This window comes from Mirounga angustirostris, unplaced genomic scaffold (assembly GCF_029215605.1).
Source record: "Mirounga angustirostris isolate CCGP_5_RB_7025 unplaced genomic scaffold, mMirAng1.0.hap1 SCAF_5, whole genome shotgun sequence".
Classification (NCBI taxonomy): Eukaryota; Metazoa; Chordata; class Mammalia; order Carnivora; family Phocidae; genus Mirounga; species Mirounga angustirostris.
This window is the reverse complement of record NW_026991713.1, coordinates 83,083,444-83,205,339: the sequence shown is the minus strand read 5'-3', so window position 1 is coordinate 83,205,339 and position 121,896 is coordinate 83,083,444. Positions and strand designations below refer to the sequence as shown.

At 38.0% G+C, this 121,896-nt stretch overlaps 1 protein-coding gene and 1 non-coding gene across 2 annotated transcripts; both read left to right on the top strand.

Moving 5' to 3' along the window:
- The first annotated feature begins 402 nt into the window (after positions 1-402).
- Positions 403-61,220, top strand: ETNK1 (ethanolamine kinase 1). The gene is made up of 8 exons (XM_064591499.1): positions 403-820; positions 16,870-17,129; positions 33,039-33,179; positions 36,512-36,654; positions 45,686-45,769; positions 47,685-47,845; positions 55,055-55,128; positions 55,461-61,220. The coding sequence occupies exons 1-8, from the start codon at positions 665-667 to the stop codon at positions 55,531-55,533; spliced, it is 1,092 nt and encodes a 363-aa protein (XP_064447569.1). The 5' UTR covers positions 403-664; the 3' UTR covers positions 55,534-61,220.
- Positions 61,221-68,306: 7,086 nt separating this feature from the next.
- On the top strand, positions 68,307-68,440 carry LOC123845129 (small nucleolar RNA SNORA70). The gene has a single exon (XR_006790964.1). It is a non-coding gene; the product is annotated as a small nucleolar RNA SNORA70 (small nucleolar RNA).
- Positions 68,441-121,896: the final 53,456 nt, after the last annotated feature.

Below are 121,896 nucleotides of genomic sequence, written 5' to 3'. Positions count from 1 at the left end.
GTCAACAGTCCAGAGCAGCTCCGCGACCAGGGCGATCCAGTTAATCCCCCTTGCCCATACTCAGGCCAAATTCAGAGACTTTTCCGGGGGTTATTTCAGGGCATGCCCCTCGCTTCCCTGAAAAACTCAGCCATAACTCAAACCCAGCCCCCCAAACGCTCCTGATCAGCTGACTAAAGCTTCACAGCCTTTCGGGTCTTGTCAGAGATCAGGCTCACGCCTGAGGAGGAGCCTGCGTTTTCGGACTAGCAGCAAGCCGGGCCGAGGGTTTTATGACCGAAAAACCGAGCTCACAGCAACGGGCCCATTGTGCTTGAGGTTAGAAAGTCGTCTTCAGCCTCTGACGCAGACGGAGGCCCCGCCCTGCGCATGACGCCAGCGTCAGGCCAGTCCCGGCATGCTCCGCGGTCGCTGGCGGTGGAGCGCAGACGAGCGGAATTTTTCCTCTGAACATCCGCTGCTCAGTTCAGCTGCTGTCCAGACCCGGGTCGGCTAAAGTGCCGCGTCCAGCCATTCTCCTACCGCTCGCCCGTCAGTTTGAGCGCCCCTAGCCCTCCTGCGAGGGCGCCCCGGGACGGAAGGATCCACCAGCCTGTCGGCGCCCGCCGTTCTCGTGGTCGCCGTCGCCGTCGTCGTGGTGGTAGTCTCTGCCGTCGCCTGGGCCATGGCCAATTACATCCACGTTCCGCACGGCTCCCCGGAGGTGCCCAAGTTGGACGTCACGGTTCAGGATCAGGAGGAGCAGCGCTGCCGGGAGGGGGCCCTCAGCCTCCTGCAACACCTGCGGCCGCACTGGGACCCTCAGGAGGTGACCCTGCAGGTAACGCCCACATCTCAGCACGGGGTCTCTCACAGCTCAGACTGGGCCTTAAGGCGGGGGGGGGGAGGGGGGGGGAGGGGTGTTTCTCCCAACCTCTTCAGTTCCCTGATGATCGGGGAGAACCAACGGGAACGTCTTGTTCCTCAGTCCTTTGGGAAGTGACCGTGTGTTTCCTCCATAAAACCTACGAAGGTCACTCCCCCTTTCTTCACAATTGCTTATTGAGGTTGTCCTTAGGGCAAATTTTCTTTCTGGAAGCAGCTACGTAAGTGACGCACCCATTCACACCCGGAAAATTCCTGTTGATGGTTGCCCCTCCTCCCACTCCCCAGGCCCTTCTAACTGCAAAAGGAACCTTTTCCATTCCCCTTGCAAGGGGTCCTCTTCAGTCGTCCCTAGGTACCCTCTTTCCTTCCACAGATGATGCGGTGATTAATCCTTCTGATCTTTTCCTTTCCCTTCCCGCCCCTCCCCCTCCGCGGCGGTTTACTCCCATTGATGTCTCACCCTGCGTTTTATCTTCTCAAATCCTCGGATTGGCGAGTACTCGATTTCAAAGTAATAACCATGGTCATGCATTACTCGATTGGTTTCTTAGGTAGCACTACACATATTTTATTTGAATCGGTATTTCTGATTTTTTTAGTCGTATTAGTAAAATTAACCGTATTTGATGTTAGATCGATCAGTGTGCCATTGTATTCATAGAACAAAAATTGGGAGAAAAAAATCCTTAGGGATCTAGGTGTTTTCTAAAAACTTATTTCTAATAAGTTATGATTTAGTATGACATTTATTTTGAGTATTTTAACTTTTAGAGGTTCAGGATATACGACAGTGAACCTCCATTTTCCTTGCATACACAAAATAGTTAATAATTTTGAAGGCTGAGATATTGGGTTTGTTTCAAATCTGAGCAATAATGTAAGAAGTAGCTAAATTATCTGCTTTATTTTATTGACTAATTTATTCAGCAGTGTTATTGACTTAACAGTATCTCAGATTCTAAAGTAGTCACCTATACAAAGATGAATAAAACATGAATGGTGCTCTAGGGCTCAGAATAGTTCCTGACACTTGAGCTTCCGGAAGTGTTAGTTTCAGTTCTTGCTGCCTAGAAGAGTTTTGAGCATATTGAAAAGAGCCATATGTTTTGGGATAGAAAATTGTTAGACAAAAATTTTGGAATTTTAAGGGAGTGTTAGCTAACTAAACAGGACATAGTCAATCCAGAATGATTTTCATGTGTAATTTAAAAAAATTAGTATGCTAAGAAAGTTAAATTAATTGAAACTTCCAGAATCAAAACTTCCAAATTGAAACTGTGAACTTCTTTAGTTTATTATTCATTATCTCTTATTACAGAAGAGTTTTATATTTATTAAAATGATTTATATTCTGGTAGTCAATTATAAACTAAACAGGTATTAATTAAAGGCAGTGCTGCTTCCTGGGAAACTTTGGTATTGGCAGACTATGCTACTTTTTAAGTAGAGACTTTAAAATTTGAAGCTTTGAAAACTGGTGTTTCCACTGATGATGTATTTGTCTGTAGAACAGTAATAATAGCTATGCTTAGGTACCAATGTGCCAGGTTGTGAGTTAGGTCATGTATATATTTTATCATTTCATTCTACAAATAACTGTATTAGGTAGATACTTTTTTTTTTTTTAAGGCGAAACTCAGTGAAATAAAGCCAAGGTGTAGGTAAAAAAAAGGGACAAATGTGGTTACATCAAACTTTTTGATTGTCAGAAAGTACTTGGGATTGAATCTTACCTTTTATCTATGCAGCAACTTTTTTTTTATTATTATGTTATGTTAATCACCATGCATTACATCATTAGTTTTTGATGTAGTGTCCCATGATTCATTGTTTGCGTATAACACCCAGTGCTCCATTCAATACATGCCCTCTTTAATTACCCATCACCAGGCTAACCCATCCCCCCACCCTCTCCCCTCTAGAACCCTCAGTTTGTTTCTCAGAGTCCATAGTCTCTCATGGTTTGTCTCCCCCTCCGATTTGCCCCCCTTCATTCTTCCCCTCCTATGCAGCAACTTTTGACTTTAAGGCCTTTGGACTCCTAATCCAAACTAATTACTTATTTGTCAGCGAAGGTAAATACTACCACTTATTTTGCTGTAAGGATGATTATGAGTTAGAAATATAATCCTTCCCTGTGCAAACAATGCTTTTGATCCAGAAGCTGAGACAGCTGTTACTCTGAATTGGTGGTCATTCATTGGTGGTTTCTCACCTTGAGAAAATCTGACTCCCATATTCTGTCATTCCAAACTCTTCTTTATGATGCTTCATGGTTTCTTTAGTAAATCTCAATGGGAATATTTCTTTTGAGATTTGCTTTTATTTCCTTTGAAGTATAAAGAAAACAGTCATACTTAGCACTTCAGAAGGGGAAGTATGTATCATATATTCAACAGATTAATACTAGTATGTAGCCCATTTTTTTCAAAGAAATTTTTTTCTAAAATTTTTATGTAATTAAAATATGCTTCTAATATACCTTAGAAGCTTAGTCCAGTAATACTTATCCGGCTACTACGTCTGAGCTGAACTATTTGGAACATACTGGTAAATCCAGAAGCAAGCAAAAAAGACTTTGATGCAGTCAAAATGATACAGGGCCCAGTCTTTACTCAAAACTTATAGACACATGGAATGCTATATCTCTTTTTACATGGGATTTTAACAAGTTAATTTTTTGGTTTTCCTATTCACACAAGATTGAAAAAATAAAGTATAAAAGGGGTGGTAAGCTTTTTGGAGTGTACCCTACTTAGAGTAGGCAGAGTAGATCAGAAACAACTACTGTACCAGTCACAGTGCTTTTTATTTCATAATATTTTATTGAAATTCCAGTCTAATAGGGAAGATAAAACAATCACAACATAGTGTTTTTGGAATGAAAATTCATATTCATGTGCAAAGACTACAGAAGAACATTTAAAAAGCATACTGGTTTTCTTTCTGCTGTACTACAAGTTTGTCATGTTTTTGGATGCATAGTTTTGATATTTATTTTTTAAGCATACATATACTATCTTGGAAACCAGTATTTGTGTTTGGTTGTGTAGCTACATAGCAGTTTTCATATCCCCTTCCTTCTCTTTACGTAGCTATGTTGGAGATAGTCACTAAAATATCCTATTAAAAAACCTATAATCCCTCTTATTTTAATATTGATATTTGATATTTCATATTTGATAATATTTATTTTTTTAAAAAAGATTTCATTTATTTATTTGACAGAGAGCGAGCACACACACACACAAGCAGGGGGAGAGGGAGAAGTAGGCTCCCCGAGGAGCAGGGAGCCCAGTGCGGGGCTTCATCCCAGGACCCTGAGATCATGACCAGAGCCGAAGGCAGAGGTTCAACCAACTGAGCCACCCAGGCGCCCCTTTAATAATATTTTATTTTATTTTTTAACGATTTTATTTATTTGACAGAGAGAACACAGTGAGAGGGAACACAAGCAGGGGGAGTGGGAGAGGGAGAAGCAGGCTTCCCGCAGAGCAGGGAGCCCGATGTGGGGCTTGATCCCAGGTCCCCGGGATCATGACCTGAGCCGGAGGCAGACGCTTAATGACTCAGCCACCCAGGCGCTCCTATTGTTTTATTTTTATTTTTTAAGATTTTATTTATTTGTCAGAGAGCACATAAGCAGAGGGAGGAGCAGAGGGAGGTAGAAGGAGAAGCAGGCTACCGGCCGAGCAGGGAACCTGATGCGGGACTTGATCGCAGGACCCCGGGATCATGACCTGAGCCGAAGGCAGATGCTTAACCTACTGAGCCACCCAGGCGTCCCACCTTTAATAATATTTTAAATGAAGAATCAAAACCAAAATATATATAGTTCTATTAAACTATGTCTCCTTTAGTGTTCTAACTTAATAATCCCCCCCGTTTTTTTAAAGTATAGTGGACACAAATTTGTTACCTTAGTTTCAGGTGGGGTTTATTTATTTTTTTCTGTTTTTAAAAAGATGAGTTTGGGGGTGCCTGGGTGGCTCAGTAGGTTGAGCATCTGACTCTTAATTTCAGCTTGGGTCATGATTTCCGGCTCCAGGCTACACTTGGTGTGGAGTCTGCTTGAGATATTCTTTCTCCCTCTCCCTCTGCAGGCCCTCTCCCCCCCCCACCCCACCGGCTTGTGCCACAGTCTCTCAAATCAATAAATAAATCTTAAAAAAAAAACAGAGTTTGTTCTTTAAGTGATAGAAGTCTCTAAAAAGTCTTAGGTAGATTTAAGTAATGTATTAAGTGTGCCAGAAGGACATGATATTTATAGGAATCTTGAATCCTGTAGATAAATCTAAGAGGTCATAGTTTTTTATTCAACATAACTTTTAATATCAGCACTTAGGTCCAGTTTTCCATTTCTTATTCCTCCTCTTTTTGATTTCAGTGTTTTATAATAATAAAGTATTTGGTGGGTGGTAGGCCCTAAGACTTTGTTGAATATAGCTAAGAGAGATGTATGATGTTTGATAAACTCCTATCAGAGATGTATATATATACATATATATAAATATATATTTTTAAGTAGTCTCTATACCCAACGTGGGGCTTGAACTCATGACTTTGACAGCAAGAGTTGACACTCTACCAACAGCTAGGCTCCCCAAAGATGTAATAAGCTCCCATGTCTTTTATTAAGATGTGACTAAAAGGTGGCTCAGTTGTTAACCGTCTGCCTTCGGCTCAGGTCATGATCCCAGCGTCCTGGGATCAAGCCCAACATCGGGCTCCCTGCTCTGTGGGAAGCCTGCTTCTCCCTCTCCCACTCCTCTTGCTTGTGTTCCTGCTCTTGCTATCTCTCTCTCTGTTAAATAAATAAAATCTTCAAAAAAAAGATGTGACTAAGAAGTCAGAAGCCTCATATGCTAGTTCATTTTCAGGTATTGATGGCTGTGTGACTTGGACTAAACAAACAACTTGACCTCTCTTTGGGGCCTCAGCATAATGTGGTGGAAAGAGGATGGCTTTTGAATCCTGATACCAGCTATTTGTAATCTTTGGCAAGTTTTAAATCTCTGAAATGAGATTAGTATCTACTTTGGAAAATAGAAGACTAGCAGAAAATAATAGAATTTTACTACTCTAATATTACTCTCATATTGCTTTACTACTAATAGTAATTTTACTACCAGCACCAATTTTTACTACTTTACTACTAATAGTAGAATATCCTGAGAAATGAAATACATAAAAGTTATGCATAGTATATTTTAATACTACGTGCCTCCAACTCTTCCCCTTCCATCTCCCTCAGCAACCCCCCCATTTGTAAGTGGAATAATTTATCTGAAACAATTGTAATTTCCTAAAATTCAGTAATTCTGACATATATATGTGTGTGTGTGTGTATATATATATATTTTAAAAGATTTATTTATTTATTTTAGAGAGGGAGAGCAAGAGCGTGGGCAGGTGAGGAGGGGGCAGAGGAGAGGGAGAGAGAGAGAGAAGCCGACTCCCGATGAGCAAGGAGCCCAGTGCAGGGCTCAACGTCACACCCTGAGACCATGACCTGCGCCAAAATCAAGAGCATGATACTTAACCGACTGAGCCACCCCGGTGCCCCCTGGTATATATTTTTTATAGCAGGCATGATGCTAATTTTAAGCAGCATTCTTTGGTACGATTAACTGTAACAGAAGGTAGGCATGGGAAAATATAGGAGGGGAGGCTTCATTGAGGAGGGGATACCTGAACTGAGCTTTGAAGGAAAGATATGGTCAGATGGAATGGGGAAGCATTTCTGGGCATGAAAGCTACTTTCACAAAGCTATGCTATGAGGGAAAAGAAACACAGCTAGACCATGAGTATTTTGGGCAGAATGGAGTGTGAACAGAAGAGAAGTGGGACTGAGTTTTGAGAAAGGGAGTTGTTAGATGTGAAGGTTTTGTGCAGGAGGTGGTACTTTATTATCTAGGATATAATGGGAAGCCAGTTAATATTTTTAAGCAGGTGAGTTATATTGTGTATTATTTAGAGCGGTGGCAGGCTGTATTGAAGGCAGCAGTAGTTGAATGAGATGTTTTGAATTGGGGAATAGTGATCGCTTAGGACATTGGTTTTGAAACTGGTGGTTACCCCACACTAATTGGATGTTAAATCAGTGTACTGGGTTGAAACCACTACAGTTTAAAAAGATGAGTTAAAAGTGATAGGATAGATCAGAGAGGCTTGCAGATAATAAGGTAAGGACTGCTTGGTGAAGCTTGTTTTAGTTTCATATGAAAGTATGTACTAAATTAGATGATAAATGTGTATTTTTGTCTGAGTATCACATAAAAAATGTTTGAGAAAGACTTAACCTAGGAGAGACTGTTAATGTTAGTTCACACAAGAGGTGCTGTCACCCAAATTAGGACAGTGGCCTGGGAGATGAAAATAAAGCACGGATTTGACATTTCAGAAAATAAATATGCAGGAGTTAATGGCTTGCAGGTGAGGGAAAAGAGAAGTTTAAGGGTTTTGTTTTTTTTTTTTCCTGTGGGTGACAAAGATGGGGAAGTAATGGTAGACCTATATTTAAGGAATCAGGTTATTTCTCATGATTTTGTCTTCTCAGGAGTTGCTCTTTGATATAACAGATGGGCCATAAATACATTTTTATCACCCTTTTAAAAATCGTGAGATACAACAAAGAAACAGGAAAATGCATGAAACATAAATTTTTTTGTAGAACAAATACTGTGTAACCCAAACCCTGGGAAAGAAAATATCAGCAACCCAGAATATCACCGTTTTTCCTTCCTGGTCCTAATCTCTCCCTCCCTCTAGTGGTTGTCACAATAGCAGTTTTTTTTTTGTTTTTTTTTTAAACAGACTATTTTGAATTAGTCATTTTTTTGCAAGTCTGTTATGAGAAAATAATATATTAAGTGTATGAATTTCCTTTTACAAGGGACATGAACATGAAATAATGTAGTTTTACTAAAAAGATATATCGATATTGAAACTTTGACTAGGAAGAAAAACCATTTACTATCCATATTTTATTTAAAAAATCAACTATCTTTTATTCTACTTCTTTCATACATATCATACCATATGTACAATTTTGTATTCCTTTTTTTCATGCTGCCTTTCTTTCACTTTCCCATGTTGGTATGTTATTGACTTTAATGTTTGATAGCTATAAACATAGTATTTGGTCATGTTAAACATCGTATGAGCTAATTATTAAAATGAAGTTTAAAAAATTCTGAAGAGTATAAAGTAGAAAATTAGAAAGGTTCATATGCTATCTAAGCCTGTTGACTTTGTTTAAAAAACATAAATAACATATGCTCTTAATAAAATACTTAAAACAGATACAAGGCTGTAAGATGAAAAGTAAAAAGTTTAACTCCCTCAACTTCCAAGTCATTCATTCTCCCCACAGTAATTAGGTGAGTGGTTTTTGAACTTCTTTTTTTTTTTTAAAGATTTTATTTATTTATCTGAGACAGAGAGAATGAGAGAGAGAGAGAGCACATGGGGTGGGGGTCAGAGGGAGAAGCAGGCTCCCTGCCGAGCAGGGAGCCCGATGCGGGACTCGATCCAGGGACTCCAGGTTCATGACCTGAGCCGAAAGCAGTCGCTTAACCAACTGAGCCACCCAGGCGCCCCAGTTGTTGAACTTCTAAAAAATTAGCAGATTATGGATTTGTTAGGGCACATATCTACCTTTGTTAATAAATATCAGTAAATAGGGTGCCTGGGTGGCTCAGTTGGTTAAGCGACTGCCTTCAGCTCAGGTTATGATCCTGGGGTCCTGGGATCGAGTCCCACATTGGGTTCCCCCTGCTCTGTGGGGAGCTTACTTCTCCCTCTGCCTCTGCCTGCCACTCCCCCTGCTGTGCTCTCTCTCTCTGTCAAATAAATAAAATCTTAAAAAAATAAGTATCAGTAAATATAAATATATTCCTTTTGTATACACAACAATGCATTTTGTATGTTGCATTTTAAAATAATAGATCTTAGACATCCTTCTGTGTCATAAGTATATGTAGTCTGCCCCATATTTTTTTTTTTAAGATTTTATTTATTTGGAGAGAGAGAGAGAGAGCATGAATGGGGAGGAGGGGCAGAGGGAGAGGGAGAAGCAGACTCCCCACTGAGTAGGAAGCCCCACGTGGGGCTCCATCCCAGGACCCTGAGAACATGACCTGAGCTGAAGGCGGACGCTTAACCGACTGAGCCACCCAGGCACCCCTACCCACATATTTTTTTAGCATTTATTTATTTGAGAGAGAGAGCGAGCGTGCGTGTGCAGCATATGCATGCTTGCACAAGTGGGGGAGGGCAGAGGGAGAGGGAGAATCTCAAGTAGACTCCCTGCTGGGCATGGAGCCTGATGTGGGGCTCGACCTCACGACCCTGAGATCATGACCTGAGTGGAAACCAAGAGTTGGAGGCTCAACTGCCTGAGCTGGGTGCCCCGCCCATATTTTTTAAGCAACATTGTTTTTATTTTTATTTATTTTATTTTTATTTTTTGCATATTAAAAACAGTATTGTGTGAACTGCTTTTATGTGTATATTTTGGATAACTTTTCTAAATATGTTCTCAGAGTAAATTTTTTTTTTAAATTTATTTAAGTAATCTCTACACCTGATGTGGGGCTTGAACTCACAGTCCTGAGATCAAGAGTCACATGCTCCTCTGACTGAACCTTCCAGGCACCCCTAAACCTTATTAGTGGAATTAAAAGGTTAAAAACTGTGTGCCAGTTAGGGTTGTTCAGAGAAACAGAACTTCATAAAAATGCTGTCTGGGCTTTATTTCAAAGAATTGGCTCATACCAATTGTTGAGGCTAAGTCTGAATTGTAGGGCAGGATAATAGTAGAAACTTAGGCTGGAGTTGATGCTGTAGTCTTTTTTTTTTTTAATATTTTATTTATTTATTTGACAGAGAGAGAGAGTGAGAGCACAAGCTGGGAGATGGAGGGAGAGGGAGAAGCAGGCTCCCTGCTCAGCCTCAGAACATGGGACTCCATCTCAGGACCCTGGGATCATGACCTGAGCTGAAGGCAGCCGCTTCACCAACTGAGCCACTCAGGCGCCCCAATGCTGTAGTCTTTTTTGTTGTTGTTGTTTTTTGAAGATTTATTTATTTGAGAGAGAGAGAGTGCTCATGTGTGCGTACAAGTTAGGGGAGGGGCAGATGGAGAGAATCTTCAAGCAGACTCCCTGCTGAGTGTAGAGTCCCAATGCGAGGCTCAACCTCATCACCCATGAGACTGTGACCTGAGCTAAAACCAAGAGTCAGATGCTTAATCGACTGAACCACCCAGACGCCCGATGCTGTAGTCTTAAGGCAGAATTTCTTCAGGGACACTTAAAACTTGTTTTACTTTTACATTCCTTAAAGATTGGATGAGGCCCACCCATGTAACTGATTGTAGATGTTAAGTGCTTCTACAAAATACTTCACAGCTGCATCTAAATTAGTGTTTGATTGAGTAACTGGGTATTATAGCCGATCCAAGTTGACACATCAGGCTGTTTCTCACTTTAATATTGCTAAATTGTCATGAAAGTTGTGTTAATATATACTCCTCAACACAGTGTTGGAGAGTACATTTTCCTTATACCTGTCCAATCCCTGATACCAAATTTAAACATTTCTGCCAGTGGGATACATGAAAATGGTATTGTTTATTATATTCCTTTTAATTTTGTTATTTTGGAAGATGATGGAATCCAGTGGTTTCTTCTACAAAATAGTTAACTGATACGTATTAATTTCCACCTTTCTAGGCTTTTTAGTTTGTTTAGTAATCATCTTAATTGAAGCTTGTCTTTACTATTTTATTGGCCAGAGAGAGTTTATTCATTTAAATTCAGTAATTATCATCCTAGACCATAAATACATGTCAAAACAGGTTCCCTGCTTGGTATCTTAAGTCATCCTTAGGACTAAAGAAATTTCATAGTGGCTAAATAAATTTTAATATTTTTATCATCTCAGGGTTTGTAGTTGCAGGACAGTGCCACGTACTGAAAGAAGGTATTGGATTAATGTTTTGGGGGGGGGCGCTTTAGCTTCTAAGGTGTCATTAAAGCTGTAAACTCTTTTTGCCCACCAGGTATTCTGTATTGCTGTAAATAGCATCTGTGGCAGGTTTGGGCAATTCTGTAAGTTCCTTATTGATATGGTCAATAAGTCCACACTGAAGGGTAAATTTATGTGTCTTCTGTTTTACAATAGTACATAAGGGAGGCAATTCCTATAAAACATAATCTGTTCAGTAGTACATTCTGGCAGAGGAGACAAAACCACCTCATATAATATCTGTTCCAGCACTCTAATTTGCATCCAAACTTTCCCATCAACAGTAGCCTCCCCATATCTCCAGTTTTAACTGTTGCTCCTTTTAGAGTCTCTGACATAGGTGTTAGATTCAATGCATCGGGCTTCCATATCAAGAAATCTCAAAAAAGTTTCTTCTCTCCAACTCTAGGCCATTTTACCCACGTATTTGCATTGGTCTTGGGTCCCTGGCTCCTGAGGGTCAAGATCCTACCTTCAGTCATTTTTCATCTTGATTAATTCCCACATTGGTGGCACATTCTTAATATCATCTTTGTATTCTCTTCATGTTCTGGTTTTTTAAGGTCTCCCAAACTAGAGTAAATAGAGTGGATTTGTTAGGGGCCCTTCAATGCTGGGAGACTGGTGGCAGTTCCTGTCAGTCAGTCTCTGATAAATCTCTGATAATAATGTTAAAAACTTTTGCTTCAGCCTCATCAATATCTGTTTTATTTATCTGCTTTTTCAGTAACCACTAAAAACTTCCATTCAATTGGGGCAAGTAGATTTGCCATCTCCTTTATCTTTTCCACTTGCTAGTGAACCATTCTAATTTTCTTGGTATTATTCCTAAGACTCATGATGGTGAGCTTGAGACAGCAAATCTGATCCAATATTCTGAATAGTTTCTTGTGTTGGTAATAGTAAAGTTACAGGGGGGACTCATGTAGTAGGAGTAATCTTTATCACACAGTATTCACCATGACCTGGGGCTGGGACATATTAAATGGTTGAATTATCTTGGTCACTATAAAGCAAGTCTAGTGTGGCCTGCATGTATAGCATATCAGCTACTTCACTTTGCATGCAAAGGACAGGACAGTTCCCCTCCTCAGGATAAACAAACTTTCTAGCCACTTTCATTCATTGTACCAGGCTAACACTCTTGTTTGGGTTAGTCACTGCCATTAAGGACTGTCAGTAGTGAGCTGTGGGTCCTGCATTAATGCAAACATGTCATGATCTTCAAACCATAGACTGCTTCTTAACCATTCTTATGGGCCATATTAATACAGGTTTTTTAGGGAGCTAGCTTGAGCCACTAAATGAGACAACTTTTACGCTATATCCCCTGGTTTTAGTAGTTTCCTGATTTTTTTTTTTTTCTCCTTGCCACCTGAATCATTTTGGTAAGCAGCTGTAAATCTACTGTTCAGCATGATTTTTCTCTTTTGTGTTGGTTTTGAGGTTAGCAGCTTGATAATGCATTGGATCAGTTGGAATCTGGGTCTGTGTAACATCACAGTTCACCCTAAAAGTGTCTTTAGCTTTCTGTTCTAGGTACTATGCTAACAATAGCCAGGAATTGTGCATTTAGCCAGTTTCTCATTTTGCATTTTATTGTGGATTCAGTGACTAAACTCCTGGGATTAGATCTGTCATTGCTAGGTTTCATTTACTTTTACAAACTCCTGTAACAGATGGCAACATGCCTGCTGTTTAATACTCCAGGTAATTTGGTAGATACCTAGCATTAGGGTTTTATCATCCTCTAACCCCTTCTTTATTTTTTTCCCCAAATAATGCTTTAGCAATATTACAGTGAGTCTAGGATCATGCTAGTGAACTTGAGGGTGGGTCTGATAACAGATTAAGAGTCATGATACCACTTTTTTAACCTGTTCTGCCATTGTGTAACTTTGGATAAGGAAGGGAACTTATCTAGGCCATAGTGTTCTCATTCTACAAATTGATCATTTCCAGGGTATTTTACAATCAGTCTGTGCATAAGCAAACATTTATTGGATATGTCTATGTTCTAGGCTGTTGTTTCTCAACCCTTTTAATAATTACTCTCTAAACAGAAAGCTTAAATTAATTAAAAATTTTATTGATTTTTACCTAACAGAAATTATGTACCAAAGAATAGGATTTTGTACGGTTGAGTTTTGATGGTCCACAAACTATTGTAATACCTAAGATTTTTTTTTGCTCCTTTGGTGGTGATATCTGTATGCATGTAATGCATGTAATAGGCTAAGAAATTTCATTTCATTTCATATATATATATGTATCTTTTGACTTAGGATGTTGTTACATCCTAATATCCATTGTAAGTCAAAATATCCTAAATCGAAAATGCATTTTACACATATAACCTACTGCACATCATTAGCTTAGTCTAGCCTATCTTAAGTATGCCAAGACCACTGATACTTGCTTACAGTTGGGCAAAATCATCTAACACAAAGCGTATTTTATAATAAAGTGTTGAATATTTTACATAATTTATTGAATATTGTACTGTAAGTGAAAAACAGAATGGTTGTATGGGTACAGAGTGGTTCTAAGTGTATCGGTTGTTTACTCTCATGATGGTATGGTTTGCTTGAGAGCTGCAGCTGTTGCTGCCTATCATCAAGAGAGAGGATCATACTGCATAGTGCCAGCCCTAAATTCATACTCAAAGTATGGTTTCTACTGAATATGTATCGCTTTTACACCATTGGAAAGTTGGAAAATTGTAAGTCAGACCATCGTAAGCTGGGGACCATCTTTATATCTTTATTTATATCTGTATCTCCTCAAAATACTAAGGTAGAAGGCGCCTGCCTGGGTGGCTCATTCGGTTAAGTGTCTGCCTTTGACTCAGGTCATGATCCCAGGGTTCTGGGATTGAGTCCCAAATCAGGCTCCCCGCTTGGTGGGGAGTCTGCTTCTCCCTCTGTCCCTCCCCCCACTCATGTGCATGTGTGCGTGCACGCTCGCTCTCTCAGAAATAAAATCTTTAAAAAAAATTAAAAAAAAATACTAAGGTAGAAATTAGAAGGACCTGTATATTTCTTTTCAGTTTTTTTTTTTTTTTAAGATTTTATTTATTTGACGGAGAGAGACATAGCGAGAGAGGGAACACAAGCAGGGGGAGTGGGAGAGGAAGAAGCAGGCTTCCTGTGGAGCAGGGAGCCCAATGCGGGGCTCCATCCCAGGACCCTGGGATCATGACCTGAGCCAAAGGCAGATACTTAATGACTGAGCCACCCAGGCGCCCCTCTTTTCAGTTTGAAAAACCATAAAGCTTTGGGGAATTTTCTCTAAGATTACCATGAGTTGAAGGTAATGAGAAGATTCCATGAAAGTACATTCTTCCTGATCTGAATATTACATTAACTCTTTTTAATAAAAATCTATTTTTTATTATAAGCACACATCATCAAGCATAGAACCTGATGAATTGCTATGGGTGTTGGTATGTGATATAGTTTTATAGTTCTTGGTATAGGATTATAAGCACACATCATCAAGCATAGAACCTGATGAATTGCTATGGGTGTTGGTATGTGATATAGTTTTATAGTTCTTGGTATAGGATTCTGACTTTGTTCTTTAAAATTGCCTTGACTGTTCTTGACTTTTTAAATTGTCATATAAATTGCAGACTTAGCTTTTCAATTTTTACAGAAGAAACTGGGTGAGAGTTTCATACTTTGTGGAATCTATAGATATTTGAGAAGTAAAATCATATAATAATATTGTCTTAAAATCCATAAACAAGGTATATCCCATTTATTTAGTCCTTTTATTTCTCTCAAACTTTTTTTTTAAAGTAAACTCTTCCCCCAATGGGGGGGCTTGAACTCATGGCCCCAAGATCAAGAGTTGCATGCCCTGGGATGCCTGGGTGGCTCAGTTGGTTAAGTGTCTGCCTTAGGCTCAGTTTATGATCCCAGGGGCCTGGGATCAAGTCCCGCATTGGGCTCCCTGCTCAGCGGGGAGTCTGCTTCTCCCTCTCCTGCTCCCCCTGCTTGTGCTCTCTGTCTCTCTCTCTCTGACAAATAAATAAATAAAATCTTAAAAAAAAAAAAAAAAGTTGCATGCCCTACAGGCTGAGCCAGCCAGGTAACCCTTCTCTTAAACTTTTGAAGTTTTCAGTGTGTGATCTTGCATGTTTCATTTGATTTTTTTCCCCCCTAGGAATTTGATTTTTTTTGATATTATTATAAAAGGTATCACTTAAAAAAAATGGATTGTTGGTATACAGAAATTCAATTGATCTATATTGAATTTTTCAAACATTAATTCTAATGTTTAATGTGTATGCTTTTTGCTTTTCTATCTGCAAATAATGATAGTTTTGTTTTTCCCTTTCCTATTCTTTTATTTATTATTATTATTTTTTTTAATTTTAATTTTTATTATTTTTGCCTTCCTGCACTGGCCAGGACGTCCAGCACAATGTTGAAATAGGTGATAGTGGGCACCCTTATCTTGTTCCCAATCTCAGGGAGAACACTTTCAATAGTTTATTATGAGGTATGATGTTATGTGTAGGTTTTCTTTGTTTTTTTAAATTTTTTTAATTGTTTGACAGAGAGAGCACAAGCAGGGGGAACGGCAGGCAGTCGGAGAGGGAGAAGCAGGCTTCCCACCAAGTAGGGAGCCTGATGCGGGGCTCGATCCCAGGACCCTGGGATCATGACCTGGGCCGAAGGCAGACGCTTAACTGAGCCACCCAGGTGCCCCATAGGTTTTCTTTGGATACTCTGTCAGATTAAGGAAGGTTCTGCTTTTAAACTTACGTATGTATGTATTTTCAAGTGATCTTTACACCCAGTGTAGGGCTCGAACTCACAACCCTGAGATGAAGAGTCGCACGCTCTATGGACTGAGCCAGCTAGGGGCTCCAAGGAAGTTTTCATTTTATTCTTAGTTTGCAGATGTTTTCATCATACATGAGTATTAAATTTTATCATGTGCTTTTTTTTTTTTTTAAGATTTTGTTTATTTATTTGACAGAGACACAGTGAGAGAGAGGTAACACAAGCAGGGGGAGTGGGAGAGGGAGAAGCAGGGTTCCCGCTGAGCAGAGAGCCCGATGTGGGGCTCGATCCCAGGACTCTGGGACCATGACCTGAGCTGAAGGCAGATGCTTAACGACTGAGCCACTCAGGCACCCCAAAAGTTGCAAATTTTGAGTGGATTTGAACTAATACTGCTAATCATCTGTTTGCTTTTTAAATGTACCATTTGTGCTCAGATATAAAAAAGAACTTGAAATTCTTGACTTAAGCTCTTGAAAAGTCCCAAAAGTCCCTTTTAGAAAATATTGTAGAAATCTCTACTTAACCTCTCACTTCCTCTAATTAAGGTTGTGCTTTTTTTAGCCATAGCATTCAAGTTTGAATTCTAACCTGAATGCTTTAAACAATTTCTAATGCATGTTGTGTTAAGAAACCTTTAAAATTAACATTTAAAATTAATTTTTATAAGTTGGATATTTACCATAATGTGTAACTTATGGTAGCCTTATATTTGTATATTACACTTGGGAACATTATTAAAGACCTTTTATATGTTATATGTCATTGCTGGAGGAGGGCACTGTTTCTGTCTTCAGAGACAGTTTATTAGACATAGGAGAGATTGTGTGTGTGTATACACACACATTTGCAATGATTGCAGGACAAGCATACTTTGAGATATAATAGGTATCAAACATTGTGTGGAATTACTGGAGATTGAATAACACTTCTGGATCAAGAAAGACATAATGTTATAGGAATTATAGCATTCCTTTTTGTTTAAGTCTGGAATTAAAATTATAGACATGTTAGGCAAAATTGTATTTAAAAGTTTTTTTATGTTAAAAAGTAGATATTTTCTTTTAATTAGTATTTAATTATTTTAAGCTGTCTGCTGTTTATTCGTTAAATGTATGTAATCGCTTTTTTCCCTCATTTTTTCTTTCCTTTTTTTTTTTTTTTTTTTGGCAGCTTTTCACAGATGGAATCACAAATAAACTTATTGGCTGTTATGTGAGTAATACAATGGAGGATGTAGTCCTGGTGCGAATTTATGGCAATAAGACTGAGTTGTTAGTTGATCGAGATGAGGAAGTGAAGAGTTTCCGAGTGTTGCAGGCTCATGGCTGTGCACCGCAACTCTACTGTACCTTCAATAATGGACTGTGCTATGAATTTATACAGGGAGAAGCATTGGATCCAAAGCATGTCTGCAACCCTGCTATTTTCAGGTACATTTCTTTTTTTAATAATTTTTCTTTTTGAAAAATAAGAGTATTAAGTGCGCTAAGGAAATTATTTTTTAAAACTGCCTTTTCTTTCTTTGAGCAACTATTTGGTTACCTTAGAAACTTTATTTAGTTAGGGTTCTGTTTTGTTTTTGCTGAAGAAAAAAATCCTTTCTGTCTGCCGTCTCATTGTTGACTCTGCAAAAAAAAGGACTATGAGATGTGGTTTTGGATTAGTCTGCTGCAGAGTATCAAAGCTTCACTTTAATTATTTATTTATTTTACTTTATTTTATTTTTTAAAATTTAAATTCAATTAATTAACATATAGTGTATTATTAGTTTCAGAGGTAGAGGTCAGTGATGCATCAGTTGTATATAACACCCAGTACTCATTACATCATATGCCCTCCTAACGCCCATCACCCAGTGACCCCATCCCCTACCCGCCTCCCCTCCAGCAACCCTGTTTGTTTCCTGTTATTAAGTTGTCTCTTGTGGTTTGTCTCCCTCTCTGATTTCGTCTTGTTTTATTTTTCCCTCCCTTCCCCTATGCTCCTCTGTTTTGTTTCTTAAATTCCACATATGAATGAGATCATATGATAATTGTCTTTCTCTGATTGGCTTTTTTTGCTTAGCATAATACCCTTTAGTTCCATCCACGTCGTTAGAAATGGCAAGATTTCATTTTTTTTTAAAGATTTTTAATTTATTTATTTGACAGAGAGAGAACACAAGCAGGGGGAGAGGCAGAGGGAGAAGCAGGCTCCCCACTGAGCAAGGAGCCTGACACGGGGCTCAATCCCAGGACCCTGATGAGATCATGACCTGAGCCAAAGGCAGTTGCTCAACCCACTGAGTCGCCCAGGCGTCCTTTATTTATTTATTTTTGATGGCTGAGTAATATTCTATTGTGTGTGTGTGTGTGTGTGTGTGTGTGTGTGTGTGTGTATATATATATATACACACACCACATCTTCTTTATCCATTCATCTGTCGATGGACATCTTGGCTCTTTCCATAGCTTGGCTATTGTGGACATTGCCACTATAAACATTGGAGTGCAGAGATCCCTTCGGATCTCTACATTTGTATCTTTGGGATAAATACCAAGTAGTGCAATTGCTAGGATGTAGGGTAGCTCTATTTTTACCTTTTTGAGAAACCTCAATACTGTTTTCCAGAGTGGCTGCACCAATTTGATTCCCACCAGCAGTGTAAGAGAGTTCCTCTTTCTCTGCATCCTCGCCAACATTTGTTGTTTCCTGACTTGTTAATTTTAGCCATTCTGACTGGTGTGAAGTGGTCCCCTTAATTTTTTTAAAGTAGTGCTTGGATTACAGCATTTTACATTTTTTTTTTTAAAGATTTTATTTATTTATTTGACAGAGAGAGAGAGCGAGAGCAGGAACATAAGCAGGGAGAGAGTGGGAGAAGCAGGCTTCCCGCCGAGCAGGGAGCCCGATGCGGGTCTCAGTCCCAGGACCCTGGGATCATGACCTGAGCTGAAGGCAGAGGCTTAACCGACTGAGCCACCCAGGGGCCCCAAAGCATTATACATTTCTTATCACTAACTTTTGTAATTCAGTTGCTCATATTTTCAGAGTTTTTGCTTACTAAGATTCTTTTTTTTTTAAGATTTTATTTATTTGACAGAGCTCACAAGCAGGGGCACAGTAGGCAGAGGAAGAGGAAGAAGCAGGCTCCTGGCTGAGCAGGGAGCCCGATGCGGGCCTTGATCCCAGGACCTGGGATCATGACCTGAGCCAAAGGCAGACGCTTAACGACTGAGCACCCAGGCGCCCCTCTTTTTTAATTCTGTTAACACTGTTACTTTTTAAACTTTTTATTTAATTCGCTGTATTATGTTACTTTTTAACTTTAATTCAGTATGTTTTCTGTAAGAGTAATTTCTTGCATATGCTAGATCATTTTTCCAAAATTACTGTCTTTTACAGTTCTTTTTCTGCTCTTAAAAACTAGCGAATGAGCTTGATTTGAAAAATGCAAATTCATTCATAGTTTAAAACAGAAGTTCTCAAACATTTTGTTCTCAGGACCCCTTTAGAACTCTTAAAGGTTACTGAGGACCTAAAGAGTTTTTGTGAGTTATAGCTATCAATATTTACCATGTCAGAAATTAAAACAACTTTTTTTGAATACAAGAATATCAGGCACACATTGTTAGCTCTCAGGGTGATAATGTTATCACACCACTTCATGTAGCTTCTTGAAAACTACACCGTGTACTCATGAGAGAATGAGAGTGAAAAAGGGAAATATCATCTTATGAGAGTAGTTTTTAACTTCATAAACCTGAAAGGGTTTGAGTCTCTAGGGATCCTGGATCATATATATTTTTTTAGATTTTATTTATTTACTTGAGAGAGAGAGAGCGAGTATGTGAGTGTGAGTGCGAGCATGAGCAGGGGGAGGGGCAGAGGGCTAGGAAGAGAGAAGCAGACTTCCCACTGAGCAGGGAGCCTGATGCAGGGGTCCATCCCAGGCTCCCAGGATCCCAGGGAGCCGAAGGCAGTTGCTTAACAGACTGAGCCACCCAGGACCCAGGTCCCCCTTCTTTTTTCTTTTTTTCTTTTTTTTAAATTTTATTTATTTATTGGAGAGAGAGCCTGGACCATATTTTAAGAGTTGCTTCATTAACACTGGTGAGAATGGAATGGCCTAGTATTTACCTATTTTAAACTGGTTTCAAATAATATTTAAAAATATTTTGGCATAGAAATCTATCTACTTAAACCCCAGTTTTTAACCAGATAGTCTTTTCCCTTATGTGAGTGTACAGTTTAGAATGTATTGAAGGATGCTAATTAACAGATAATACGTTTTTTCTTTTGTGTCACATTTTTTGTGGTCTTTAGGTTTGTGTGTGTGTGTATCAGATTTATTTATAAATCCTCAATCTTTTTTTTTTTAAATAATTTTATTTATTTGAGAGAGAGAGTGAGAGAGAGAGCCCGTGAGCAGGGGCAGAGGGAGAGGGAACAGCAGACTCCCCTGCTGAGCAGGGAGCCCCACATGGGGCCCGATCCCAGGATCCTGGGATCATAACCTTAGTGGAAGGCAGATACTTAACTGACTGATACACCCAGGTGTCCCTGTAAATCCTGTCTTGTTCACCATGTTTGAGATACATCTATATAACAGGATTAAAAGGGATTAGATGCATAAATTAGGCCAAAGGAAAAGCTGGAGTTAGATTCAGATACAAAAAGTATATTCCATAAGGTTCTTAGAGAAGGGCCATATGAGCTTCCTAGTATAACTAAAGCAGGGAGAAAAATATCAGTTTTAAGAGTCAGTGTCCAAAGGATTTAAGAAGAAAGTTGCCTAAGGGTAATACCACTTTTACTGGTGTAGCAGTCTTAACTGCCTTTGTAAAACACATACTTTTATGCATTTGACGTTGATATTCCTAAACTGTCTTTAACACACCGAATTTAAACTTTCAGTTGAACAATTGGCAGTGGTTATTGCTGGTCAGAAGTTCATATTCAGATTTCTCCCTTCTATTTACTCTATAGTCTCATGATGGAAACTGAATGCCTAGAGGGCAGTTTTTTTTCCTCTTTGATTGTGAAAAGTTATGGAATCTAAAACCATGTGAAATTCTATATATGGCATTATATCTCTGTCGCTCAGGATACACCGTGGAAACCAGACTGCTTCAGATTTATGGGCTGTGTGAATTTGGCCATAGTACTTAAACATTTTGTGCCTGAGTTTCCTTATCTAAAAAATGAGAATAATAGTACCTACTTCTAGGGTTGTTGTAAGGATTAGAGTTGTTAGTATACGTAAAAAGTTTAGAACAGTGCCTGGCATATGTTAAACACTATGTAACTGTTAGGTTTTATAATTATTATAATTTTTTTTTTTTCCTCAAGACTTCTCACATTTTATCTGATTTAGGCAGATCTTCTGATAACTTGGACATTAATTAAAGTATTACAGTGTTTAGGCAAACTATGGATATTACAAATTAGTTGACTTTATTATGCCTTTATTTTATTATTTATTTAAAGATTTTATTTTTTTGAGCCAGCAAGGGAGAGAGTGCGTGTGAGCATGAGCATGGGGAGAGGGAGAAGCAAACTCCCTACTGAGCAGGGAGTTTGATGTGGGATTCCATCCCAGGAACCTGGGATCATGACCTGAGCCGAAGGCAGACGCTTACCCCACTGAGCCACCCAGGCATCCGTTATTGTGCTTTTAGAAACATATTTTCTGAATTCTAAAATTCATAGATTTTTTTGCTCTCATGTACTATTTATTATAACATGTAGTGTAGTATTCCTTAAAGTGTACGCAAGCAGCATGTAGATGTGGCATAGCAAGTAATTATTGCCACCACTAAACCCTCCTTGTTTGTGACAGACAAAACTAACCAGTCTTGGAGCTCTTTACTTCTGAACATAGATGAGATTTCAGAGTCTTTCTCAACTAAGTGATTTTAGGTAATTACTACCCAGGAGTAGTCCCTTGTTTTGGTTTTTATTTTAACTTCCTCTAAGAGACCATTTTATATTAAAAAGTCAAGATTTTAGGGGCGCCTGGGTGGCTCAGTTGGTTAAGCATCCAGCTCTTGGTTTCAGCTCAGGTCATGATCTCATGGGTTGTGGGATCGAGCCCTGCATTGGGCTCCACATCAGTGGGGAGTCTGCTTGAAGACTTTCTCCCTCTGCCCTCCCCCTAGCTCGCATGCTTGTTCTCTCTCAAATAAATAAGTCTTAAAAAAAAAAGTTGGGGCGCCTGGGTGGCTCAGTTAAGTGGCTGCCTCCAGCTCAGGTCATGATGCCAGGGTCCTGGGATCAAGCCTGGCATCAGGCTCCCTGCTCAGCGGGAAGTCTGCTTCTCCCTCTCCCCCTGGCTTGTGCTCTATATCGCTCGCTCCCTCTCAAATACATAAAATCTTGAAAAAAAAAAGTTGCATACTTTTATAAAAAAAAATTTAAAAAGTCAAGACTTTATTTTTAGTTGATACTAAAAAAGGTAGTAATGGGTAAGTTACTATTAATTAGAGAAATGATGTATTAAAGTGATGATGGTGGCTAATACTGATACAGTACTTAATATGAGCTGGACACTCTTTTAAACACCTTGTGTGTGTGTGTGTGTTTTAAAGATTTATTTATTTTAGGGGTGCTTGGGTGGCTCAGTTGTTAAGCGTCTGCCTTCAGCTTGGGTCATGATCTCAGGGTCCGGGGATTAAGCCCTGCGTCGGGGCTCCCTGCTCAGTGGGAGGCCTGCTTCTCCCTCTCCCACTCCCCCTGCTTGTGTTCCTTTTCTCGCTGTCTCTCTGTCAAATAAATAAATAAATAATTTTAAAAAAAAGATTTATTTTAGAGAGAGAGATTGGAGGGGGAGGGGCAGAGAGAGAGGGAGAGAGAGAATCCCAAGTAGACTCTCCACTGAGCACGGAGCCTGAAGCGAGGCTCCATCTCACAACCCTGAGATGTGACCTGAGCCAAAACCAAGAGTCAGACACTCAACCAGGACTGAGCCACCCAGGCATCCCTATATATTTTTAAATTTTTTATTTATTTTTTTAAAGATTTTATTTATTTGACAGAGAGAGACACAGTGAGAGAGGGAACACAAGCAGGGGGAGTGGGAGTGGGAGAGGGAGAAGCAGGCTTCTCGCGGAGCAGGGAGCCCGATGCGGGGCTCGATCCCAGGACCCTTGGATCATGACCTGAGTCGAAGGCAGACGCTTAACAACTGAGCCACCCAGGCGCCCCAAGTATTTTTTTTTATTAAGTAAGCTATGCCCAGTATGGGGCTTGAACTCATGACCCTGATATCAAGAGTTGCATGCTCCACCGACTGAGCCAGCCAGGCCCCCCAAAACACCTTATGTGTATTAATAAATTCAATTCACAATAATCCCAGGAAATAGTTAATATTAAGATCCCATTTTAATACATGAGAAAAGTAAGGTGCAAAGATTTTAAGTAATTAAGTAATTTGTGTAAGGTCATTCACATGGCTAGTAAAAGTATATCCCAAAAGATACTAATGAGTAACTTAATCTTTTGACTTACTGAGAAATGATCATAAAAATATAAAGGAAAATAGTAAGGCCTTTGTTACATCACATTAAAAAAAAACATGAAAATTTGTAGAGTTGAAGTGAAAAGACTCAAGAAGAAAAGCAGACTTCCCCCATTTATTGATTTGGGATCATTTTATATAATTAAATAATTGTCATTAAGTTTTCTATAGAATTTCTGTTTTAAAAGGAAAGCTTTGCATAATTGATTTTTTTTTAAAAGATTTTGTTTATTTATTTGACAGAGAGAGACACAGTGAGGGAAGGAACACAAGCAGGGGGAGTGGGAAAGGGAGAAGAAGGCTTCCCGAGGAGCAGGGAGCCTGATGTGGGGCTCGATCCCAGGACCCTGGGATCATGACCTGAGCCGAAGGCAGACGCTTAGCGACTGAGCCACCCAGGCGCCCCTGCATAATTGATTTTAAGTAATCTTAAGTAGAAAGAGAATAATTGTAGACTATAGTCTTTTTTGACTTTTTTTTTTTAAGATCTGTTTATTTAAGAGAGCGAGTGAGAGAGTGTGAAATGGGGAAGGGAAAGGGAGAGGGAAAGATAGAATCTCAAGCAGACTTGCCGTTGGCCATGGAGCCCCACACAGGCTTGATTTCACAGCCCTGAGATCATAACCTGAGCTGAAATCAAGAGTCAGATGCTTAACCGAATGAGCCACCCAGGCGCCTATTCAATTAATTATTCAATTACAGTTTTTGATCAAGAACACTGAAGTTTGCCAAAACTCGGGGTGCCTGAGTGGCTCAGTGGTTAAGCGTCTGCCTTCGGCTCGGTCATGATCCCAGAGTCCTGGGATCGAGCCCCGCATCGGGCTCCCTGCTCAGGGGACAGCCTGCTTCTCCCTCTTCCACTCCCCCTGCTTGTGTTCCCTCTCTCGCTGTGTCTCTCTCTGTCAAATAAATAAAGTCTTTAAAAAAAAAAATTCACAGGTGTTTAGGAATTTTCTCATCAGGTGTTTCTCTGAAACTTGCCTTTTGCTAGGAATCCTGCCTGCAGTTTAATTAAAAACCACCCAGCAACAGACATAATAGGAGGAAATGCAGTTTAAAATTAATTATTGCACATTTATCAAAAAGCATAAGTAGAAAACACTGACTTCCAGTGCTAGAATGTATTGTAGTGGAACTGGTACATTGTGAGTTACAAGTAATACTGGTAATGTTCTCTTGGAAATTAATAGGACAATATATAATAATTCATAAAAGAAAGTTATATGTTTATGTCATGACAGCTCTTATATTCAGATATAACCAAGGCACATCAGCACGAATACTATGCTACTATTGAAATGATAATTTTGAATACTGTCTAAAATATGCAGAATGGCTGATGCAGGGTTAAGAGGGAAAAAAATCAGCTTAGTAGCTGAACTGTGGCTGCAATTACACAATAATTGGCTTATCTGAAAATCCAAAGGGAGTATGTAAAAATGAAATAAACTATTGGAGTGGTAGGCTTAGGGATTATTTTTCAATTAAAAAATTCCTATTACTATAATGCTCTTAAATTTTTTTTAAAGATTTTATTTATTTGAGAGAGAGCACAAGTGGTGGGGGGAGAGCAGGGAGTCCGGCATGGGGCTTGATCCCAGGATCCTGGGTTCGTGACCTGAGCCGAAGGCAGTCGCTTAACCAACTGAACCACCCAGGCGCCCCTTGCTCTTAATTTTTTAAAAGCTTCCAAGAGTGGGGACAATTAGTATTAGTGGATATTTAAAAATTTTCTGAAGCCTTGAAATTTTCAAATGTTTTGCTTTACTGAGAATGGGATTTTAAGGTAGCATTTGCCTTGATGTTAGTGCAGTGAAGCCTTACTATTTTTTGGGTTGGGGGGGCAATTTTTTTTTAAAATTTAAATTCAGTTAATTAACATATAATATATTATTGATTTCAGAGGTAGAGGTCAGTGATTCAGTCAGTCTTATATAATACCCAGTGCTCATTACATCACGTGCCCTCCTTAATGCCCATCACCCAGTGACCCCATCTCTTCACCCTCTCCCCTCCAGCAACCCTCAGTTTGTTTTCTATGATTAAGAGTCTCTTATGGTTTGTCTCCCTCTCTGATTTCATCTTGTTTTATTTTTTCTGCTCTTCCCCTATGCTCCTCTCTTTTGCTTTTTAAATTCCACATATGAGTGAGATCATATGATAATTGTCTTTCTCTGATTGACTTATTTCACTTAGCATAATACCTTCCAGTTCCATTCACGTTGTTGTAAATGGCAAGATTTTTTTTGATGGTTGGGTAATATTCCATTGTATATATATGCCGCATCTTCTTTATCCATTCATCTGTCGATGGACATCTGGGCTCTTTCCATAGTTTGGCTATTGTGGACTTTGCTGCTATAAACATTGGGTTGCAGGTGCCCCTTTGGATCACTACATTTGTATCTTTGGAATAAATATCCAATAGTGCAATTGCTGGGTCATAGGGTAGCTCTATTTTTACCTTTTTGAGGAACCTCCATACTATTTTCCAGAGTGGCTGCACCAGTTTGCATTCCCACCATCAGTGTATGAGGTTCCCCTTTGTTCACATCTTTGCCAACATCTGTCGTTTCCTGAGTGGTTAATTTTAGCCATTCTGACTGGTGTGAGGTGGTATCTCATTGTGGTTTTGATTTCTATTTCCCTGATGCCAAGTGATGTGGAGCATTTTTTCATGTGTCTGTTGGCCATTTGTAGGTCTTCTTTGGAGAAATGTCTGTTCATGTCTTCTGCCCATTTCTTGATAGGGTTATTTGTTCTTTGGGTGTTGAGTTTGATAAGTTCTTTATAGATTTTGGATACTAGCCCTTTATCTGATAAGACATTTGCAGATACCTTCTCCCATTCTGTCTGTTGTCTGTTTTGTTGACTGTTTCCTTCGCTGTGCAAAAGCTTTTTTTTTTTTGTACAAAAGCTTTTTATCTTGATGAAGTCCCTATAGTTCATTTTTGCCATTGTTTCCCTTACCTTTGGATGAAGCCTTATTTATTGAGACTAGGTAGAAGAAGGACCAATCTATGATAGTGAAAATCAGAAATCTTTAAGTAATTTTTAATTACCTTCTGATATATACAAATAAAGATTCATGGTTTATTAAGTAGTGCAGAATTATATTAATGAAGAGATTTTTTTTAGTTTTTTTTTAGTTATATACATTTACTAATAGAAAACAATTTCTCTGAGGGGGTTGGGAGAAAAATTTCTCTAATCAAGTCTTGTTAAGAACTATATTCTTTTTATAACTATTTGATTAATTTATTTAATTAAATTTTTTTTGGTGGAGGTGCTGGGCAGTGAACTAAAAATTTCTTTTTACCTGTAAAATAAATGTAACAATTTACCATCTTAATCGTTTTTAAATGTATACCATTAAGTACTATTAAGTACATTCACATTATTGTGCAACCTAGTCCCACAATTACTTTCATTTGGACCTGAGCCGAAGGCAGTTTTTTTTTTAAAGATTTTATTTATTCATTTGAGAGAGAGAGAGAGAGCACGAGCAGAGGGGAGAGGCAGAGGGAGAAGCAGACTCCCTGCTGAGCTGGAAGCCCAATGTGGGGCTCCATCCTAGGACCTGGAGACCATGACCTGAGCCGAAGGCAGACACTTAACCATCTGAGCCACCCATGCACCCCCAGAACTAAAATTTTGTATGCCTTAAACTGCAACTTTCCAATTCTCCCCTACCTCCAGCCTGGGCAGCCATCATTCTGCTTTCTGTCTATATGAATTTGACTGTTGTAGGCATTTCATAAAAGTGGAATCACACTTTTTGTTTTTTTGTGATTGGCTTATTTCACTGAGCATGGTGTCTTCAAGGTTCATCCATGTTGTAGTGTGTGTCAGAATTTCCTTCCTTTTTAAGGCTAATACTCCATTTTATGTATATATACTGTAATTTGTTTATCCATTCATCCATGGATGGACATATGGGTTCCTTTCACCTTTTTGGCTATTGTGAATAAGATTGTTATGAACACAGGTGTACAAATATCTTTTCAAGACCCTGATTTCAATTTTTTTGGATCTGTAACCAGAAGTGGAGTTGTTGGATCATATGGTAATTCTAGTTGTAATTTTTTCAGGAACCACCATACTGTTTGTCATATCAACTGCACCATTTTACATTCCCACCAATAGTGCACAAGGCTGCAGTTTCTCTGTATCCTTGCCAATACTTATTATTTTGCTTTTTTGCTTTTTTGATAGTAGTCTTCCTAATGGCTATGAGGTGTTATATCACTGAGGTTTCGATTTTCATTTGCCTAGTGATTAGTCATACTTAGCATTTTTTCTTATGCTTGTTGGCCATCTTATGCTTGTTGGCTTCTTGGGGGAAATGTTAATTTACCCATTTTCTTTTTTTAAAGATTTTATTCTTTTTTTTTTTTTAAAGATTTTATTTATTAGAGAGAGAATGAGAGACAGAGAGCACGAGAGGGAAGAGGGCAGAGGGAGAAGCAGACCCCCTGCTGAGCAGGGAGCCCGATGTGGGACTCGATCCCGGGACTCCAGGATCACGACCTGAGCTGAAGGCAGTCGCTTAACCAACTGAGTCACCCAGGCGCCCTTAAAGATTTTATTCTTAAGTAATCTCTACACCCAACATGGGGCTCAAACTCATAACCCTGAGATCAAGAGTCTCAGGATCTACTGACTGAGCCATCTAAGAGCCCCTGTTTACCCATTTTTTAATTGGATTGTTTATTTTTTGTTATCAAGCTGTTGTATTTTTTTTTAAAGATTTTTAATTTATTTTTTAACAGAGAGAAAGACAGCGAGAGAGGGAACACAAGCAGGGAGAGTGGGAGAGGGAGAAGCAGGCTTCCCGCCGAGCAGGGAGCCCAATGTGGGACTTGATCCCAGTACCCTGGAATCATGACCTGAGCCGAAGGCAGATGCTTAACACCTGAGCCACCCAGGCGCCCAAAGCTGTTGTATTTTATATATTCTGGATATTAAGCTTTATCACATACATGATTTGCAAATATTTTTTCTCATTCTATAGGCTGCCTTTTCACTCTGTTGATTTTGTCCTTTGATGCAGTTTTAAATTTTGATATAGTTTAATTTACTTAATTTTACTTTTGTTGCCTGTACTGTTGATATCATATCCAAGAAATCATTGCCAAATCCAGTGTCATGAAGCTTTCTTCCTTTTCTTCTAAGAGTTTTATAGCTTTATTTATTTTTAAAAAATTTTTTTAAAGATTTATTTGAGAGAGTGAGTGGAGGTAGAAAAAGAGAGTGAGCACGAGAGTGGGTAAGGGGCAGAGGGGAGGGGAGAAGCAGACTCCCCGCTGAGCAGGGAACCCGATGCAGGGCTAGATCCCAGGACCCTGGGATCATGACCTGAGCCGAAGACAGATGCCTAACCGACTGAGCTACCCAGGTGCCGCAAGAGTTTTATAGGTGTAGCTCTTACATTTAGATTTTGATTCATTGAGTTAATTTTTATATATGATGTAAGGCATTTCGATATCCAGTTTTCCCAACAGCAGCTGTTGAAAAGACTGTCCTTTGCCCATTGGATGGTCTTTGTACCCTTATTGAAAATCATTGCCATAAACTTGAGGGTTTATTTCTGGGCTGTTTGTTCCATTGGTCTATATGTATGTCATTGTGCCAGAACCGCACTGTTTTGATAACTGTAGCTTTGTAATAAGTTTTGAAGTAAGGAAGTGTGAGACCTCCAGCTTTATTCTTTTTTTTTCAAGGTTGTTCTAGCCATCTGGGGGTTTCTTAAAATTACATTTGAATTTTAAGATGGGTTTTTCTATTTATGCGAAAAGCTCCACTGGGATTTTGGTAGGAATTGCACTGAATCTATAGATTACTTTGGGTAGTATTGACATCTTAACAATATTAAGTTTTCCAATCCATGAACATGGGATGTCTTTCCATTTATTTGTGTATTTAATTTTTTTTGGCTGTGTTTTGTAGTTTGGAGTATACAAGTCTTTCATCCTCCCTGGTTAAGTTTTTTTTTTTTTTTTTTTTTAAAGATTTTATTTATTGGGGTGCCTGGGTGGCTCAGTCAGTTAAGCGACTGCCTTCGGCTCAGGTCATGATCCTGGAGTCCCGGGATCTAGTCCCACATCGGGCTCCCTGCTCAGCGGGGAGTCTGCTTCTCCCTCTGACCCTCCTCCCTCTCCTGCTCTCTCTCTCTCATTCTCTCTCTCAAATAAATAAATAAAAATATTAAAAAAAAAATAAAGATTTTATTTATTTATTTGACAGAGAGACAGTGAAAGAGGGAACTCAAGCAGGGGGACTGGGAGAGGGAGAAGCAGGCTTCCCGCCGAGCAAGGAGCCTGATGTGGGGCTCGATCCCAGGACCCTGGGATCATGACCTGAGCTGAAGGCAGACCCTTAACCACTGAGCCACCCATGTGCCGCTCCCTGGTTAAATTTGTTCCTAAATATTTTATTCTTTTTGATGCTATTGTAAATGAAATTGTTCTCTTAATCTCCTTTTTGGATTGTTATTGTTAATGTAGAACTGCAGCTAATTTTTACATGTTACTTTTGTGTTTTGCAACTTTGTGGAATTCATTTATTAGTAAAAACTATTTTTCTTAACAAAGACATTCTTCACAAATTGCATGTTTTGTTGAGGCCCAATTTATCAAAAATTTTAGATGAGTATGGAACTTGTAATTAGGACTTAATTTTTTAAGTCCTGCTGAGCCACCCAGGCGCCCCGCCCCTTCAGTTTTATGTAGCATGGATTTCACCTTTCTTTCTTGTCCCAGCTTTCCTCTTCAAAGTTTTAAAATCAGTTCTTTCTGGCTTAAAATATGTCACATACACACTTGTATCTGTAAAACATATACATACACATGTATATGTATGTATATATGTGTGTATATACACACACACCTGTACATATACACTCCTTTGTTTTGGTTTTGTTATCCTCTGACTACTTTTTCATCAAGTTTCTTTTTTTTTTAATATTTTATTTACTTATTTGACAGAGCACAAATAAGCAGAGAGGCAGGTAGAGGCAGAGGGAGAAGCAGGCTTCCTGCTGAGCAGGATGCAGGGCTCATTCCCAGGACCCTGAGATCATGCCCTGAGCTGAAGGCAGATGCTTAACTGACTGAGCCACCCAGGCACCCCTCCTCAAGTTTCTTGATGTTAAAGTTTTCTTGATGTTAAAGTACCAGGTGTTCATTTGGGCCCAGCCTTCTATGTATATATGAGATTGGCTAAAACTAGATTTTTTGTGTGTATATTCTTTTTTTTTTTTTTTTAAGATTTTATTTATTTATTTGACAGAGACACAGTGAGAGAGGGAACACAAGCAGGGGGAGTGGGAGAGGGAGAAGCAGGTTTCCCGCTGAGCAGGGAGCCCGATGCGGGTCTCGATCCTAGGACCCTGGGATCATGACCTGAGCTGAAGGCAGACGTTTAACGACTGAGCCACCCAGGCGCCCCTGTGTGTATATTCTTGTAGACATGAATATGTGATCTTGTGGAAGGTCAGTCAAACAATAATTAAATTTTATGTAAAGCACTGTTGGCTAATTTGTTTGAGAGATATGAACCAAGGCACTTATTCCTAAAAAGATTGAAGATTTTGATATTTTGATAATGTATTAGGCCTCTTGATAATTGAAAAATTCATTTATTGGTACATATAACTGAGAATACTGAGTTTAAACATGGGTGGATCAAGGGACTCTAACATTGTCATTAGGGGAGTATTACTCTTCTGTTTGAGTCTGTTAGCTTTATATTCTGGCAAATTTTCCTTAAGCGTGGCAATTATAAGGGCGTCTGGCTGGCTTGGTCAGTGGAATGTGAGACTCTTGCTCTCAGGGTTGTGGGTTTGGGCCCCATATTGGGTTTAGAGATTACTTGAAAATAAAACCTTAAAAAAAAAGGATGGCAATTATAATTATCAGCAGTTGCAGGCTTACCTGATCAGTTTAGTCATGGTGGGAGGAGGGTAGGGAGCAGGGGTGTTTTTCTAATAGCTTCAACTAGAGTAGCATCAGTCACAGTCCTGAGATCAAATCCTTTTGGCTTAGTTTGGGTAACATGCTCAGAACCAATCACTGTGGAACAAATATAGAAGGATTGAATGCTCTGGGCCAAGTCTGTGTCATCTTAACTCCTAAAATTAGTGCTGCAGGTAGGATAGAGAGTTAGGATTGAGGTCAGCTCTGTATGAACCACATGAAGTAAAAGTAAAGGGGATGGAGGTTTCTCCAAAGGAAAATCAGAACTCTTTTGTTACTATAAACCAGGTAGAGAATATTCTCTGTGGTATAAAAATGTATATTTAATCACAATACTGCAATGGTAGATTCTCTGTGTGTCTTAATTGAGCAGTTCTCAAATATTTTTGCATATTTAATCCTTTGAGAAACTTTTAAACTTTTTTTTTTTTTTTTTAGAAGTGGGTAGAGGGAGGGGCAGAGGAAGAAGGAGAGAATCTTAAGCAGGCTCCATGCCCATCGTGGAGCTGCTGTGGGCTTGATCTCACGATCCTGAGATCATGAACTAAGCCGAAACCAGGAGTTGGATGCTTAACTGACTGAGCCACCCAGGTGGCCCAGGTAGCTTTTAAATATCTTGATGCCTTGGCTGTACGCAAGACCAATTAAATCAAAATTTCTAGGGGTAGTACTTATGCCTCTAGTTGTTTTATTAAGTTTCCAGTTTGATTTCAGTATAGAGCCAAGCTGCAGAATTGTATCATTATATCAGTGTTTCTCAGACTTTACGGTGGATTGAGATCACCTGGAGATCTTGTTTAGAATGCAGAGTGCTGGGCCCCACTCCCAAAGATTGTGATTCAGTAGATCTGAGGTGGGGCCTCAGACATTCCTAGGTGGCGCAATGCTAATAGGTCCTAGAACTGTACTTAAAGAGTATTACATTAGGGCGCCTGGGTGACTCAAGTGAGTTAAGTGTCTGCCTTCGGCTCAGGTCATGATCCCAGAGTCCTAGGATCTAGCCCTGCTTCGGGCTCCCTGCTCAGTGGGGAGTCTGCTTCTCCCTCTACCTTTCGCCCCTGCTCGTGATCTTTCTCTCTCAAATAAATAAATAAATTTCTTTTTTTTAAAAGAGCATTACATTAGCTTGTGAGCATCTTCCAAATTAGCCAGTTTTAAGTTCTTTAATTTGTAGATTACTATTAAGTCATTTTCTCACCTACTAGTCTATACAGGCTGTTTGGTAACTTATTTCTGTTTTGTGTGCTTATTCTTATGTTAGCATTTGCTGTTCTTGGTTCTACAGATACAAAGATAGCATGGATACAAGTATACACAGTTTCAAATTATTTTATTGTTGAATCAAGAAGATGGATTCTGACATCATAAAATCTTAATGTTTGTTCAGGAAATTTGTCTTTAACACAGTTATAGAAATTAACTTCTGTAACCCATTTATCTGCCCAGTTACCTTTTTACTTTAGTCCCCTTTTGTCCTTTAACCTCAGTGACTGTAGAGGATCAAAATTCAAAATGTAGCTCTGATTAATGTCTAATATGGGCCTTGAAATCATTTATAATTGTGTATTGGTCCTAACCATTGTTTATGTAATCAGAATAGACCAACTGCTTCCAGACACTCAACCTCTTTTGGACACAGTATTTATTCACTGAATTAATTGTAGGTGTTTCTTCCTACTGATGCTTTAAACATTTGTTTGCCTCTCCTTGTGAGAGTTGACTTGACAAATTATTTTGAATCTTATATTAGGTAAAAATGAAATCGTGTTATAAAATGAATGCACACCAAGTTAGTTTACTCATGAGTAGACATGAACCCTATGATGCTTAACATTTTCTTTTTATGCTGTTTTGTTTTAAAACAGGCTAATAGCACGTCAGCTTGCTAAAATCCATGCTATCCATGCACACAATGGCTGGATTCCCAAATCTAATCTATGGCTAAAGATGGGAAAATATTTCTCTCTCATTCCCACAGGATTTGCAGATGAAGACCTTAATAAAAGGTAAATTTACTTTTACATTTGAAATCGTTTTACCTTGTTTTGCTATAAAGTTTCAGAGATACCTTACAAGGTTTTTGTGTATATAATCTGGTTTGGTTGCTGTCTGCATTTGATTAAATTAGCACTGATTTATTTGACTCTCAGGTGGCACTACATTAATATAACTGTCTCTCTCCCCCAGCCAACTCAAAAACAAAACAGAACAACAACAAAAAACACCCTACAAAAGCCTGGGGTAGGGGTGAGGAGTGGGTAGAGGTGACCAGCCAAGAAACAAATATAGAACAATTATTTGGAAGTAAACATAATATAATGATTGCTATGAATGGTACTTTTTGCACAGAATGAGTTGGCCATGGAACCCTTTTTAAAAGAATTCTTTTCAAGCTGTTTTAAAATAGGCCTTGAGATTTGCATTGGGACAGTATAGTAATATTAGAGTGTGAAAAAGATTGGATTGTCTTAGTTTACTGAGACTATACAGGTCCTAGATAATGAGGTTGAAAATTCAATTACTGGAGTCTTACTCAGCTTTTGTAAAACTGACTCCCCAGGTTCCAAGTAAGGTATTTTATTATTTTTTATTAAAAAAATTGTAACCTGGGGCACCTGGGTGGCTCAGTCGTTAAGCGTCTGCCTTCAGCTCAGGTCATGATCCCAGGGTCCTGGGATCGAGCCCCGCATCAGGCTCCCTGCTCCATGGGGAGTCTGCTGTTCCCTCTCTTGCTGTGTCTCTCTCTGTCAAATAAATAAATGAAATCTTTAAAAAAAAAAAAAAATTGTAACTTAGCATTTAGAATCTAAATTATATGAACATGTTTTTATAGTGATTACTACTAGTACAAAAATTAGGAATTCTCTTTTCTCCTTTATATCTAAATCATACTCCCAACATGTATTCAGGAATTTTTCATTTTAAGAACAGTAGAGACAGGCAGGACCTATAGAGTTTTTCTTGTTTCTTTTTACTTATTATAATTCATTAGAGAAAAATAGCTGTATTGTTCTGTTGAGTTATTTCAGAGATTAGTTTGATTCACTCAGTGTATGTGTTTTTATTTGCAGGTAGTTTGTCAAACTTTGAATTTGATAGGGATAGTATACCCTTTTTTTTTTTTTTAAAGACTTTATTTATTTATTTGAGAGAGAGTGAGAGAGAGAAAGAGCACAAGAGGGGGGAGCGGGAGAGGGAGAAGCAGACTCCCCGCTGAGCAGGTAGCCCGACGCGGGACTCGATCCCGGGACTCCAGGATCATGACCTGAGCCGAAGGCAGTCGCTTAACCAACTGAGCCACCCAGGCGCCCGGGGATAGTATACCCTTTTAACTGGGATAGGCAAACATCTGTAAATGTGTCCAATGTGCTAAATACTCAAGAAATGACAGCAAAAAACCACAAAATCCTCTTTTGAAATAACTATTTTATTGAAAAAATTTAGTGAAAAATTTAATGAAATACATGGCAGTAGTTAATGTATGATTTTCTTGACTTTTTTTTTTTTTTTAAAGATTTTATTTACTTATTTGACAGAGAGACACAGTGAGAGAGGGGACACAAGCAGGGGGAGTGGGAGAGGTAGAAGCAGGCTTCTTGCCGAGCAACGAGCCTGATGTGGGGGCTCGATTCCAGGACCCTGGGATCATGACCTGAGCTGAAGGCAGATGCTTAACGACTGAGCCACCCAGGCACCCCTGATTTTCTTGATTTTTTAAGATAATGCAGAGTTCAGAGGCAGTATTGTATTGTGTGGGTTAAGAGTACAAGACTCTGGAGCCAGACTGCCTAGGATGAAGCCTTAATTCTGCCAGTTAACCGTTCTGCTGTGTAACCTTGGGCAAAAGTAAAATGGAAATAATAAGAGTAGTATATTTACCTTTTAGAGTTTTTTATGAGGGTTGAGTTATTATATACAAAGTATGTAGAACAGCGTGCAAAAAGCACCCTGCCCTAATAGATAATATACAACTAAAACATTAAAAACAATTAAAATATTAAAAATCTGGGCGCGCCTGGGTGGCTCAGTCGTTAAGCGTCTGCCTTCGGCTCAGGTTGTGGTCCCAGGGTCCTGGGATTGAGCCCCACATCGGGCTTTCCGCTCAGTAGGAAGCCTGCTTCTCCCTCTCCCACTCCCCCCCGCTTGTGTTCCCTCTCTCACTGTCTCTCTCTCTGTCAAATAAATAAAATTTAAAAAAATATATTAAAAATCTGTTTCATATTCTATTCCTTTTTGTTTGTATGTGATTGTAATTACCATGTTCAGTCCTTTCAGTTCTATCATTTCTATTCAGCTCTGTATCTTTTAAATAGACTTTTGAACCATAACACCATCTTGAAAAGAATGTATAAAGATTACTTTTGGTAGCTGTGTGTAGAGAAGAATACAGTAGTGGGAAAATACAGCAGCAACCACCTGAATAGGCAAATTCATTAAAGTTAAGTTCATTGATAGAGAATCTTTATTATATTATAAAATGGAAAAGTAAGGCTATGATTTGAGAGACTGTAGAGAAAGAATGAAGAAAGCTAGGCTTAAAGTGTTAAGGGAAGAGAAAGCATAAACAGCAATTTTGTAAGCCAGATGGTGCTATTGAGGAATGAGTGGTAGCACTCTATTTTGTTTCATTTTATTTTTATCAAATGAATATAAATATAGTGTAATAAATAGGACAGAAGAGTGTAGAATTAAAAAGCCATGATCTCCAATCCTGTTTGCCACTCTACCTACCATACTTCCCAGTCTCACTACTCTGAGACAATTTCTATAATAGATAATGGAGTATTCTATGATATGATTGTCAAAGATAATGTCTGATGATTATCATAGAATTGATTAGGTTTATCAATAGTAGATCATGTCTGTTGACTTCGATAGATAAATTTAGCTGACTTGTACTGCATTCACCCTTCAAAGCTTGAAATAGATGTTTTAGTTCTTTAATAAACTGTCTTTATAACTTAAATATACTTAAGCCTCTTTTTATTAAACTCTTTGTGTCTTGGAGATAAATGTAAAACATTTAGAATAGTGCTTAGTAAATGTTAGCTATTAAGTATATATATGACTTTCCTTCCCCAATTTTGTAATAATAGATTTTTTGCTTTTCTGTCCTGCATTTTAACTTGCTTAGTTTCATTTTATTCATATTCAGCTCATTAAGTAAAGATTTTCCTTTATTCCGACTTTTATAGTAATTGGCTTGTTTTAATTCAGGAGTCTATGCAATTGAATGAAAAGAATTTACTAAAAATAGATTTTAATCTTTAAACTTGAAAAAAGTCATTAATATAAACAATATATAACTTTTTTTTTTTTTTTTTTTTTAAACTAAAAGGTTCTTAAGTGATATCCCAAGCTCTCAGATTCTTCAGGAAGAAATGACTTGGATGAAGGAGATGCTTTCCAACCTGGGCTCACCTGTTGTGCTTTGCCATAATGACCTATTGTGTAAGAATATAATCTACAATGAGAAACAAGGTAGGTATCTGACCTTAGCAGTAAGTAAAGTTGATTTCTTTGATGTTCTTAATGGTCCTTTGATCTTTGTATCAGTAAATTTAATTCAGATATAAGGATTAAAAACATTCATGAAGTCTTTAAAGATTTTCTTTTATGTTATAAAGTCATGGTAACTGTGCTAAATTAGGAATATATATTCTTTATATATTTGTATAAAATATGTTTCTTAGAAAGTTTGGTTCTTGTTAAGAATTTTAAATGAAAAATGATAAAATGACTTTGTTTTTAAATTTAACTGTGAAACCTATTTGGTAATTCATGGTTTGAAAATGTACCTGCTTATAATGGGGGTTATTGAAAAACCAACTGACATTGCACTGCTCTTAATAAGTATAGAATTTTCTCAGTATTGGGAAGGACAGCAGTATTAGAAACAAATTTGTCTTCAGGTTTTCTATTACCTGTTTATTCTGATTTGTTCGATATTTTGATGCTAAGAGAGCCACAGGTGGAGGAAATGTTACTTGTACTGGTTGAAATTTATATCTATTAAAGTAGTAATCAAGAAGCTTTGGTAAATAGTTTTAACATTTTTTGAGGTATAGATAGTGATACATTTTGGTGAAATGTTTTCTGTGATCATATCTTGCTGTATTCAAATTCTCTGTTTCCATATTTAAGAGACATTGGTTGTATTATATTATTGGATAAAGTGGTTTGAGGTTTGGTTGCTAAAACATAGATGCCCCTTCAATGCTAAATTGAAATTTGAAAATATAATTTTGGTTGAAGGATTATTAATTCAAAAAGTTTGAAACTATGAAACTTGCATTTTAAAGGAAACCAGTTTTGAGTATAGTCATTATAGTTGGAAGATTATTTTCAATCAAGATTGTGTTTTTGTGAAGATACTAAAGCCAAACAATTCTGATTTAATGGTCATAATTCTCTGAAATTACTATCATGACCATTCTTAATAGATTTTAAGTTGAGACTGTTCTAATGCAAAGGCTGTTAATATTTGTAACTGACTTTAACTTGAAGAAAATCAACCAAAGAGCACTGTCAAGGACGGTAGACTGAAGCACATATTAGTAAAAACATGTTTGAGCACCTTTTATATCTTATATTTTAGTATGGATTAGAGATTCTATTTCTTAAAAATACATTGAGCTGACATCTTTATTTTGAATATTGTGAAGTCTTTGTGTGGAAGCATTTTTTTAAAAAAAACTTAAGGTGTATCCTAAACCATGGAGTACTTGACAGTGTCCTTTATTATTTATTGTCCATTTATCTTTTCTAATTGCTATGTATATATTACTTTATATACTAGTAACCAAATCTCAATGCCATTTGTGAGACAGAAGTATTAGTTATACATTAAAGTGATGTATTAGCTTTTTTAAGTTCAGAGCAAGACCAAATAACACATTCTATATAATGGAATTTCAAGTGAGGGACTTCATCTTACGTTTGAAGTGGACACTCAGCTTTATTTTTAACTGCAAGTTAATCAAAGAGAATCTGTTATTTCCTTTGGAATATATTTTAGCTTTTCATATTTTTATTTTATAAGTTTCTTTTGCATATTCATTTCACAGAGCAAACTTATAAAACTAAAATATAAGGGACCAAAAAAATCAGATTACTTTGTCTTAGGTATTAAAAAAATGCATTTTTACTTTTAATCAGTTGCCTATCTAAATTGTTTATCAGTGATATGAAAAGTTCTCATATTTTCAAACAAAATCTTTCTGTTTCAGTTTGACTCTTAAGATTTCAAGACTATCATTTGCTTATTTTACCAAGTTACCTAAATCATATTTTTGTGTCTAATTTTTCTTCCCTACACAGAAGAATGAATTTCACAGTTCAATAAATGTAACTATTTTGATATTTTTTTTAGAGTTTTCCTTTCTTCAAGAAGTCTATTGTGTACCATTTGTTTCTTCTTGTCTTTGTGGTTATATTTGTGTGTTATGGATATGTTCTGTTATTTTTCCTTACCAGTGGTTTTATAGTGTCTTTTAGGAAGGCAAGTTTGGACTTTATGGCATCCATTAAAAAAAAGAATCAATTGCTATGTGATTAGTTGATACATAGCATTAAGAAAATACGGTTGGAATGTTCATGTAAGAATCTAAAACTCATGAGAGTGTGGCAAGAGCTTTGTTCTGTGTATTATCTAACTTTCAAATTAGGAGCTAATGGTTTTGAAGTAATATAACTATGACATATTTGCCTTTAGTTATAAGGAGAAGATACCATTCCTTGTGCTTAAAAAATTGTAAACTCTATAAATTTAGTAAATTTAATGAACAAAAAGATTGTAGCATTAGTACTTACAGCTGCAATGTCAAGGAGGATAATTAAAATTAGAAATAGGGACTGCAAAAGTTCTTTACCTTAACTGGTTAACTTGTTACAGTATCTAAAAGCCAAGGGTGAAGTCTTTGGAGGTTAAAACAATTTCTACATAGAACAAGTGATTAAGCTGCATATTATATTCACAGATGTGTTTAATTTGTTATCACTTGTTAAGTCATTCGTGTGACTTGAGTTCAGGACTTCACTAATTTGTACCCATTTGAGTTAAAAATATGTAAACATAATAAGATGAAAGCTAAGGGATTGGCTTTAACATCATCAAGGTTAGTATCTCTCTGTAGTATGTTTCAGACCCTTCATTTCTCAGAAGTGCAGATTTTAGTTAAACTTCATGAATTTATACTGGATCAACTTGTAGTCTTCGTATGTAATTTTCAACCATAATAACTTAGATTTTGTTTATTGTCACCAGGTTAAACATTTCTAAGTCACTCTTTTTTTTTTTTTTTCCCTAAGTAACTCGTAAAAGCAGATGTATTAGAGCTTAGTTACAACTAAGAGAAGTTAGAAAGAATGTACATGTTGGAACCAGGCACACTTAGGTTCACATCCCTGCTTAATCACATACAGAAGTAGGTGATACTAGATAAATTATCTTTTTTTTTTTTTTAAAGATTTTATCGTTAAGTAATCTCTTACACTCAACGTGGGGCTTGAATTTACAACTGCGAGATCTAAAGTCACATGCCCCACTGATTGAGCCAGCCAGGCATCTGCATTTTATCTCTTTATTAAGTGTTTATATTTGATCCTGACTTTCTGCACCAGAATCACCCAGGGTACTTGGAAAAAAATGTAGGTTTTGGGGTCCCATCTAAGACTAACTGAACAAGAATTTCCGTAAATGGGCTTAGGAATCTGCATGTTTAACATGTTTCCATGCAGTGCTTATACTTTTTGATAATCTAGAACTTTTAATTTGCTTTATTTCTAACTTAGAGGTAATATCTACTTCAGATGGTTGCTGACAAAATTTTAGATCATGTATATAAAGTATATAGCATTGGAGTAGGTACTTAGCAGCTCACAGCTGCTGCTATTATAATGGGGTTGGCAAACTTTTTCTGTAAGGTGTAGATAGTATATATTTTAGGCTTTGTGTACAATATTACAGTCTCTGTTGCAACTGTTCAACTCTGTTGTAGCACAAAAACAGCCATAGATAATACATTAATAAATGTGTGTGACTGTGTTCCACACTATTTACAAAAGCACACAGTGGGCTGGATTTGGCCTGAGCATATATAGTTTGCCAACCCCTTTATTATGTTTGCAGGATGCATTTTACAATGTGCTTGATTCTGAAAAAGTGAAAATAGTTACTATAAGCCAGTGGTTGACTATGTCTTATAGCTAGGGGAATTATGGCTCATAGGTATGAGATGACAATTCAGTTTGTCTTTAAGTACAGCTTACAGATTTTATCTTAACTATAACTTGAGTGAGTAAAGTTTAAAAATGTATATATGTGTGTATGAATATATAAGTACATATTTATACACACACACATACACAAAGACTGTGAGCACCTGCAGTTTATAGGCTTCTGTACCTGGGAATGTTACAGGAGATGGTAGGCATCACAGGAAGAAATACTGCCTCTACCTGTTCTCACCATGTCAGTTGATAGGACACAGGAATATGGGAGAAGAGTGAGCTTCCTTTCTGAAGGTAATGTGGTAGCTGTCAAGATTTTTGAAAAGTTAGTGCCAGGAATTAGGTGGTTGGTAAACAGCGGCCCCATTTCCTTGCCTTCAGTGAAATGACATCTTAAAAAGGTAAGGAAAGAATACTTAATGATATGATGATAGAATTTATTACATAATAAGAGAACCGGAAGCAGTGTTCTTGCTTCCAGATCTGTGAGTCATCTTTTAAATTAATCATTAATTTAAAAAAGAATTTATATTAAGTAGAACAAATTGTAATATTGCTTATAGACTGACTTCAGTTCTAATATAATTTCAACTAACCCTTTAACTGCTGCCATGTTAGAAGTAATTGCTAAAGCTTTTGAGTATGTTTTCTCATGTCTTGGTGCTCTGTCTGAATGTTTATTGGTAGCTGTTTCATTTCTTTCTCTCTCCCCATTTCTTCATTAAAAGTTTATATAAAGATCTAATATAGAACTTTAAATTTCGGTAATGGCAGTCATTGATTATTTTCCCTGTCAGTAAAATACAAGATGCTGATTTTCAGCTATTTAAAGAAACACACATGAGTGGAAGAAAAAAGGAAGCTTTTTATGGGAATTACAGTGTAAACCAGGGTTTTCTTTAGAGTTTACACACTGTAAATAGAAAATGTGTGAGGCACCATTCTCAATCACTCAGTTGGCTCTAAATCTTACCCACTCTAGTTATTATTCAAAGATATTGTGGTTTGGTTGTTCCATTGATATTTTAATGACATAGTTTTTTTTGTTATTGTTGGTTTTGTTTTAAAAATTTAAGTAAATACAAATTTATTTTTGTATTTGGTGACCTGTATTTTATGAAGGATAGTCTTAACCTTGTTTTAACTTGTATTCTAGATTACTATTTAGCATCAAATAAAATATCCTTAAATCAGGTTATTAAAAGCTTAAATGGACTGTAAAAGCCTAAACTATTAACTAAACTCTTAAGGAAGAGCTGCCTAAAATAGTTACTAGTTTAGTGTTTTTTCTTTATTTACTCATATGTTCATTCCCACTATATGTTCAAGCATATACGTGGATAAGAATGTCAGAAATGCCATACTTTGTTTTTAGTGTTTAATGCTTATTCCTTCTTCCCTACCACCCATTTAAATAATGTGTGTTATCACTGTGTCTCAGCATTCTATGCAAAAACTTCCATTGATAAGCATTTTAATACTTACTGTGTGCTAGAGATTACTCTGTGGCTTGCATGATTAAAGATGAAAGGGACCTATTGTCCTTCCGGGAAGCCATATTACATGTAGTGGAGGAGTCAGATCATGAAACTGATATTTACATTCAGAATGATGAGTGCTGTGGTGAAGGTATACACAGGTACTACTTGACGCCAGAGTGAGGGATGAAGGGAAAGTTTCTCAGAGCAGAATATTCCCTTTCTCTGTATAAGAGAAAAAGCAATTTGCTAACAGTAGTGTAATTGTGGTTATTTTTTCTCTTTGTCCTCTTTCTGCCTTACCTAATGCTGCAGAGCAAGTAGAGTGACTCGAAAAGGTTTTCAAGTTCTCATATTGGTTATTTTGCTTTTTATTTTTATCCTTTTCTCCTTAACAACAAAATAAGGGGATCCAAACAAATGTAGCATATGAATTTTATAGGCTTAGTTAAATAAACTAATTTTTTGGGTTTTAAAGTACTTCAAAAATTGGCCGACTGTTTTCAACTACACTGAGATTTGAACAATTAAACTCAATAATGTGTGGATTTCATTTCTGTGAAGCTTTGCAGGAAATTAATGAAAAGAAAAATGTAGCTTTTGAAAAATCCAGGTTATAATTTTATTCATTAATCTTATGATTTACCCATTATGTGTAGTCAGTGTGCTAATTATATAAAGATAAATAATATATAGGCTTTGCCCTTAAAGCAGTGCTGCTTTACTCTTTTAGAGGTCAGGGATCCCTTGAGAATCTGGAAAATTGAGAATGTCCTCAGAAAATTAACATACACATAAAATTTTGTAAAAAATTTTAAGGAGTATCATTTTTTTTCCACCCTTGAAACCTCAATTAAAAATTCACGTCTTAAAGAATTAACAAGATAGTCATGCCATCTGAGCTATTAATTCTTAATAGTGATGTGGATGTTCCTCTAAACAATGGGAAATTTTAGAAATCAGAATTTAAATTTGTACAAGAAGAAAGTTCAGTGTATTTTCTGTTAGTAGGAAAGCATTTTCCAGTAATTTGATTTTTCTGGCACCCAAAATAAGTGAAGTAGGACTCTTTAATTTTATTTTGTTGCAGAAGATTAAATTTAAGGTTGAGTTCCACTTTGTTTGCAATAGTTTGAAAAAAGAATAGTTAATGCAGATTTTTTTTTTTTAAATTTTCCTTTTAAGCTTTGTGTCTTGTAAAATGTGAGTTTGCCAAATTTTCTTCATCTGCTACAGATTAGGTATGCCATTGTTGCTGCCATGTGGCGGCGCACCCCGTGCTTCTTAAACGCACTGACTGGAGGTTTATCGCATCACTTGTTCACATGCACGGAGCCTGGTAACAGCCTCATCTGTATCTTGTTAGCTTCATTTTCTTATTTTTTAAATTTCATTATTTATAAACTCAACATTGCATTTAAAAATAAAGGCTAGTTTTAATGAATTAATGCTACTACAAAAAGTCATTGCTAAAATTTTCATACTGAAACAGATTTTAACTTTTGTTAAAATGATCTATGCTTTATTTAAATTGTATTTACAAGCAGGCATTTTTACCTGCCATTTTAACTGTATTTGCCAAATTCTAAATATAATTTTGAAAATTGAAATTGAAGCTTTTGTTTATGTGGCAAAAGTAAGCTTCAGGACTGGGCTGTGTATTTTTATTGGCATGTAACAGTTAATATGAGCTCTACAAGAATTTGTGTTTAAAGAGTTAAAGTGATCAACAGCTACGATTTTAAAAAACTGTGTATTAAAACTGTTTTGGTTGGCTCAGTTGTGCAACCTGTTGAATTTTCTTGAATCCTGATTTCATAAGGCTGGTTGGATAGGTATATCCCAAATTATTGTGTTTATTAGTCTCTTATCTATTGACAATTTTGTTTAGAGAATTCATCTTAATCTTTTTAAACTGTCGTTTTTTTCCCTCCTAAAAGTAATGTTTATTGTAAATAATTTAAAATACAAGGGAAAAAAGGTCACTTGTCTATCACCTGTAATGAAACCAGTTGAAACGTATTGTTTTGGTTAATTTCCATTCATCTTTTCCCCCCTATGCATTATATGTTATTTCCTCTCTCTCCAGGCATACTATTTTAATAATTTGGATCACTGTGTTTACTATTTTATATCTTTTTTTCATATAACATCTGTAATTCTCCTGGTCATCAAATAATTTTTGAAAATGAAAATTTTTTTCATGGCTGCAGAGTATTTTATCATGATGGTGGTTTTCACCCTTTTATTCCCAGAACAAACTCTAAAACATGTTCTCACTTCCCATTCTGCAATTTAGTAAAGTGATTTGGTTAACTTTAAGACTGTGGGATAGTTTTTTGAATTCAAGACTATGATACTTGTGGTGGTTCAATTGCAGTGATTTATTGTATTCACCAGCATTTTAAAACCTTAAATATATTTTGTCAGTATGCATGTAGATTTTGATAACTGGGGTTTTGATACTCTGGAGATGCTTACTTAATTTACTCTAGACTTATTTATACAAGTTTAGAATTACATATTAAATGCAATTACATTAAAATTTTTTTTGCTTTTATGTAGAATATTCCATTTGCCATGATATTTTTGTGTCATGTAATTCTCTTTTTCTGAATTTGGATATGATCAACATATATTCCTAAATTAAACATATATATCTGTATCAGGATCAAAAGCTCTTTTATTTAGGAAATGCCAGTGTGTGTAGACCAGGAGTTTGTTTTGTTACTTCAGTTTGACGTTTAAAAGTGTAACTAGGCATTTGCTATGCATTTTCTAGATATAAGCTGCTTAGAACTGTTTTTACAGCCATCTCTGTTTGTGTATCCATTTTAACTGTATGGCCCCGTAAGCCTTTGAGTTTGTGATGCCTGGTGTTGCCAGTGACCCATTTTTATTTTTATTTTTTTAATGTCTCTAACTTTCTCTCTCTCTTAAACTTTTTCTCTTATCTCTCTTTTAAAAGACCTGTATCTTTGTTGAGACAAACCCTCTATAATACTTAGTACTCAAAAATGAATGTTCCTGAGCAGGAGTATGTTCCTTGGGCAGGTGGAACAGGATTGTCTTTGGAAAAAAAGGAATGAAATATGCATATATATTTAGCATTAGTTTAGAATAGGAATCTAGCTTACATAAAAATTTCTCAAATTAAAAAAAAGTTTACAATAAGCAATTTTACCTTTGTTCTTTTTAAAAGATAAAACAACCACCTTAATGCTGCTCAGGTATGCTATTGGAAATCTTATTTACGTAACATTGCAGGAAAATACGAGTTTATAGCAACCAATTTCTTAAATTAGGGATATTAAGTTGATCAAGTATCATAGCATAACTGCAGGGTTCACAGAATTCATCTTTTAAAGTTTATATTTGATTTGTATATGTAAAATAGCTTGTCAGTTTACTTTTGGAGTATCATACTTTGTTAAAATTGCACAGGTTATTAATTTCCAAAGATTAACTATTCATTTCTAATTAAACTTGAATTTTTAAGTAACTGATGCCCCCTTGTGGTGAAAGGGATATTTTGCTTTTGTTTGAATTTGGAGAATGATTATTTTGACTTTAATATAGTGGACATTAATGTTCACAAAGAAGCTGTTGACAATATGTAATTTGAATTTTGTAAAGCTCATTGCCATAAAATTCACAGCCTTACCCTGTATTGTCTCAGAAGTGCATGTAACCAAGCACATACAATGAGACAAAATTTTGGAAGCTATTTAATTACAAATAGCATAGGGATTTTCTGATCTTATATATGATTTCTTATGTCTTTGTTTTTGTGTCTCACATAGGTGATGTACAGTTCATTGATTATGAATATTCTGGATACAACTACCTGGCATATGATATTGGAAATCATTTCAATGAATTTGCAGGTAAAATCCAGGGCTTAACTAATGGAACAACATATATAACTTTGAAATGATACTTTTAGAATTGTTTTTTTTTTTTTGGTTTGTAGTTTTTCTCTAGAGAAGTTCACCTGGGAGTAGGAACAACATTTTTTAACCCTTTTCTGACCTTGTTCTTTGTTTTTCTTTATTACTGGAGGAAGGAGAAGAGATGACCCTTTCCTTAATTCCTTAAGGAAAATAAGAAAAGAAATAATACTTGTGGCTTAGAGTAAGACCTGATGTAGTACAAGGTGCTTTATAAATCTCTTCTCTTTTTTTTCCTCCACAAGAATCCTGTCACTTAGGTTATTCCCAGTTTACAAATGGAGAAAGTAACTTACCAAGATCACAGTAAAACACAGAGAACTAAGATTTAAAATTTTTTTTTTAATCATTTAAAAGCCTTTGTTATTTCCATTGTATACTTGAGCTTTAGGAATAAGAAGCTCAATAATTTGGTTTTTTTTTTGTCTTTGGCTATGAATAATTGAAAAGCATCCATTTTATCCCTGAAAATTAATCTTTTATCACTGTTAAGTATAAAAGCTTTAGGTTTATGTTAAAAGGAATTAATTTAAAATGCATTTTATGACTATATTTAGAAACACAAAATGTTCTAAATCTAAAGATTCCCCCTGGAAATTCCCCCTGGATGGCATATACTTAGTAGGAACTTTTCATTGCTGAATTTATATTTGTATAAATTCATGCATTTCTATATTTTCATATACTTCAGGTTATCAGACTGGGAAAAAGTTGGGGAGGATTTTAATTTACATGTTTTCAGTTATTTTCCTACACCAAACTTTTCATATACATGCTATATCCCCACACATGTGCTGTACATATTTTCACATATCTTTGGGAGGGAAAACAGCTGTGATTATGATGAGATATCACCATATCTGTGTTAGTATAATGGGTAGTCACTGCTGTCGATATGAAAGAGGAAACTCCAGTGATCCTAGTATGATTTTCTGTAGGAAAAAATTGAGCTAAAGCTTGCAAGTTAGGTAGAATTTGGGATGTGCAGATAGAACGAAAGGAAAGCACTGCAGGAAGGAGGAAGAAAATGTCAAGGTGAGTGTACCTGCTTGTAGGATATAAAACTGATGAAAGAGAATTTAGGGGTTGGGTTAAAAGCCCAGGGAAGTAAAGTTTGGATCAACTTATGCAGAATGTTGAGTGCTAGGCAAAATAGTATGAACTTTATTTTCTAGGTTAGCATTTTTCAAACTGCACATCTTAAAACCAGATTTGCAGGGTAATTATTTTAAAGCAAGGAATGGAAAAGAAAAGTAGAAAATATCAGAGTTGGAACGTATAGTTAGAGTACATATTGTTTTGTGGAATTTAATACTAGGAGAGTATATCAAGTTTCAATATAAAATGTATTTCTTACCCCGTGAGTAATGTTCAAAAATGTTTTTAGAGCTGTAGTTCTAGGAAATGCTCTAAATATTAGTGTGCATAAGAATTTCCTGAAGTGCTTATTAAAAGCACTTTTGATGTTTTGTGATGATGAAATGTATTGTGCTTTAGAATTTAAGTTGGAATACATTATGATTTTTTGGTTTATTTTAATAAATGCTATTAACATCTAGTTATTTTAGGATTTCTATAGGGATTTTTTTTTTTTTTTAAGATTTTATTTATTTGACAGACACAGCGAGAGAGGGGACACAAGCAGGGGGAGTGGGAGAGGGAGAAGCAGGCTTCCCGCGGAGCAGGGAGCCTGATGCGGGGCTCCATCCCAGGACCCTGGGACCATGACCTGAGCTGAAGGCAGACGCTTAACAACTGAGCCACCCAGGCGCCCCGTCCTCGAGGGATTATTAAATACATAGAAGATAATGTGTTTCTAAAATCTTTAGTGTACTTTTTTTTTCCATTTCAGGTGTGAGTGATGTAGACTATAGTCTCTATCCAGACAGGCAACTACAGGGCCAGTGGCTGCGTTCTTACCTTGAAGCCTACAAAGAATTTAAGGGCTTTGGGACTGAAGTTACTGAAAAGGAGGTGGAAATACTCTTCATTCAGGTCAATCAGTTTGCATTGGTGAGTTTAAATATAAACAATGGAAGATTTTTTTTTTTGGTAAGATTCTTAATATAATTTTATTTTTTTTAAAGATTTTATTTATTTATTTGAGAGAGAGAGAATGACAGAGAGCACGAGAGGAAAGAGGGTCAGAGGGAGAAGCAGACTCCCCGCTGAGCAGGGAGCCCGATGTGGGACTCGATCCCGGGACTCCAGGATCATGACCTGAGCTGACTTAGGTCGGCTTTACCAACTTTACTTACTTAACCAACTGAGCCACCCAGACGCCCCATTGATTCTTAATATAATTTTAAAAAGCTTTTAAATTTTCATCATCTTATGAAACAGTTTCCCATTTTGAATTTTGTGCATTTTTGTTCAAAATAAGGACAAAACACTGTTGTTTACAATTCCTCTGTTGTAATTCTTTTGAGGACAGAGATTTTGTTTCATTCACTTACATATCCCTAACCTCTAGAAAAACAGTGCCTACCCACATGGTAAGTGCCCAGGAATAATTTAATGAATGGATTCTAGTTAGAGTTAGGGTTAATTGTGAAACAGTTCTTTACATTATATCTATTCTCTTTATGTTACAAAAAACATATAATAAAAACAGATTTATGGGAAATGAGGTTTTCCACAGTACGCTTAATCATCACATCTTAAAATATTAGAAGTAGATTGGAAGAACCAGTAGAATTATGTTTTCATAACTTAACCAGTATTTTGTCTTGATCTTCTTTTGATAAGCAGTTATTTCCAGACCCACTCCTCTGTACTCTTAAGCACATTTGTTTTTTAAAAAATAGTTCATTTAAATTACCTTTTGAGAATGATGTGATGAATTAGAATGAGCTTTCAGCTAAGGTGTTACACAGTTAAATGGAATACTAGTTTGAAGTTATTTTAGCTACTTATTTTTAGTTTTAATATAATTTGGTACAGTTGATATGGGGAATATTTGCAGTGTTGTCTTTACAAATAGACCCCGTTGATGGCTCATGGGTGTACTGTTTCCATTGTCTTAAGAGCAGCGTTTTCCCAGAGCCATTCAGAATACATCTCAAGTAAGAGGGTGTGCTGAAACTTGACTCATCTTCTGTTCTGGTATCTATTTTCAGTAGAACTGTTGACTAAATGGCATGCTCTCCAGCTGGTCCTAGGATGCCTGCTGTTTCTATATATTCTATTTAAGCATGATTTTAAAGTAGGGAATGTAGGGTTTTTTCTCACAAGGTCACTTAATGAGCTTTAGAATCACCCTAATACTTCTGTTTAGCCAGTTTCTATATTAACATGGGGAATATTATTGTTGCTATAATTTATATTTTTTATGCACCCATTCACATAAATTATTCCTAATGCATTGAGTTTATTAATTTCCACAAAAAGTCCACATACCTTATAAATTCTTAGTCAAACAGAACCACTATTTACTATTAGAGAGCTAACTTGGGTTCCTTGTAAACTTTTGATGGTAAAAATTCAACAAATTTGGATACTGTGGTTGTATTATATATACGTGGTACTAAAAAATAATTCTGGATTGATTATCAAGTTGTTTATAAATATCCGTTAATCAGATATCTAGTAATTATTATTACTTTGGGTCATGTGGATTGGAGGCTTAAAAGAAGAATAAAACAGTGCATTTCTTCAAAGTACTTATAATTAGGAAGGGCAAATAATAGTGTACAAAATACATCTTTTTGGGTAACATTTAACGCCCATCCCTATTTAAAATTCTTAGCAAATTAGAATTGGAGGGAAACTTACTTAACCTGATTTAAAAAATAACAGTATTTAACCTGATTTTTTAAAAAAGAATATATGAAATGTACAGCAAACATATTCATGAAATGTCACATGTTCAGGAGAAGGTCTTATAGAAAAAGAATTAGAGGATGGTTGAGACAAAGAACTTCAGTACCTTTTTAATAGTGCTCATTTAGCATGTCTTCAATTTACATAATCTTTAGTTTTCATATAATCATTACACAGTAGGTTTATGCTCTGAGATTCTCATACCAGTTTCCAGTTTTTCCCCATTAAGAAACCATTGAGAACCAGTTATGAAGCCAAGTTTTGTTTGAATTCCTCCTCTTATTTAAATTGTGCTGGAATCCTCTCTCTTGAGGTGGGTTACTTTCTTGCATCAGGGCCTCTTTTGCTATCTTCAGAATAGAAAGAATATAGCAAAATTTAGATGAATGCTCATATTTGGCTTCAGCCCCTCTTACTGAGATTACTAATTTTCCTGAGATTTGATGTATCTGCCTTTCTTTTTCAAGATTGTTTTTGTAGGTTTTTTTAAGCCAGTTTATGTAATTCTCTTACCAACTCTTAATTTCATCCCACAGTCATTTAGTAAATGTCTGTCACAGTCTCAAGTGTTTGAATGAATAAATAATTGGGAAGGTAGGGGGAAATAAAAGCAAACCCTCAATCTTTTTTCTTTATCATCTTTCATGAATTCTTCAGACCACTGCAGTCTTGTCTTCTGCTCTCACTATTTAAAAAAAAAAAAAAAAGTTCATGTCAGGGTTACCAATAATGACATAATTACTAAGTCCAGTTTAGACTTTATCTTTTTTTTTTAAACTTTGTCTTTATCTTACTTGCTCTGCCCATATCATTTAACAGTATTTACCATTGATTTTTAGAATTTTCTCTTTCATTGCCTTTTGTGATAACCATTCTTCCTTGGTTCTCCTCATTTGTGTTTTCCTACTCAGTTTCCTTCCTTGACTCTTTTTTTTCTTCCTCTTTTCCCAATCTTTTTATAATACTGGTGTTCCCTAGTGTCCTGAATTTGGGCTCTACCCTCTCCTTTCACTTTATATACTTTCATTGGGTGATCTAATTCCAAGACTTTTTTTTTTTAAGATTTTTTTTTTTTATTCATTTGAGAGAGAGCGAGTGAGGGCAGGAGCAGGGGGAGGGTCATTGGGAGAGGAAGAAGCAGACTTCCCGTTAAGCAGGGAGCCTGACTTGGAGCTCGATCCCAGCACCCTGAGATCATGACCTGAGTCGAAGGCAGATGCTTAACCGACTGAGCCACCCAGGTGCCCCTAATTCCATGACTTTTACTGTCCTTTCTGTTAATGATCCCAAGTTGAATTGCTTTCCTGTGCCAGTCTCTCGATTAGTATCTGTCTCTATCTGGTGTTCCTTTTGTAATTGAGCACAGTATGTCCAAACTTGAATTTTATTTCATGCACCCTGTCCTCTGTCCCATTATTTATTCTTTATTCTGTCTTGGTTTAATTAAAATATCATCTGAATTCTGTTTTCTGAAACCAGGAAAGAAGGAATTTTCTTTTATGTCTTGAGTTCCTCTTCATTCTCACATTTTCTCTATTTCCAAGTTCTGTTACTCCCAGTTCCTAAGATTCTCTCAGTTCTAACCCTTTCTCCTTAATTGTATGATCTTTGACTGAGCTCTTAATCTCTCACCTCTGTTAGCCTTTGCCGATCTCTGCCTCCAGGTTTTTTCTGTCTCTATTTCATCCTTTACATTTAAAAAGTTATCTTTTTAATAACTAGATCTAATTCATGAATCTAATTTTATCACGTTCATACTTTATGGTTTCCTGTGACCTATAGAGTGAAATCCAAATGATAACATTCTTCACATTCTTATTTCCCATTTTCCACCTTCCATTTCTGCTCTAGCAGAGTCATCTTGTTTTCTCACGATCCATGATGTTTGAAGCCTATATGCTTTTTTATAGTTATTTCTTCCTACTTAGACTGCCCTTTTCCCTGCATCCTCTGACAAGTTCTTCTTGTTCCATTTGGACATATCTTAAATACTGTTTCCTCCTTTGGGACTCTTCCTTCCTTGATCACTTGTCACGAAGAGAGCATATACATTATAAAACTGAAAACTGATTTGATAAGTGGAGAAAAGAGGGTTTTTTAAGGCAGGTTGGAAAGGGGCAGAAGGGGAGAGGGAGAGAATCCCAGGTAGACTCCACTACTAGTGAGCATGGAACCTGACTGACGCAGGGCTCCATCCCTGACCCTGAGATTATGACCTGAGCCAAGTGGGATGCTCAACTGACTTAGCCACCCAGGTGCCCTGGAAAATGGCTGGTTAAATGTTTGTTTATTGCTGAGGGCATGAGCAGACTTGTAAATATTAAAAGACTTCACGTGTCATTGTTTACTGTAACTAATATTAAGATGGTAAACAAAAGTAGGTATTTGTATAAAATCAACTAGAGTATACATAATGGGTTTTTAAAGCTGTTCAGTCTTTAGACACATTATTTTCAGACTTTGGATTATTTCTAAGTGAAATCTTAGAGTTTTTAGGGGTTTTTCAGAAAGGATACATTTTAGTTATTTGTTCATCCTATAAAGCCTTGAATTTTTCTTTGCAACAGAGATAAGTAGCCTAGAAATTAAAATGCCCTTTGATAGACTTACATATCTATAAATTCCAAATCTGAAAGAAATAGGTAAATCACACAGAACATTACATTTTTTTATTTGGACTTAAATATTCTCTTTGCCATTTTGGGGAATACAGATGATGAATGGACTCTTTCCTGCATTTCCTTTTCATCCATTTAAGACTCTAATTTTACATATAAATTTTTCATTTTTCACCCTGTAAAAGGTGTTACCTGCCAAAATGAGATTTTTGTAAAGTTTTATGTATAATTGTTCTCTAGTGTAGAATCATTTATTTATATGAATGAATGCTGCCTGAGGTGGAGGGAAGAGCTGGTTTGATGTTATTTTTAGGTGTAGAATTTCCCATTTTCAGTCTTTCCTACTTACAGAATTAGCCTAATAGGAAGAGATTACAGTAGCATCCACAGATGATTTTTATATCACTTAAAATATACCTAGGTGATTTAGACTAGTGGATCTCAAACTTTTTGGTTTCAGGATTCCCCCTTTACACTTCAAGATTTTTTTTTAAGACCTCTATGAGCTTTTGTTTGTTTAGGTTAATTGTCAAGATTTATCATATTGAAAATTAAAACAAATTCAAAATATTAAGTAAATATTTTTTAAAATAATAAACTTATAGGGGTGCCTGGGTGGCACAGTCCGTTAAGCATTTGACTCTTGGTTTTGGTTCAGGTTGTGATATCAGGGTTGTGGGATTGAGCCCTGCATTGGGCTCTGTGCTCAGCATGGAATCTACTTGAGATTCTCTCTGCCCTCTCTCTTTACCCCTCTTGCTTGTTCCCCCCCGCTGAAATAAATGAGGTAACTATTTTCCAAAACAAGAACAATTAGAAGAATGGCATTATTTAAACTTTTGCAAATCTCTGTAATATCTGGCTTAATAAAAGCTAGATTCTTTTTTTTTTTTTTTTAAAGATTTTATTTATTTATTTGACAGAGAGAGACACAGCGAGAGAGGGAACACAAGCAGGGGGAGTGGGAGAGGGAGAAGCAGGCTCCCCGCAGAGCAGGGAGCCCGAAGCGGGACTCGATCCCAGGACCCTGGGATCATGACCTGAGCCGAAGACAGTCGCTTAACCAGCTGAGCCACCCAGGCGCCTAAAAGCTAGATTCTTATATCTACTTTTGCATTTCATCTGTTGCAATATATTGGTTTGGTTAAAGTATATAAGGAAAGTTCTGTTTCACACATGTGTTTTTGGAAGAGATGAATATCACATCTTCAATTTACAGATGGGGAAACAAAGGTACAGATGGGTTAATTAAATTGCTCAAAGCCATACAGCTAGTAATTTTTGCAGTTTGACTCCAGAGCTCAGCTTTTTTTTTCCCTAAGTTAACCATTAGGTTTCATGTACATGTACTTTAGGTGTTTACTCTTTACAACATTGTTTATTCTTTCTGTATTTGATAGGAAGTTATATATTCTGATAAGTGATTTTTTGAGGAAGTTAAAAACAAAATGCAGTAGTAATTTTTAAATAGATATTTTTATAGCAACATACTCTAAAGAGATCTTTAGAGGGTAAAATTTTTTTTTATATGTATAATTTCCATTAATCTTTAAAACAATCCTGTGGGGAATACAGAATGGCTAATAGATTCTCATCTTTTTTTTTTTTTTTAAAGATTTTATTTATTTATTTGACAAGAGACACAATGAGAGAGGGAACACCAGGAGGGGGAGTGGGAAAGGGAGAAGCAGGCTTCCTGCAGAGCAGGGAGCCCGATGCAGGGTTTGATCCCAGGACCCTGAGATCACGACCTGAGCCGAAGGCACATGCTTAACAGACTGAGCCACCCTGGCGCCCCTAGTTTCTCATCTTTTAAGTGGTGATTTGGACATTAAAAATTTGTGACTTATTGAAGGTTGCAAAAGGAGTTAGTGACAGGACCTGGACTTGAACCCTTACAGTTCTCAATTCAAATTAAGAATCCTTTCTCATACACCGTGTTGTTTTACCTACCAAATTGGGTTGTTTGGTTGTTTTAATACCAAGATCACAGCTGTGGAGTAATTTTTTTAGATACCTTTTGTTGTTACTATAGGGAATTTAGCTGAAATAAGACCCTTTAAGACTTTTTTTTTCTAGTTGTAGTATTTCTAGTTGGAATAGACTACTTCGTGGGAAGTGAAGTTTTATGATTATCAGAATCTTAAAATATTTTTGTGTTTAACTGGAAATAGATTGTAAAGCACACACAAGTAGTTATTTTACAGTTCCTACACATTCATCTGTTTTTCTCTTAAAGTCTTAAGACCCATTTTTCTCTGACATAAGTAAAATCATGTTACTTTATGTCGTGGTTGGTTATGCAGAATTGTTGGGCCAATAAAAATTGTTTTCAGATATTATGTCTAGAACATTTTTCATATTTAAATATATCTTTTGTTTTTGAGATTTGGACTTACTTTTTTGTTTATATTTTTATGTCAAAAAACAAAGTCTTTTGGTAATTATGTATTTTATAGGAAAGCCTGTTAGCAATTATAACCAACATCTATTAGTGCTTATGCCGAACTCTGTCTCCACAAAGCAGTTACAGGAATTGGGCTCTTATGTTTTAAGCAGTTATAATATATTCTAACCTCTTTTGGTGTGGACAGAAGTGATCGGTAGCCATCCAGGTAACTGCACACTTTAGTATTACCTGTGTTTTAAATATTTTATATAAAAACATCAAGACAGTAGTTCTGCATGGAGTTGGTGAAAAGGGGAAATATTAATTATTTGACAATTGTTTTATAGAGAAATATATTATCATAATTCTTGATTTTCCTTCTCTCCTTTTTAGGCTTCTCATTTCTTTTGGGGATTGTGGGCTTTGATTCAAGCCAAATACTCCACTATTGATTTTGATTTCCTTGGGTAAGTTTAATTGTACTATAATGCATACATTTGTTCTTCCTTTTTTTTCTCTTTTGATGTACACGTAGAACCCATAGGGTACACTGTAGTTATTATTTTTAGTCAAATGTTATAAGGGTTGCATACATTTAAATAATTGGTCTGTAAGGAAATCCTGGTATCATCTGTTAAATACTGTATTAGGAAAGTGTCCAGTAGGTGGTGCAATAAACTAAAAATATGTCCTTTGAAAAATCCTAAAACTTTAAAAAAAAAAAGTTTAGAAGGGTGGGTGGAAAATGAAGGAAGGATTTTTTCATTTTTTATTAATTCTGTTATTCATTTCTCACTAGGTATGCAATTGTTCGTTTTAACCAATACTTTAAAATGAAGCCTGAAGTTACTGCATTAAAAGTGCCTGAGTAAAGAAGAGATTTGATTATTCTCAAGTAGCTGAACAATGCTTGTGTATCTTTTCTTAAGAAATTTTGAAAAGCCAGTATTTGTTAAAATTCTGTTGTTTAATTTGGTTATCTTGCTTTACAAATTATGCCTCTAAACAACCAATCTATTTTTTAAATAGACTGAATGATGTCAAGAAGTATACCTTACTGCTATCAGTATGTGGTGGATTAGAAGTTTGTTAAATCTGCAGAAAGGTATAAATATGTCAGTTTAATCCTTTCTTTGATAATTTAATCTATGTTATATGTGAATTATTTATTATAAATTTAACATAATTCTGTGACTGCTTTCATCTGTTTCATCTGTTGGTTGAGTGTAAGCAATGAAAATGTTCCTGAGAAAATTTTTTTTAAAGTTTTACTTTAATAATATTAATTTTAGCAAAAAATCTAGGTGTTCAGTGTAACCTTTTTATCTTGATACACTATAAGAAATATGAATCATTCACTCTTGAAATGCCAGATACTGGTATAGATAGCTTAGGGTGTTCATAGAAAAGTATCTGTGTATGAGGGTAAACTACATTTACTGTCTACATTTAGTGGTACATCTTTTTGAATTGAATATTGGAAAGTGTTTTTCTCGGGGGTGGGGATATATCTTAAAATTAAATTCTCCTTTCCATACATAGTCTGGCAGTATAAATATTAATATTTACCTATAATCCTGGAATAGATATACAATTTTATGTTACCAAAATCTGCATTAAATAATGTTTTCACATACTAAATATGGTCATTTAAGTTGCTAGTTTGTTCTTAAAATTTGATAATATCACATTTTTTTAAACCAAAAATTTTGTTTTACTTATTGAAATATTCTGTGTTTTTGTCTGTTTAGCTAGTAGAACAAATGCTAATTTTTGAAACAAAGAATGATTATCATACTTGGGAACAAGAAAATAGCATTTAGATAGATTCTTTTTTACCTTTCAAGATTCATTCCTTAAGACTTCGTTTCATGTTTTAGTTTGGCTCCATGTCTTTAGAGTGATAGCAAATGATTACGTGATGTATGTAGGTTCAGAGAAATAAATTAAAAGCAGTTAAAAGAAATAAGGAACATTTAGGACATTGATCTGATACACTTAAAATCTAAGAAAATGTGAATTAAACAGGAATATTCATGGTAGGGGGGCTTCTGTTCTAGTTTCTCTTGATTTTGTTTGTGTATTTTTTATTTTGTTTGGGAATGAAAGGGTGGCAGTTGAAGGAAGTTAGATCTTTGCAATAAGTAGGCTTCATGTTTTGAAGACTGCTTGCTGCTTTGTGGAGTTGAGCAGTCATGGTTAACTTTACTTAGAAAATTAGTCTGACAAGCTTTGCACTTTGGTCACATAAGTGCCCATGTACAAAGTTGACTTAATGAATCTGCATATTCAGAATATGCAACTACAAATATATCCTCTGAGAAATCTTCTGGGGAGTTTGATGTATTATTCCAAGTGACTTATATTCTCAGATAAGTGCTTTAAAATACTTGGATTATCTCAAGATGTTTAAAGCTAATAAAGTAAGTAGAAACACTTAAAGGCCATTTTAAATGGTAAATTCTAGTTACATAAATAGAATCTTAAAATCTGCTTGTGTCTGTAACAGTGTTAGACTAAGATTTGTTTTCTACCTCCCCAATGTTACAAATGTTCACTTCTGTTTTTATAAACCATATTACTCTAGGATCAATAGAATTTTACCTAATTGACTGAATGGAACCAATTAAACAATTAATAGCTTTTTACATAATGTTAGAGTGAGCTTGAAGAATTGTTTTTGGTGGAATTTTCATCTGTGGTTGGAACATTTTCTTAGGACAATGAATAATATGTAATAGCCTTGATTTTTTTTTTTTTTTTCTTTCTAACTTTACTTAAAGTGCAACAGTATATATCTTGGAGAACTATGGGAGGAGAGAAGATCAGTTTTCTACCTTACTCCATATTCTTCCAACTACTTTGAGTAGAGATTCACTGAGCCTTTGCTGGTAGATTGTGCATAGCTGCTAGCTGTGATACTCAGAGAGGTTCATATAGAACTGAATGTAAAGGTGAAGAAAGGCTCTCACTTCAGCCCTAGGAGTATGCAGTGGACGTGGAAACAAAATGAGACATTTAAGATATTTTCCCCACTCTGTGGCTAGATTTTGGGTGTCATGATGCTCCCACATCCTGTACAGGTTTTTGGGATCATGCTGCAGACTAAGAGGATTCAAAATTGCTTCCCTTTTTATTAACCATTTAAAGGATTCTGAAGGAAAAACATCCCTCTAAAATTTGTCCTTTGGCTTGCTGAGATAGTCTGTTGCCTTTTTATGTTAAGCTAAGGAACTTGAATGCCTTACCTAATAACTCAGCTGGTAGTAAGTTCATTTTGTAAATAGCGAAAATGGTTGTTAGAGAAGTGGCATTCATGTATACTCATTGTTGTTAGTCAATAGACCATAGTGGCCTGGATGCTTTAACAAGCAAAATTCCACATTTTTTCCTTTTGTTCCTTACATACTTGTATGATCTTACCTGACCAGTAATACATATATATATATATTTTTTTTTTCCCTCTTGACCCCATGCTACCACCTGATTTTCTGGAAATCAGAGAGATGTGGTAGTAAATAATACTGTTCACATGGTCATTTGAGATCAACATGAGCACAAAACTCAACTAGGTCTGCCTGGAATGTATATAAAATGGTGTAAATAAAAATTTGTAAATTAGTGTGAATTGTATCTTGCATATGAGATTGTGTATTGTTTTGCTTTCTCTTTTGTAGTTTTTTTTTTTTTTTTTTGTAAGCAAATGATTCAGCTCTTTGGTTTTAGACTGGAAATAGCCAAAAGTTCCGGCTGCACAGTGGGATAACAAGAGGAACTGGAAAAATAGGGTTTATCAGTTTTTGTTAATGTCAGTACTTATTTATTTAGCCTCTCAGTGCCTAATATGACTTCTCTTCATTCTTTAGTTGGCCATTAGTTTTTGTGAGATTAGGTTCCTATAAGCAGTAAATTAATACACTGCTAAAGCTCCTTTCTTTGAGTCATGATTCTAAGCTAAAGCAAATTAAAAACATAATGTGATGATTGCAGACTGAAGTATTAGCCTTTCCTATTTTCAAGGTTGTTAACTTTTTTCCTACAAAGAAGAAAAAACCTTGAAATTTTACATGTCTCTGTGTGAATCTAAATCCCATATATATGAGATATGGTAATAGCTCTTGGTTCAACTTAAGCATATCTCATTTGGCTTCTCTAAATATGAAGTTGTTCATTAGGGGATTGTAAAAGAAAAGACGTAAGTCATGAGTAATCTTTTAATGACTGCTATTTTCATCTTTGCTGAACTACAAATATTTATTTCAGCTTATAAATATGTTACTGAGCTTCCAGATTTAAAGGAAAAAAATTCCCCCAAGCACTCTCAATTAAAAATTAAAAACCTTCACTTTATATAGATTTTCCTTTTTTATATTACACAAAGATTTCTGTATCATTTTTAATTCCTTCATAATAAGAATGAGAATACTATCAGTTTGATTTTCTGCTTTAAATTGCTTTTAATAAGCATTTTAGATGCATTCCAAAGTGATAGAGACTTAAGCTTCTAATATTAATCAGTCATTCAGTTGATAGACAAAGTTACCAATGCTTTATGCTAGGAGGAGAGTTTTGTTATTGGCAGCAGCTTAAACTACTTTCCTCAAAAGGCAAACACAAGTAATTATTATGCACAAAGGAAATGAATTATAAGTATGTGGTAAAGCAGCTTTCTCTTTATTTCAAAATTGATGTGCTCTGATTTTTCTTCCTTAGTTCATTAGATTTAGAATGTCCTTTGACTGGAAACTTAGTTACATATTAAAGCAATCTGTTTGACTTTTCTTTCTTTCTTTTTTTTTTTTTAAAAGATGTTAGTTATATTGAACCACCTTTTTTTCCCAGTTATATATCGCTTGTGTGATTACAGTGTTATGTCTTGGGTTTGATGTTTTTGGACAGAAAAGCGTATCAGTTATTTTAAATGATATTTTTTCCCCCCATCTTTGAAGCTTAGTCTATAAATGTGTTTATATAAAAGAAAATGCTGGGGTTTGCATTACTTGAATACTTGAAAACTGAAATTAGTAAGGTATTTTACATAATGAATTAGATTTTTCTTTTTTTTTTTGAATTAGATTTTTCTGAATACAGTCTTTAAACAAACAACTTTCATTTCTGGATCATAATTTGAAATAGAAGGTTTCAACTCTTTGAATGGGAAAAAATGACAGGCTTATAGAAAAATACCCTTTTGTGATTCAGGCATCCCAAATTCAACTTTTTTGTAGGTTTCTGTCCTAAAACCTGCTTTCTCTTTTCTCCTGTACTTAATGCACTTACTATGCTATAGATGTTATCAAACAGCAGGTTAAAATAAAATCTCTGTTCATTATGAATCTTTCAGCTTTTCTAGTTATGAAAAATTGCTCTGTAAAATACTCTTAATCCCTAAATATAGGCATATTTTTGTTTACATCTTACCCATTAATGGTATAAATACCATTAATCATTTTAACAAAACACAAGATGTTTATAAAAATTGAAAACATTACATGTTGTATTTCAACTAGTTAGTGAAGGGTAAGAAGAAGCTGGCTGATTTGAATTGTTTCATTAGTTAAATTTCAAAACTCTTTAATAAAGGAATTTTCAGAGATAGGTTGAGACCCAGTAGTATCCATTAAACTAGCTTTTATGACCTGGAGAAAATGCCCAAAAAGCAATAGAGGAGACGAGAAGATTTACTTGCCATGGTGTGGTGTGCTACTACTTCAATTTAGGTAGTGACACACTGAAATTTTTATTGTCCAGTAATCTGAAGAAATTCCCTGTTGTTTATATGTACTAAACTAACTATAAATTGGTGGAATCTGCTAAGAGGAACCTTTTTACAGCTGGGTGAAGTTTCCATGATATGAAGTATTTGAATTTTAAAATATACTGTTATCCTAAGAAATAAGACATGGCATTATTCCATGTTCTCAAGTGATAATTTCCTTATTGAGTTTCAGAAGAAAAAAACAAAATGAGTAATTGTCACTGCGTTAGCTGTATGTTGAATTGGAAAATTGTGGCATAAAGCTTAAATTTGTGTTTATCAAATGTGAACCATAGTAGTATAATGCTGCTTTGTATATACTGTAAGTGCTACACATAGTCTCAGCACTGAAATGTATTGATACCTCTCAAATGAATGCAAATTTTGATGTAGGTGTTTTGATATGCCTCAGAAAGTATCTGAGTGTCTGAGAACTTGTTAATGGAGATACTTCCTGTTTTTCGTTGCATATTTTCATGTTTAAAATCTAATTTTTACATTTTTACTACTGTTAATTTAAGTGTAAAATTTGTTCTGTGGATGAAAATGAGGTTGCCAGTGAAGAAAACTAAAACAGCCTCATTCATGTAACTGCTTAGTAAAAATACATTTTTGCTGTATGTTCATAAACTTTTAATGAAGTTGTTTGTATTTCTGTTTGAATATAAGTGATGTTTAGGCTTTATTTCTGTTTAATAAGGCCTTTCACCATTGATTAAATGAAGGAATGTATCTTTTTGAAGAGATTTATATTCTGTAAATAAAAATTGGTTGTAACAATAAAGTTGGGTTCTAACTGCAGTGTACCATAAATCTTGTTGTTATTTCAACTTATTTTGGTGGTTTTTCTCTTTTGAGGGGGCAGAAAACAAGACTTTTCAAAGTGTATAACTATGTATTTGAAGTGATTATTATTTTTTTATTAACATACATTATTTGTTTCAGGGGTACAGGTCTGTGATTCATCAGTCTTACTCAATTCACAGTGCTCACCATATAGTACATACCCTCCCCAATGTCTATCACCCAGCCACCCCCTCCCTCCCACCCCCCTCCACTCCAGCAACCCTCAGTTTGTTTCCTGAGATTAAGAGTCTCTTATGGTTTGTCTCCCTGTCTGGTTTCGTCTTGTTTCCTTTTTCCCTCCCTTCCCCTATGATCCTCTGTCTTGTTTCTCAAATTCCTCATATCAGTGAGATCATATGATAACTTGTCTTTCTCTGATTGACTTATTTCACTTAGCATAATACCCTCTAGTTCCATCCGTATCCATTCCCACCAACAGTGTAGGAGGGTTCCCCTTTCCCGCATCCTTGCCAACATCTGTCTTTTCCTGACTTGTTAATTTTAGCCATTCCGACTGGGGTGAGGTGGTATCCCATTGAGGTTTTGAGTTGGAATTCCCTGATGCCGAGCGATGTTGAGCACTTTTTCATGTGTCTATTGGCCATTCGGATGTCTTTGGAAAAATGTCAGTTCATGTCTTCTGCCCATTTCTTGATTGGATCATTTGTTTTTTGGGTGTTGAGTTTGATAAGTTCTTTAGATTTTGGATACTAGCCCTTTATCTGATATATCATTTGCAAATATCTTCTCCCATTCTGTTGGTTGTCTTTTGGTTTTGTTGACTTGTTTCTTTTGCTGTGCAAAAGCTTTTTATCTTGATGAAGTCTCAATAGTTCATTTTTGCCCTTGCTTAAGCCCCTTGCCTTTGGCGATGTTTCTAGGAAGAAGTTGCTGCAGCTGAGGTCGAAGAGGTTGCTGCCTGTGTTCTCCTTTAGGATTTTGATGGGCTCCTGTCTCACATTTAGGTATTTAACCATTTGGAGTCTATATTTGTGTGTGGTGTAAGGAAATGGTCCAGTTTCATTCTTCTGCATGTGGCTATCCAATTTTCCCAACACCATTTGTTGAAGAGACTGTCTTTTTTCCATTGGTCATTCTTTCCTGTGAAGTGATTATTTAAATCTATAATTCTCTGGTTTTATATAGTGTTAAAAAGTTTTGAAAAAAGTTTGCAGTCAGAAACTTATTTGAGATGAGAGTGGAATATTATGTAACTCAGTAAACAAATTCTATTTATTTAGTTTAAAAATTCATTATTCTTCTAACCACTGTACTTTGTATCTTCACTGTGATTAGGGCCAAAAACAGATAAACTCTCCGGGATTTAGCATCTTAGTCTAGGCAGGGAGTATCCATTCAATCAGCATTTATTAAGTTTTAATTATCAGGTAATGTGATAGATGGTGGAGATACAAAGATATAATCTCTACCATCAGATAATCATGAAGATTAATTCTCCATAACAAAAATAGCTCTGTGTGTGTGTGTGTGTGTGTGTGTGACAAAATGTTTTCCAATTTAGGTTTATCTAGTGTTCTCTCTTTTTTTTTTTTTTAAGATTTTATTTATTTATTTGAAAGAGAGAGATTGAGAGACAGAGAGCATGAGAAGGAGGAAGGTCAGAGGGAGAAGCAGACGCCCTGCCGAGCAGGGAGCCCGACATGGGACTCGATCCCGGGACTCCAGGATCATGACCCGAGCCGAAGGCAGTCGCCCAACCAACTGAGCCACCCAGGCGCCCTATCTAGTGTTCTCTAGATAAATTTCTATTAGAATGAGGTTATGTGTCGCCAGCCGAAATACTACAAAAGTGTTGTGTCTTTATGAGGGTATCACATCTGAGGAACTCATTGTTGATGTTGATTTTGATCACTTGGTCAAAGTATTGTTCTGCGTCTTTACCTTGTAGTGTTTATTTTTCCCCTTATGGGGAAATAAGCAATCTCTGGAGAGAGAGAAACTTTTAAGATTAAGTATCTTGCTTGTCAAACATCCCATTTCCCTCCCCTGACTTAGCAACACTTGATAATTGTCTAAACCCATCTTTATGATGGCTGCAAAATATCATTTTTCAGTTCTGTTACATGATACACATATATCAGCATTTTATTGTAAGGAATCCTCTGTATGTGTGTGTATCTATATCATCTACCATTCATGTGACCGTATTTTAAGTATAGACTTTTAGGCTTCTAGTTTATTTAGTGGATTATAATCTGTTACTGTACTTATTTACATTGATGTTAAAATGTCTGAGATTTGGCTTGGGGGAGCCCCATCAGATCTGGCTCCTTCTGATGTACCAGAACATGTTTTGAGCACTTTATTACTTTATAGTAAAATAAGATGCTCCAGACTAATTTTGGAACCTTCCAGAGCCTTGGAATCAGCCATTTTTCCAAGGAACTTTTTTTTTTTGAAAATGGTATTTAGAAACTTAAATCTGAGAACTAGGTAAGCTCATTAGTTCTGGGATATCACATCCTAGGCCCTTTTAGCTGGCAGAGCAAGAAAACATTTATATGTAATATATTTTAGAAATTGTGAGTACATACACTTCAGTTTGCCTCTCCCATTTCGTATTTTTTTCTCCCTTTACTCTGATGATACATATTTTGTTAAGAATACTATAGAATTAATGTGCCCTTTTCATTCATTGTATTACATGAGGTATGAAATGTTAATATGTTTTACTAGTGATTTTAACCTTAGTCATTTGATTAAAGTGGTGTCTGCCAAGTTTCTCCCCATCTTCTTTTTTTTTTTTTTAAAGATTTTATTTATTAGTGTGCCCTCGAGCTCTAGTACGGGGAGAGGGGAGGGAGCAGAGCGGGGAGAAGCAGACTCCCCGCTGAGCAGGGAGCTGTATGGGGGCTCATCTCAGGACTCTGGGATCATGACCTTAGCTGAAGGCAGACGCTTAACTGACTGAGCCACCCAGGCGTCCCTCCCATTTTCTACTTTTAATTAATAAGCATCTTGTGGGAGGAGATACTCTGAAACTAGGTGATTTTTGTGCTATTCTAGCATCCATTAGCAGTTTTTGCTTGCAGCAGTTATTGTGATGTTTGCCTGTTGCTGATATTCTATTTCTCTCTTTCCTTCTACTTTCTTTCAATTTTAATTCTAAAATTGAAATTTTATTGTAGGGAAGAGCTATATTCCTTCAGTTTGCTTATTTACTCATCTATATCAGAACACAAGGATATTTAATTCTGTAGGTTGTAATCTTATTACATTGTGTTGCTCACTTTGTCACAGTTTGGTGATTGAGTGAGAGCTCCTTTAAGTTGGCTGCTGTATCCTTTCAATATGTTCGTATTGTTTCTTTTTTTTATTTTTTATTTTTTATTATTATTTTTGTTCGTATTGTTTCTTGAGCACTTCCTTTTCTGGCAACATAAGGTTTTCCAGGCTAGGCTTGTACCTTCCCTGCCCCAACCCTCAATTCAATTATTTCTTCAAGGAGCCCTGACTTTATAGAGAATGAGATTTAGAAACTAAGATCTGGGTGCCAGGTGTGCTCATTGTTACAGGGTGTTACTGCTTCTATATTCTGTCAGGTGACAGTATCAGGAAGTTTTATATGTATATTAGGTATTAATATATATATTATATAATATATATGTATTATGACTTCATTTTGAAATCATTTAAGACAGAAAAGTCACAAGAATAGTTCAGTGTACTGCCATATACCCTTATTCAAACTCCCTCAACATTTCACTTCCTTTTCTTTATCTTTTTCTCTTTATTTTTGTGAATTATTTGAGAGCAGTTTGCACACATCAATCTCATTTACCCCTCAGTACTTGTATTTCCTAGGAACACTGTCTTCTCACCTCCATTTTTTCCTATGTATGTAGTGTGTGGTTTTTTTCTGGCTCTTTTTTTCCTTTCTCCTCTTTCCCTCCCTCTTCCCTTCCTCTCTTTCTTCCTTTCCCTTCCTTCCCTCCTTCCTAGCACAAGCAGGAGGGGGAGTGGCAGGCAGAGGGAGAGGGAGAAGCAAGGTTCCCTGTTGAGTGGAAAGCCTACATGGGGCTTGATCCCAGGACCCTGGGATCATGACCTGAGCCAAACGCAGACAGTTAACTGACTGAGCCATCCAGGTGCCCCTTTTCTGGCTGTTTTCAAGATTTTTTTCTCTTTAGTTGGTTTTCAGCGATTTGATTATGATGTATTTAAATGTGCATCCTTTGTATTATCCTGCTTAGGTTTTGACCTTTTTCAATCTGTAAATTTGTCTTTTATCAAATTTTGGGGAAATTTCTGCCATTTTCTTAAGTATATATTCTGACCCATTCTCTTTTCTCTGTGAGTCTCCAGAGACTGATATTGTTTGACAGGTCACTAATGTTCTATTCATTTTTTCCCCAATATCTACTTTCTTTTTTTCAGGTTTGGAATATTTCTATTGGTCTGTCGTCTTATTTCACTGACATTTTCTCCCATCTCATTTCCAAACTGCTGTTATGCCTATCCAGTGACTTTTTTCATTTTAGTATTCTTATTTTCAGTTCTGACTCTCCATTTGATTTTTTTTTTTTTTTAAGATTTTATTTATTTATTTGATAGAGAGAGAGACAGCGAGAGAGGGAACACAAGCAGGGGGAGTGGGGGAGGGAGAAGCAGGCTTCCCGCAGAGCAGGAAGCCCGATGCGGGGCTCGATCCCAGGACTCCGGGATCATGACCCGAGCCGAAGGCAGACGCTTAACGACTGAGCCACCCAGGCGCCCCTCCGTTTGATTATTTTTAAAGTTTCTATTTCTTTCCTGAGATTCCCTATTGATCATGTGCAGAGTCCTCTTTATGTCTTTGAGTATAGCTGTAATAGCAGCTTTAAAATCCTCGTCCACTGATTTCAACAACTGAGTCATCTCAGGGACTATCTGTTGTTTAGGTTTCTTTTGAGTGTGGCTCATATTTTCTTGTTTCTTTGTATGTCTAGTAGTTTTGATTTGTATCCTGGACATTGTGATTGACATGGTGTATGTAGAGACTCTTGATTCTATTATGATCCTCTGAGAAGTATTAATTTTCTTTGTTTTAGCAGGCAGTATAACTTTGGTAAGAGGCAGCTAAAATTTTCAGGTTTTTTTTTTAGCTTTAGCTCGCCTGCTTGGAGTATGCCCCACGCATGCATTATTTCAGAGGTCAGAGATTTGGGCAGAGTAGATGTATGCAGATTTTAGTGCCATCTCTCTCTGGGTCTTTTTGAAATATCTTTTCATACTTTCCAGCTGGTGAGGTTGTTTTGAACTCTGTCCTCTTGTTCTTCAGGTAAGACTGCAGGTTTTCTGAGTTTTAGTGACACCACAAACCTCTAACTTGTGGCTTGCCCTCAGGCATAATGTTAGTAAAATGGGAAACTCCATCTCATTCTCTTTTATCTAAGTGTAAATTCTGCTCTAGCTCTAGTTTCTTTTTGCTCTTGGTTGCTCTCTAGTGCTTTTAGGTAGCTTTATATATTATATCACAGTTTATGATTATCTATGGGAACCCTGGTCCAATAGGAGTTATTCCTCCGTCATTCAATGCAGAACCTTTTTATCTTAGCTTTTTTAGTTGGGAATATAATTGAGACCTTAAATTGGTATGAGTGTTAAAGGTTTTGAAATTTTCTCTAAATACTTTTTTCAACCAAATACTATATATTCTAACTTGCAGTGTTTTAATTACTATTTTTTAGGAATTGCATAATTTGTTCCTTCTTACCCAAGAGTTGTTTAATAGAAAGTTGTTTAATTTCTAGGTGGAAGGACCTTTCTAATTTTTGGTTTTGTTCTTAATATCTTGATTTATTTCAAGTGTTTGTAATATTTCTACCTGATGGAAATTATTGATGTTTTGACTTAATATATGGTCCAATTTTGGGAATGTGTCATGTATTTTTGAGAAGAAGGTGTATTCTCTCTTGTCAGGATGTGGTGTTACACACACAAACACAGTCTATCCTCACTGTTCATGGATTCCATATTTTTTTTTAAAGATTTTATTTATTTATTTGAGAGAGAGAATGAGAGAGAGAGAGCATGAGACGGGGGAGGGTCAGAGGGAGAAGCAGACTCCCCGCCGAGCAGGGAGCCTGATGCGGGACTCGATCCTGGGACTCCAGGATCATGACCTGAGCCGAAGGCAGTCGCTTAACCAACTGAGCCACCCAGGCCCCCCATGGATTCCATATTTATGAATTTGCTTATTTGCTGAAATTTATTTGTAACCCCAAAGTCAGTTCTTGGGGTTCTTTTGTGGTCATTTGCAGACATGCACATGTGCAGAATGATGAAAAATTTGTGTGTCTGACATGCACATTCCCAGCTGAGGTTGAACAAGCTGACACTCTGCCTTCTTGTTTCAGCTCTCATACTGTAAACATAAATATCCTTTTCACCATATATTTAGTGCCACGTATTTCACATTTTTGTGCTTTTTGCATGAGTGGGGGGAGGGGCAGAGGGAGAAGCAGACTCCTGGCAGGGCCCAGAGCAGGTGGCGGGGGGGTGGGGTGGGGGGGTGGGGGTTGGAGGGTCGGAGGGGTTGGGGGGGTGGGTACCAGGACCTGGAGATCATGACCTGAGCCAGAGTCAGATGCCCAACAGAATGAGCCACCCAGGTGCCCCCTCCCTGAGTAGATTTAATGTTCCTTGACGTGAGCTTTCCTTATAACATGGTACTAGGTACATAATGGGACCTCACTTTGTTAAATGAATGAATCAAAGTATTAGGAAATATTTCCAATCAAGCAGAATATAAGACCGTATTTGATCTTGGAGAGAGAGAGGCCCTGGAAATGACTGGCTGGAATAACTTTTCCTGAACTGACATGACACCTGAAAAGCTACTTCACTGGGGAAGCTGTACTTAACTATTTTGGAAATTAGAGATCCTTTTTCTTTTTCCTTTTTTTTTACATATACTTCTGCACAATTTGGTTTTATTTAGTTGAGCCAAAATTTACAGAAGTATGTAGATACTTTGTTAACTGTCACTGATTTCCTAGAGGTGCCCAGAATACAGTGTTCTAAGAACCTACCATGCTTCTGCCGCCAATTAAGCCGACTGTGCTCTTTGTCCATGGGGGCCCAGTGTGCCATGGCTGCAAACAGTAGCCTCCTTGGTAGTGTATGCAGCCTGTTGATTGTATGGGTTGCCCTAAGGGACCTTGGAGACAGCCCTTTCCAGTGGATATTGAGGTCTGACCTCATACTATCTCCAATCTAGGCTGCAGACAGGTATGCGGGGTACCTTTGGAAAGCCCCAGGGCACAGTAGCCAGGGTCCACATTGGCCAAGTCATCATGTCCATCCATACCAAGCTGCAGAACAAGGAGAATTTGATTGAGGCCCTACGCAGGGCCAAGTTCAAGTTCCCTGGCCGCCAGAAGATCCACATCTCCAAGAAGTGGGGCTTTACTAAGTTTAATGCGGATGAATTTGAAGACATGGTGGCTGAAAAGTGGCTTATCCCAGATGGCTCTGGGGTCAAATACATCCCTAATCGTGGCCCCTTGGACAAATGGAGGGCTCTGCACTCATGAGAACCTCGGCACTGCCCCCTTTCTATTCATGCCCACCAATAAAACCTACTTCCTGTCAAAAAAAAAAAAAAAAAAAGAACCTACCACACTAGCAACTTTTCAATACCCACCAGAGTATATTTTTAAAAAATGTATGTTTATAATTGAGACAAGCAGTAAAAGATTTTTTTCCTTTACATGAGTTCAGTCAAAATCTGTAGTTGTTATTCTCATAATACTATGTAAATACTTTTATTCACAATAAAACCCAAGGCAAGCATCACTGACTTTATTTTTTAAAGTGGCCATCATTAATAATTCATTATGCAGGGAACAACTTACTTTTCTCTAAAGATTTGGCAGTTGAGTTGGATTATGTCCTATGTTCCTTACCCAGGATATCACAAAAGAGGAATCAGCCTAAAACTACTCTTTGACATATCAGGGTTTTTTCTTTTTTCTTTTTTTTTTTTTACTGTATTATTTTAATTAAACACAAGATCGTGAAACAGACATCTTAGTTTCTAATGCAATTTCTCTAGTTGGTTTTCTCAACTATTTATATTGTGAATCTTAATAGTTGAAAATTTATTTGGTCTCTTATAAAAACATGTATTAATAATTAGTTGATAAAGGATTGCCATTTTAATCTCACCACATTTTAAGAATCTAACTCAAACTGTTCTCTTTTTTCCCAGTTTTGTAACACTTGGAAAGAATATAAAATTTTATTGTGTTTCTAGCAGTTTTTTTTCACATGGAAGCAGAAGGCTGTGTAGGTGCTTTGTAAAAGGCTGTCTTAGTGACATCCCTAACAAGAACCCAAAGCAATCCTGTTAAAAAAGATTTCTGGATTTCCAGCTTTTTTTTTTTTAGATTTTATTTATTTATTTGAGAGAGAGAGAATGAGAGACAGAGAGCATGAGAGGGGGGAGGGTCAGAGGGAGAAGCAGACGCCCTGCCGAGCAGGGAGCCCGACATGGGACTCGATCCCGGGACTCCAGGATCACGACCTGAGCCGAAGGCAGTCGCCCAACCAACTGAGCCACCCAGGCGTCCCGTGAGTTCCAGCTTTGAAACATTCTAAAAAGAAAAGTAAGCAAGAAAGAAAATGTAACTGCTTGACCACATTTGCCAGTGAGTTTACTTCCTTGGCTAGAGGAGCAACTTTTTTTTTTCCTCTTATGTCAGCTGATACTGTGTTGACAACATCAGCCCAAATTATTTTGCAATAAAAAATGGAATCTAAGGGGGGTTGCTAATAGCACCAGACTTTGTAATGGTTGAGTGGAAATTAGTCTCTGCTTTTCTTTTTCCTTGTTAACTCAGTATCTCATTGGAGACGTCCAGAAACTAGAGCTAAGTGGTGGGTAGTGGAAAGACCCTTTTCAGGTGACAGGAACTCCCAGTATTGACCATGGGTTTTATGGGCTTCGTTTTCTCATTACAATAACCAAAACACCTTTGAAAGGATGTCATAAAAATTGGGACTCTCTCATATAATTTTGTCACTTTGCCATATCACTTTTTTTTCCTTTGTTGCATTCTCTACTTAAAATTCCTATTCAGACGGTACGCGAGTTGACAATCCCACTTTATCAGAACACTGGCTACCACAAGGAAGTACCTTTGGAGCTCTCAAGTCAAGTCTTTGATCTGTGAAATATTATGTAGGTTCTTTTTTGAACAGGGGCCATTTTTACCTAGTTTTTGGATTGTTACTGAATGTATGGCCCCCAAATTGATGTGTTGTATGTAGTTCTAACCCCCAGTGTGGCTATATTTGGAGATGGAGCGTCTCAGGAAATAAGGTTAAATGAGCTCAGAAGGTGGAACCCTGATTTGATAGGATTAGTGTTCTTATAAGAAGAGACACTAGAGAGCTTACTCCCTCTCCAAGTGCACACGTGAAGAAAGCCCATGTGAGCACATAGCCTTTATAATCCAGGAAGAGAGTTCTTGGAAACCAAATCAAATGGCACCTTGATTATGGACTTCCAGCCTCTTGCTGAGAAAATAAGTGTCTATCATTTAAGCCACCCAGTCTATGGTATTTTGTTATGGCAGCCTGAGCCAACTAATACAGATGTTAGGAACATGGATTGTCTTAGAATTTTTCTATTGTAAGTATATAAGGGAAAGTGTGTGTGTGTGTGTGTGTGTGTGTGTTGCATGTGGGGTTTAAGGGATGGGAGTATGTAAATATTAGCTGTTTTACAGGGTACTTTCTTTCTTGCCTTAACTGAGGATAGCCTTTCTCCTGAGGATACCACTTAAGTCACAGTTCCCAAAGCAAACACAGTGCATTCTTTCGTTAAGCCATGTGTCTAGGGCTCAGAGCACTGTGGATATTTTCTTAGCCTCTCACTGCTATTTCTCTCCAACAAACGCTTGCCCTATGTGAAGTTCATGAAACATGGTTATATCATACTCAACTTACCCTTCATACTATTATTTCTTATTCTTCTGGTTATATGTCCTTCAGTATCTGAGCCACAGTCCTCTCTTTTTCTTACTGCTGCCATCCCCACAGAAAACTTAGCTGTACTGTGAATATCCCTTCCAGTAACTCAAGCTGAAAGTTCTTTGACTTCTTCAAATTTTAGTGTTCTTCATTTTCATTTCATATCAATAACCTATCTGCATGGTCATAGTCTGTGCCTGATTCATCATCTGAAAGTGTGCCACAAAAATGTAAAACTTAATTATACCAATCTTTGGTTACATTTTCCTGTTTATCTAGATCTTTTCTTTTTTCTTTTCTCCTTTCTTTTTGTTCCACCTTTTCTTTTAGCTCATTAAAACCTCTGGAACTTGGAACCTCTTTTGGCCTATCACTGTTGCCTAGACTAGACACTGGTGTGTCACCTCAGACCCTTGTGCCAGGCATCATTAACTATCGACTCCCTCCATTTTTCTCCCACCACTGTCCAACCAATCTTTAGGCTTGGCTATGTCCAACCATGTGCCTCATCCACTCCTACCCCTGGGGCTGGCCCTGCATGGTGACACAATTCTGCTAGTTGATGCCTCTACAATTCCAAAATCTCTAATGTAGCCTGGCCCATTAAGAGCACTTGGCTTCCAGGGCGCTTGGGTGGCTCAGTCGTTAAGCGTCTGCCTTCGGCTCAGGTCATGATCCCAGGGTCCTGGGATCGAGTCCCACATCGGGCTCCCTGCTTGGCAGGAAGCCTGCTTCTCCCTCTCCCACTTCCCCTGCTTGTGTTCCTGCTCTCGCTCGCTCTCTCTCTGTCAAATAAATAAAATCTTTAAAAAAAAAAAAAAAAGAGCACTTGGCTTCCAGAGCAGAGGGCTGAGTTAATTGTATTCATCTGTTAAATCTGTGTTATCACTGTTGGTCCTAACAAAGCCCTTCTAGTTAGTTCGCTCTTTAATTTTTTAATTCATTCCCTTTTTATCCATATCCTCTACTCCTATTTCCCTACGCATAAACAACCATTTTTATTGTATATCTCTTTATTTGAATGTAGTTTTACAATATATGTATAGTTTTGTGACCATTTATTTTTAATTCATATAACTGATGTTATTGATTTCATTCTTGTTCTTTTTCACCAAGTACTATATTATATTTATTTATTTACTTATTTAATTTAGGAGGAGAGCACAAGCAGGGAGGGGGTGGAGAGAGAGAGAATCCCAAGCAGACTCCACATTGAGCATGGAGCATGATGCAGGGCTCGTTCCCATGACCCCAGGGTCATGACCTGAACCAAAATCAAGAGTCAGATGCTCAGGGCGCCTGGGTGGCTCAGTTGGTTAAGCGACTGCCTTTGGCTCAGGTCATGGTCCCGGAGTCCCGGGATCGAGTCCCACATAGGGCTCCCTGCTCGGCGGGGGGTCTGCTTCTCCCTCTGACACCCCCCCCCCGTGCTGTTTCTCTCTCTCTCTCTCAAATAAATAAATAAATAAATAAATAAAATCTTTAAAAAAAAAAAGTCAGATGCTCAACCAACTGAGCCACACAGGAGCACCACCAAGTACTATATTTTAAAGATTAATTTGTGTAGCTATGTGAATACCTCTAAGGTACTGTGTCTTTCAGCTGCACAGTACTTCATGGTGCTCATCCAACACATTTCCCTTATCCTTTCTCCCAGTGATGGATACCCAGGTGGCTTCCAACTCTGCCACCACCAACAGTGATACGATAGTGAACTTCCTCATTATATATCAACTAGTGGACACAAGTAATAATTTCACTGGGATATAATCCAAGGAGAAGAATTGCTGGGTCATAGAGTATGCATATATTTATTTTAATCAAGAAGAGCCAGATAGCTCTCTGGACTGTTCTAATGCTCAGACGCTTAACCAACTGAGCCACCCAGGCGTCCCTCTATTTTTACTCTTAAGATGGTTAACCTTGGGGCGCCTGGGTGGCTCAGTCATTGAGCATCTGCTTTCGGCTCGGGTCATGGTCCCAGGGTCCTGGGGTCGAGCCCCACGTCGGGGGGCCTGCTTCTCCCTCTCCTACTCCCCCTGCTTGTGTTCCCTCTCTCGCTGTGTCTCTCTCTGTCAAATAAATAAAATCTTTAAAAAAAAAAATGGTTAACCTTAATTACAAATATGTTCATATATATCCTAACAAGGTAAGTATTTAAACTTACCAATATTTGTATATTTATGGCAGATTTGGAAATGTGCTGCTCAGATCTCCCTTCAAGAAAAAACTTTGTATGGAGTGTGATTAACTTATAGTCTCCGGCTGTTAGCTCCTTTAGGCTCTGCCTCATTCAAACTGACATCACATTCCTTTCAGGGCAGCCCCCAGCCAATGGTGCAAAGACCTAAGGATTTCTGCCCTATATGGGACTCTTCCAGTGGGGAGTCTTTGCCCTGGAGCTCCCCACTGATCTAGCAGAGACTGTCAGGCCTGCTTCATGGTCTGGAATTTTTCCCTGACAAATCCTGCTTCTTCCACTTTTCTTTGACAGGTGCTATTCCCCAATAATAAGGCTTTTACATTTCAAACTCTTGTCTTGGCATTTGTTTTCCAGAAAGCCCAACCTGCAATAGTTGGTGATGAGTTGTCCAAGAAAGCAGCAATAAGATAAGAGTTTGGAGCTCGTTCACTCACTAGTAGGTGGTACACAGACAGACGCTGGTATTAAGTGGCAAACCAATTGATCATGATTTCATTGATGATGAAATAGGATGGTGTGTTGGTGGATGGAAATGTATTGGTCAGTGTGATCATTCAGGAGTTTGAAATAACAGGAAGAATGATAAATCTGAAGATAATAGAATTGGATTGTTGTCAGTAAGTTACATTGACACCCAGCAGTTGGATAATGAAAAACTGAGGTCAATTAACAGAGGATTGCAAACCAAGTAATAGAGCTCATCTCTTTGATAGCTAAAAGGGTTGGGAAGTTGTATATGCTGAAATTGGATATATGAGTCCAGAAGAAGACTCAACAGAGGACTGTGTTTCACAGGGAGGCTTGGAGGACACACCATTCACCAAGGCCATCAGGAATGGGCAGGTGAAAAGTCGCCAGCATCACCAAGAAGTTCAGTTAATGGTCTTCCCCTGGTAGCCAGGGTTGATGGTTGGAGAAGCTATCACAGAACTTATCTCAGTGATAGCAAGGATGATAGTGCTCCTAAGTGTATAGGACAGATGGTGATGTTAACTAGGTGTTCATGATTAGCAAAGCAAACAACAAGCCTGAGGTAGCAGCCAAGGGATCCTGACCAGTTGAGAGTTAATGGAGATTATTACCATTATTAGATGTGAGCAAGCAGAGCCCCTGCCATGGGCCCCGTGCTTTGGAGTACTTAAGTCTTCCTCTGGTGCCTAGTCCCAGCTGGGGCCGGGACTGCCATCCAGGCAGGATACTGCAAGACTAGACCAGGTCCCACTGGCTCCAGTTCCCATTTTTCCCCTTTCAGGGCTCTTTGGCCCTCTACCCTACATCTGGGGTCAACCAGGTGCCCCAACAAGCCCAGGGACTCATGCTTCTGTGGTGGTCCTGGAGCCCCGTGGCCAGGCCTCAGAGAGGACAGCTGGATGAATGGATCACTCCTGCTCATCACATTATTTATCTCATGGGATCATGACAGCAATAGGCTGATAAAAGTTTAACAACTAGCTCTCTCCCCCAAAACCCCTGAAGTTTGCTGATTCTCAAGGTGTAAATATTCTCATGATGACCAATTTCAGGCTACTACCATGAAGTCACTGAATGCAGAGCTGGGAAGAGATGTTAACAGTTGGCTGTCATGAGCTAGTACCAGTCACCTCTAGCATACCAATAGATCATTTAAGACTACTACTGAACTATTTCCGACATGCTGCTTTTGGAGTGACTGACTCCTGTAGGACCTCAGAATGAAGCTAGGATTCTGGCCTACCAATGGTCTACTGCTGATTCTTGGGATTGAACCACATGTAGGCCCATGCATTGATCTCACTGATAGACGTTTTGACCATGGTACCAGCTCTCTTCTACAGCACCCAAGGGCAGTTGGCATGGTTTTAGGCATCCTTTACTCTGCTAGCCGTCCTCCTGCTAGTACCCAGAGTGGTCACTCCACTCCCTCCTTTGGCTCAGGAAGTTCTCTTGGGGGTGATTGCACCTATCTTCTTTGAGGGTTGTCAAGACTATTGCTCTGTGAAGCAGAGGGTTTTCAAGACTATTGCTCTGACTGATGTCTTCTTTTGCCTTTTTTTTTTTTGCAAATAAGACCACTAACCTCACTCCCATGGATTCCTCATCTATTCTTCCTGCTGGTGGTAGTATGTGGAAGACAGTGATGTCAAATAAAAAAGGACTATATTCTTGGAATGCAGTGTTATGGCCTAAAGAGTTCAAGAGAAGACATGGTTGGAAGATACACTATTCTACATTTTTGCTATAAAACTCCAAATGGTAAATTTAACTTTAACACATTATTGTTCACATTTTTTTTCATACTCTGGGTAAGACTCACATTTGCAGTTTTCATCAATAAAGCACAGGAATAACTGAGAAAGTCAGTGGAAGCCAGTATTCATGGAAACTACAAAGGATGATAAAGGATCATAAGTAACGATGTAACCAGCATTAAATGAATGGTATAAAGGAACTGCAGGCAGAGACAAGAAGATCTTTATTGTTTCAAAATACTCTGAAGAGCCATCACACTGTGGTTAATAACAGTGTTGCTACTTTTTTTTTTTTTTTAAACAGTAGAGGATGTGAAATTAGCCAGTAATGGTGCATTTGAGAATAAAGAATTAGGAGATTGTTCCTAAACCTAAACACAAAGAGATGGTTTCTGGACACTACAAAGAATACTTATGTGCAAACAATCATGGAACACTTCATCTAAAACTAATGATGTAATGTATGGGGATTAACATAAGAATAAAATTAAAAAAAAGAGAAAAATGCAAATTAAGGCATAACGAGAAAAAAAAAAGAATACTTATGTGCACTGATTGGGCAGAAAAACAATATGTAATTACCTCTTCTCTAGCTGTTATGCTAAATCTTCATTGATAAGTCACTACACATGGGCCCATGAATTTTGCAATACACTTTAAATCTAATTTAAATACAGACCAGGCTCTATAAAACATTTGCTCAGAGCCCTACACATCTAAGGATTGGCTCTGGTGAACATGGTTAATAGAAAATAGCATCAGAGATGCTAAAGAGGGGCCAAAGAGATGAGCTTACTATAAGTAAATAAGAGCAAAACTGGATGAGCAGAAGCCTGAGGGCAGTTTTGCTAATAAAAATCTCCTGCCCAATTGTTAAGAACAATTTTCAAATTTGAAATCCATTTACAAAAGAGTTGGCCTGATCCTCAGGGGGATGGTAAGTGCAACACCATAGTTAAATAAAACTGTAATGACTTGCCAGTCCTTATTTGAAGGGACCTACATTGAGAATGTACACTGGAGAAAGAGGAATTGCCTGGAAAATCTGAGGTCTGTTGAACATAGAATAATAACTGGAAATAAAAGTATCATGATGGTTCCCCCATTAGAGTGGGGACGTATAGAAATCAGGCTCTAAGTGGAGTCCTTGTCAAAGTCTGGCTGTATTGGATCCATTGGGTTCATAAAATTTCTTGGTGGTAATTTCCCCAGTACCCATTGAAAACTTGGAATTGAGATATTTAGAAGTTGGAGTACCTTCCGTATTGGATCCTTGGCCTATGAAGTTTTATCAGTCTTTGTGGGGAGGGCCATGTGGAAGCCTTTGGCACTGCCCCTGCCCAAGTCAATAGAATAATCAAAAATATTACTGCATCCTGAGGAAGATGGTGGAGATTAGTCCTACTCTTAAAGATCTAAAGGATGCAGAAATGGTAGACCCTGTCATATCTCTAATTTGCAGTTTGGTTCTTGCAGAAAGTGGATGGCTTTCTGCAGGGCTTGCAGTTTTTGAAGGCCATAGCCTGCTGAAGCCTCCTTTGCCTGGCAAAGTAATAAAGCTATTGTTCCTCTTTATCCTAAGCTCTGTCTTTGTGTTATATTTTGGCTCCAAAGCATGGAGGTTGGTTTTTGACAACAGTAGTAACATCTGGGACAAAATATGAGCAGTACCAAAAGATATAAGCAGATTGATTGAGCAGATAATGTATCCCCTATGTCATCATATTTGCACCATTGTCCCTCTTCTAACTCACACTTACGGTCAAATGGGAGGTCCTGTCTGACCAGCTGAAGGAAGGAGAATGATCCTCAATTTGGTTTATAGACTGGTTGGCTTTGTATGTAGATGTAAGCTGGATGTGGACAGCAGCTGAATTAGTGCTCCACTCAGGGTGACCCCCGAGGGTGGTCTTAAAAAATATTGGTGAAAGAAAACATTTCCAGTGGACAGAGTACTGTACGGGACAATAGGCTATCCACTTTGGGTGGAAGGAAGTTATACTATATGAGGATTAGTAAGCAGTGACAAGCTGGTCAGAGGTGAATAAAGATTGAGACATCAGTGATAAGATCTGAGATAGAGACATATAGATGAATATATGGGAGTGGACGAAAGTGTAAAGATCTTTCTGTCATACATTAACATGCCCCAGATAGAATCCATCATCGTAGAGGCACTAGTCAACCAGGTAGACAAAATGGCTTGGCCATGGACATTAGCCAGCCTTTACCAGTGGCCACCCCAGGGCTAGTATGATAGACACATCAAGTGGCCATATTAGCAGTGATGGAGGCTATGTGTGGGCTTAATAGCACGAATTCCTATCTACCAAGTTGGATCTGCTGCCTTTGAATGTCCAACCAACAAAAGAGAACAACCCTAAGCTTCTGGGATGGCCTAAGTCCTCTTTTATAGGTGTTACTTTCCAGTGATCCTTTGTACTCCCAACTCAGTCTCTGTTTCTGCTTCCCAGAGAACACCCCCTGGGATATGTATTTTCCAAGAAGGCATTATTTGTGGTGATTCTTCCAAAAATATATCATGCTCCTAAAAACCACTATTTCACCCCTGTACCTCCCTTTTCTCTAGCAGTTGATCTTGCCTCCAATTTAACAAAGAATCAAAAAGTCCCACCACATCACATCTTCAAAACTACAAGTATTATGTATCCTCATCATCTGCTTTTCTGCAGCTTTAGAAGTAGAGATGCTTTAATGCCCTTTATCTTGTTCAATACCAGTGCCTCCCTCTGTGTCCTCTCCTTTATGTTCAGTATTTCCCCTTTAATAGCTTTCCTCACAGGACATGAGAATACTGAAGTTTCTTACCTTAAAACAGAGAAACAAAATAACAATAAGTAACTACCTCCCTTTACCTGCACATTTCTATATTTAATTTCATAGCCAAGGTTCTTGAAAGATTAGTTTACTCTTGCATATCTTCCCTTCTTCTGCTTTTTTTGTTCTTTTCAGGCCCTCAACAGATTGAATGATGCCCACCCATACTGGGGAGGGCCATCTGCTTTACTCAGTCTACCAATTCAGATGCTAATCTCTTCTAGAAACACCCTCACAGGCGCATCCAGAAATAATGTTTACCCAGCTATCTGGGCATCTCTTGGCCCAGTCAAAAGTTAACACAAAAACCGAACTATTATAACATTCAACTTCCTCTTTCATCTATTATGGTTTTAGTTTTTTTTTAAATTTTTTTTGTCAGAACAAAGGGATTTTAAAAATGAATATGTGATATCCATTCTAATGAGAGCAGAGAGTTTCTTTATTGGTTTTCTTTATAAATCAATCAGTGTAAAATTTTTGGTGAAACCTAAACTTAAATTTCGAAGCACTTGGCAAGAATCAATCTGTCCACTTACCTCTGGTTAGGAGAGGGAAGCCCAAGTCTAGTGAAGCAGATCAGGATACACTGGGCAGGTACATGGCCTGGATATTCTTCTTGCACTAACTCCACGGAGACCCTTCCTATTCTCCATGGACAAAGGTAAGTTTCTAGTATTCTTCAAGTCCCTATAGAAAGGATGGAGCCAGAGTGGGGGGTAGGGAGTAGGGCGGGTGAATCCAAGGCAAGAAAGGTTATGTGAATAGTCTGACCCCTAATATTGACACACATCACCTTTTCCTCCTACCTCCCTCGTCTCCAGATCATTTCCATTCACTGACACTGACCTCAAGTACATATTGATCTGGATGTGAGGGCGATCTGGCTGCGACATCTGTCACCCCATTGATCGCCAGGGTTGATTCGGCTGATCTGGCTGGCTAGGCGGGTGTCCCCTTCCTCCCTCACCGCTCCATGTGCGTCCCTCCCGAAGCTGCGCGCTCGGTCGAAGAGGACGACCTTCCCCGATAGAGGAGGACCGTTCTTCGGTCAAGGGTATGCGAGTAGCTGCGCTCCCCTGCTAGAACCTCCAAACAAGCTCTCAAGTACATATTGATCTGAGTATCTGACACTACAGCACAAATGACCACTTGGCTTAACCTTCTGTAAAATTCCATAGGTATTCCTGTTATTGAGATTCAGATGCCCCTTTAAATTCAGGCCAGCTTCCTATGTTCCCCTTTCCTGATGGCCTCGGGGACTCAGCCTCCTTTCCTTTCTTCTTCCTTTTCTTTTAAAAAAATCCACCACTTTATTTTTTCCCCTTATTATTATAAAGACAATACCTGTTTGCTGGAGAAAAATTAGAAAATAGAGAAGCCAACAAATTATTAAAAACCTATTTTCATTTTGGTATATATATTTTCCAAACTTCTGTTATGCATGGTTATCTTGTGTTTGTTTATAGGTGTATGTATGTACATAAAACTATTGCATTAGTCCATCATAGGAATGAACACACAGAAAGACAGACAGACACACACACAATTGACCACGGTTGTTTTATAACCAGCATCTGTTTTTTGTTTTTTAGGAGAATGATTTTCAGTTTCATACTATATCATTTTTAATGGCTGCCTAGAATTCCATTCCATAATTTGCTTTGCTAAGCTCCTGTTCTGGATATTTTGGGTTCCTAGATTTAAAAAAGATCTTAATATTGCTGTGACAAACATCCTTATGTCTAAATCTTTGTGTACATTATTAATTTCAATCCTTACAAGTAGAATTCTGGGTCTAATAATGTGCGTAATTTTTAAAAAATATTTTATTTATCTATTTGAGAGAGAAAGAGAAAGAGAGCATGAACGTGAGCAGGGGGAGGAGCAGAGCAGGAGGGAGGGGTGGGGGAAAGAATCTTAAGCAGACTGTGCTGAGCGCGGAGCCTGAAGCGGGGCTCAGTCTCACGACCCTGAGATCATGACCTGAGCCAAACCGAGTGGGACACTTAACCAACTGAGCCACACAGGCTCCCCGATGTGCATATTTTTGATAAATTTTTTTTTTTTGTATTTACTTCCAGAAGACTTGAACACAGTTTTACTCCCATCTGAAATTTGAAGATTCTTGCAACACTGGCTAATTATTAAAAAAACAGCAATCCAGTAAGTTCCAAATGGTATCTTCTTTCCTTCATTAAAGCTTTGGCCACCCATTTTATTTCTCACCCCCTGTATTTTGGAGATCAGATTCCCACAAATAGCTGTAGGGTAGAAGGCAGCCAATCTTTGTTGCATACGCATGCCTTTCCGGGCACTGGGCTAAGTTCTGGGAATGCTTAAGTAAATCCAGTAATCCCCCCCTTATCGGCAGTTTTGCCTTCCATGGTTTCAGTTACCCCTGGTCAACCGCAGTCCAGAAACAGATGATCCTCCTTCTGACAAATCGGCAGAAGGTCAATAGTACATAACACTACGTCATAATAGCTGCATCGCTCCATCTCGTCACCTAGGCATTTATGGTCTCACTTCACCACAGGAAGACTGGTGAGTACAGTACAATAACATATTTTGAGAGAGAGACCACGTTCACATAACTTTCATTACAATATCTTGTTATAATTGCTCTTTTGTTATTAGCTATTGTTAACTTCTTACTGCACCTAATTTGTAAGTTAAACTTTATCACAGGTATGTATGCATAGGGAAAAAATAGTATGTATAGGGTTCAGTACTATCTGTAGTTTCTGGCATCCATGGGGGTCTTGGAACGTATCCTGCGTGGGTAAGGAGAGACAACATAGCACTCTTCGGGTTACCTTACATTTGAGTTTAAGGGGACCGAAGGCAGGGGTTTAGAGAGACTAGGAAACACATTCTTACGATACTGTGAGTTAAGAGTAATAGCGGGTGTGCGTGCGTGTGTGTGTGTGTGTGTGTGTGTGCCTGAGTGCCTCAGTCAGTTAAGCGTCTGCCTTGGGCTCAGGTCATGATCCCAGGGTCCTGGGATGGAGCCCTGCGCAGCGGGGAGCCTGCTGCTCTCTCTCTCCCTCTGCTGCTCCCCCTGCTTGTGCACGCTCTCTCTCTCTCTGTCAAATAAATTTAAAAAATCTTAAAAAAGAGTCATAGTGTGAATGAGCTATTTGGGAACCCTCAATTGGGAAGTGAGGTCAGCTCTGAGTGTTAGGTCTGTCTGAGTGTTAACTCAGTGTCAGAGTTAAGACAAACCAAGATTAGGCGTTAGCCAGGCATAAAAATGGGTTTTTGGAAAGGGATAACAATATGTGCCAAGGCGAGGAAGTGGGAAGCACAGAGTGGCTTGTTGGGGACAGCAAGTAGCCTGGTGTGGCTGCAGCAGAGTGTGTAAGTTGGGAGAATGGCAGTAGAAATTGGGTTATGAGAGTAGGAAGCAGCAGAAATTGGGTTATGCAGGTTGGCAGAGGTTGGCTGTCAGTATTTAGGATTCTTTCCTTGTGGGTGTCGAGGAGTGCTGGAAGGTATTAAACAGAGTCACATGGTTAGATCTGCGTTCGGAGAAGTAAGTGGATGCAGCGTGGAGGGTCAGCTGGAGAGACTGCTGACTGGAAGCAGGGAGGCCAGCTAGAGTCTAATGCAGTCTATTTGCAGCCAGACAGCAAGTGCTCACACAGGAAGAATGTGGATGGAGAGGATTGATTTAAAAGTTAACACAGGTGGGGCAACCCTCTTGGGTCTCCTCCCTCTTTGGGAGCTTTGTACTATCACTCAATAAACTTATACTATCACTCAATTTTTAAAAAAGGTAACACAGTTGATAGAGCATTTGGGCTGTTCGGGCTGTTGAGTGTGAGGGAAGTGGAATGTTCTGGTGTGGGTCATTGGTTGAGTAGTGGGGACATTTTAGCTTTAGAATTCCTTCGGTTCTACATTCCTAATGGTTTCCTTTGTCTTCTGGTCTCCCCTCCCCCGTACTCTAGGAATACACCAAGCTGCTTTGTCATATACTGCAAGAAAAATGACTTCTGTGGAGTGGGGAAAGGTTAGAGAAAGGTGAGAAGGAAGCTCAAAGAGGAGTTAGAAATTAAGATTAAGGGGCACCTGGGTGGCTCAGTCCTTAAGCGGCTGCCTTCGGCTCAGGTCATGATCCCAGGGTCCTGGGATTGAGCCCTGAATCTGGCTCCCTGCTCATTGGGGAGCCTGCTTCTCCCTCTCCCTCTGCCGCTCCCCCTGCTTGTGCTCTCTCTCTCTGTCAAATAAATAAATAAAATCATTAAAAAAAATTAAGATTAGTCAGGCTGGAGATAAAATGATGAAAAGAGGATATAAATGTAGGTGATGAATGTTTATTACCTTGATTGTGGTAATGGTCTTATGGGTGTGTGCATGTCTCCAAGTTCATCAAATGGTATATATTAAATGTGTCCAGTTTTTTGTATATCAGTTATACCTCTGTAAAACTGTTTTTTTTTTTAATTAAACCATTAGGGGTTTGGATAAAGTGAACAAGGTTCTATCTGTTCATAAAGTCCTGAAATACCAAATTAGGAGCTAACCATGAATATATAAAAAGGGAAATTTTGGACAATAAAGCTTAGTAAATGTAGGGACCTTGTGACAATGAGTGGAGGTAAGATCTAAAAATACTGGAAGAGTCAAGAAAGTTTAAGTCACAAGTGAGAAACCTCCAGACTGAAGCTTAGGGATGGCCTTTAGCTCAGTTGTACCTGGTGCAGGGGTAGACTCGATAACCCCACAAATGCCTACAGGTGTGAAAAAACATCATGGTTTGCATATTTGGGGGCAATATCCTAAAAGACCACAAGGTGGTAATGTCATTACACAAGTCTGTCCTTCACTCTGGTTGCTTCCTCTTTTTCTGTTTATATTTATGCCTTTCTTTCTCTGTGTTTCAGTCCTTTTAATTTCTCTGCCCATTTCTGCCTTACATGTCCTCCCTTTTCTGTATCCTCCTTAACTGGCCGTCATTCAAAGTAATGCAATTTTTCCATTATTCACTGAATAGAGCTTTGTCATGGAATTAAACAGAACATGTTGTAGAAAAATGGAAACCTGTATGAAAGGGCACAGAATAGTATAATGAATCCCTATTTTCCAGCTGTGAAGTTATCAGTTCATGGCCAATCTTATTTTACCTATATCTCCACCCATTTCCCTGCTTCTCAAATTATTTTGAAGCAAGCTCCAGTTCTCTAACAAGTTCATCTGTAAATATGTCTGTATGTGTCTCTCATACATGAGGACTCTTAAACAGAACAGCCAGTATTACTCCAAAAATGTTAACAGTTCCTTAATATTACAAAATCCAGTTAATGTTCAAATTTCCAATGCCTCCCCCATGTACATTTTTAAATATTATTTTAAATTTGTCTTTTGGAATCCGTATTCAGATAAAGTACATACGCTGTAATTGGTTGATTTTTTCCTCATATTTTTTTACTGTACACATTCCCAGCTTTCTCGCTCTTTTTCAACTTGCAATTTATTTGTTGAGGGAATTAAGTTATTTTTCCTGTAGTTTCCCAGAGTCTAGATTTTTGTGACTGATGTCAATTTTTAAAATGGGTAGTGAAGCATTTTGTAATTCTCCAAAACATTTTAAGGTGAAGCTAACCACTTGCTTCTTTGTTTCTTTTGCTGAGCTTCTGAACACTGATGGAAAAAGAATTATACACCTCTATAATTTGTGGCACCAATGTCAATACAGATCAGATCATCATTTTTCTTGTCCTTAATATGTTTTATTGTCCTGTTTCAAACCTCTACTGTGCTTCCTAAACTCTAAGGCATGTTCTTTCTGCATCCGGCACGGACTGCACTGGTGATCTTTTCTCCTTTATTTTAGATTGACTTTTCCATTGGTCCTTGTGTTCTGGACTCACTACCCTAAAATAATTCATGGTGTGGGGCACGTGGGAGGGGGTGCTATGCCTGCTGGTCCATGTGTCCTGGTGCAACAATTTGCTTTCAGTGCTCACCTGTGTGCCTCAAACTATTCTTTCTAGAGGTTCTGATGGTCAAAAACAAGTGGCCCATCTTCCAGGCTCTTTTTATAGCTAAGGGCACAGCTGATCATCCCCAAATGTGCCAGGCTCTGCTTTTCTGGATTCTGTCTTCTGGGGTTTCCAGGAACACCTCTTCCAGTTCTCCTCTTGATTTTTTTCACTGTTGCTTCTTTGTTTCTTTGGCTGGCTTCTCCTATCTCTTAAATTTCCTGGTTGCCCATGGCTTCCCTGCTCCCCTCTTCTCACCCCTAATAGGCTCTGCCTGGTTTTATCCATTTCCATAGCTTCAGCACCATTTCTAACTCTGTGCGGATGCTTCCAGATTCTCTAAAACGAGTCTCAAATTTTCTCTTGCGCTCCAGTCCCCCAACTTTAAATGGCCTGCAACATATATCAATCTGGAACTCTGCAGGCACTTTGAAACAGTTTTGTCTTATGAGTTCTGGGTCTCGGTCACCATCCATTCAGTTTTCCAAGCTAGATATTTGGGTCACCTAACACTCTCGTCTATTAAATCCAATCAGTCTCTAAAGTCTTTTAAATCTACTTCATTGATTCTGAATATACTTGTGGAGGTTCTGTGGGACAGTGGGATCAGCAAAAATCTTGGCTCTCATGGGACTTACAAGTCAGTGGGAGGCAGAGAATACACAAATCATTAAGTAAATATATGATATAAAAGGTGATGTTATGTAATGTGGAGAAATTTTTAAATGTATCTTGTGCTGGCCTTTCCTTTCCACTGGTACAGCCACTGGTCTGGCTCAGGCTTTCTCTACATCTCCTTTTCCCTGTTGTCCTGGCTTCCAAACAGGTGCCTTTGCTTCTAGTTTCTCTCTATTGCACTCCATTATCCGTACTTCCACGTGGCTAATAGTCCTCAAAACAAAAAGTCAGCATTAATAACACTTTTTTTTTTTTTGCTTAAAAGCAATGGGCTCCCTTACCTGAAAAATAATATCTAAACTTTTTGGCATGGCAATTAAGGCCCAAATTAACCTTTTAGTCTCCTGTTACTGCCCACTCCATTGGTGTCATGTCAAGCTTCTTGACTTTCCTGGTACATGTCTTCTTCTAACACTGTACTTTAGACCATTGCCTATTATCCTGCCTTGAATACTTTTCATCACGTTTATTCTTGAATCTCACACATCTTGAGAAGTTTTTTTCAATCTTCCAGGCTGAATTAGCTATTCCATCCTCCATGCTGGACCACCACACTGTTCTTAGTTCTGTAATAGCTTTTAACATGTTTTCCTTGGAATTAAAACCCCTGGTAGAGGTGGGGCAGAAATATTGTCTTCTGCTTCCGTGTGACTCACCCATCCATGTGATTCTAGGACCGACTGCAGAGGTTCACCTGGGGTGAAGAAAAAGGCCTGGGCTCTGGGGCCAGGCAGGTCAGGGTGACTTTGGGCAAGTTACATACACTTCCAGGGCCTCATGTTTAAATGGATATTGGTAATTGAATATATCTCACAGAATTGTAAAGATTGGTGGAAATAATGCATATAAATCGCTTCACACAGTGCATGGTAACCATACTTGCTCAGTAATGCCAGCTTTAACAGATGCTTGTATGATCCCCACCCAAATGATTATCCTGTCAGTTAGTAGCCCCCAAGCGAAAAAGAGAAGATCGCTCACCACTGGTTTAGGGGAAACAAAGGGAGCAATTCCATCAAGTGTAATTAAGGGGATCTGGGAATACTTTGATAGCATACGTGCCGTTTTGTATCTCCATCTGGGTCTAACGTGTACCCTTCAGTGGGAAACAAAGCCATGATGGCACTTTATTAAAGGCATCATCAGACCTGTTACGAACTGAGGCAAAGAGTTTGTTTTGAGGAATAAAGGAGGGAGAGGATCTGAGGGAACCATTAACGAGCGCAGCTACCATTTCACAGGCAAGAAGAAGCAGGTTCGCTGCACGCGCCTCTCAGGGAGGGAAGACAAAATGTCAAGGATTGTACTGGGAAGGTGTTGGAACATTTTGTGTGAATGTGGATGTTTGGTTGAAATGCCTCTAAGGCCCCAAGATAGCACCACAGGCTGTAAATAGACAAGGAGAAAGAAGCCAGAGGAGGAGTGTGCTTCCCTGTGAAGAATACAACTCAGATGGGTCAGGGGTCAGCGGGATAAAAAAATGTCCAGTGTCCTTCCTTCAGAATGGCATCCCAGAAGAGCTATGACTAATTCATTCTGGATTTGATGTTTCCTTCTGCTGCTGCTACTGATTCTTCTAGAATGATTAAAAAAGGGTGAGTTAGGGGCGCCTGGGTGGCTCAGTTGGTTAAGCGACTGCCTTCGGCTCAGGTCATGATCCTGGAGTCCCGGGATCGAGTCCCGCATCGGGCTCCCTGCTCAGCGGGGGGGGGTCTGCTTCTCCCTCTGACCCTCCCCCCTTTCATGTGCTCTCTCTCTCTCAGTCTCATTCTCTCTCTCAAATAAATAAAATCTTTAAAAAAAAAAAAAAGGATGAGTTAATGAATTCTGCTTTACAGCATCAAGGAGGCCTGGTGCACTTGTAAAGCCTCTGGTACTAAGGCAAAACAGAATTCCTATGGATATTCTAATATGAATTGGAAATGTTCCATTAGTATGGAGAGTATCAGGGTGTGTGTTTTCTTAGGTTGATCAGGAGATGACTCATGCTGTCACCTGGGGGAAATGTCTGTCAGCATCTCCCCCAGCCCTTACATAGCTTGTATTAATCACTTGCATTGATGTCACCCACTGGTATTCAGTCTGGAAGGATCTGCAATAGGTTAATCTTTCACAGTTTCTTGGGATTTGAAGGGCAGCATTCTGAAAACCTAGTTTTAATTTTGATAAATGAATTTAGCAAGTAGTTAATCCCTGAAAAGGACCAAGATTTACAAATCAGTCAAGAGATGAAGTTAGCAATTTATTATACACATGGGATGCTCCAATCACAAAATAAGCACTTTGACAAATCGAATGAGAAGTAATCGAATGCTGCATATGGAGATAAATTTATTACTAGGATTTGCCCCTTCTCTCTGTAGAGACCTAGTCTGTCTTTCCTTCATCAGGAGACCTTTTTTGGCAAACCCAGCTGTGCACTGGTCATTTTTCTATTTTTACCTCTTTCAGCGCTTGGTGTATTACTTAAAATAACAGAGGTTCCTTGGGAAAAATTTTGCTCAATCTCGCCATCAGGCATGTTTGTTCTTCTCCTGAACAATTTATCCTGTGGATACAATGACGTTTGTAACTGACCACGCTTCCTGTATCCCTTTGAGTTCAGGGACAGAATGAAATTTTACCCTACCTGGCAATAATAGATGAAGATGTGGTATGAATTGGAATGTGCTAATTTTCTCCCCTAAATTTTATTCTCTTTTGCCTTTTGACTTTTACTCTCTCTCAGCTATTTAATCAAGAGCCATGTGTGTATATCTGTGGTAGGCTAGAGTAGGAGGGTCATGTGTTTTTTTTTTTTTTTTCCTGGTTATAAGCTTTGCTCCTGGGTATAGAATAGATGCTACAGAATTTTTTTTTCAGATTAGAGAATTTCTGAGAACATGCCATAGTATTTTGGAATAGCTTTTAGAGTTATTTTTGCTACATATTCCCCCTTCCCCCCACAAATACTTGTTCAAGTAAATTGCCCTCTTTTTTTTTTTTTAATTAATTTATTTTAGGGAGGGAGAGAGCGCGAGCAAGTGCAGGGAGCTGGGAGAGAGAAACTTTAGCAGACTCCTCACTGAGCTGGGAGCCTGAGGTGGGGCTTGGTCTCAAGACCTAGAGATCTTGACCTGAGCCAAAACCAAGAGTCAGACACCCAACTGACTGTACCACCCAGAGGCCCCTTAAATTGCCCTCTTTATCTTACTCCTTTCTAGAGCCATCCTTCTAAAATGCAGATCTGACCCTTCCATTCTAACATTTTTGTTCTTAAAAACCTTCACTCCTTCAGTGATTTCTGTTGTTAGGACAACGGCCACATTCTGTATATGGCACACAAAGTCCTGTGTGACTTAGCCTCTATACCTTTAGCTTTCTCCCACTTGCCACCTGTCACTCTGTGTTTCACACATCTTAAATAATTTGTGGTTTCCAGCTGTAATTAAAGTCTGTAGTCAGTTAAATTTCTGTGAATCAAAACAGAGATTACCCTAGGAGGGCTGACCTAATCAGGTGAACCCATAAAAGAGAGATCTGAAGCATGAGAGAGATTCATCTGCTGACTTTGAAGAAGTAAGCTGCATGTTGTAGGAGGACCTTGTAGTTAGAACGTGAGGGCAGCCTCTAGAAACTGAGAGTGACCCCCAAACCAATATTCAACAAGAATACTGGGACCTCAGTCCTACAACCACAAGGAACTGAATTTGGCCAACAACCTGAATGAGCTTGGAAGAGGATCCTAAGTCACAGATGAGACCACAGTCCTCGCCACACCTTGTTTTCAGCCTGGTGAGACCCTGAGCAGAGTATGTAGTTAATCTGTGACCAAACTCCTGACCCACAGAAACTGTGAACTAATTAATTTTTTAAAAGATTTTATTCATTTATTAGAGAGAGAGAGAGCAAGCATGAGTGGGGGGATGGGCAGAGGTAGAGAGAGAAGCAGGCTCCCCACTGAGCAGGGAGCCCGACACGGGGCTCGATTCCAGGACCCTGGGATCATGACCTGAGCCGAAGGCAGATGCTTAACCCAACTGAGCCACCCAGGAGCCCCTGTTTTGTTCCATTTTAAGCTGCTAATTTTTTTTGGTAATTTGTTCTGCAGTAATAGAAAACAAATGCAGAAGGAGGCAAGAAGGATGGAAGGAGGGAGAGAAGGAAGAGGAAGGAAGAGAGGGAAGGAGGAAGGGACATAGAGAAGGAAGAAGGAAAGAGGAAAGGAAGGAAAAAAGGATATTTGGTCATAGTTTCCATCTTTTGCTCTCTTTCCTAAGACAGAAAGATATACTTAAGCACTATTCATAAATTTCAAGGAGAGTAATAAATAAGGCTTCATCAACTCCTAGGGTTTTAAGCTACTAGATTATCCTTTATGGAAAGTTGAGGAAATTTACTAAAGTACATTATAAGCCTGTGCCTCCTTTGTTTTGGCTTATTTCTGTTAAAGTCGAAGGGCACTGAAATGTTAAGATTTCTTTTCTTTTTTTTTTTATTCTTATGTTAATCCCCATACATTACATCATTAGTTTTAGATGTAGTGTTCCATGATTCATTGTTTGTGCATAACACCCAGTACTCCATGCAGAATGTGCCCTCCTCAATACCCATTACCAGGCTAACCCATCCTCCCACCCCCCTCCCCTCTAGAACCCTCAGTTTGTTTTTCAGAGTCCATCGTCTCTCACGGTTCGTCTACCCCTCCGATTTCCCCCACTTCATTCTTCCCCTCCTGCTACCTTCTTCTTCTTCTTCTTTTTTTTTTTCCTTAACATATATTGCATTATTTGTTTCAGAGGTACAGATCTGAGATTTAACAGACTTGCACAATTCACAGCGCTTACCAGAGTACATACCCTCCCCAGTGTCTATCACCCAGTCACTCCATCCCTCCCACCCCACCCCCCACTCCAGCAACCCTCAGTTTGTGTCCTGTGATTAAGAATTCCTCATATCAGTGAGGTCATATGATACATGTCTTTCTCTGTTTGACTTATTTCGCTCAGCATAATACCCTCCAGTTCCATCTGCGTCGTTGCAAATGGCAAGATCTCATTCCTTTTGATGGCTGCATAATATTCCATTGTATATATATACCACCTCTTCTTTATCCATTCATCTGTTGATGGACATCTTGGCTCTTTCCACAGTTTGGCTATTGTGGACATTGCTGCTATAAACATCAGGGTGCACGTACCCCTTCGGATCCCTACTTTTGTATCTTTGGGGTAAATACCCAGTAGTGCAATTGCTGGATCATATGCTAGCTCTATTTTCAACTTTTTGAGGAACCTCCATACTGTTTTCCTGAGTGGCTGCACCAGCTTGCATTCCCACCAACAGTGTAGGAGGGTTCCCCTTTCTCCGCATCCCCGCCAACATCTGTCGTTTCCTGACTTGTTAATTTTAGCCATTCTGACTGGTGTGAGGTGGTATCTCATTGAGGTTTTGATTTGGATTTCCCTGATGCCGAGTGATATTGAGCACTTTTTCATGTGTCTGTTGGCCATTTGGATGTCTTCTTTGGAAAAATGTCTGTTCATGTCTTCTGCCCATTTCTTGATTGGATTATTTGTTCTTTGGGTGTTGAGTTTGATGAGTTCTTTATAGATTTTGGATACTAGCCCTTTATCTGATATGTCATTTGCAAATATCTTCTCCCATTCTGTCGGTTGTCTTTTGGTTTTGTTGACTGTTTCCTTTGCTGTGCAAAAGCTTTTTATCTTGATGAAGTCCCAATAGTTCATTTTTGCCCTTGCTTCCCTTGCCTTTAGCGATGTTTCTAGTAAGAAGTTGCTTCGGCTGAGGTCAAAGAGGTTGCTGCCTGTGTTCTCCTTTATGGTTTTGATGGACTCCTGTCTCACATTGAGGTCTTTCAACCATTTGGAGTCTATTTTTGTGTGTGGTGTAAGGAAATGGTCCAGTTTCATTCTTCTGCATGTGGCTGTCCAATTTTCCCAACACCATTTGTTGAAGAGACTGTCTTTTTTCCATTGGTCATTCTTTCCTGCTTTGTCAAAGATGAGTTGACCATAGAGTTGAGGGTCCATTTCTGGGCTCTCTATTCTGTTCCATTGATCTATGTGTCTGTTTTTGTGCCAGTACCATGCTGTCTTGATGATGACAGCTTTGTAATAGAGCTTGAAGTCTGGAATTGTGATGCCGCCGGCTTTGCTTTTCTTTTTCAACATTCCTCTGGCTATGCGGGGTCTTTTCTGGTTCCATACAAATTTTAGGATTATTTGTTCCATTTCTTTGAAAAAAGTGGATGGTATTTTGATGGGGATTGCATTGAATGTGTAGATTGCTCTAGGTAGCATTGACATCTTCACAATATTTGTTCTTCCAATCCATGAGCATGGAATGTTTTTCCATTTCTTTGTGTCTTCCTCAATTTCTTTCATGAGTATTTTATAGTTTTCTGAGTACAGATCCTTTGTCTCTTTGGTTAGATTTATTCCTAGGTATCTTATGGTTTGGGGTGCAATTGTAAATGGGATCAACTCCTTAATTTCTCTTTCTTCTGTCTTGTTGTTGGTGTATAGGAATGCTACTGATTTCTGTGCATTGATTTTAATCCTGCCACTTTACTGAATTCCTGTATGAGTTCTATCAGTTTTGGGGTGGAGTCTTTTGGGTTTTCCACATAAAGTATCATCTCATCTGCAAAGAGTGAGAGTTTGACCTCTTCTTTGCCGATTTGGATGTCTTTTATTTCTTTTTGTTGTCTGATTGCTGTGGCTAGGACTTCCAATACTATGTTGAATAGCAGTGGTGATAGTGGACATCCCTGCCACGTTCCTGACCTCAGGGGGAAAGCTCTCAGTTTTTCCCCATTGAGAATGATATTCGCTGTAGGTTTTTCATAGATGGCTTTTATGATATTGAGGTATGTACCCTCTATCCCTATACTCTGAAGAGTTTTGATCAAGAAAGGATGCTGTACTTTGTCAAAAGCTTTTTCTGCATCTACTGAGAGGATCATATGATTCTTGGTCTTTCTTTTGTTAATGTATTGTATCACGTGGATTGATTTGCGGATGTTGAACCAACCTTGCAGCCCAGGGATAAATCCCACTTGGTCGTGGTGAATCATCCTTTTAATGTACTGTTGGATCCTATTGGCTAGTATTTTGGTGAGAATTTTTGCATCCATGTTCATCAGGGATATTGGTCTGTAATTCTCCTTTTTGATGGGGTCTTTGTCTGGTTTTGGGATCAAGGTAATGGTGGCCTCATAAAATGAGTTTGGAAGTTTTCCTTCCATTTCTATTTTTTGGAACAGTTTCAGAAGAATAGGTATTAATTCTTCTTTAAATGTTTGTAGAATTCCCCTGGGAAGCCATCTGGCCCTGGGCTTTTGTTTTTTGGGAGATTTTTGATGACTGCTTCAATATCCTTAGTGGTTATAGGTCTGTTCAGGTTTTCTATTTCTTCCTGGTTCAGTTTTGGTAGTTAATACATCTCTAGGAATGCATCCATTTCTTCCAGATTATCTAATTTGCTGGCATAGAGTTGCTCATAATATGTTCTTATAATTGTTTGTATTTCTTTGGTGTTGGTTGTGATCTCTCCTCTTTCATTCATGATTTTGTTGATTTGGGTCATTTCTCTTTTCTTTTTAATAAGTCTGGCCAGGGGTTTATCAATCTTGTTAATTCTTTCAAAGAACCAGCTCCTAGTTTCGTTGATCTGTTCTACTGTTCTTTCAGTTTCTATTTCATTGATTTCTGCTCTGATCTTTATTATTTCTCTTCTCCTGCTGGGTTTAGGCTTTATTTGCTGTCCTTTCTCCAGCTCCTGTAGGTGTAGGGTTAGGTTGTGTACTTGAGACCTTTCTTGTTTCTTGAGAAAGGCTTGTATTGCTATATACTTTCCTCTTAGGACTGCCTTTGCGGCATCCCAAAGATTTTGAATAATTGTGTTTTCATTTTCATTGGTTTTCATGTGTTTTTTTAATTCTTCTTTAATTTCCTGGTTGACCCATTCATTCTTCAGTAGGATGTTCTTTAGCCTCCATGTATTTGAGTTCTTTCCGACTTTCCTCTTGTGATTGAGTTCTAGTTTCAAAGCATTGTGGTCTGAAAATAGGCAGGGAATGATCCCAATCTTTTGGTACCGGTTGAGACCTGATTTATGACCTAGGATGTGATCTATTCTGGAGAATGTTCCATGGGCACTAGAGAAGAATGTGTATTCCGTTGCTTTGGGGTGGAATGTTCTGAATATGTCTGTGAAGTCCATTGGGTCCAGTGTGTCATTTAAAGTCTTTATTTCCTTGTTGGTCTTTTGCTTAGACGATCTGTCCATTTCAGTGAGGGGGGTGTTAAAGTCCCCCACTATTATTGTATTGTTGTCGATGTGTTTCTTTGCTTTTGTTATTAATTGCCTTATATAATTGGCTGCTCCCATGTTAGGGGCATAGATATTTACAATTGTTAGATCTTCTTGTTGGATAGACCCTTTAAGTAGGATATAGTGTCCTTCCTCATCTCTTATTACAGTCTTTGGTTTAAAATCTAATTTGTCTGATATAAGGATTGCCACCCCAGCTTTCTTTTGGTGTCCATTAGCATGGTGAATGGTTTTCCACCCCCTCACTTTCAATCTGAGGGTGTCTTTGGGTCTAAAATGAGTCTCTTGCAGACAGCATATTGATGGGTCTTGTTTTTTAATCCAGTCTGATAGCCTGTGTCTTTTGATTGGGGCATTGAGCCCATTTACATTCAGGGTAACTATTGAAAGATAGGAATTTAGTGCCATTGTATTGCCTGTAAGGTGACTGTTACTGTATATTGTCTGTGTTCCTTTCTGGTCTATGTTGCTTTTAGGGTCTCTCTTTGCTTAGAGGACCCCTTTCAAGATTTCTTGTAGGGCTGGTTTTGTGTTTGCAAATTCCTTTAGTTTTTGTTTGTCCTGGAAGCTTTTTATCTCTCCTTCAATTTTCAATGACAGCCTAGCTGGATAGAGTATTCTTGCCTGTATATTTTTCTCATTTAGTGCTCTGAATATATCCTGCCAGTCCTTTCTGGCCTGCCAGGTCTCTGTGGATAGGTCTGTTGCCAATCTAATGTTTCTACCATTGTAGGTTACATATCTCTTCTCCCGAGCTGCTTTCAGGATTTTCTCTTTGTCTATGAGACTCGTAAGTTTTACTATTAGATGTCGGGGTGTTGACCTATTTTTATTGATTGAACAGGGGTTCTCTGTGCTTCCTGGATTTTGATGCCTGTTTCCTTCCCCAAATTAGGGAAGTTCTCTGCTATAATTTGCTCCATTATACCTTCTGCCCCTCTCTCTCTTTCTTCTTCTTCTGGGATCCCAATTATTCTAATGTTGTTTCGTCTTATGGTATCGCTTATCTCTCGAATTCTGCCCTCGTGATCCAGTAGTTGTTTATCTCTCTTTTTCTCAGCTTCTTTATTTTCCATCATTTGGTCTTCTATATTACTGATTCTCTCTTCTTTCTCATTTATCCTAGCAGTTAGCGCCCCCATATTTGATTGCACCTCATTAATAGCCTTTTTGATTTCTACTTGGTTAGATTTTAGTTCTTTTACTTCTCCAGAAAGGGTTTCTCTAATAACTTCCATATTTTTTCAAGCCCAGCTAGTATCTTTAAAGTGATGATTCTGAACTCTAGATCTGACATTGTACTAATGTCCGTATTGAGTAGGTCCCTGGCAGTCGGTACTACCTCTTGTTCTTTTTGTTGAGGTGATTTTTTCCGTCTTGTCATTTTGTGCAGAGGAGAATAGATTAATGAGAGAACAAAATGCTAGCAGAGTAACAACATCCCCAGAATATATACTCTAAACAAATCAGAAAAGACCTGAAGCAGTGGGAAAAGAAACGGAAAGAGAGAAAAAAGAAAAAGAAAAAAAAGAAAAAGAAAAAGATAAAAACAAACAAAAACAAACAAAACAAAACAACAACAACAACAAAAAACAGAATGTGATCAAATATGATCAGGCTGGTATATAGATCAGTGCCACACACTAGATTTGGGGTGTATTTTGGTCTGTTAGAAGAAAGTGCCTCCCAAAATTTTAAAGAAAGAAAAACTTATATATGTACAAAAATAAGGGTTGATACGATGAAGGGATGGAATATGACTGTAAAGATAGAAATTATAAAAAATTTTATAAAAGGAATTGATAAGAAGTTGTTTGAAAAAAGAAAGAAGAGGATTTAAAAAAAGAAAAAAGAAAAAAAAGAGAGAGAATTTGATCAGGCAGGGGAGTAGAAAAAACTATAGACTAGAGATTTAGGGTATATTTTAATCTGTTAGAAGAAACTATCTCAAAATTTTAAAGAGAGAACAACTTATATATATATGCCAAAAATACAGGTAACTACAATGAAGGGATAGAATATGACTCTAAAAATGAGAAATAAAAATGTTTTTTTAAAAAAGGGATTGATAAGATGTTGGTTGAAAAAGGGAAAAAGAAAAATTCAAAAAAAAGAAAAAAAAAGAAAAAAAGACAGTTAAAAAAAAAATTAACTTTGAAAGACTAAAGAATCATGGGAAAAAGGCCATGGATTCTATGTGTATTATTCCCCCAGCGCTGGATTTCTGCCGTTCTCATTGATCGGTAAACTTGGTCTTGGCTGGCTGTTCTCGCCGATCTTCTGGGGAGGGGCCTGTTGCCGTGGTTTCCAAATGTCTCTGCCGGAGGCGGAATTGCCCCGCCCTTGCCCCCTCCCGGCTGAGTCATCTGCTCGGGTTTGCTCTCTGGGCTTTTGTTCCCTGCGAGCTTTCCGTACAGCTTTGGAGGCTGAGCGTGAAAATGGCGGCCTCCCAATTTCTGCCCCAGAGGAGCTGAGAACTCGGGGCCCCGCTCCTCAGTGAGCCCCCAGAGAGAAGCCGACAGTCACTCCCGTCTCCCCGGTCTCCGGCCGCACCCTGTGCTCGCCTGGCCTGTGACCGCGCATTTCTGTCTCTGGCACCCAACCCTGTGTGGAGTCTCCAAACCCAGCAGATCCCTGCGGTGCACTCCCGCGCGGCTCCTCCCGGGGGAGGAAGGTGAGTCTCCCCGATCTGCCGCTTGTTGGGTCCCTGCTGGAGGAGCAGGGGCCCGACTGTGCCGCGGATCACGGTTTATGGCGACCCCGAGCTGAGAGCCCGCGCCTGGGCTCCGCCTCTGCAGCTGGCTTCCCTGCTCCGATACCAGGGAGCTCTGCCACACTCAGGCACCCCCGGTCTTTCTGTGACCCCAAGGGTCCTGAGACCACACTGTCCCAGAGGGTTCCACCACCCGCTTAGCCACCAGAGTGACGTCCCTCAGCAGAGCAGACTTTTAAAAGTTCCGATTTTGTGCTCCGTGGTTCTATCAGTTGCCAGAAGTGGCCGACGGAGGCCCCTCCCCCGCCGTCTATCCTCCCGAATATCGCCTCGGATTCACTTCTCCACGTGTCCTACCTTCCAGAAAGTGGTCGCTTTTCTGATGAGAGAGTTGTTGCTCTTTTCTTCAATATCCTGTTGAGTTTGTAGGTGTTCAGAATGGTTTGATCCCTATCCAGCTGAATTCCTGAGAGGAGACGAAATCCAGGTCTCCTACTCCTCCGCTATCTTGCTCCGCCCTGGAAATGTTAAGATTTCTAAGGGAGGGGCGCCTGGGTGGCTCAGTCGTTAAGCGTCTGCCTGCAGCTCAGGTCATGATCCCAGGGTCCTGGGATCGAGTCCCACATCCGGCTCCCTGCTCGGCAGGAGGCCTGCTTCTCCCTCTCCCACTCCCCCTGCTTGTGTTCCTGCTCTCGCTGTCTCTCTCTCTGTCAAATAAATAAATAAAATCTTAAAAAAAAAAAAAAGATTTCTAAGGGGGTTCGCTTCTCTCTTTCCACCTTATTGAGATTTTTAGATTTTTACTTCCCTATTAGGCTTTTCAATATCCTTTCACACTTAAAATTTTTGTTTAAGACATATATGTTAAAGAGACATGTATGGTAAATCATATCATAGAGAAAATAGCATATATGTGTACAGTTTAAGAACGTCAATAAAATAAATCATTCACACACCTATTGCCCAATTAAAACATTTCATTTGGTATTAATTTGTATTTTCTCTATAACTAATGATTTGAACATGTTTTAATATATGTATGGTCTATTTGTACTTTATCTTCTGTGAGATGCCTGTGTGTCTTTTGTCCATTTTTTCTATATGGTTGTTTGTCATTTTCCTCAAAGATTTATAGAATTTCTTTATAAAATATGGATATTAATCTTTACTGAGTTATGTGAGTTGAAAATAACTTGTTTCCAGATTGTAGAATAATCTTTTACTCTCTTTTTAAAAAACATTTCTATTTATTTAAGTAATCTCTATACCCTACATAAGGCTTGAACTCATGACCCAGAGATCAAGAGTTGCATGCTTTTCCAACTGAGCCAGCCAGGCACCTCAATCTTTTGCTTTCTTAATGCCATCTTTTGTTGAACAGTTTTTAATTTTAATGTAATAAAATTTATCTTACAATACATTTATCTTTTCCTTTATGGGTTATGCTTTTTTGTCACTAAAAAAACCGCTTTCCCCTTTACAAAGGTAGTTAGAAGATGTATTTACTTTTTTTTCTAAGTTTTAAAGTTTTGTCTTTAATATTTTTATTATTTTTAATATGCATAGCTAATTTTCCTAGCACCATTTATTGAGTGGTCCGTCCTTTCCCCAAGATCTATAATGTCAGATCTGCCATAAATCAAGTTTTCATAAATGCCTACACTCTATTATATTCCATTTTTTCATTTTTCTATTCTCAAACCAATGCCACCCTCTCTAACTTTTGTTCAAACTTTTCCTATAAGATAAAGCACCTGGTTTTTCTTTTCAGGAGTGTCGGGCCTATTCTAGTCCTTGACCTTTTCATATGATTTCTCCTCAACATTTCATTATGAAAAGTTTCAAAAATGAAAAGAAGTTGAAAGAATTGTGTAGTAAGCTAACACCTCTGAACTCACTACTTAGATGCTACAGTGAACATTTTACTATGTTGATTTGTCACATAACTATCCATCTCTCTATTCATCCATTAATCTACATGTGATTTTTAAAATAGCTTTTAATGACTCATAAAACTTTACTGGACTGTTAATGGGACTAAATTGAATATATAGAACATGTTAGTGATAATTGACATGGTTGCAATACATATGTGTTTATATAACCCATGAAAGTAGTATATCTCTCATTTATTTATATTTTATGCCTTTCAGTAAAGTATTATATTTTTATTCTTAGTGATCTTACAAAGTTTTTATTAAATCTATTCACACACTTTTTAAAATTGTTGGCTTTTAAATGATATTTTTAAAAGCTATATATTCTAAATGTCTGTTCCTGGTATATAAAAGTATAATTGACTTTTTAATATTGATTAATATTAATCAGCTACCTTGTTAAAATCTTTGGATAGTTCTAATACTTTATCTATATAATCTTTTGAGTTTTCTATATATACATAATCATACATTCTGTGAATAATGATGGTTGTTGATTTTTCCTTTCCAGTTCTCATGCTTTTGACTTCTTTTTTCTTTCTTATTTTCCTGGTGTAAAGATCCTGTATAATATGAACAGAAGTGATGGTATCAGCCTTCTTTGTCCTATTTCTAATTTTAAACTTAATGCTTTAAAATTCTCACCACTATGTTGATGTTTGCTGTAGGGTTCATCTAGTGTGTGTGGGGGGCAAATGTTTTAGTTTGTTAGCAAATTAGAAATTTATTTTTTAAGCAAATTATGACTTTCCATGCAGTTCTGAATGTTTTGGGATTTGAAACAATGAATTTGAACCTCAGAGAGTTTCTTTTTAATGATGATAAAATTTCTCAAAGGAAGATCTCTCTTTCTCATACTTTTATTTTTAGCTGCTCCCTGAGTACCCGTTTCCGACAGCCACCTTTGCCCTTAGCTTATTATTGCATAAGCACTCAACAAACACCCATAAATTAATACCAAAAATTAATATGTTTCTGGTCCTCAGAGTTGATGTTCCATTTTGCATGAAAAACTTTTACTGATCCGCTTTATTCTTGTTCATCCTAAAGCTGATTTGTCGCTTGAGTCAAACTGTAGATGTCTGTTTGGTTGTCTTTACATCTTACCCAGAGCAACCGTCCCCACCCCACCCCCCCAAAAAGGGAGGGGGACAAATTTTTTAGTTCTTTTAGTAATCAGAATTTCTGTGAGTTCCTTGTAGAACTCTTTCCCAAATAAAATCTTTAACTTCCAGCAATGAGCACAGGTTAGAATCAAGGTATCTAAGTTGAGACAGATAGGTAGAATGGGCAAAACTGGAAATATGACTCTTTTGAACTGTATTTCAGTCCTGGTGATGAGCACAAATTCTTTCTCTTTGTCTAGGCCTCCAAATTAGTCAGCTGTTGCCAAAATAATGCCACATACCAATCTGCCCTGAACTCAGTGGCTTACCACAGCATTAATTTTCCTAGCTCATGGGTCTCCAGGTTTGTTGGGGGCATATCTGTTTCAGGATGCTCATTAGTCGGCTTTGGCTCTAGGCTTCAGGTTGAGTTTAGGTTTATTCCATATGTTTTTTTAATTCTCCTTGGATCAGCAACGATATCAAGAATGCAAGATGACAAGTCAAATCATTCAAACACACATAATTCCTCTACTTGTGTTACATGTGCTAACAACACATTAGTCAAAGCAAATCATATGGCCAAGTCCAATATCAATGGGGGATGAGGGGGAGAAATGCACTTTCCCCACTATAGTGCATTGTAAGGTTCCATAGCAAAAAGAGGGAGGGAGTGAAGACCCAAGAACAATAATCAAATCTACCACAGCCTTTCTTATGATTAAATGAAATAACATATATAAGGAGCTTACGACATAGTAAATGCTCACTAGGGTTGCCTATTACTATTGTTATTATTTTGTGTAAAACAAGAATTAAACTAGTTGATCTTTAGAATCCTTGGTATATCTAAATTTTTTATGATTTTGCTTTTCAGTTTACTACTTAAGATTTCTTCTTTTCCCCCTTTTGTCCCTCTGTTCCCTTTCTATTACAATATAAATAATAACTTCAGTGTATGTTTCCAGATTTTGGCTTTAATTAATAAATCTCTTTGGATCCTTATGATTATAGTCTTATAATGTTTAATACTCTCAAAATCTTTATCTGCTATGAAATTCAGTGCTGCTTGGTTGAAGAAACATTGGTTGTTTATTTACTCTTCTGTGTCTGCACTGGTTGAATGTTATCTTGTGCAGATAACTGCTTTTGATTCAAAGAGGCAACATGATTTCAGACCTAATTACTACAGAAGTAATTGCTCCTTGGCAAATGGGACCTGCCAGTCTGCCCAGACTTCAAATGTCAAAGAGCCAACTGAATGCAAGCATGTTCAGATCCTCTAATGGAAATCCATTGCCCTTCTCAGTCTGGCAGTCTAAAGGACTAGGATTTTAGCCACCCAGTTGCAAAATGGGACTCTTTAAAGCCCTGTTTCACCTAAGACCTAAAGACAATAGAAGCACTGCGTGCCAAGGGTGGGGGGGTGCAAGATCTCTTAAACACATTTTGAGAAGATGGCTGTTACGAACTGATTTTACAGAGTGTCCACTTCTAATCTATGAAGGAAGTTGGAGAGATCAAGAGGAGGTGGCTGCAGATATGAAAGTTTTTTTTTTTTTTTAAGATTTCATTTATTTATTTTGACAGACACACAGTGAGAGAGGGAACACAAGCAGGGGGAGTGGGAGAGGGAGAAGCCGGCTTCCCTCTGAGCAGGAAGCCCATTGCGGGGCTTGATCCCAGGACCCTGGGATCATGACCTGAGCCGAAGGCAGACGCTTAAGGACTGAGCCACCCAGGCGCCCCAGATATGAGTGTTTTTAGAGATAGTTTTTAGTACGCCGCTTATCCTCTTCCCTTATTCAGATGGACTAAAGGAAAGACTTCTTCTATACCTCAAGTCAAGCAAAATGGGCTTCAGAGGGATACATTGGAGATCCTGCTACATTCCTCTGCTGTCTGGGGGATGCAGTTGACTGGTGTCTGAGACAGGCTTGAAGCACCTAAAAGTAAGATGCTCTGGCTAGAGCTTCCTGCCTCGATGGTGGGACAGGGAATGACACATGAGTCTTTTCCGTGAGTTCAATGTGGGCCACGTGTGAGAAAGAAAGCTGTCTTCAAACTGCCTTAGAATGCTGCCCAGGTACCTTGAGGTGGAGAGGACAAGCGGAGCTCATCTGAGAAAGGCTGCAGGGGTATGGGGGAAATCAGGAACTGAGCAAATGAATTCTCCCACTTCTGCAGGTAAGCAGTCTCAGTGAGGGCAGGGGTCTCCAAGGAGACCATTGCACTTCACGAGTGAGAGTCCGCTGTGTAAGTCAGCCAGTCAGAGCGAGCCAGTGTCACATTGCATCAGTTTTGGTCAGGCAAGGCATTTCTCTCTGTATCCTTACTTCTTCTCCCTTCTGTCTTCTGACCCCAGTCCCACTTTCAGTCTTTCATGGGCGAGGGGAAGCTGACAAGAGTTGGGTAGAGGCGGGGGGAGAAGCAAGAGAGGAAACTGAGAAGAAGTTGAATGTGCAGGCCCAAACTGGGAGTGCAGGTTGAAATGGAGAAGGAGGGAAACTTTAACTTTAAACCCTGTAGTTTTGACCTGATTTTTAATTATAAAATGAGACTTTTTCAGACAAAATGACTTTGTTATCTGAGAATGCCTGGAAAAACCAGTTCCGTCTTCTCAGAATTTCTTACAGGAGGAGAGGAAGAATCAGCTCCATAGAATGAACCAAAATTGAGGACAACAGTGAAGAAGTAGTGAGGTTTTATGATTGAATTCTACTAGTTCTACATGTCCACACTGTCAGAGATTATTTTTTTTCTCCAGGCAGTTCCTTGACTCGTCATTCCAAAGAGTATTGGTTTTCAACTTGGGGATCACAATCACCCTGGGTGCTATACCTTCTCTTTACTGGCACAGAAGAAATCTGGGGGTGGGAGCAGAGGAAGTATATAAACTGAAAAATTCCCCAACTGATGACTTCCCTCTTCAGCACCCTCACTTGAAAATTATTCCTGTAGGTAGAACTCTTCTGAATGGTCTCCAGTGTGACTATTAGAATCACCTGGAAAGATTTTTAAAATTTCAGATTTCTGTGCTTCACTGTGGACCCACTGTGGGGTTTTAGGAAGAGTCTTACAAACCATTCAGGTGATTGTGGTTCACTGAGCAAAAGGTTTGCCATTTGGAAGGATAAGTGAGATATTTTGAGAGTGCTGGGATATGCAATGAATTTATTGTTCTAAAAAGACAAGATATGCTGGTGAAAGGGTGAGTTTTTTAGAGTTTCTGCTATGTTTTCTTTCTTTTTTTTTTCCTTTCACCTCTCAACATTTAGATTGCTATTTTAAGCCACTGGATAGATGTTAGAGTCTTTATGGGGTTGGTCTTTTTCCACTATATTGGAACATTACTTATATTCTAGTGGCTTCTTGGCCATCTGGTAATTCTGTTGATGGGAGCAAAAATGGAAAACAGAGGGCACTATTAGCGTACAACTCCAAAACATAACAGTTGTCTGATTTTCCACCAATCCTGCCAGAGGCCAATGACAATATTGTTTCTAACCCACATGCCTCCCTAAGGCCAATTTGGAAACCTAACTCTTGTGGCAGAACAAGTCTGCCACTGATGGAAAAGGATCAATAGGTTAAAAATAAAGACTGAGTCCAGGAGTTTTGCCAGCATCAAGAAATGTGCTTCATCAGTAGGGTTGAGTATGGGGTAATGATAATTCTAATTTTCTTTGTCTTTTGCTTTGGAACTCTTTGCCATTGTTGAATAAGGACCAAATGAAATGAAATGCACTGCTTTATTAGTGTGCTTTTAGCCAGTATATTAATTTTTTTTCCTGACAAATGTCTGTGAGGAGGGGTGTTATAGTAGCCTGATTTATGGCTACTTCACTTTGCAAGTCATATGCTCATGTTAGGATAGCACAAATAGAGGAATATTTTAAGTGCCAAACGTATGAAATGTTAAACTTTATTTCTGAGTGATTTTATTTTTGTTCTTGGTTTAGAAGCATTAATATATTTTCTTGACAACTGAACAGTGAGGGAGATGTTTTGGCTGGTGTAAATACCTATAGGCTGAAGAGGAGTGAATCTATCAACTTACTGAGTTTTGAGTATATTAGTGAGTTGAAGAAATTTTACATAAGCCATCTTCTTTACCTAAGTGAGCACTGGAAGATAGTAGGACTGGGGGATGGCATTTTATTGTTCTTAGGTTGAAGAGATGAGGATTAGTTTGTTTGAGTGGTGAGGAAAAGAATATGATAATTATTCTCAAATGACTGAAGAGGTATCATAGGGAAGAATTTTGTGATGCTCCACTGGGCAGAATGAGAGCCCTCTCCCTCAATCCCCATATTGAATTGGTCCCTAAGTCCTGATAATGATCTCACTTCCTCATCTCTCAAATCTTTTGGTTCATCTATATCCTTACTTCTGCTACCTTGCTTTAGACATATTTCCTATTTCCAGAGGAAGAAACAGAGAGAGGGTAGGAGAAAGAAACAGGAAGAAACTTATAAACGCTTTACGGCTCTCCTCTCCATTCTTTCTATGTTTTCCCCTTTCTCTGAGTCATTCTCTGTACTTCAGTCGGAGTAATTGTTCTAATCCGAACTGAACATCCTTTCCCGATTCCCCAGTGCCTAGAGAATGAAGTACCAAACTCCTTATGATGTACAAGTCCCTTCTTAATTTGTCCAGTCTTGTAGATTTGTGCCAGTCATATCTTTTATCCCACAACCTTTTATTTTGGACATACTGAGCTATTGGAAATTTCCTAAATATTCATCGTCTCTTATGCCTCCATGCCTGTACCATACTCTTCCTTATACCTGGAATGTTCTTTTTCTTTTGATTCCTACTCACTTATTAGAACTCTCTGTAATACCATGTTCTCTCTGAAGCCTTCTCTGACCAGTCCTTTAGCAGTTAGTGGCTTCTTCCTCCATATTCTCAAAGCACTTTGTACATCTGTGCACTGGCACTTATTCATTTCATTGTCAGATTAATTCCATTGTCAGGAGGAGGTGGAGGAGGAAAAGGTGGTGGCCTGAGGAGAGAGTCCAAGGAGCACAGAGGTCCCAGGGTACATGAATGAGGAGGTCATCTTGGAATCACTTGTCCCTACCCTCATGACACTGTAAACTTCCTGAAGGCAGTTGTATCCATAACCCCAGCTCTTAGCACGCTGTGTTTCTGCAATGGAGCTGTGTTGAAGGTGTTTACAAGGAGGTTTTCATCCCAGTATTAGTTACAACTTTTAAACAATTATAGTTGTTCAAAAATTGAAGAGGCTGCCTGATACAGAGTAGGTGCTTAACAAATAAGTAGAATATTGAATGAGTCAGTGAACACTTGAATCTCCTGTCACCAGGAAGTATTCAAGATGTTTGACAGACTCATTCAAGCATCATAAGTGCTTCATGATGAACCACTGAAGAATTTCCACTGAGAGTTATTGGACTGTACTTTCACTATATTTGAGGCACCTTTATGTATATCTATCTATCTATCTATCTATCTATCTATCTATCTATCTATCTATCATCTATCTAAATATATTTATAGATATAGATATCCAACTATCGAATTAAAATGATACATTTTTTCCAGGTCATAATTCTTTCTCTTTTTTTCCACTTGAAGATTTGATTTAAAATGATCAAGTGTGAATATTATTTAAAGCATTACTTCTATTCCTTTTAGTGACTAGGGCTATTCATACCTTTTTAATTCCTTTAAAGAGTCTTCTGGGTAGTTCTTGCTGTTCTTGACAACTAAAGTACCTACATGATGGGAGTGAATTAGAAAAAGTAAACACTTTGGAAGGAAAAAAGAAACCTCATAGTTTCTCTTCAGAGTTAGAGGAAAAGAAAAGGAATTACACAAAAAGGGAAAGTGGCAGAAGATACATTTCATACTCTAATTTTTATGACTGACTTATATATGACAATTTATAAGTTGTATCTATTTGAATATAGCATATTAATGTAACTTTATTATTTATCCAACTTTTCAAAATGTCAAAATTGATATAGGAAAGGTACTAGCTATTACGATGATATACCCATCAGTGAACAGTCCTTGTTAACCCAGTCCTTGGCATAAAGTGATTCCCTGATACTATCACTGAGATAAACAGTCTATCTGAAAAGAGAATCCCCCCCTGACACAAGGGCAAGATGCTATCACACAGAGGTAAGATGGAGATATAGTTAGGGATAGGGTAAGCTGGGATAGCAGAGAGACAAATATTACAAAAGTACAAAAAGCAAGAGAAGTTTATTTCTCTGTCATCTGAGAGGATGGAGGTGAGCTGGTAATCCTGGGAGAGTGGGCAACTCTGCTCTGTAGTGATATTCAGCCAACGAGGTTCTAGTTAATGCTTTGCAGTCCGGAGGGTGGCTCTTCTCAAATGTTAGCACACATTGGGACCATCTGAAGGGCTTTTAAAAACAGAGTATTGGGCCCCAACTCCAGTTTCTGATTCAGTAGCTCTGCGGTAGGGACCAAGAATTTGCATTTCTAACAAGTCCCTTGGTGATGCTGTTGCTGCTGGTCAGGGGACCACAGTGAAGAGGCATTGCCCTAAAGTGCTGACTTCATCCTCACAGGCCCACGGGAAGGGAAAAACAGAAAGTGAAAAAGATATGACCCGGAGGCTACACATATTTCTTCTGCTTAGATTCTTTTAGGCAGAACATAGTCAAATGGCCACAACTACCTCCAAGAGAAGCTAAGAGGTGATGACTTTCTATTATTGAAAGGAAGAAGAAATCCTTCCAATATCAAGTATTTGATTGATGAACAAGGCATATCAGTTCAGTTACTTAGGTCTTCTGTAGTTAGCTCAGCATTGTTTGTAGTGTCCAGTGAACAGGTCTTTCACATCTTTATCAGACTTATTTTTAAGTATTTCATGTTTTTGATGCTATTGTAAGTGGCATCATTTTTAATTTTCAAGTGTTGCATATACATAGAAATACAATTGTCAGTTCTCTCCAAAATGATTTATAGATTCAATACAAATCTGATTAAAATCCTAGCAGGCTTTGTGTGTGTGTGTGTGTGTTCATGTGTGAGAGAGAGATATTGACAAGCTGATTCTAAAATTCATATGGAAATGCAAAGAATCTAAGAGTACCTAAATGATTTTGAAAATTAAGAACAAAACTAGAAGGCTAATACCACCTAATATAAAGACTTATTATAAGGCTACAGTAAGGAATAAAATATGGTAATGGTGTAAGGATAGACAACTAGATCAATGAAATAGAATGGAGTATAGAAATATACCCACACATACATGGCCAGTTGATTTTTTGAGAAATGTGCAGAAATAATCCAATGGAAAAAGGATAGTCTTTTCAACAAATGGTGCTGGAATAACTGGATGTCTATATACAAAACAAAATAAACTTCACGTTTATTTTGCAGAAATTAACTCAAAATCTCAAAATGGATCATAGACCTAAATGTGAAATGTAAAACTATAAAACGTCTAGAAAAAAGAGAAAAATCTTCATGATCTTAGGTTAGGCAAAGATTTCTTAGATATGACACCACAAGTCTATAAAATAAACTATTGGTAAATTAGAGCTCATAAAAATTAGAAACTTCTCTCCGAAAGGTGCTGTTAAGATATTGAAAAGACAAGCCACAGAGTGGGAGAAAATATTTACAAAGCAAATATCTGCTAAGAGACTCTATCCACAATATATAAAGAACTCTCAAAACTCAATAATATGAAAACAACCCAATTGAAAATGGGCAATAGATTTAAAAAGTCTTTACCAAAGAAGCTATATGGATGGCAAATAAACACATGAATAGATGCTTATTATAATTATTCATTAAGGAAATGCAAATTAAAACCACAATGAGATACCACACAGTGAGATAACATACCTATTAGAATGGCCAAAATCAAAAAGATTGACCTACCAAGTGTTGACCAAGATATAAGGGGACTGGAATTCTCAGATGATGCTGTTGGGAATATAAAATGGTACAGCCACTTTTGGAAAAGTTTGGCAGTTTCTTAAAAAGTTAAACATACCCTTATAGATGATGATCCAGTCATTCCAGTGTAAGGTATTAACCTAAGGTATTAACCCAGTGTAAGAGAAAAGAAGTCATATGTCTATGCAAAGACTTTTTTAAAAAAAGATTTTATTTATTTATTTGCCAGAGAGAAAGAGAGAGCATAAGCAGGGGGAACTGCAGGCAGAAGGAGAAGCAGGCTTCCCACTGAGCAAGGAGCCCAGCGCGGGACTCGATCCCAGGACCCAGGGATCATGACCTGAGTCAAACGCAGATGCTTAACTAAGCCACCCAGGCGTCCCTATACAAACACTTTTATATGAATGCTCATAGTGGCTTCATTTGTAGTAGCTCCAAACTGGAAAACAGCTGAATGTCCTTCAGTAGGTGAATGGATAAACAAATTGTAGCATATCCATACAATGGAATGCACTCAGTAATAAAATGGAAGGAACTACTGATATGTGTTGTTGCATGAATATATCTCATGATATAACAACATGAATATATCTCAAAATGATTATGCTGAGTGAAAGAGGACACATATAGACTATATATTGTATAAGTCCATTTTTATAAAACTTTGAAAATGAGAAATTATCTATATTGACAGCAGGTCAGGTGTCGCCTGGTTTGTGTGTGGGGTAGATGGGATGGGTAGGTGAGAGAGATTACAAAAAGCACAAGGAAATTTTGGGGGTGATGAATATTCATTATCTTGAATGTGGTAATGGTTTCATGGATATATATATCTCTCTCGAAGGTTATCACATTGTACACTTACTGTGTTTATCGTATGCTTATTATAGCTCAATAAAACTGTTTTAAAAAAAGGAAGAAAAAAGATATAAGGAGCAGATAGCATATGGAGTTATTTGTTAAATTTATATTGATTTTTTAAAAATGTGCTAGAATTCAATTGAACTAAATGGATGTTTGGCTATTTTCAGCTATCTAAAAAAGTTTCACGTGCATAAAAGTCTAAGCATAAATGTGGTTCAAGGAATATTTAGTTACATTATCTTCTCGTTACTAAGTGGGAAACATGTACCTAGGCTCAAGGATATCAGAAGACCGGGATTTTAGTTCCAGATGTTCTGGAATTGGCTTATTTATCTGACCATTCTAATTTGCCACTGGTGAAATGGCCAAAATAATACTTAACTCAGAGGACAATAGTGAAAAAGGAGACAGAATAGCAAAAGTGCTGTCAGATTGTTTGAAGTAGGAATCATTGCTATTACTACATATCTCCTTCTCCTGTCTTCTCCTTAGTTTTGCCACTGCCTGGAAATCTCTTTTGCCATTCAACTTCAGTTGGCATCTTTCCTATTTAAAGCAAAATGTGTTGAGTCGGCAGATTTGACTGACTTCTGAAGCCTCTAGTGACTCGGAGCTGACAACACTCTTAACTTTTCCGCCCAGAAACTGAAGCTCTGGGATTTGTCAGTTTCAAGTTGCTTTCCAGGCTATTGTGGCTTTTCCCTGAGTGCGGTGTTGCAGGGGCCTCAGACTGAGTGACAACTGAGTGAGTCTGTTTCTATACCCAAGGGGAGGGTTTGAGTAAAATCTAGCTGCTGTAAGAGGATTAGGGAGGACAGGAACGCATTCCTTGACGGGTAGAAGTGCTAGGATTTCCCAGAAGCGTCTCTATAGGGTGAGCCATTTTAGTTGCCTATATCCGTGGCTGGCGCAGAGGCTGCCAGTCCACGAAACGCTTGAATGGGTGCTTCAGAGAAATAGCACTGAGGCGTCCACAAGTAACAATAGCATTAATCACTAAGCATTAAGGTTATAATGAACAGCCGTTGAGGCCAGACCAGATTTAGAGGATGACGGGCTTTTGTGAAGTGCCTCCTCCGTGACAACCTTTCCCTTTCCTATAGGATAAAGGAAACTTCAACCAGAGGGGTATTGCTAGTGGTTAACAACCGGCTCTGGGTATTAGGGAGAGGCCTGATTTGTAGTGTTTGCCAATGTCTGTGTTTTAAGTGCTACAATCATGGCCAATTTCAAGCTTCCAATATATTGTCAACCAGCTGAGAGAATTCTAGAAACTTTAGGCTGGCTCTCAAAAGCCAGTGGGAACTTCCTCCAGCACGCTTCTGGATTCAACAACCCAATGGGCAGGGCAACCGTAAAGTAAAGATATGGTCATTCTCCATGTCTGTGCCCAATCTCCCTCCACACTAGTGGGGCCTGTTACAGTTCCTGAATTGCCCAAGATCACACAAACACTCAGACACAGAAAGGAAACTCCTAAAAACTAAGGAATAGATGTGATACTGTCTTTTTCCTTCTCATACCTTTCAGTTGTTCATTATGGTTTGTGTCAAAACTAAGATTTCTCAATTAGCAGGATCAAAAGTCCTTTTAAAGAAGTTGATTTTTCATTTCTGGGCTGAAATGGGCCTCACAGATGCTGAGAAAGAGGATGCTGTGATGTTCTTCTGGAACATTTCCCAAGCACACTAGTTCTTTTTTTTTTTTTTTTTACATAGAATTTGCTTTATTTTTATTTTATTTTGTTTATTTTAGTATGTTATGTTAATCACCATACATCATTAGTTTTTTAATTTAAATTGCTTATCTTTATTTATTTACTTTTTATTATGTGATGTTAATCACCATACATCATTAGTTTTTGATGTAGTGTTCCATGATTCATTGTTTGCATATAATACCCAGTGCTCCATTCAATACGTGCCCTCTTTAATACCCATCACCAGGCTAACCCATACCCCCACCTCCCCTCCCCTCTAGAACCCTCAGTTTGTTTCTCAGGGTCCATAGTCTCTCATGGTTCGTCTCCCCCTCCGATTCCCCCCCTTCATTTCTCCCTTCCTACTATCTTCTTTTTTTTTTTTTTTTAACATATAATGTATTATTTGTTTCAGAGGTACAGGTCTGTGATTCAACGGTCTTACACAATTCACAGCGCTCACCATAGCACATACCCTCCCTAATGTCTATCACCCAGCCGCCCCATCCTTCCCACCCCCTACCACTCCAGCAACCCTCAGTTTGTTTCCTGAGATTAAGAATTCCTCATATCAGTGAGATCATATGATACATGTCTTTCTCTGATTGACTTATTTCACTCAGCATAATATCCTCCAGTTCCATCCATGTCTTTGCAAATGGCAAGATTTCATTCCTTTTGATGGCTGCATAATATTCCATTGTGTGTGTGTGTGTGTGTGTGTGTGTGTGTGTGTGTGTATACACCACATCTTCTTTATCCAGTCATCTGTTGATGGACATCTTGGCTCTTTCCACAGTTTGGCTATTGTGGACATTGCTGCTATAAACATCGGGGTGCACGTGCCCCTTTGGATCACTACCTTTGTATCTTTGGGGTAAATACCCAGTAGTGCAATTGCTGGGTCATAGGGCAGCTCTATTTTCAACTTTTTGAGGAACCTCCATACAGTTTTCCAGAGTGGCTGCACCAGCTTGCATTCCCACCAACAGTGTAGGAGGGTTCCCCTTTCTCCGCATCCCCGCCAACATCTGTCATTTCCTGACTTGTTAATTTTAACCATTCTGACTGGGGTGAGGTGGTATCTCATTGAGGTTTTGATTTGGATTTCCCTGATGCCGAGTGATGTTGAGCACTTTTTCATCTGTCTGTTGGCTGTTTGGATGTCTTCTTTGGAAAAATGTCTGTTCATGTCTTCTGCCCATTTTTTGATTGGATCATTTGTTCTTTGGGTGTTGAGTTTAAGAAGTTCTTTATAGAGTTTGGATACTAGCCCTTTATCTGATATGTCATTTGCAAATAATCTTCTCCCATTCTGTCGGTTGTCTTTTGGTTTTGTTGACTATTTCTTTTGCTGTGCAAAAGCTTTTTATCTTGATGAAGTCCCAATAGTTCATTTTTGCCCTTGCTTCCCTTGCCTTTAGTGATGTTTCTAGGAAGAAGTTGCTGTGGCTGAGGTTGAAGATGTTGCTGCCTATGTTCTCCTTTAGGGTTTTGATGGACTCCTGGCTCACATTGAGGTCTTTCAACCATTTGGAGTCTATTTTTGTGTGTGGTGTAAGGAAATGGTCCAGTTTCATTCTTCTGCATGTGGCTATCCAATTTTCCCAACACCATTTGTTGAAGAGACTGTCTTTTTTCCATTGGTCATTCTTTCCTGCTTTGTCAAAGATGAGTTGACCATAGAGTTGAGGGTCCATTTCTGGGCTCTCTATTCTGTTCCATTGATCTATGTGTCTGTTTTTGTGCCAGTACCATGCTGTCTTGATGATGACAGCTTTGTAATAGAGCTTGAAGTCTGGAATTGTGATGCCGCCAGCTTTGCTTTTCTTTTTCAACATTCCTCTGGCTATTCAGGGTCTTTTCTGGTTCCATACAAATTTTAGGATTATTTGTTCCGTTTCTTTGAAAAAAGTGGATGGTATTTTGATAGGCATTGCATTAAATGTGTAGATTGCTCTAGGTAGTATCTTCACAATATTTGTTCTTCCAATCCATGAGCATGGAACGTTTTTCCATTTCTTTGTGTCTTCCTCAATTTCTTTCATGAGTATTTTATGGTTTCTGAGTACAGATTCTTTGCCTCTTTGGTTAGATTCATTCCTAGGTATCTTATGGTTTTGGGTGCAATTGTAAATGAGATCGACTCCTTAATTTCTCTTTCTTCTGTCTTGTTGTTGGTGTATAAGAATGCCACTGATTTCTGTGCATTGATTTTATATCCTGCCACTTTACTGAATTCCTGTATGAGTTCTATCAGTTTTGGGGTGGAGTCTTTGGGGTTTTCCACATAAAGTATCATCTCATCTGCAAAGAGTGAGAGTTTGACTTCTTTGCCAATTCAGATGCCTTTTATTTCTTTTTGTTGTCTGATTGCTGTGGCTAGGACTTCTAGTACTATGTTGAATAGCAGTGGTGATAGTGGACATCCCTGCTGCGTTCTTGACCTTAGTGGGAAAGCTCTCAGTTTTTCCCCATTGAGAATGATATTCACTGTGGGTTTTTCATAGATGGCTTTTATTTTATTGAGGTGTGTACCCTCTATGCCTATACTCTGAAGAGTTTTGATCAAGAAAGGATGCTGTACCTTGTCAAATGCTTTTTCTGCATCTATTGAGAGGATCATATGGTTCTTGTTCTTTCTTTTATTAATAAATTGTATCACATTGATTGATTTGCGGATGTTGAACCAACCTTGCAGCCCAGGGATAAATCCCACTTGGTCGTGGTGAATCATCCTTTTAATGTACTGTTGGATCCTATTGGCTAGTATTTTGGTGAGAATTTTTGCATCCATGTTCATCAGGGATATTGGTCTGTAATTCTCCTTTTTGATGGGGTCTTTGTCTGGTTTTGGGATCAAGGTAATGGTGGCCTCATAAAATGAGTTTGGAAGTTTTCCTTCCATTTCTATTTTTTGGAACAGTTTCAGAAGAATAGGTATTAATTCTTCTTTATTTATTTATTTATTTTTTAAAAGATTTTTTATTTATTTGAGAGAGAGAGAAAGAGAGAGAGAGAGCACATGAGAGGGGGGAGTGTCAGAGGGCAAAGAAGACTCCTCGCTGAGCAGGGAGCCCGATGCGGGACTCGATGCGGGACTCGATCCAGGGACTCCAGGATCAAGACCTGAGCCGAAGGCAGTTGCTTTACCAACTGAGCCACCCAGACGCCCTTAATTCTTCTTTAAATGTTTGGTAGAATTCTCCTGGGAAGCCATCTGGCCCTGGGCTTTTGTTTGTTGGGAGAGTTTTGATGACTGCTTCAATTTCCTTAGTGGGTATAGGTCTGTTCAGGTTTTCTATTTCTTCCTGGTTCAGTTTTGGTAGTGGATACATCTCTAGGAATGCATCCATTTCTTCCAGATTATCTAATTTGCTGGCATAGAGTTGCTCATAATATGTTCTTATAATTGTTTGTATTTCTTTGGTGTTGGTTCTGATCTCTCCTCTTTCATTCATGATTTTATTTATTTGGGTCATTTCTCTTTTTTGATAAGTCTGGCCAGGGGTTTATCAATCTTGTTAATTCTTTCAAAGAACCAGCTCTTAGTTTCATTGATCTGTTCTACTGTTCTTTTGGTTTCTATTTCATTGATTTCTGCTCTGATCTTTATTATTTCTCTTCTCCTGCTGGGTTCAGGCTTTATTTGCTGTTCTTTCTCCAGCTCCTTCAGGTGTAGGGTTAGGTTGTAAGCACACTAGTTCTTAATGGGTTCAGAGTGATATCATATCCTGGAGATGTTTTGGAAATTTTTGGGGAAGATTTTTGATTGTCCCAATGATTTAGGTGCCCCAGTGACTTGGAGGTTACTATGGCATAGGGGGAGGCAGGGATGCTCAAGGTTTTGTATTACACGGAACTGTCCACACAAAGAATTATCCTGTATTCTGAACAACTCCAGATGTTTCCAGTAGCCATTCATGTAGGTGAAAAAAGCTGTTTACAATTTTCTAAGCATAGAATGTAATTCCATTTTTTAAAAATATTTTATTTATTTATTCATGAGAGACAGAGAGAGAGAGAGAGGCAGAGGGAGAAGAAGGCTCCCATGGAGCAGGGAGCCCAATGCAGGACTCGATCCCAGGACACTGGGATCATGACCTGAGCTGAAGGCAGACGCTTAACCATCTGAACCACCCAGGCGCCCTGTAATTCCATTTTACCTATGAACATAAAGTAAGTTTGTACCATTTAAACATATGCAGAGTTTTCTAAGAATGCAACTACAATGTGAAGGTAAGGGAAATTATACCATGTTTTGTTGAGAACATTATCAAGCATGACAGAACTTTACTAGGAGTTATCTCCCAGTTTTGAAAAGCATATCATAGCCTGTAAGATGGCCTAGCATTTGTAGCAATTACACATTCAAGGTGATTTTAAGTATATAGGAATACAGTTATTCAGCCTTTATTACAAAGTGTCAGATATTAAAAAAAAGTGTCTCTTAAATCTAAACACTTATTATAAATAAGTGCAAATATGTGATTGCTTCATTATGTCTGCTGCTGTAATTGTGTTTTAGCACAATTTCACTTTTTTATGAAATGTAGATCATGATATTATGTTTAATCTGTCCACTGTCCCCTTAGTCACACTAGCCAGGAAACTAGGAATAATCCTCAACTCCTTTCCCCTTCTCAGTCCTTATTTTCATTCATTAATTTCTGTTGATTCCATCTCTTATTTGTCCCCTTCTCCTACTTACACCATTACTGCCTTAGTTCAGGCTCACACTATTTCTTGTCGAGACTGTTCCAAAGTCTACTAATTAATCTCTCATCATGCAATCTTTTCCAACGTATTCTCCACACAAACAGTAAAGTGATCTTTCTGCAACACAAATCTGGGAGTGTTACTTCCTTGCTGAAAACTTTATAGGGTCCTAGCTGAAGAGAGGATAAAACCTAGACTACCCAGGATGGTACCATGAGGCAATCCCTGTTGATCTCCATCTGCTCCCAAACCATGCTTCACTGATGTGAGCAGAATCACCAGTGCTGTTTCATTTCTCTGAGATTTGAACATGCTATTATTGTCTTTGTCAGGGAATCTTTCTCCTTGGTTCTACCAGCCTGGCAAATTTCATTCATCCTTTAAGACCCAGCCTAAGTTCTTGTTCCAAAGCTCCCTGACATGATGGTTCCAAGTGCTCCTAATACTTGTCTTTATTATGATGTTTAGTGATCTCTATTAGAACAGTCCTATTACTACCAGGCACGACTCAAGTCCATTCCATCACTTATCTGTCTGTATGAAGAGTGGTGGGGAGGGGAGGACACCATGATTGCTGGAGGAGCTCGCTGAAAGGATGTGACTATTGGTTGATTGGTAAGCTAGACACAGACAACTGGAGGCTCCTCACCCCTTCTCCTGCCCTTGGAATTTGTGTATGACCCACTATTCCCACACAAGGAGCTATTTCCTGGACATAGCCTAGAGAGAGTGAGGTGTTATTAAGGCCATCTGGATGGCATGTGTGACTGAACCCAGTTAAGGCCTCTATGTAAACTTCTAAGAGTCTCAAGGGCAAGCATGGAGATTTTCTTAATTTGCAATTGCTCAAGATAAGCCTCATATGCAAATTCCCTTGCTTATTAAAACGGCCATCTACCAATCTGGAGTGGCCTGCCTCTTTCTTTCATCTCTCCTTGTCCTCTCTGCATGGGGGCCAATTTCAAATTTTACCCAGGTTACAAACCAAACTCCTGAGGTTGCAAACCAACAATGACTCTTAGCCTTGAGGGGAGGTTGTCCTTCCCAGCTGCCGCTTCACCATGATGCCAAGGTCCAATGAAGAGGGCTCCCAGAGGACTACCTGAAGGATGGGAAGGCCTGTGTCTTGATTCCTGGCAGGATTCTTGCTCAACTGCAGAATCAGTAAGTCTTCCCTGTTGCTGTTAGAGCAAAGTATGGTATGAGATTTTCTTGCCCAAACAACAGCAATGAATACCATTGACTGAGAGACTATTATGTACCAGGTCCTGAATATATATATATATATATATTGTTCTTTCTCCACAAAAGAACCTTATGTGATAAGTATTATGTTCTCTCTCTCTTTTTAAAAATGTTCTCTTTTGTAGAGATGAGGAATCTGATGCTTTGAAAAGCTAAGTACTCTTGGGGCTCTTGGGTGGCTCAGCTGGTTAAGCATCCGAATCTTGATTTTGGCTCAGGTCATGATCTCAGGGACTTGGGATCGAGCCTCGTGTTGGGCTCCATGCTCACTAGGGAGTCTGCTTGAGGATTCCCTCCCTCTCCCTCTGCCCCTCCCCTGGCTTGCACTCTCTCTCTCTAAAATAAAAATAAATAAATCTTAAAAAAAAGGCGGGGGGAAGCTAAGTACTCTTGATGACCAACTCATAAGTAAGGTAGCTATTCTGTCTTAGGGTGTAAGGCCCATTCACTTTCCATTTTCGAGGCTGCAGGGTAGAGAGGATAGGAGGAAAAAGACCTGGTCACTTCTTTTTTTTCTTTTTAAAGATTTTATTTACTTATTTGACAGAAAGAGAGCACAAGCAGGGGGAGCAGCAGAGGGAGAGGGAGAAGCAGGCTCCCCGCTGAGCAGGGATTCCTGACGTGGGGCTCGATCCCAGGACCCCGGGACAATGACCCAAGCTGAAGGCAGCCGCTTAACCAACTGAGCCACCCAGGCGCCCCAAGACCTGGTCACTTCTAATGATATGTCAATTATAGTGAAAGTGATAACAAAAATGAGACTAAATGGGAAATCCAGAATTATTAACTTTTACAATTTTTAAAAAAGATTTTATTTGAGAGAGAAAGCAAGAGAAAGAGAACATGAGGTGGGGGTGCAGAGGGAGAAGCAGACTTCCTACTGAGCAGGGAGCCTGACCTGGGGCTTGATCCCAGGACCCTGAGATCAGGACTTGAGTGAAGGCAGACGCTTCACCCACTGAGCAACCCAGGCACCCCTGCAATTTTTAATATCATTCCATAGAAAGTACAGTAGTATTTCTGTTTCTGTTTTTAGAAAGGACACTAACTTTAAGTAATGCATTGCTAATGCTGATATTTTAGCCTGTTTTAAACATTTTATTTCTTTCTAATGTGTTATAAGAATTTTAAATTTCTCCACTACTTGTAGGAAACAGAATTTTTGTCTTTGAACTAAAAGTCATATTACTTTCCATTTTGTTTAGATTTCAGGGCATTTTCACAAACATTTGCTAATTTAGTCCTTGTAATCGCACCGTGAGAGAGAGAAGTGACTATGAGTATCTTATTTTGCACATGATGAGACAGTAGGTGCAAGTCAGAGGTACACAGTGACTCCCTCAAGGTCACGTAGCTGATCTGAGATAGGGTTGAGACTCAGTCCTGCATTTTCTTTTTCAAAACCTTCCTTGTGATGCCTAACCATCCACATATCTTTTTTATTTACTGAAGAGAAGTATTTCATATAGCTATTTGTCTTAAAAGCTTTTTAACTTGAAAGCTAGAAACTGAGGGTGTGTACAAGTTATTTCTGAAATTCCACTTATAAAAAAATGATTCCTAATATAAATTTTAGTTGCCTTACATGGTTGCCATAGCTAAGAGCTATGAGGTTTTCTTATGTTTAAATTTTTGAATAATTGAATGAACAGCAGCATGTACCATGTAAATTTCTTAAATTTAATTAAATGATACTCCTGTATAAAGCACTATTGTGAAATGTGTGTGTAATGATTAAAAGGTTTAGTACATATAGAGTAATTTTCCCTAGTGCTTAAAAGGTCACTAGGAAAAAAAAAAGTGACAAATATGCTGTTTTAAGCTTTTTTTTTTGCCACTTTAAAAATGTCACAGTGAGTGAAAGGGAAAAGCTGCCCGATAGCAGATGAATGGGTATTGACAGCTGCAGCAGTGTTAAATGCTGCGTGGCAGGAAAATCTAGTGAAGAAAAACAAACTGTATTCACGTTTCCATATTGCTTTTTATTAGATTTAAGAGGCTTTAACTTCGGTTTGTATCCGAATTTGATAATGAAAGCAGTTTGTCAGATAAATCCATGTACACACAGAAAAGATAGGTATATAAGACATTTTAATCGTGCACTAAATGTAAAATTATCCTGACAACACATGTGATATTTTATGGTGTCCATATGGTATTGCATATGCAGCTTATAATATACAACTGGTATCTGGATAACATATGATATAGATATAAAGCACACCCTGCAAGCTTGGAATTCTATGGTTACACACGCGCACACAGAGGCACAATTTTCATGGTTTCTCTGTGCTGAATATACATTTAACTCCTGCACCCATGTATTCCTATCGTGAAGGGTTTGGGTTACTTTCTGGGGGCGTATTAGATTTGGCTTGAACAACTTTTTCCCTAGAAGCCTGGAAGATTCATCATGTTAGATAACCAGGTGTTCTTCATTTGCAAATATTATTACCTTGTAGGATTAGAAGAAGGTTTAATTAGGAGAAAGAAAAATAAACAATGCAGTAAGCAGAAGGTCCCAACAGGTCCTGCTGTCAGGGAAAGCCCTATAGGACACGCGGTCTGTGGGCACTCAGAATGTAAGGGGGACCTTTTAAGCTGGAGACCACGGAGTCTCTGCGGGCAGACTCTGACGCTCAGAGGCGCCCTGAGGCCACTACCTTTTGTTCTTTGTTGTTCTTTAACAAGATGATCTTCCTGCAGAGGAGACCTGACTGATATTTCTCCTGAATAACCATCATTCCCAGGAGAGGCTCATCTTCCAAACATTCAAACTTAATCACTACAGGCAAATCCCTTGTTGCATTTGTCTCCCCCACCACAGCGGAGCAGAGACCCATCTTTTTTATTCCTGGATGCTCATCACCTAGCACATTTCCTATCATCTAGTAGGTACTCAATAAATACTGAATGGATGAATAATTGCAACTCTATTTCTACCTAAAGTGGAACACCTTTCTGGACTTCTTTAGTACTGGGGAAATTTGTCGGACTTTTGTTGTCTGGGATCACAAATAGATGAATTCTGTCTAGAATTTTCCTCTGTTTTCTCACTTTTAGGACCCTCCTTCTGAAGTACTTCTTTCATACTCTGCTGTCACAGTTCGCTCTGGTAAAATAAGCCCGCGAGTATATCAAAGATGCTATTTCTTCGTATCCTGGGGATTTCTGGTTATACAGATGAAGAAAAGGAATTTGAGAAAGAATTACCAGACATTACCCTGGGTTACATAGCTATAATCTATAAGGAAATAGTGAATAGTGTTAATGGAAAATACCTGCACTTTGGAGTAAAAAAAAAATTTTTTTTAACTTTGTAAACGTCTTTAGGGAGTGTAAACTGATACCCAAAAATTACATTAACAAAATTACCTTGTTGTATAATTAGAGCATTCTGCCAGCATACATAAATTTTGGAAGTGAATGCTGTCAGTTTTTATTTTTAAAAATGTATCTTGTGATGGGTGAATAATAATCACACCTGGAAACAATTTTATAAATAAAAAAATTAAATTGCATGAAATTATATTCAAAGGTGCTAATGAGTGTCAGTATCACTTAAAAAGAGAAAAGATGATTTTTTAGATGCTCAATATGTGCTTATGTGTTAACTAGATGTATTTATGTTTCACAGCCAACTATGCTGTAGTTTAAATGCATAGAGATGGCATTAATGCTTTCTGAGTTATGGTCATTTTTATTATTTTCCATGATAACAATGCTTCTAACCTTTATTACCAAAGAAATGTCTCACTTGTAGGCAGCTCTAGCTATGTAAACATGATACAAAGCATGCATATGACAACTAAAACCCTGTCAACTTGTGCATGATGCCTATTAATGCCTATGTGATGTCAAGCCATAGTAATTCATTTTTTTCCTCACTGAATTAACTGATTTTTCAAATGAAACCAAACATATACCCCACTATTTAGTTTTCTGTTGACAGAATTGTAAGATTGGTGATGATTTAAAAAATCTCATTTTTGGTTTCTCATCCCAACTTACCCTGCAGACTGGTGGGTCACCATGCCCACTTACCCTACCAGCGCCACCACTTTCCTCCATGTTCATTCACACGCCCTTATAGATGATCTCCCTTAGGTATTTTTATGGAAAAAGTAATGATCATATTTCTGAGTTGGCTCACATAAAGGAATTGTTTGGTGTTTTCCAACCTCTATTTCTGAACCAGTAAGGTTAATGTTTATATCCAAGAGGAATAGCAATAAAGCTGATTATTTATTTTCTCTTCTTCCAGCAAGAGTTGAAGCTCACAGCTTTGCTCCTCACACTTCCACCTTTTCTTTATCACTCCTGGGATGGTCTCTAGAAAAATTATAGTAGCAAATCAATATCTGTCCATGTCCTGCTCTGTTGATCTGCCTGTGGAATGACAGAAAACATATCTCTTGCTACAAAAGGATTAGAATATGTACGCTTTTTGTGCAGTGGGTGGCGGGAGAAGAGGCTTCTGTGAACCCATCAAAGGCATCTGTGCTATTGAGTTGGGCCAGAGAGAGTTTTTTTTGTCTTCCTGTGAGAGGGTTGAGGTTGGGAGAAGCATCTTGGAAGTGGGGAGTGGCTGTCCTCTCAGAACATATCACTTAATCTGAGGGAATTTGGGGAGGGTAGACTATAATTCTGTAAATTAGAATTTGGCTGGAATACTGGGATCAATACATCTCTCTTGGATAAAATTACCAAGGACTGATAATGATCCCAGGAAGTCTGACTGAGAGCCAGACTTATGGAGCATTTATAACTTACTAAAGCTCTGACTACATAAAACCATTAAGTGAACCCTTCTTTATTTAATTGGCTTTGCTTGCCAATCATAATGGCCATTTGGATTGGCTATACAGTCAATAGATCCCATCTTTAATAGGTTTGCATATATCAGATTGACCTTTTCCACTCTGTTGTCTTTAAGCATATGGACACAGTGGCATCGGAGTGAATTTCACTTATTTAGTTGGATTTTCTAGGTGGCCTAAATTACTTCTGTGAATATGCTGAGCACTTTTGGGAGTCACATGAACTCTTAAGTAATCAGAAAGCTGTATGGTTTTTGGAGGCCCTAACTTAATCTGAGGGAATAGCTGATGTTGTGAGAATAATTTAGGTGCTAAGAAAATTTAGTACATCAGATGATAACTTACTAACCTGTACCCTGGAGGTTTGAAGAGTTAATGTAATATCCGAAGCTGTGTATGTTACTCCTGGACAGTAGTTTAGCATGCATGACAGAGAGTTCAGTGAATAGCCATAATCTTTTTTTAGTACCTGGATTCACCTTTTGAAATCTATTTTGTACTGGTCTCATTTCTAATTTCAAATTTATAAAATGTGAGCTTCTTGGTAGCATTTTGATCATATTACCACCTTTGAAATCCTTTTGCATTCTCAGTATCTTCTCAGAACTTATAAAATAGCTTTCAAAATTCACTATCACAAAGCCCTTGCTCTAAATCTTGTTTCTATTCTTATTTTTTTCCGAGAAGAAATGACCACTGGTTTTTAACCATGTCACATAACTCTGAAATTTATTCTCTAACATGTCTCAGATTAAAAGAAGTTTTAAGAATATATTTTAAAAGATATATGAGATAAGTGAGTTACGTGAGATATATAAGTTCGTTGTTTTTCCAATTCATATTTTAATGCTGCATATGCTTCGTATGTATACTACATATATATGGTGCTGTTTTTATACTACATACATATATAGTTGATGTAGTAACCATCAAACCTCATTATAATGTTTGCTTCTGGGGAGAAAGGGAGGAGAATTGGGCTGGGAAGGGAAATATAGGAACATTCAACCATATATGTAAGGTTTTCTCTTTCTCAAAAATGATTTGAGGCAAGTATGACAAAATAATAGCATTTATTAAAACTAGGTAGTGGATTCATAGTTTTTATTATATTTTTATTTGCAGTGCCCTGTGTTTTAAAGAAATTTTTAATGAAGAGAAACCATCTAAAGTGACTTTCCTTGATTTTGCATTCTTTCTCATCAGTTGCTTTTTATTTAACTTCTTAAATTTGTGTCTTCTTTTCTTCTTTAAGATCAGAAAATTACTTTGGCCTGCTTAAAGAATGGTGAAAATCTCATTTAGATCTGGGTTGCAGCATCCTTGCTAATTCATCAAAGCATTTATTTTTTA

What these genes read in the sequence shown, in the direction of transcription:
- ETNK1 (XM_064591499.1), top strand. Translation starts at nt 665, where the DNA reads ATGGCCAATTACATCCACGTTCCGCACGGCTCCCCGGAGGTGCCCAAG. An exon ending in TGCAACCCTGCTATTTTCAG is followed by an intron (nt 17,130 to 33,038) that starts GTACATTTCTTT and finishes GTTTTAAAACAG; the next exon opens with GCTAATAGCACGTCAGCTTG. An exon ending in AGGTCAATCAGTTTGCATTG is followed by an intron (nt 47,846 to 55,054) that starts GTGAGTTTAAAT and finishes TCTCCTTTTTAG; the next exon opens with GCTTCTCATTTCTTTTGGGG.